Below are 144,179 nucleotides of genomic sequence, written 5' to 3' on the forward strand. Positions count from 1 at the left end.
CACCAAATGTCAGAACGCCGGTGGTCGTCCTCTGCGCTGATGGGAGACGGGTTCACAGAAAAGGGTTAGGGTTCACAAAGTCAATGGAAAGTGAAGCATTTGAAGTGTGCAGCTCGTTTACATATCAGAGCATCCGATCACGGGCTGTTGGCTCGGTGTAAAGTGCAGACTGACATTTACAAAAGCAACAAAAACACAAAGGATGAAAAGGCGAGAAGTGAATGTGAATTTGGGTAATTGTGGGTCATTATTTTACTTCAAAATGTAAATTCCAATCAGAAATGCATGTAAACTACGAGCTACAATTGAGGATGGTCTTGATTAGAATCACAAAGATCCCGATAACACATCTGGAGAAGTGTGTGTGAAGTCATGAAAATATTAATCCTGTTGCTCGCAAATGTTGGACTGAAAATAACGTTATAATACCGTTTCGGACCATCATCAACTATGTACTTGGGCCTCAAAACTCCTGCCATGGACACAATACATGGATAACTTTTGAACGTACTTTTAGCGGCAGGAAAATAGGCAAATCCCAAATAAATGGATGACGCAAACAACACCAACGATCAAGGACTGGGAACAGACATCAGACAAATGGGAAAATAGACAGTCGGACTTAATCTGACAAATTTGATCAACTTTGGAACATTCCTTTACTTCCTCTCTCTGCGTTGAGTTTTGTGTTATATTTTTGTTTCAATTTTATTCATATCGTATAACAGATAACAAGTAAAACACCTACCACAGCTTCAATGTGTTTATTCCCACTGCTAGGAGCAAATGACTTGTGATCAACACTGTTTCTATTATGTCTGAAAATCAAATTGACACCATATAAGAAGTGTTGCTTAGCTATGTTTGCCAAAAGTGTGATTTTATTTATTTCATTAGTAATTAGAGCTACAAAGTTTCTGTGCCAATTCTAAATTACAAGTTGTCCCGTAACTTCCATGTGATGGATCGTTACAGAGACAGAACACTGGGTAAAAGAAGCAGTAGAACTCTGGGAACACAGCCATAGTGCACTAAACCGAGACGAGGGGGCATTCTCGCTATCTCATACTCGTGATACTGTTCTAAAGAGGTCTGCAGAGGGCGCTGTCGTCCTTCTTCACCCGGAAGGAAGACGACGGCAGACGAGTACTTTAAACTTGTCGAGGTGTAACAACAAACACAACTGGTTCTGATGGAGGAAACAAAAGGATTTACGTTAAGTTCAAAGCTTAAACAAAAGGATGTGAATGTGCTTTAGTGAAAAGAGTATTATAACCTGCCGTTTTCTCTTCTTTATTGCCTGCCAAACCCCTGGATATTTTCATGTGCCATTTCAAGCCACGTCTCGGCAGCCCATATTCCCAAATCCAGACGGAATCAGACAGAAACAGCTCAGACGTTTCTTTATCTCTGCTCCGAGCTCCAGGATTGTATTTGTAATTCTATAAATCCATTTCTCCCCCGTTCCTCCTTCACTATCACCGTTTCTCTCTTGACCTTCTCTCAATAATCTCTTCTCTCTCTCTCTCTCTCTCTCTCTCTCTGCCTCACGCTTTCACCAGCTCACTCTCTCTTTTAGTTTCTTTCTCGCCCTTCTTTAAAAAGTATTCTCTCTGCCTCATGTTTTTATCCTCCCTTGCACACTCTTTTTTCTTTCCGTCTCTCACTCTCTTTTGGTTTCTCTCTTGCCCTTCTCTCAACAATCGCTCCTTTCTCTGCCTCACACTTTCACCGTCTCTCACTCTCTCTTTTAGTTTCTCTCTCGCCCTTTTTTAAAAAGTCTCTTGCTAACTCTTTTTTTCTTTCTCTCGTGCCCTTCTCTCAAAAGTCTCTCCTATATTTCTCTCTGCCTCACACTTTCACCCTCCCTCACTCTCTTTTGGTTTCTCTCTTGCCCTTCTCTCAACAGTCTCTTCTCCCTCTGCCTCACACTTTCACCCTCCCTCACTCTCTTTTGGTTTCTCTCTTGCCCTTCTCTCATCAGTCTCTTCTCCCTCTGCCTCACACTTTCACCCTCCCTCACTCTCTTTTGGTTTCTCTCTTGCCCTTCTCTCAACAGTCTCTTCTCCCTCTGCCTCACACTTTCACCCTCCCTCACTCTCTTTTGGTTTCTCTCTTGCCCTTCTCTCATCAGTCTCTTCTCTCTCTGCCTCACACTTTCACCCTCCCTCACTCTCTTTTGGTTTCTCTCTTGCCCTTCTCTCAACAGTCTCTTCTCCCTCTGCCTCACACTTTCACCCTCCCTCACTCTCTTTTGGTTTCTCTCTTGCCCTTCTCTCATCAGTCTCTTCTCTCTCTGCCTCACACTTTCACCCTCTCTCCCCATCCTCTCTCTTCCTCACCTGTCCTGTTTGAAGCCAGGTCTCCAGCGCTGTGGAGGATGAATACTAGCACCATCGCTGCCTCAGGCCTCTGCTGCAGGGCTTGCTAATTTCATAAGCTCTGCCTTGATGACCTGGGAATATTAAGAGTTGGAGAGATGACTGTGGAATTCTCAATGGAACTGTTTTAATGTTCAGAAAAATACCCGCAAAAGCCCCCTAAATGTATTCCTCTGCTGTACTGTTTTGAAAAATATGGATTAGAAGTTCTTAGCTAAACTTTTGACTTAGTCTGGAGACATGCCTTTGGTGCCTCTGTAGATTTGGTTACAAAGCTAACACTGAAAGGCAAGAGGATCTTTTTTTTTAAAATAGTATCTTTGAATATTTACCGTAATCATTTTGCCCTAAACTTCAAAATCACAATAGCTTGAGTTCACCTGAAGTCAGTGATAACATTTTTCTTTTTTTAAGGATTTTTTGGCCCAGTAGGCTTTATTAAAGTGGACAGCTGAGCGCGAAATGGGGATGAGAGAAGGGAGGACATCCGGGCAGCACAGTGACAACATGAAGCAGCTGAGCAGGAATTAGACGTGAAACAAAAACTGTCACAAATGAAAAATGTTTTTGGTTTTTTTAGGCTAAAGGGGCAACATTTGTGTCATTATCAATGCAAAAGGCATTGTTGAAAGAAGTTTTGTGATTTATTGATGTCAAGATTATTCAATGTATCAATTATCGCGATTATTCAGACCACAATACCTTTATCTAATTTATTTATAATGTATTTACTTTTATCTAATCAACATCTAAAACGAAAGTGCTTTTATATTTGGCTGATTATGTCGCACAAACTTTACTTCATGCTTCAGAAAGATTTTTTATGGTAAATGTATTAGGCAACTGTAATGAAAGAAAATGAAGGAGTTCACCGTTGTCATGGAGTCAATAAAAGTGAATAATTGTTAAACCATGATATTTCTTCTCACAATAATTAACATTAAAATTTGACGTTGTGACATCTCTATATTGATTGAGTATACATACTATACATACTAGGGTAACAATGGTGAATGTTTTTGTAATTGACAATTTATTCTAAGAAATATAACATATTTTGGGTAAAGTTTGGACTTCAGACCAGGGGTTCTCAAACCTCAGCGGGCCGAAATTAATACATTAGCATGCAAAGGGCAAAATCTAATTTTGGGTGTTTAAAAAGTTTATTCGCAAAGAGATGATGATTAAATAATCGTTTATTAATTGGGGGAATTTATTTAGTCTAATTTACAAATACTGACAGTCTTTTCAGCACAAAACATAATCAAATAGATATTCCCAATGAATCTCTTTGAGGCCATTTGAGGCTTTGAGGCCAAATTAGCCCCCCTTTGGGCACCCCTGCTCTAGACAAAACAAAGATACCTGTCTTACTTCTAAACGTACAATTTTATGTTAACATTTTTAAACTGGGATGAAGTCTTTCAATTGTACATAATTATAAGGAAAAGATTCAAATATTATGAATGGAATTGAAGACAAATATTACATTCAAGAAGATCCGGTCAAATGTATAATTGATTTAAAGATTGTTAATTAAATCCTAAGACTTGCTAAAATTTATTCAGATAATTAGAAATCTCTAGTACAAAGAATGAATGTGGAAGTGTCATATATTCCTAACTAAATCCTAATGGAAAGGTTAATAGAGTCAACAGTCGTATGATTAAGGAGGCCCATCTAATAAAGATGTTCTAAATTTTCTCATTATTTCGCTTCATTCTGGTCAGAGCAGACTTCGCACTGCAGCTGAAAATTAAGAACTCATTGTTTCACCATTAAAAATCTAAGAAGAGAACGTTCAAGTAATTTCCTACTGAGCCTCCATTACCTAGAATCAGGATATTGAGTTCTACCTACAGAGTAAGAAAACGTAAAGATTTTGTAAGGTTATTTTGCATGGTTACATCATTTGGGTAAGAATGTCCATCCATCGTCTTCCGCTTATCCGGGGCCGGGTCGAGGGGCCAGCAGTCTAAGCAGGGTCTCCCAGACTTCCCACTCCCCAGACAGTTCCTTCCTCCGGAACAGATGCCCGAGCCACCTCAGCTGGCTCCTCTCGACGTGGCAGTGGCTCTACTCCGACCTCCTCCCGCCTGACAGCGCTCCTCTCCTTATCTCTAATCTCTATCTCATTCTTACCCCCCTCCTTCAACCGCCACCTTAACGTGATGGACGGGTTTGACCCCCCGAATGAACCCAGGTGCTATGTTGTCAGGGGCTTCAAGCCCCTGGTAGGGTCTCCCCAGGCAAACAGGTCTGAGGTGACGGGTCAGACCAAGAGCTGTTCAGAAGCATTATGAGTGCTACAAGGAGGCCAGTTACGTCGCCCGGATTGGTGTTACCGGGGCCCCATCCTGGAGCCAAGCCTGGGGTGGGTGCTCGTCTGGTGGCCTTTCCCCACTGGGCCCGAACGACCAACGTGGGGCCGTCCTCCTGTGGACTCACCACCTGCAGGAGAATCCGAAAGGGGGCAGTGCCCCTGCCGTTGACTGCCACCCAGATCTCCAGACACAGAAACTGTCTCTAGGTAATAAAGTGTCCCCTGTCATTGAGCCAGAGGCCCTCCGATCTTGAGGATTCTGGTGAGGACTACTTAGCAGATTAGCCTGTTGTAGGTTGGATATTTGTTCAGTATGGCCCAATGTGATAGATAAAAGGTCTTAGAAACTTATGAAGGAGAGTTAGTCATTTGGACAATGTTTTAGGAATCAAGACATTTTAAATCTGAGGGAAATGATTTGAGCTGCTGAAATGTAGACTATCCTGAGATCAAATGAATCCTGCTCAAATAGGGAAGAGTTCTTCCTGACACTTGCCCTGGCCTTGTTATTCTGATTTTACTCTCACAGTTTGAGCTGTAAAGGCCTATTGAGTTCTAGCACTCTTCCTCAGCACTGCCAAATACCTCATCAGCATTTTCTGGTTTGATTCCTTCACTCTTCTTTCAAACCATCCTTCCTGCTTTAAATCACCTCACTGTCTTCAAACGTGTGATGAGTGGCTTTTAGTTGAAGCTGGACGGTCGATTTTAAAACCTGAATTCGAGCGCCTTTTGTGTTGATGCAGTCTTTGTGCAGTGGTTTGGTTTTACCGATGTAATAATTATTTATTTGGTGGGGACAGTGAATTAACATACTTGATACACATGCTGTTAACATGGTTTGAGTTGCATCCTATGTCCCACATTCACTCCCTTTCATGCACTAGCATACAGGCACACCGGAGGCAAGGTGGGTGACAGTATTCATTACCGCCCCCCTGTGGCCCCCAGCATTCCGATGGTCTCTCGTCCAAGTACTAACCAGGTCCATCCCTGCTTAACTTCTAAGATCTGACCAGATGGTACGGCCACATAACACAATAGTCCACCCTCCTCACTGTGATGAACAGAATAAAGTACATTTCTCTTTGTGTGGTGGGCGTCTTATCCTGGGGATGAAGTTGTTCTGTCTCTACTCTTGTGCAATACCCCTATTTCTTATTTCATTTTTCTCTAAACCTTGTGAACATCCGAATATTATCTTTTTGAACAAAGTTGTGACCCACTTGTTCTAACTTTAATAAGAGTGTCATGGAGATTTATGGATCCCTCCCAAGTTAACAAGGGCCCTTTAGCCAAATGTTCAAACTACTTTATCATCATAATTTATCAGCATAAGAGTTATAGCTTTAGTAAAATTACATGAAAAAATTTTGACTTATTCTAAATTAAGTTTTTATGCTTTAGCCAAAACCCTTAGAACAAAGTAGACATTTGTGACGAGTTTGGGAGTAAACAACAACTTTTTGTCCAGATTTTAAACCTTTTCTACTATTATCTGTTAAATAACTAACTTTTTATGATTATAATTTCTCAACTATATCCTTTATAACCTAAAAATCATCTATACCTTTTGATTGTGCTTGTAAATTAGTATTTTTTAATATTTTTAAATGTTTTCCTTTCCTTACATTTTATAAACAATCAAATAGAAAAGGACATCATTAGAATCAAGCACAAAATGACCAGCGAGTACAAATATAAATAAAAACACAAGTAGAAATCAACTAAACATAAATACACAAACAATGTAAACAAAACAAAAAGAAACAAAATCACAGCATATTTAAATTATAATAAAAGTCAGTCTGAATGTCACGATGTCAGTCCATTCCTTTATCATCGGTGCAGTTTGTGTCATCTGTTTCTTTGTGATGGCCTTTTTTTCCTGCTGCCAAAAGTATATTCCAAATGTATCTGTTGATTGTGTCCATGGCAGGAGTTTGCAGCCCAGATACATAGTTCTTAAGACAAAACCTGTCTGCAGTGCATTATTAATGTCTGAACAACACATAATAGTGGTTTGCCTCGTGGCTGCCACAGTTCCTCCAGCAGCGTTTCCCTGTGAATAATGGGCACTTTGACATGGTGTCAACAGAATTCCCTCCAAACATGTGATTATGTGGTTCTCCACTGAGATGTTCTTATGTTTTCCCATTCTTCGTTAGTCAGATTAAAATGACTAACTAATTAAAATAACTAACTAATTATTTATTTTCAAAATAATTAGTAGAGTGGCTGCCTGAATCATCAATACATAGATATTATTCCCCTTGAAATCTCTGATTTATAAGCTTTAACAAATTATTTCATAATATTCATTGCTTTGTTTAATTTCTTGGTTCTAATAACTCCTTATTTGTACATTTACATTTGTTTGTTTTTTTGTACTTTGTCTTTGTAAAGACAAATTACAAATGTTCAATATTTTCAGAAGTGAAATGTGCACTGTTTTATGCTTGTCTCCATAGAGATGTGGAAGTCACCTCTCCATAGATCTGACCTATAACTTGAAGGTTATGTACATTAAGTTTATATTTATCACTTACAGACAGTGGGATTTGCAAATAAGTAAGATTCCAGTTACTTCAAAATCACTACTGAAGCTTTGTGTTCAAGTTTTCAAAAAAGGATTATTTGTTCGAGAAAGTAAACGTAACTGAACCTAAATGTCTCCTAGGGTTTTTATCTAGGCTTGGGACTGGCACAGGTAACAATCCTGGCTGAGGTCACAGGCACTTTCTACATTGATAATGGTTCAAATCTCGCTTTGACAAAGAAAGGTGTGTCTGTACTTTTGCTTTTCAATAATTATTCATCGGTGCACAAAGCCCATTTCACTGTGAAGCGAAATGAAAACCTTGATGCTACGTTTCTGTCAGCGAGCTCCAGTGACAGGCTGTTTCATGGAAATGTGAGACGTGTCATTCTTGGCAGATAAATGCAAGTGACGGAGACTCAATACCACATTATTATAAATATGTGGTTTCCATGGCGACTGGGTAAACTCATGAAAAGGTAATAGCTGTAACGTGTGTTCGGGTTTACTGGTTTTCCACGCAGCAACACAATCATGTCCTTAACTCTTGTACGTCACACAGAGCACTTTCATGTTTGTGCAGCCAATCTCTGAAAATGAAGAATAAGTTTTATATATATATATATATATATATATATATATATATATATATATATATATATATATATATATATATATATATATATTTTATCAAATCAGTGAATCTTCCAGACCTCATCAAATTCTAGAATGTGAACCTAGAACGTGAACCCATAACGTGAACCCAGAACATGAACCCATAACGTGAACCCAGAACATGAACCCATAACGTGAACCCAGAACATGAACCCATAACGTGAACCTAGAGTGTGAACCCAGAATAAGAGTTTTTTTTATTAGTTATCTGTTCTTTGTTGTTTACTTCTGTACCTACTTTGTGTTGCAACACTGGAATGTCCCCATTGTGGGAGAAATAAAGGCTTGTCTTATCTTAACGTGAACCCAGAATGTGAACTCAGAACGTGAACTCAGAACGTGAATCCAGAACCTGAACCTAACTCACTCAAAGTTGTATTTTGATTGGTTCATACATTATCGATCCTGTACTGTCCTGCATTTAAAGGTTGAATGTTCAGAAATATCCTGTTTTCACCTACCCCCTATCCCCGCCCACTGCTCTCTATTTACTTTTAGTAAATTTAAAAATAAACAGATGTTAAATAGACATTTTTGAACAATTAAAATGGATCACTAAACATCTGCTGGTTGCTAGGGTAAAATGTCACCATGAGGAGAAGGCGCCCATTAGTTACAACGATTGGAACAGGAAGTCAATTGTCCTTTTACTTTTAAGCCCTATAGATCTAGACTGCAGTTTACAATGAACAAAATGTAAAACAATGATCTATATATGTTATAGTTTAATACTAAATAATCCAAAAATAGCATGATACATCTACTTTAAGTGCATAGGACAGGTAAGAGCACCCATTCCCTTAACATTATTTATTTTTTATGATTTTGCTGGTAATCTTGTCTAGTTTTCCCTATTGTTTTTCTCATTTCAGTAAAGTTTATAATGTTACTTCCAAGAAACCAAACTGTAAACAGGGGCCAAATGGATGGAACTGTGGTGCTCACTTGGGGGTTCAAACTTTATTAAAACTAAACTTTATGTACAACTATGTGTATTTATTCAAATGCAGAGTTAAAACAGTGTTGAATTCTGTTTTAACTCTGCAATATAGTGCTCAGAGGTAATCTACTGGAGAGAACATGCAGTCATTTGGTGGTGGAAATGTCAGAACCAATCATTCTTATGAGAACAGAGCTCGCACAAAGGCAGCGAGGAAGAGGTGGGAATCACAGAAATAATTGCATCACCGTTTTGTATTTTCTCAAAAATCTGATAACGCTGTGGACTGTAATTACCTTTTTCAGTTCACAGGGAGAAAGAGAGAGAGGAGCAGGGCTGAGTCTGTGTGAGGGTTTGAAAGAACACTACTGCCACCTGCTGGCTCTGAATAAACACATATATAAGGTTAGGGGGCTTTCTGAGGGTGAAACAGGCTGTCGACTTTGCTTTGATTGTATATGTGGAAAAGTCAATGTTTTCCTCATTACTATATTGGACAGATAATAAATGTGCACAATGCAGTCCAGAATTATTTTTTTCTGTATTGTTTTATATTTGGGGGTCTTGGTCTTGGTAGGAACCTTTTTTTTTTGTTTTGTTCCTGGCACTATTTTTTTTTTGCTCCAGATCCCAGTGACTCTTTGGCTTTAGGCCGGGTACACCCTGGACAGGGTCCAGCTCGTCACAGGGATAAAAGAGACAACCAGGGCCAATTTACAGCTGCCAATTGACCTTTATACAAGAATGTCTTTGTACAGTGGGAGGAAGCTGGAGAACCCAGAGAGGCGAGAGCTCTGACCGCGCTGCTACTGTGCACCCCTTGGACTTACTAACTTGGACACAGTAGCTCCAAAAATACAATCATTTTTTTTCTAAGTAAAATGAGTGAGTGCCAGTTTGTTTCTTTGTTTCTTTGTTTCTTTGTTTCTTTGTTTTTTCCAAACTTTTTTTGTGATTTGACACGTCCAATCTTTTGTATTTGATGACCTCTTGGGACTTTTGCCAAGGAAAGTTATGTTGTGTTGTGTGATGGCATGGTTATTTAGTTTTAGGACATGTTTAGACCAGGCTATTAAAAGTTGTTTAGTATTACACACAATTAAAAATGCTGTTGATTGACTATGTATTTAACTATATAACAAACTGGAATCAGTGCAAACAACTCTTTTGTTCGTCCTTCTTACAAATTTCTCTGGCAGAAAAATGATCATTGTCTTGAGATGCCACTGACTGTGTTCTGCTCTGTGGGGCTTGATCCGGCCGGACTTGGGCACATTAGAAAATCCGCAATTTGGTTGGACGCCGGTGGAGTAGCAGATCTGTGGCACAGACCTGCGCTGTATTTACGTGGGATGTGGAACTGCACTCATTCACTATAATGGCTGCACAATTGCTGTGGAGGTCGTGACTCGTGGTGCAGCAGAGCAAAGCTGCATGGAATCAGCGCAAGGTGAAATTAGTCAATTGCCGCAGAAAGCTTTTTTCACATAAAAATTGTCTTATATTCTTTTCTGTGCACATAGAAAAGCACTAGAGGCACTCAAATTATTAGTATATAAGTAGTATTGGTGGAAATGGGAATGTTATTAACCTAAAATAATTGTATATTGTGCCAAAAGTACAAGAGAAGGAGGATAGTTGTTATATATAGTAAAGATATAATCCTTGATTAAAAAAAAAATAATAACCCTGAAAAATCTTTCCCATCTCTGTGGGTCTGTATTGCATCAAAATATTTAGACGACCAGAAAATGAATAATACATATTACCATGTACATGGATTTTATTTTTTTCTGTGATTGTAAGCTTCAACCTCAGCTCATCACTGATCGAGAAACGAACATACGCTCATGAGAGTAGCACCAGTACAAGCATGAAGCCCTGGTATCTGTGCACGTGTGAGGACCATGAACACCTCTATGACAAGGACTTTGACTTGGAAGCCCTGCTCTCCCCACCTCAGCAGGGGACATTCAAGAGCCCGAGGTGGTATCTCCTATCATCCAGACTCCCTCATCCCTCAAAGAGAGCTTTCTGGTTCAGCGAGAAGCAGGAGAGAGAAAGCGATAAAGTCCGCAACCAGGTCCAGGTCAACCAAACCAAGGGAGGCTAAGATCACAACACGGACAAAGCCAATCTGAGACAGGAACTCACCTCTGCAAATATCACTGTTGCAAGGCTGAAGAACCAAATGAAAGACCAGGACAGGAGAGGCCAAGAACAGAAGAGCAAAGCCAACGACTTTACTTCAGAGCTAAAGGAGGTGAGGCTTCAGCACCAAACAACCAAAAGGACAGGAGCAGAACGGACAAAGCCCAGCCTCAGAGGGGAACTCGCCTCTGTAAATACTACTGTTGTAAGACTGAACACCAAAGCAGAAGATCAGGACAAAGCGATACAAGTGCTGCAGAAAGAGAAACAAGAAACCACCTCTAACCACCTCTTAGCATGGCAATAATTAAATCATTAACAACAAAGTATGTTTTATGTTTTAAGTCAGTGCAAAACATCAATAAAATGTGCTGATATCATCAAATTAAGTTGCCTTATTTCAGATTTAAAATTGATGATGTGGTTTTAGAGTAACTGAAATATAAAATGTCTTAGTAATGTTGCTAAAAATGTTAAGAACAATTGCTATATTACATCAAATCAACAAATCTACATTTTATGCCTTATATTGTTTTCGGCTTGTACCATATATGACTTATTTCATTTTAATTTAGGGGCAAGGCAAAGTTTGTTAATCATTAAGCATATGCAAAATTGACAAAATAAATATTTCTCAAAATTCAGCACTAAAATTCCATGATTTTGTCTTTTACAGCCTTGTTTATTTATAAAGTTAGAAAACAACCTTCTTAAAGGCGTAATGGATGATTTTTTGGCGGCAAATCTTAGTCTCATTTCCTCGTGGCGTGGACAGCCGATTAACCCTGCCACGTATCAATCATAGAATGCACCTACCGCTCACCTGCAGCCTCGTTATGGGTCGTCCCCACGAGAGCAGCACGTTTCCCCGTGTCTAAGCGCACGGATTTATCATAATATAGTTCCCTCAGTGTACGGGACAAAATTACGACGGCTCTACCTCCTGAGGAGACTCAGGTCTTTTGGAGTGACAGGGCCACTCCTGAAGACCTTCTACGACTCTGTGGTGGCATCAGCTCCTGTAGGTGTGGCCTGCTGGAGCAGCAGCATCACAGAGAGGGAGAGGAGGAGGCTGGACAGAGTCATCAAGAAGTTATCTTATCTTCCCTTATTGATTCTGCAGAAACACACAATATTGTTCAGTCCCTGTGATATATTTGTCTTTCTTTTACCCTCGTAAGCAGCCTTATTTGTTATGAAACGAGACCCACTCCACAACCTTCATGTACCTCTTAAGTGCTATATATGTGACCTCCGACAGACATTTTACACTCAATTTAAAAGTGAATTTAAAGTGTCCTCTCCCTCTACTGTTCAGAGCCTCATTATCTTATGCCCGGTCCGCCATGTTTGAACTCCTGAGCAAAAGCAAAGAACGGAAATCAAAGACAAGCTGTAGCGATCACCACGGCACTGTTCAGATTCACCGAGCTTCAAAGTTGTGTTTGTAGATGTGATTTTGTGTGATGTTTTAGAGCCAGACAGAGCTCCTGGTGTGAGAGAGAGGCCATCATTACTGCACAAGTCTGTTAAGTCACTCAGAAGGTCAGTCACGCTATGGCCCAGGTTTTTGTGCTTAGAATCCAGATCATAATTTGAAACAATAATTCATGGACTTTGAAAAGTTAAAACCTGGCTATGTAACTTTTTAAGCCAAATGTATTGATTATAATTGTTTTTAATTGCACCGAAAAACTTAGAATAATTGTTCCTTTGACTATTTTCAATGTTCCAAAGTATATGTGGCAGTGTGGAGTTTAGTGGGTGATAATTGTTTGTGCCTTTAGCAGTAGTAAGTCCTCCACCTTCACCCTATGACCTCCCACAAGTGATGGAGGGTCTGAAGCCTCATGGATCAGTGAACCACCTGTGAAACTCCTGCCTCAGACTGAAACCGTTTTTTTAAAAAAAAACTGTAGTATTATTATTATAGGACCAGTGCAGTCTGTTGGCTGTCTGCTAGAACTGCAAGTGAATGAAATACATGGACTGAAGCCTGACAAGTCTAACAAATGATCTGTGTCTGTGTTCTTAGTGGTTTTATTGACTTATTTAGTTCCGCATTGGACCCATGACCCTAACTGTTTACTTTGGGTTGGGTTAACTCTTACTCTCACGCTGCATCTTGCCTGTATTCCCGTTTCTACAGTTGTTTTGTCTTACTCCATCTCACCAAGTCTTGTGCCTCTTGTTACTCCACTGTTTTATGGATTGTAAAGATTTTTCAGGCAGTTGGGATGGACTCCATCTAATTCTACTGCATCAAACAAAAATTACTGTGAAATTCATGTGCAATCTATGTGCTGTCGTGACACATATTCATGTGCAATTACTGTCGTGATCACATGCAATGGTATTTATTTATTTATTTATTTATTTGTCTATGGGAGTTTTTATTTATTTATAGGAGATCTTCTACTGAAAGTGTTTTTCAGACTTCCTATAAGTGATCTGTTCTTCTGGATCTACCTCTGTATCTACCTGCGTTGCACCAATGAAATTTCCCCATGTGGGACAATAAAGGAATATCTTAAGTCTCTTAAGTCTTAAAAAGCTGTAACAAAAAAAAGTGCTGAATTAAACTAAATTAACAATTTATGAACATATTAAATTATACTAATACGTTGAGCAATAAAGAAAAACAGTTTTCGAACACTTGAACTCATAAATGTGCTTGTGGGCCTTAATTTATGTATGTCTTGAGCTGCGTTGGTTTTTAGTCATATTTTATTAATTTACATTTAAACAATCATTAGAGCTTCATTGCTTGGTTACATATGGTTTTAACTTTTATTTCCATAGAATCATGCACCCTTCAGAAAGTTACATATTGTTACTTTAGCATGTAAGTACTTCTGCTATTCATGTTTTAAATGCTTTGTTCTGGGTTTGGCTGAACATATAAGTGCACATATCATTTAGAATAATAACTGTATTTTTTTTTTTTATTTTCTGTGCCATAACACCTTAAGAAGTGTTTGTGAGAGTGAATGTGGGTCAGTGTGTTAACAGCATGTGTATCTAATGTGTTGAAATGTGTTATTTTATGTTGCTGCCTTTTAGAGCTAAATGTTCAGTTTTATATTGCTTTTACGTGCGGGGCGTTTTGAACTATAGTGTTTATCAAATGTGCCATACAAATAAAGTTGGATTGGAAATAATTTCTGTTCATTAACTCAATTCGATACAATTCAATTTGTTTTTGTAAAGCCCAAAAACAGCAGTTAACTCGAAGGGCCACAGGAGGAGAACCAGTTCTTCGAGGCAGACGAAGAACCGTCCACATGGAGCAGAGACCATTTCTCCAGGCAGTCGAGGAGCATCTGGATCCACAGGTCATCGATGTAACTATTCCACTCCCCGGGGGTAGTGGGAGGAGAAGAAGAAGAAAAGATGTGAACAGCGACGAACAGATTGCAAGGGAAATTAAAATATTAAATATTGTTGATAGGAAAAGCAGTCAGAATCAGAGGATAGTGCTCAAGCTGCCACACTTCCCCCAGCATAGTTGCTCCTAGGGCAGCGTAGCTGAAACTGTAGGTTTTTATTTCTGTTCCTAACTGGCCTGACCATAAGTGATTTCAAAGAGGAACGTTTTAAGCCTGGTTTTAAATGAAGAGACTGTGTCGGCCTCTTTAACATGGACAGGAGCTGATTCCATAACACAGGCGCTTGGCAGCTAAACGCTCTACCTCCTACAGTGCTTTTAGAGACTCTTGGGACCACCAGAAGGCCAGCATTTTGAGAGTGAAGAGCTCTGTTTAGATGATATGGTTCTATAGCATCTTTGAGGTAGTACTGTGGGGCTGAAAGCTGCAACTGCTGCTAGTGTGGTGCTGAATGGACAGCAACACATGGGGGAAGTCTGTCCCTTCAATGTGAATGTAAATCCTGGTTATGTAAGGATTCAAAATTGGATATGAAGATAAAATCTGACACATATTTTCAGCATTAAACTAATAAAATAATTGCTGCCTGTGGTTGTATATGGGCTGTGGAAATAATGTAGAAAAAATATAGCATAATATTGTAAAAAATAACTGAACTAGTTCATTTTTTGGAGCTGTGAACTATTTATGGCTTTGTAAGTCAGGGGGAAGATTTTAAATTTGATTATTTTGATTGAACTTGACAAGAGCCAGTGTAGAGACCTGAGCTCTCTTCTTTTATCTCATGTTAGGAATCTTGCTGCTGCATTTTGAACCAGTTGAAAGCTTTTCATGGCGCTTTTAGGACACGCTGCGAGCCGGGATTTACAGTAGTAACAGTCTAATCTAGACATATTAACATGCACTGTCCCCACCAAAAACAAACAAGCAATAATAATGAATTGGAGGAATATTTGCCATTTTGCTTAAAATGTGATTAATATCCTGCGACAACACAGTTTGTGGATTTTGTGACGTTAAGGAAAACTTAAATGGAATAAAACTAAGACAAAGAGTATCCCCATTTCTTAAAACTCGCCTTGAGAAACCTTTTCCTCTTGCTATGTGCGTGGGTGAGACTAAAGGTGCGTTCACACTTAATAACTGTTGTCATTTGGTCATAATGTGAGCCTATTTTAGTCCTGATGTGGATAAAAGGAAAAGGTTTCGGAAGCACTTCATAATAACTACACCTTCATAAAGCAAGTTAATTCTTAATGAACAAATAGTAACTTAGCCTAGTACTACTACTTAACTAATGCTCCTAACACCTTCATTAAATAGTTACTGAGCCTGAATCATTCTTAATAAAATATTTTTTCATTATAAATTAAGTCTTTGTTCATGTTTTATTGAGCCTATTAAAAGTGTAGTAATGAAGGTGTTCCCACTGTAGTGCCCCAGTCCACCAGCAGATGTCCCTGTCAGTCTGCCACTGGGTGAAGTCAGTGATGCTGGAGGCAGACTGGAGCAAAGTCAGCTATAAATAATGGATCACAAACAGAATCCAGACTGTCTCCTCATTGAACTGTAAGCTGTTCTCCAAAAGACACTCTAGTGATCCAAAAATATATCTATTCTAACGCTTGATGGTAATATGATCAAACAAGAACCCTATTACAAATACGATAAACTCTTCTTCAACAAACACATACAAGAGCTGACACATAATCTTTGTCATTCTTCTTTGGAAATAAAACATTCTCTTAATTGTAGAAAACAGTTAATCCAGGCGACATTTCAGTTCTAGATGATGGTGATATTATATAATGCATTCTACAGCAACAGTGTTGAAAACCCTTGACATTCAGCTCAAAGGTTCAGCTCTAAGGTTCAGCTCTAAGATTCAGCTCTAAGGGTCAGCTCTAAGGTTCAGCTCTAAGGGTCAGCTCTAAGGTTCAGCTCTAAGGGTCAGCTCTAAGGTTCAGCTCTAAGGTTCAGCTCTAAGGTTCAGCTCAAAGGTTCAGCTCTAAGATTCAGCTCTAAGGGTCAGCTCTAAGGTTCAGCTCTAAGGTTCAGCTCTAAGGTTCAGCTCTAAGGGTCAGCTCTAAGGTTCAGCTCTAAGGGTCAGCTCTAAGGTTCAGCTCTACGGTTCAGCTCTAAGGGTCAGCTCTAAGGGTCAGCTCTAAGGTTCAGCTCTAAGGTTCAGCTCTAAGGTTCAGCTCTAAGGTTCAGCTCTAAGGGTCAGCTCTAAGGTTCAGCTCTAAGGGTCAGCTCTAAGGTTCAGCTCTAAGGTTCAGCTCTAAGGGTCAGCTCTAAGGTTCAGCTCAAAGGTTCACCTCTAAGGTTCAGCTCTAAGGGTCAGCTCTAAGGTTCAGCTCTAAGGGTCAGCTCTAAGGGTCAGCTCTAAGGTTCAGCTCAAAGGTTCAGCTCTAAGGGTCAGCTCTAAGGGTCAGCTCTAAGGTTCAGCTCAAAGGTTCAGCTCTAAGGTTCAGCTCGAAGGTTCAGCTCTAAGGTTCAGCTCAAAGGTTCAGCTCAAAGGTTCAGCTCTAAGGTTCAGCTCAAAGGTTCAGCTCTAAGGTTCAGCTCTAAGGGTCAGCTCTAAGGTTCAGCTCTAAGGTTCAGCTCTAAGGTTCAGCTCTAAGGGTCAGCTCTAAGGTTCAGCTCTAAGGTTCAGCTCTAAGGGTCAGCTCTAAGGGTCAGCTCTAAGGGTCAGCTCTAAGGTTCAGCTCTAAGGTTCAGCTCTAAGGGTCAGCTCTAAGGTTCAGCTCAAAGGTTCAGCTCTAAGGTTCAGCTCTAAGGGTCAGCTCTAAGGTTCAGCTCTAAGGGTCAGCTCTAAGGTTCAGCTCAAAGGTTCAGCTCTAAGGTTCAGCTCTAAGGGTCAGCTCTAAGGTTCAGCTCGAAGGTTCAGCTCTAAGGGTCAGCTCTAAGGGTCAGCTCTAAGGTTCAGCTCTAAGGGTTAGCTCTAAGGTTCAGCTCTAAGGTTCAGCTCTAAGGTTCAGCTCTAAGGTTCAGCTCTAAGGGTCAGCTCTAAGGTTCAGCTCAAAGGTTCAGCTCTAAGGTTCAGCTCTAAGGGTCAGCTCTAAGGTTCAGCTCTAAGGTTCAGCTCTAAGGGTCAGCTCTAAGGGTCAGCTCTAAGGTTCAGCTCAAAGGTTCAGCTCTAAGGTTCAGCTCTAAGGGTCAGCTCTAAGGGTCAGCTCTAAGGTTCAGCTCGAAGGTTCAGCTCTAAGGGTCAGCTCTAAGGGTCAGCTCTAAGGTTCAGCTCTAAGGGTTAGCTCTAAGGTTCAGCTCTAAGGTTCAGCTCTAAGGTTCAGCTCTAAGGTTCAGCTCGAAGGTTCAGCTCTAAGGGTCAGCTCGAAGGTTCAGCTCTAAGGGTCAGCTCTAAGGTTCAGCTCTAAGGGTCAGCTCTAAGGTTCAGCTCTAAGGTTCAGCTCTAAGGGTCAGCTCTAAGGTTCAGCTCAAAGGTTCAGCTCTAAGGTTCAGCTCTAAGGGTCAGCTCTAAGGTTCAGCTCTAAGGGTCAGCTCTAAGGGTCAGCTCTAAGGTTCAGCTCAAAGGTTCAGCTCTAAGGTTCAGCTCGAAGGTTCAGCTCTAAGGGTCAGCTCTAAGGGTCAGCTCTAAGGTTCAGCTCTAAGGGTTAGCTCTAAGGTTCAGCTCTAAGGTTCAGCTCTATGGTTCAGCTCTAAGGGTCAGCTCTAAGGTTCAGCTCTAAGGGTCAGCTCTAAGGTTCAGCTCTAAGGGTCAGCTCTAAGGTTCAGCTCTAAGGTTCAGCTCTAAGGTTCAGCTCTAAGGTTCAGCTCTAAGGGTCAGCTCTAAGGGTCAGCTCTAAGGTTCAGCTCTAAGGTTCAGCTCGAAGGTTCAGCTCGAAGGTTCAGCTCTAAGGGTCAGCTCTAAGGGTCAGCTCTAAGGTTCAGCTCTAAGGGTTAGCTCTAAGGTTCAGCTCGAAGGTTCAGCTCGAAGGTTCAGCTCTAAGGTTCAGCTCTAAGGGTCAGCTCTAAGGTTCAGCTCTAAGGGTCAGCGCTGAGGTTCAGCTCTAAGGGTCAGCTCTAAGGTTCAGCTCTAAGATTCAGCTCTAAGGTTCAGCTCTAAGGTTCAGCTCTAAGGGTCAGCTCTAAGGTTCAGCTCTAAGGGTCAGCTCTAAGGTTCAGCTCGAAGGTTCAGCTCTAAGGTTCAGCTCGAAGGTTCAGCTCTAAGGTTCAGCTCTAAGGGTCAGCTCTAAGGTTCAGCTCTAAGATTCAGCTCTAAGGTTCAGCTCTAAGGGTCAGCTCTAAGGTTCAGCTCTAAGATTCAGCTCTAAGGTTCAGCTCTAAGGGTCAGCTCTAAGGTTCAGCTCTAAGGTTCAGCTCTAAGGGTCAGCTCTAAGGTTCAGCTCTAAGGGTCAGCTCTAAGGTTCAGCTCTAAGGGTCAGCTCTAAGGTTCATTACAGGAGAAGGATACAGAACTCACCACTGTCAGTTATACTCTAAAGTAGAATGTGATCATTGGATGGACATTTTTATCTTAGAATCCCATTGTGTCAACACAGAGACATGAGAAAAGGCTTTCGCCAACTTTGCTCCTCTGGAACAAAACACAGACTTTCTAAATTAAATCATTTTGTGCCTTTGGATGGTTTTAAAGAACTGGACAAGGAATGTTTTATTTGCATTTCAGTATCTTGTGTTTGTTTGTTGTTTATTTTGTGTTTTAACAGGGTTCACATGAAAAAGAGAACTTTTCTCATTGGGGTTTCCCTGTATAAATAAATGAAAGAGTGTAAAATTGTTCTTTCGCTCTGTTCAGACACTTTTTACTTAGACTTTTTGAATGTGCTGCCCAGGCAAAGTACAGGAATTACAAGCTCAAAGAAAACTTACAGAGATTCCGTCTTTGAGAATAGTTATTATTGATGTATATTTGATTTATATTTAGCACTTTTCAAGACATACCAAAAGTGAGCATTGAAAGAACGACAACAGAGCAGAGTTTCATTATTACTAGATATATATTTATTTCATATTTTATCAGGTAGGTCCACAACTCAAACTTAGGTGTTCCAACATACGGCGTGTTTCTTTAAGTTGAAGCCCTTATTGAACCCAAACCTGGACAATATATTTCCAGCTTGTGGCAGTCACTTGAGGACAAATGATGAAGTAGAGATATTTACTTATCATAGCAGCTTTTAATATACAATTAAATCCATATATGCGCATCATTGGAGTGTATTGAATAATAATATAAGTAATAATAATAAGTGATTGAATTAAGTAGCATGTATCTTGATTTAAGTATGTATTGACTGTTATAAAATAAGAGTTACCAAGATTGTGTCTTAAAATAAGAAAAAGACGTGTGAAGTTTGGCCCTGCGACGAGTTGGCCACTGTCCAGGGTGCACCCCGCCTAAGGCCCGAAGTCACTGGGATAGGCTCCAGTCACCCGCGACCCCGAAAGAGAACAAGCGGTAGAAAATGAATGAATGAATGAACGTGTGAAGTGTTATCTAACTTGAAATAAGCACAAAAACGACTTCAATTGGAATAAGAAAAAAAACAGACTTTTCCAATTTTAAGACAATCAAAATATACTCCAGATAAATAAACTCAAGTTTAATCCAGTAACATTACTTTCAGCCTCATTATGTATCTTTAGTCACAGCAGGGTTAGGGTTAGCAGGCCGCAGCAGCAGCTGGCCGAATAGTGAGGTCTTGTTTTAGCGGTGGCTCAGTGGTTGGAGTGTTGGTGGTTGGTGGTGGCCTGAGATGGCACAGATTGGCAACCTTGCTTTCGTCAGTCTGCCCCAGAGCAGCTGTGGCTATACAGGATCTCAAACAACCACTCCATTTTGCATTCTCCACTGAGTCTAGAATAAGAGTGTAGAGGGGAATAATTACCTTTAGTCAAGAACATGACCTGTAATACCTCTTAATATGCAATATTTATTTATATATGTATGTATTTATTTAAAGCATATACAAGACAATTGAATTACTCATACAATTTAGGCCACAACATCAGGAAACATTGTTGGCCAGCCACTTTCTGCTTTCTGTATATACTGAAAAACCTATTTTCTAACCAAAAACTCGTCTCTAAGCTAAACGTTTTGGCCCTGCTCTCATGACTTAGCTCTGCATGTCCCTGTAATCTTTGCACATACTGAGGTCCTGAGTGAACATTTCCTACGCTTGTTCCAGCTCAAACGATTACAGCTTGCTGCTTAAACACTTTTCCTGCTTTCCCTTTTGAAGAACGCCCGTCTTAATTCCCAAAGCCCTGCAGGGACTCTAGCCTGAAAATCATCATAAAATTAAATTTAAAGAATGGCGAGGTTTCTCTTATCTACGTCTACACAAACGGCATAAAAATCAGGCCAGCATCACTCACCATTCTCAGCAAAAGGCCTAATTGCTAATTGGGTAGAGCGCTGTAAAATGGTTGAGGAATGCTGAGGAGGATGAAATTGTGGAGGTGTTCTTCTACATATGAACGATATCCCGGTGACATGCCCAGAGCAGGGGGCTGTTGAAAAGACAGGAGAGGGTTTACATGCCTTTGCTTTAATTTAGTGTGGCTTCTAAACAATGTCACGCTGTAAGAAGGTGTGCCAGATAAGACCAGAGCCCCGAGGTTTAAAAACAACCAGATTAACATTAAAAAAAAAACCTGGCTGCACAAGTTACAGCATTTATTGAGCACTGCAACATGGAGACTGACAGGATCACAAGAAAGGTATGTGTTCAAACGCTTCACCGGGGCACGGCAAGTATGAGACAAAGTGCAGAGACGGAGGACTCGGAGGCTGACTCGTCCATCACCCAAGCTGAAGTCACTGAGGTGGTTGGCGAGCTCCCCGGTGGCAGGGCTCCGGGGGTGGATGAGATCAATCCTGAGAAGCTAGAGAAGTCTCTGGATGTTGTGGGACTCTCTTGATTGACACGTCTCTGAAACATCGCATGGCGGTCAGGGGCGTGGTGGTCCCTCTGTTCAAGAAAGGGGACCGGAGGCTGTGTTCCAGCTACAGAGGGATCACACTCCTCGGCCTCCCAGGTAGGGTCTATTCCAGGGTGGAGAGGAGAATCTGACCGATAGTCGAACCTCGGATTCAGAATCAGAATCAGAAAGGGGTTTATTTCCATTGTCAATGAACAACATTCACAACATAGGTTGTCTTGGTGCTTCGGTGCAACATAAAACAATGAACAATGAACAAGTCAAAAGAGAAAGAATTAAAATCTCCTATGGGATAAATAATAACAATGTGCTATCAAATAAAAAATAAGAATAAAAATAAGAATAAAAATAGGCTTACTATGTACACAAATGTACAGTTGAGTTTACATATGTAGTGCACAAAGTGAACAGTGCAAGAGAGTGTTTAAAGTGATAGTATTTGAGAAGTGTTCATGAGTCCAAAGGCAGAGGGCGGGAGGTTCTGGTCCGGATGGACCGTAGCCTCCTGCCTGAAGGGAGTGGCCTTCTGCCTGAGGGGAGTGGCCTCCTGCCTGAGGGGAGTGGCCTCCTGCCTTAGGGGAGTGGCCTCCTGCCTGAGGGGAGTGGCCTCCTGCCTGAGGGGAGTGGCCTCCTGCCTGAGGGGAGTGGCCTCCTGCCTTAGGGGAGTGGCCTCCTGCCTGAGGGGAGTGGCCTCCTGCCTGAGGGGAGTGGCCTCCTGCCTGAGGGGAGCGGCTCAAATAGTCCATGTCCAGGGTGAGAAGGGTCGGCTGTGATCTAACCTGCACGTTCCAGAGCCCTGGAGAAGTACAGGTCCTGACCGAAACGCAGAGGCAGCCTTCAGCGGCGCCATCTTGGACCACACAGGAGGAGCAGAGTGGACTCTGCCAGGGCTGCCCTTTGTCACCGGTTCTGTTCATTTTTTGCAAATAGAATTTCAGGGCACAGTAAAGATATTTTGATCATCTTTATTCATCATCATTTGGACTTATAACAAAGACAACGTCATCAAATCAATTTTAAAAAAAGATGATTCAATTAAATTGAATTAATTTTTGCAATCACAACAGCAGTTGCCTCGGGGGGCCACAGTGGAAAAAACAGGTTAAACAATGTTCATAGGGACTTGGCAATGTCCCAGCATCCCGTGTCCAAAGACTTAATGTCCCAAGCTCCCCTGTCCCCCTCCTTCTCAGCCAGGAAAAACTACCAAAGCTCCAGTGAAGGAGAGATCCGACTCTCTCAGGCGGACGCGAGATAGGTAGTGGAGCTGGAGAACCAGTTCTTTGAGGCAGATGAAGAACCGTCCACATGGAGTAGAGACCGTTTCTCCAGGCAGTTGAGGACCATCTGGATCCACTGTGCCTGTTCTACTCCCTGCAGGGAAGTGGGAGAAGAAGAAGGAAAAGCAATGAACAGATTGCAATTGAAATTAAATTTTAAATGTTGTTGATAGGAAAGGTAGTGAGAATCAGAGGATAGTGCTCAAGCTGCCACACTTCCCCCAGCATAGTTGCTCCTAGGGCAGCGTAGCTGAAACTGTAGGTTTTTATTTCTGTTCCTAACTGGCCTGACCATAAGTGATTTCAAAGAGGAACGTTTTAAGCCTGGTTTTAAATGAAGAGACTGTGTCGGCCTCTTTAACATGGACAGGAGCTAATTCCAACGCTCTACCTCCTACTGTACTTTTAGAGACTCTTGGGACCACCAGAAGGCCAGCATTTTGAGAGTGAAGAGCTCTGTTTGGATGATATGGTTCTATAGCATCTTTGAGGTAGGATGGGGCCATGTCATTTATGGCTTTGTAAGTCAGGAGTAGATTTTAATTTTGATTCTAAACTCGACAGAAGCCAGTGAAGAGACTTCAGCACCGGCGTAATGTGCTCTCTTCTTTCAGTTCCGGTTAGTAATCTTGCTGCTGCATTTTGAACCAGCTGAAAGCTTTTTATGGAGCTTTTAGGACACGCTGTGTGCCGGGAGTTACAGTAGTCTAATCAAGATGTTACAAATGCATGGATACATTTCAGCATCGCTTTTAGGCAGGATTCTTCTGATTTTTAATATATTGCGCAAATGGAAATAGGCTGTTTTACATGCTTGATTTATATGTGCTTTAAATGAGAGCTCCTGGTCAAATAAGACTCCGAGATTTCTTACTGTAGAACTGGAGGCAACACTAACATTGTCAAGTGTGACTATCTGCTCAGATAGAGCGTCTCATAGATGTTTTGGGCCCAGCACAATGAGCTTGGTTTTTTCAGGGTTAAGAAGCAGATAATTAAGTGTCATCCAGGTTTTTATCTCCTTCACACAAGCTCTAAGTCTGTCTACTTGATCGCTCTGATCGGGTTTCATTGATGAATACAGCTGAGTGTCATCTGCATAGCAGTGGAATATAATGCCATGCTTTCTAATAATGTTACCTAACGGCAGCATATAAAGAGTCAACAGAATTGGTCCGAGTACTGAACCCTGCGGCACGCTAAACAAATTGGTAGCTATCCGATAAATAGGATTTATACCAGCTGAGGGCGGGGCCTCCGACACCTACATCACATTCTAACCTCTGCAGTAGAATGTTGTGGTCGATGGTGTCAAACGCTGCGCTGAGGTCCAACAGGACCACGATTGAGACCAGTCCATCGACAGCAGCTAATGACTAATCATTTATTATACAATTCGAATTTTCCTCAATAATACACTTTAGGAAACCTTCATTCACCATATTTCAACCTTTATTTGGTTGATAATGTATTTTAAAACTCTCAATGTACAGAACAAATAATCATTTAACTAATCGATCAAATAATTGGACTATAGTCAGCTACAACTTAGTTGCTGCCCTATTCAATATTAGGGCATTTAACTGAATGTATCTGTCTCTGGAGACAAGCGAGTGACACACATAGTTACACACATAGTCAGATCTGTGGAGACACACCTATGTTGAAATAAACGTAAGACATGTTCAATGTGGCCAACCGGTCAATGCCTAATCTTGTCTAGTGACAGAAGCTGCTTTTGTGCATTGGCTCAAATATGTTCTACTTAAAACATATATGATAGAAGACTGAGATAATGAGGACGTACAGCCCAGCAGCAGAAGAGAGCAGGTCGAGCTGTGTAACCAGGGCAAACGGGCCCAGAGGACCACCTCTGCTCTTACTGGGATGGAAACTATAATAGAAGCCCAAAAATAACCACTGAACCAGCCCTTTTTATCAGAGGAGACAGACAAGGACCAGTCTGTGTCAATACAGAATGTTCAAGAGGATCATCATGGTGCCCACTCGCTAATGAACCAAGAAAAGACATGGAAATATATCATATTTCTGCTTTATTTATGCATTTGTAAGTTAAATGAATGAAAGTACAAGTGGAATCACTGCGTCTCTAACTGCGGAAGTTTCTGCTGCACAGTTAAACTGCTCCCCTCATGTGACCTCCAGAATGTGAGAGTGTGTGTGTGCAAACTGAGGCTCCAGGAGGTGTTCCCTGAGCCATACGCTAATGCTAACGAGGCTAATGAGCGCACTTCTCCATCACTGCGGGCTCAGACGGGGCTCAGACGGGATTCATGGGGCTCTGAATCTGATCAGAGGTGAGTGTGCTGCAGTGCTGCTCATGCACGCGCAGACCGGTCCAATACTTGGTCCATACTGCAGTCTGACCAATTCAGCCTCTGGTTTGTGCGCGCTCCCTTCAACTTCAAAACGCGTGAAACTGAAGGTCACTATACACAAAAGCGCTCGCGCTGCGGTCCAATATGGCGCATGCGCAGTTCCGGAGGACTGCTTCACAGACCGCAGTGTGTAATGCCTGGCAGCGGACACACACGGGACATGAGCTGCTCCACACGGCGTAAGTACGGGATGGAGGACGAGGTCCTGGGCGGACATCTGGGGCATCTGCGGAGTGAAGAGGAGGAAGAGGACGAGGGAGAAGAGGAGCCGCTGCGCCTGAGCCGGCTGAGTGAAAACACCAGACTGGCCACGCGATACGCGGTGCGCATCTTCAGAGAGTTCCTGAGCGACAAGGCGCACAGCCCGGACTTTGAGACTTTGGACAAAGAAGCTCTGTGCGCGCGGCTGCGCTCCTTTTACGCAGAGGCACGCTCCAAAAGCGGACAGTTGTACAGTAAATCCTCTCTGATCAGTATCCGCAGCTCTCTGAACCGGTACCTGAACGAGCCGCCCTACTGCCGCACTCTGGACCTGACCAAGGACCCGGAGCTGCGCAGCGCTAACCTGGCCCTGGCGGCGGTGCTGCGGCGGCTGGAGGAGCAGGGTGCGGGTCCTGTGGTCCAGAAACAAGCCATCACCAGAGTGGACCTGCGCAGGCTCTACGAGTCTCCGGTGTTCCACGCGGACACACCGTTTGGACTGCTCAACAAAGTGTGGTTCGAGACGTGCATGTACTTCTGCACGCGCGGGCGCGAGAACCAGCGCGAGTTGGAGGAGGACTCGTTCGGTGTCGCTGTGGATGAGGACGGCCGGAGGTTCGTGTACCTGAAGGCTCTGGGGCAGAACCACAAGTCCCGCAACGGTGCGTGGGGCAAACGGCGGGACGCAGAGGAGGACACGCGCCCGCGCATGTACGAGACGGGCACGCCGCTGTGTCCGTACGCCAGCTTCGTCCGGTACGTGTCCAAGCGGAACCCGCTGTGCAATGCGTTCTTCCAGCGCCCACGGGACCACTGCTGCTCCGGGGACGCGACGTGGTTCGAGAACAAGGCCATCGGCAAAAACCTGCTGGGCACGCGCATGCAGATGCTGTCACGCGCCGCCAAACTCTCAAAAACCTACACCAACCACTGCATTGGCGCCGTCTCCATAGCAACACTAAACAGCATCGTGGGCGCAAGGACGCTTTGTGTTACCAAGGCAACCGTGAATGGCCACGTGCCGTCCATGCGGTGCGAGGACTCTCCAGCGCCAAAAAGACTGTGCGTGAGACTCCAGACGCACGCACCCAAGGGTGAGGTGCACAGTGACGGTACAGAGCCCACGAGAGGGACGGAGGATCCGGCTGGTCAGGAGACCTCACGGGTATGCCGCTGGTCTTTTTCAGTAGACAGTAGATTATCATCATAGGACCGGAGTCTGTGTGTGTCGGCCTTTTGCGTTTAAGCCAAACTTTCACCTGAGGCTTGAGCTGTGGCTCTTTAGACTCAGCGGTGACCAGTGAGGCAGCAGACTGTGGTCAATAACCCCCTGTTACACCGCTGTGTGCTGCCTCAGGACTGTGTGTCCTCAACCCGCCTCTGTTGCCATTGGTAACATCCTGACCCCTGAAGACATGTTTGTTGCTGATTCAAACAGCTGATTCCCTGATTTTGGCCTCCGTGTGGAGACCAAAATCCATAAAACATCTCAACTTTACTTAGCAAACCTGTGCCATTGTCATCTCCCTCTAAGAAAACGTTTTTATATATTTGACTGCACCATTTCCCAGCCTTTCTCGATTCTGATCACATGGAAACGGAGCAGATTTGAACACAGTGATCTGGAACAGGGAGTGAATGGGAGCGGAGCTGACAGTAGCTCCGAGCTGGTGTGTGTGTGTGTGTGTGTGTGTGTGTGTGTGTGTGCGTGCGTGCGTGTGTGTGTGTGGTGCAGCTGGCCCCTCTAAGCCCCTCACACACGGCTGCTCTGTAGCTCCGAGGCCCCGGCAGCAGCTTTCCCCTTCAGGACCTGGAATAGGACTGCTTTGTATTATACAGTCCCCATCCAAGCGTTATTGGCTTCATTCACTCATTTATCCTGTTTTTCTCCTTCATAAAACACATCCAAAAGAAAGTTCATTCCATCCATCCATCTTCTGCCGCTTTATCCGGGGCCGGGTCGCGGGGGCAGCAGTCTGAGCAGGGACTCCCAGACTTCCTTCTCCCCAGACACTTCCTCTAACTCCTCCGGGGGATCCCGAGGCGTTCCCAGGCCAGCCGAGAGACATAGTCTCTCCAGCGTGTCCTGGGTCTTCCCCGGGGCCTCTTCCCGGTGGGACATGCCTGAAACACCTCCCAAGGGAGGCGCCCAGGAGGCATCCGGAACAGATGCCCGAGCCACCTCAGCTGGCTCCTCTCGACGTGGAGGAGCAGCGGCTCTACTCCGAGCTCCCCCCGTGTGGCAGAGCTCCTCACCTTATCTCTAAGGGAGCGCCCAGCCACACGGCGGAGGAAACTCATTTCGACCGCTTGTATCCGCGATCTTGTTCTTTCGGTCACTACCCAAAGCTCATGACCATAGGTGAGGGTAGGAACGTAGACCGACCGGTAAATAGAGAGCTTTGCCTTTCGGCTCAGCTCCCTCTTCACCACAACGGTCCGATGCAGCGACTGCATCACTGCAGCCGCTGCACCGATCCGCCTGTCGATCTCACGCTCCATCCTTCCCTCACTCGTGAACAAGACCCCGAGATACTTGAACTCCTCCACTTGGGGCAAGGACACCCCACCCACCTGGAGAGGGCAAGCCACCTTTTTCCGGTCGAGAACCATGGCCTCGGATTTGGAGGTGCTGATTCTCATCCCAGCCGCTTCACACTCGGCTGCAAACCGTCCCAGTGCATGTTGCAGGTCCGGGTTTGATGGAGCCATCAGGACAACATCGTCTGCAAACAGCAGAGATGAGATCCTGTGGTCCCCAAACCGGACACCCTCCGACCCCTGACTGCGCCTTGAAATTCTGTCCATAAAAATTATGAACAGAACCGGTGACAAAGGGCAGCCCTGGCGGAGTCCAACATGCACTGGGAACAGGTCTGACTTACTGCCGGCAATGCGAACACAGCTCCTGCTCCGGTCATACAGGGACCGGACAGCCCTGAGCAAAGGGCCCCGGACCCCGTACTCCCGAAGCACCCCCCAAAGGACACCCCGAGGGACACGGTCGAAAGCCTTCTCCAGATCCACAAAGCACATGTGGACTGGTTGGGCAAACTCCCATGAACCCTCGAGCACCCGATGGAGGGTATAGAGCTGGTCCAGTGTTCCACGACCGGGACGAAAACCACTCTGCTCCTCCTGAATCTGAGGTTCGACTATCGGTCGGATTCTCCTCTCCAGTACCTTGGAATAGACCTTACCTGGGAGGCTGAGGAGTGTGATCCCTCTGTAGTTGGAACACACCCTCCGGTCCCCCTTCTTGAACAGAGGGACCACCAGTCCAGAGGCACGGTCCCCGACCGCCACGCGATGTTGCAGAGACGTGTCAACCAAGACAGTCCTACAACATCCAGATACTTTAGGTACTCAGGGCGGATCTCATCCACCCCCGGAGCCCTGCCACCGAGGAGTTTGCGGACAACCTCAGTGACTTCAGCTTGGGTGATGGATGAGCCAGCCTCCGAGTCCCCGGTCTCTACTTCCTCTTCGGAAGACGTGACTGAGGGATTAAGGAGATCCTCAAAGTATTCCTTCCACCGTCCGACGACATCCCCAGTCGAGGTCAGCAGGCCTCCACCCGCACCGTAAACGGTGTTGGTGAGACACTGCTTCCCCCTCCTGAGGCGCCGGACGGTTTGCCAGAATTTCTTTGGTGCCGACCGATAGTCCTCCTCCATGGCCTCCCCGAACTCCTCCCAGGCCCGGGTTTTTGCCTCTGCGACAGCACGAGCCGTGGCTCGCTTGGCCTGCCGATACCCCTCGATGACCTCCGGAGACCTACAAGCCAGAGTGGCCTGATAGGCCTCCTTCTTCAGTCTGACGGCATCCCTTACTTCCGGTGTCCACCACCGGGTTCGGGGGTTGCCGCCACGACAGGCACCGGAGACCTTGCGACCACAGCTCCGAGCAGCCGCATCAACAATGGAGGCGGAGAACATGGTCCACTCGGACTCAATGTCCCCAGCCTCCCCCGGGACATGGGAGAAGCTCTCCCGGAGGTGCGAGTTGAATACCCTACTGACAGAGGGCTCCACTAGACGTTCCCAACAGACCCTCACAATGCGCTTGGGTCTGCCAAGTCTGTCCGGCTTCCTCCTCCGCCAGCGGATCCAACTCACCACCAGGTGGTGATCGGTTGACAACTCTGCCCCTCTCTTCACCCGAGTGTCCAAGACACGCGGCCGGAGGTCTGATGACACGACAACAAAGTCGATCATTGACCTCCGGCCTAGGGTGTCCTGGTGCCATGTGCACTGATGAACACCCTTGTGCTTGAACATGGTGTTCGTTATGGACAATCCGTGGCTAGCACAGAAGTCCAATAACTGAACACCGCTCGGGTTCAGATCGGGGAAGCCGTTCTTCCCGATCACCCCTCTCCAGGTGTCACTGCCATTGCCCACGTGGGCGTTCAAGTTCCCCAGTAGAACAACGGAGTCCCCGGTCGGTGCACTGTCCAGTACCCCTCCCAAGGACTCCAAGAAGGCCGGGTACTCTGCACTGCTGTTCGGCCCGTAGGCCGCCACAACAGTGAGAGACCTGTCCCCCACCCGAAGGCGGAGGGACGCGACCCTCTCGTTCACCGGGGTAAACTCCAACACGTGGCGGCTGAGCTGAGGGGCTATCAGCAAGCCCACACCAGCCCGCCGCCTCTCCCCGCGGGCAACACCAGAGAAGTGGAGCGTCCAGCCCCTCTCGAGGAGATGGGTTCCAGAGCCCAAACTGTGCTTGGAGGTGAGGCCGACTATATCTAGTCGGTATCGCTCAACCTCCCGCACAAGCTCAGGCTCTTTCCCCCCCAGCGAGGTGACATTCCATGTCCCCAGAGTTAGTCTCTGTGTCTGGAGATCTGGTCGCCGAGGCCCCTGCCGTCGACTGCCGCCCAGATCTCTCTGCACCGGCCCCTTATGGATCCTCCTGCGGGTGGTGGGCCCACGGGAGGGCGGCCCCACGTCGCTCTTTCGGGCTGTGCCCGGCCGGGCCCCGTGGGGTAAGACCCGGCCACCAGGCGCTCGCCATGGAGCACCCATCCCAGGCCTGGCTCCAGGATGGGGCCCCGGTGACGCCGATCCGGGCGACGTAAACTGCCTTGTTCGTGTTGTCATCATAGGGGGCTTCTGAACCGATCTTTGTCTGACCCGTCACCTTGGACCTGTTTGCCTTGGGAGACCCTACCAGGGGCATGAAGCCCCCGACAACATAGCTCCCGGGATCAGAAAGTTCATTATCTTACTGTATTTATCTGACAAAAATGTGCATTCATCAGCAATAATCAACAGTTCTATTGCTTTGCCTGTTCAATATAGACCTCGTACTGTCTGTTCCAGGACGGCTCTCCCCCGGCTCTTGCCTCTCCGGTCTCCTCTCTGGGACCAGCTGGGATCCCCACAGCGGCAAAACTGTCCAAAAGCACCGCCCCGGTCCATATCGATGTGGGGGGACACATGTACACCAGCAGCTTGGCCACGCTCACCAAATACCCGGACTCAAAGTAAGACTTCTGCTGGTCAAAGCCATGTGTAGGAAAAGTAGAACAATTTGAGCTAAATTGAGCATCCGGGAGTGTATAATTATGCCTGCATTCAAGCGAGTAACTATCTCCTATATATCCTGGAACATGGTAAGAATCGTGTGAAACATCCATGAACAGTAAAATGTCTTTTTTGGTCCATTACCGACTAACTCCTTGGGCTGGGATTTTTTTTCCTCCTGATATATTGATCTAGATTTTCTATTCAGTTTTCTTTTTTTCTTTGCAAAAACAAAATACAAATGGTTTTAGGTTTTTTGGGCATAAACAAGAAAACAAGAAAAAACACTCAAAAAAGTGCCAAATTTGTTTCTCTGAAGTCTAAACTCTGCTTCAGAAAACATGTTTCTGGGTTGAGGATTGGATGTGGACCTCTACATTTAAAAACCCCAAGCAAACAAATGACGATTAGACGTGACAGTAACAGTTTGTGTTAACTCAGTTAAACAAGCAAATAAAACTGACTAAGTTACAATAAAAATGCCTTTTTGTTATCTGTTATTGGTTTTAGGATTGGGCGCCTCTTCGATGGGACAGAGCCCATTGTCCTGGACAGTTTAAAACAGCATTATTTCATAGATCGAGATGGTCCCATGTTTCGTTACATCCTTAACTTTCTGCGCACCTCCAAACTGTTGCTCCCTGAGGACTTCAAAGTGAGTTTCTGTCTTTCAACAGGTACAAACATATCGCTGTAACATTCAGCAATATGTAATATTTATATATTAGCCCACAACTTCAGGGGTGTCCAAAATTGTTACTGTGGCAGGCCAAATATTAAGAGCTACTAATGTTTTGCATGAAAAAAAAATAAAAATTTTAACCAACTTTTCATGTAATAAAGTACAATCAGTTTTGCCCCAGCACAGATTTATTGTAAAAGCAAAGTGAAAATGAGACTGCAGCGTGCTGTCTGCATCTTAGTGTTTCATTATCCACAAAGCAGGAAGTACGCTTTTAGCGTGCTTGTTGTTGTACTTTTGCCGTGATGGACAAACATGCTTTCTAATTTGTAAAGTTGTGAAAAGCATGTCTAAACTAATCGTGGTGAATCAGAAATCAGAATCAGAACAGGTTTATTGTCATTGTCAGAGAAAAAAAGAACTTGCTTTGGTAATTCGGTGCAACTTACAACAATATCAAATAAGGCATCATTGAGATGCTAGGAATGTGTCAGAAAAGTAAGCAATCTATGTGGACTTCTGCAAAGAAATGAAAGATTGAAATGAACTAGTTCCATTATTCACAAATGGAGGGAACTGGCCCGGGGGCAACACTTTGGGCACCTCTGCATTACAGCAGCTACAGATGGCACTAGAGTGAGAATTAAAACTTCTAAAGTTCTTCTAAAAGTTCAACATTTTGGACAACTTTAATTTGGTCCTGTCATTTCCCCCGCAAACACCTTTGATGTAGGACCTGCATTTATCTGAGGAGTCATACTTTATGCTATTAATGGATTGGACAGACATGTCAAAGTCATGAAGGATCAGTTTGAGAAACAAACTCACTAAGTGCCCTCACATGTGTCCTCAGGAGTTCTCTGTGCTGTATGAGGAGGCGTGTTTCTTCGAGCTGGTTCCTCTACAGGAGGAGTTGGACCTTTGGAGGGCTCAGAGACAGAACACCCCCGTGTGGGTGGACTGTGCTCTGGTCCATGTGAATCCTGGTTTGGGGGAGAGGGTCAGTGTCAGCGCTGAGAGGAATGTACTACAGGAGGTGTTCCCCGAAGTACAGGACGTCCTGAGGAGGGCACCCAACGACACCTGGAGTCACAGCGTAACACACGTTGTGAGGTTTCCTCTTAGTGCGTACAGTCATCTCACCTCTGTGCAGGTACTAACCGCGCCCCTACAGTCGACAAGTGGTTTGGTGGGGAACAGTTGCCACAGCATCACAAAACACGTGCATAAACATCTAACATGAGCTGGAAAGGTGAATGCGCTAACATGCACACCCTTTTCAATATTATATATTTTAGGAATTCTTACACCACCTTTAAATATGGTGATGGATTATAAAAGTTAAAACATACAGAACTTTTCCAAATCTTCTGATACAGAGGATCCAGTGTATATTTTAGTCTTTTAGACTCAAATCATTCAAATTTGATCAGAAGCCATTAACGACACTGTTGACACTCGGACTCAATCAGGCTTACCCGGAGCTCAGCACTATTTGCAAAGAAGTCTCAGGGGAAATTAGACTCAAGTGAATGGGACACCGCTGTCCTTCAGGCAAGGGCCAAACTAATGTACTTTAGAGATAAATGTGTGAGACCCTTGGGATCTCCACTCAAATTCACTGCCCTAGCTTGATAATGTGTTGGAGTCAACTCTTAACAAAGTAAACAATGCTAGAACAAAATAGGATTTAAGCAAGCAAGTGGTTTGTTTGGTACTTGTCAATTATACTTTTAATTCATTTCAGACGAATGAAACAAAAGACACAATAACAAAACAACCACCATGTGAAAAGGCTCGTTGATAATCCTCCGCCTGACTATAAATGTTCTGCTAATGCAACCTTAAATTCACTGTGGAATCCTCTACCTAATACATGCATGTCTCAATAAAGAAAAGCTCAAGGGAAAGAGCAGAAAAATGAATTATGTAGATACGGGGTGCCTCAAGGCTCAATGTTAAGACCACTAGCATTTGGCACATTCATAAGGCGCTGGTACAGCTGGCAGCCCGGTGTAAACGCTCTCTCTTCTTTCTCACAATTATTGTGCTTTATCTCCTATATTTTGTAAATATAGTAAGTATATTTTTTCTATTTTACTGTACGATAGGGACACGCGCTGGAATAGTTTTTTAATTCAACTGTTTTTTGACTTTTTTCGGCTGGATTTGAGCGTTTTTCGTTGCGTTCGTTGTGTTGTTGTGACGTGAGCTAGCTCCGAGCGAGCCCACCAGCCCCCCCCCCGCGCCCTCCGGCCGCGCTAAAGTACGGCGTGTCGTCGGTACACGTTTATATACACGTTTATATGAAAGAGGAACTTCACGAACGATCGGGACACGCACTGGAATCGCTTTAAATTAACTTGTTTTGACTTTATTCGGCTGGATTGAGTGTTTTCGTCGTGTCGTTGCGATGTGTCTTGGCTCTGAGTCCCCCGGCTCCGGCCCCGCCCCCCGGCTCCGGCCCCGCCCCCCGGCTCCGGCCCCGCCCCCCGGCTCCGGCCCCGCCCCCCGGCTCCGGCCCCGCCCCCCGGCCGGCGCCGTACCGCGTTTACACAAAGGAGGAACTCATGAAACTGCGGAGAACAGTCGTCTTACCCGGAGATCGTCACGTTATCCCGGCGGACATCCTAAGGAAAACGCAACGAGGCAGACGGGCTGGACATAAACTCCGAGAGAAGAGAGGGACAAACAGGAAGTCGGTTCCCGCCGTAGTCATGGGTAACGTGAGGTCCCTTCAAAATAAAATGACGGAAATAGCGAGCCTCATGCGGTCCCAGAGGATTTATAGGGACAGCAGCGTCTTGATTTTCACAGAGACCTGGTTAACAGCAGAAATGCCAGACTCTATTGTAGGTTTGGACAATTTTCATCTGCTGCGGGCGGACAGAACGAAAGAATGCTTGAAGAAAAGAGGTGGAGGTCTGGCGGTGTATGTGAACACGAGCTGGTCCAAACCCGAACACTGCACAGTGAGGGAGCAGCTATGTAACAAGGATATTGAACTATTGGCTATTGGCATGAGGCCATACTATCTGCCCCGGGAGTTCTCACATGTGATTTTGATCGCAGTCTATGTGGCCCCGTCTGCCAATGCTGAAAATGCTTGTGAAGCACTGCTCTCCTGCACTTGTAGGCTGCAAACACAGCACCCACAGGCTCTCTTCCTCATCTCTGGTGACTTTAACCACGCTTCTCCCTCTTCTGTTCTACCAACATACACCCAGTATGTTACCTGCCCCACCAGAGAGAATAGAACATTGGACTTGTTTTTTGCCAACACCAAGGAGGCTTATTCTTCTTCCCCCCTCCCTCCCCTGGGCAGCTCGGACCACAACCTTGTACATCTGAGGCCTGTGTATGAACCCATCGTGCGCAGGCAGCCTGTGGTGTCCCGTGAGGTGAGGATGTGGTCTGCTGAGAGCGAGGAGGCTCTGAGGGACTGCTTCAGCACCACTGTCTGGACTGAGCTTTATGACCCACATGGGGAGGACATCAACACCATCACAGAGTGCATCACGGACTACATCAACTTCTGTTTTGAGAACATTGTTCCCTCCCGGACGGTGCGGTGTTTTCCAAACAACAAGCCATGGATTAACCGTGAACTGAAGGCTCTGCTGAAGGAGAAGAAGAGAGCCTTCAGGTCAGGGAACAAGGAGGAGCTGAGGACTGTGCAGAAGGAGCTGAGGAGGAAGATCAGGCAGGCTGAGGCCGGCTACAAGAGGAGGATGGAGGAGCAGCTGCAGCAAAAGAACATTCAGGGAGTGTGGAGGAGCCTGAAAACCATCTCGGGCTTCAAAATCCCCCCTGCCCAGACAGAGGGGGATCTACAGTGGGTGAATGATTTAAATGCTCACTTCTTGAGGTTTGATCGGTCACCCGCCCCTCCCCCTGCACAGCTGCATGCTCCCTCTTCCACAGCTGGACAATGCCCTGCATCTGTTCCTCTTCGCTTATCTGCCCCGGACCATCGGCTCCCCACTTCGCCTGGACTCACCCATCCCCCCAGCACACAGTCCCCCTGCCAACCACTGACTGTCACAGCAGCACAGGTGAGGAGTGAGCTGAAGAGGATTAAAGTGAGGAAGGCAGCAGGACCTGATGGCATCAGCCCCAGGCTCCTTAAGTCCTGCGCAGATGAACTGTGTGGAGTTGTGGAGCATGTCTTCAACATGAGCCTGAAGCTGAGGGTGGTACCACAGGTCTGGAAGACCTCCTGTCTGGTACCTGTGCCACCGCGCCCCAAAGACCTCAACAGCTTCAGGCCAGTGGCTCTCACGTCCCACCTGATGAAGACACTGGAGCGGCTAGTCCTGGACCACCTCCGCTCCACCGTGAGCTCAGCCATGGACCCGCTGCAGTTTGCATATCGGTCTGGCATCGGAGTGGAGGACGCCGTCATCTCCCTGCTGCACCGCTCTCTCTCTCACCTGGAAAAGCCTGGCAGCTCTGTGAGGATTCTGTTCTTCGATCTTTCCAGCGCCTTCAACACCATCCAGCCGCTGCTCCTGAGGGACAAGCTGGAGACGGCTGGTGTGGAGTATGACCTGGCAGAGTGGATCCTGGACTACCTCACAGACCGACCCCAGTTTGTGAGAGCCCGGAACTGTGTGTCTGACACTCGGACCTGCAGTGTGGGGGCGCCCCAGGGCACTGTCCTCGCGCCCTTTCTCTTCACCCTTTACACTGCAGACTTCAGACATGACACGGACAGCTGTGTCCTGCAGAAGTTCTCTGACGACTCTGCCATCATTGGACTCATCACGGACGACGATGACGCGGAGTACAGAGGACTGGCGCAGGACTTTGTGGACTGGTGTCAGCGGAACCACCTCCTCATCAACGCGGGGAAGACCAAGGAGATGGTGGTGGATTTCCGCAGACGCCACCCCACTGCCCCCTCACCAGTGAACATCCAGGGACGGGACATTGAGAGAGTGGACTCATGCAAGTACCTGGGTGTTCATCTGAACCACAAACTGGACTGGACTCATAACACGGACGCACTGTACAGGAAGAGCCAGAGTCGGCTCTACCTCCTGAGGAGACTCAGGTCTTTTGGAGTGACAGGGCCACTCCTGAAGACCTTCTACGACTCTGTGGTGGCATCAGCCCTCCTGTACGGTGTGGCCTGCTGGAGCAGCAGCATCACAGAGAGGGAGAGGAAGAAGCTGGACAGAGTCATCAAGAAGTCCAGCTCCGTCCTGGGCTGTGCTCTGGACTCGGTGCAGGAGGTGGGGGACAGGAGGGTCCTGGCTAGATTCACATCTATGCTGGACCATGAGTGTCACCCCCTGCAGGACACTCTCTCCGCTCTGGAGAGCAGCTTCAGTGAGAGACTGATCCACCCTCGATGTGCGAAGGAAAGGTTCCGTAGGTCTTTCCTTCCTGCTGCTGTCAGACTTTATAACAAAAACTGTTAGTACTGAACACTCGCAATACTGACCTAACCATGTGCAATTCTGTCATATGTGCAATTGCTGTTGGAATTCATGTGCAATTCATGTGCAACCTATGTGCTGTCGTGACACATATTCATGTGCAATTACTGTCGTGATCACATGCAATGGTATTTATGTATTTATTTATTTATTTGTCTATGGGAGTTTTTATTTATTTATAGGAGATCTTCTACTGAAAGTGTTTTTCAGACTTCCTATAAGTGATCTGTTCTTCTGTATCTACCTGCGTTGCACCAATGAAATTTCCCCATGTGGGACAATAAAGGAATATCTTATCTTATCTTATTTGTTTTTCCTGCATCTCTCTGCTTGTGTTACAGGTTCTAGAGAGATTTCAGCAGAGGGGCTTCAAGATCAGCGGTTCATGTGGAGGAGGAGTGGACTCATCTCAGTTCAGTGAATACGTCCTGCTGAGAGGCAGCCATGACAGTGTTCACATCATCACAGTGAAACAGGAGCTTGACTGAACCTGCACTAACACAGGAACAGAGAGGGCTTTGGAGAGGATCATGTGGGAAAAGTCATATGCCTTCTACTTCCATACACGAAAGTAGCATTGATGGCAGCCCAGTGTATATTATTCATCACATTGATGTAATTGGAAGGGTACATAGACGTCTCATGTTAAATATTCTAATATATTAATTATGGGTTAACACTGTTTTCAGCACTAGACAATCTTAAGCACTTGACTTAATTTTTGTTATGTATTATTAAACTCTGTATTTTAGTGTACACATGTTGTTTTAGGTCTTTGAACTGAATGTATCACTGCGTGCTTGAACACCATATATAACTGTTGGGATGAAATATTACAAACTCAGTATTGCGTGTACATTTTACATGTATTTGATATGCAATGTTTACAGCACTTCATACTTTTTTGTGAAAAATTAGTCTAGTAAATTGTCTAGTAACTAAAGGGCAACTCACTTGTAAATATTTTGACGATTTGACATGGCTTTTTAAATAATAAAACACCGTATAAAGTACAGTGCCGGGTTTTGCGATAAAGGATGCTTTTAATGAGGAAACAATAACTCAAAGAACACCGCATACCTCCATTTGTGAAGTGACTAACAAAATCAATCATTTTTTTCTACTTTCTACGTCAAAAGTGCTAAATAGTGAACAGCAATAACAAACAATTACTTAATAGAATTCAAATGATATACATGGAAACACATTGAGATCCAGAAGTTTTGATGTTTGTTTGTTGTGGTGATTGTAGCGAGCGCACACGTCCCTGTTTGGGGTTCACTGCATGGCTCTGTAGAGAGTGAGGGAGTGTCGGAGGAAGCGGCCCTGCTCCATACACTGCAGCAGGTCCCTCATTATGACCCGGGTCACTCTCGGAACGTCGGGACGTGGCAGAACAGAAACCTAACACATACACACATAATGCTGAGTTTAATTATTTACAAATGTTACAAAGACATCATTTCCCATAATTTCTTTAGGGCAGCAACATTAGGTTTAGTGTAGGGAGAGACATTCAGAAACTACTGGACACGGGAGAATGCGACAAAGAGACTAAATACACAATAATTACTGGCTGGAATCAACAATTAAGAAAATAATTCAAACTGTGAAACTTTCCCACATTTTGTCATGCCATGACCACAAACTTTTTTATTTTTGTGGACATTTTTGGTGAAAGAGCAACACAAAGTGGCACACAATCGTGACGTGGAAGGAAAATTATAGATAACAGATTCAATTTAAAAATAAATTGAAAAGTGCAGCGTGCAAAAGTATTGAGCCCCATTTCTTTGCCCAAAGTACACACCTGTCCATCTAGCCTCTTCCTCCGGGGCCCAATCGCAGCCAGAGCCGCGAGGTTGGCTTCCCTCTGCAGGAGCGCCGCCTGCTCCAATTGCTGCAACTGAAAATACAAAACATTGAATTTATTGGCGTCTCCCCAAGAAGGAGATCAAGGGTTTGAATCCCGGTCAGACCAACATCACATGTCCTCCCTGTGTTACTGTGGGCTCTCTCCGGGTTCTCCAGTTTCCTCCACCGCCCAAAGAAAGTGTAAGGCAAAATTGGCCCTAGTGAATGAATGTGAGAGTGAATGGTAGCCTGTGTGTCTATGTGTTGGCCACTGTCCAGCGTGTACCCCACTTAAGGCCCAAAGATAGCCTCCAGTCACCCGCGACCCCTAATGGGAAAAGCGGTAGAAAATGAATGAATGAATCTTAAAGCTCCATTTCTGTTTGGAGGTGTTCTCTTTTTTTAACCATATCTTTTCCCGGCCTAGAATCTTCACCTCTTCAAAAGTGGTTTGTGGCTTGGACAAATCTTTGGTACCGATTCGTGGATGGCACGTCACACATGATGATTCGTGACAATTGCCGTGCTTTATTTACCTTTCAGTTCATTCTTATGCATGTTATTGTCTATATAGAACTTTATAACATCTGATCATTTAATTGCTGTAAGATAAACACTTAAGTTTAATGCCATACTGTGGAACATTTCAGGCAAAACAATAACATCGACAATGAGAAGTTAATGTACATTTAAGATGACATTTTTTTCTGGTCAGCGAGGACGGTGTAGGGATGGAGCAGGGGGCGCTCAACTATCAACTGTTGAAATATGATGATAAACGATAAGGTTGAAACTACTTTATGCCACAGACACAATAACTCTACAGCAGGATATTCCCAGTAAACCCTTTTCTAAATGTATAATGTTGTAAAATAACATGAGCTACAATAAATAAATAAATATCAGAATGAAATACAATAGTACTGTAATTAGCTATGAAAGTTAATCATTAACCACTCTTACTCGCTTAATTCTTACCAAACTACACAAAAAGACACCCAGAAAATATAGTTCCAGGCTAATATATACTGAACGATAAGTCGATATAGTAATATTGTGCCAGCAGTGATAATGTGCATGGAACTGTCCACTGTCTGGAAAAAAAACCACAATCAGACTGCTTCCAAGTACCGTACAGAAAAAAGACTCAAGTGATCATAATTTGTCGTGTCAAATAAGAGTTTTGGTTTGCTTTGGACAGTACAGAGCCGAGTGTAGGTTTGAGAAGTGTCTGATGAACCACGCTTCTTTAAATAGAACACACTCTGTGCTTTCTTTCATTTTACCTCACCTTACCTCTGGCTTACCTCAGGCTCCGCACCGCACACACAGCTTTATTACCAAATTAGCAATTAACATCATCTTTGAACTGCAAGCCAAACTCACAACACTGCCATCATTTCATTTTGCAGCAAGCAGATTTACTTGATTGTAGAAAGTGTAAACGTGTTTATTAAATCTGAAAAATGTAAGAGAAAAATAACCTAAAATACCTCTTTGGCCTTTTGCTTTAGCTGCAGCATCACTGGGTCTTCCATATGTGAGCGGCGCTGTGGACAGACAGGCGTTGGGCATTATTTATTACTTTACTTTTTCAAATCAGAAACAAATGATTTATGTGTTAAATTATTTTGAGCAGGAAACTCGTAAAACTCATTGAAAAAAAACACCATATGATTTGTTGAGCAATAGGTGCAAATATATAACAACCCAGGAATACAATGAAAAAGTCTTAATTTATTTGCAAGAAAAAAAAATATTAGGCTACGCCAAACAAATTGTCTGTTTGCTGTAACCCGACCCAACATTTTTCAAGTGGGTCGGTCGGTGGGTACATTCTTATTTTTGAATGAATTTTTGACCACCAGGGGTCAGGCTTCAACAGTTAATGACGGAAAACGTCTCGATCAACCCGATTTTAAGATATTTCAATGGACCTTTTGTACGGCGATATCTTTTATTTTGGTAGCGAAGGCGAGCGGGGGGAACATGCGGCGCCGCCATGTTTGTTGTGATGACGCTGCTGGGCGTGTTTCCCTCCCAGAATGCATAGCGTAAGTCAAATTTAAATGAAGCCACACCGTGACATAGAACGGTATGAGCGGTGGCCAGGCGAGTGGCGCTGACAAGGGCAAATCAACATGTAAAAAGCAATATAGATTCCCTCCTACATGGTCTATTGATTACAGAGTCATGAGGACAGAAAATGAAGATACATGTGCGATGCACAATGCGTTATTTGTCCCTTGGGATGAAAGATAGTTATAACAGCACTATAAAATCATTCTACAAGGCCGTTTAGGAAAGACGGTCGGTGAGCCGGTGAAATATTTGAAAAATAAAATAATTTGGCGTATTTTTTTTATCAAAATGCTGATTTATTGTTTTTTTTTCAGTCGGATAATTTTATACCAGGTCGGTGGGGTTATGGCAAACAGGAATATAATTTGGCTCAGCCTTATCATATAATTTTTTTGCACAATTAATTGCAGCAGTATCGATATCGCAACAAAAAAGTAGACCAAGGCTCTATCTGATTTACAGTTTTTCGAATTAAAACTCTAAAAAGGCCTATTTTAGTCATGATTTTCCTTATTCAGTCTACATATGCCTCGATTGAATCTGTTTTGTCTGTTCAGTTTTTAGTTTGACATATTTGTTGTGATATGATATGATAAGTATATTTAAAAAGCTTAATATCGTCAATATTTCAGTATTTTATATACAATTCATGTGGCATCAATGACAAAGTGGGACATTCTCTAATTAAGTGGGACAGAGGCCTAAATGTGAGTGCAGGACCACCAAAAGGGGGACAGGTGGTACATCTGTATTGTGTAACACTTGGATGTGTTTTGGAAAACTCACTCGTGCCAGCCGCAGCAGCCTTTCTCTCTCCTCTTCATCTTTCTTCTTCTTCTTCAAAGTCTCCACGTCCTCCAGAAACTTCATCTGAGCTCGAACGTCGCTCACTTTGGAGTGTAACCAGTCGTCCTGTCAAGATATAAACACAGAGAAAATTACATTCTAGCTCTGGCTAAACAGAAATCTTTTGGAACTGTGTGTCAGAAAACTCTAATGAAATATAAATGCTGTGACCTTGACAAGGTTCTTGCGGTGTTGGGCCATCACGGACATTTTTTCCAGCAAAGTGCGCAGATACTCCTGACTGGCGTGAGAGACCAGCGCGACCACCTCTGGACCCACCTCTGTGACCCCCAAAGGCTGACCTGGGAGAAGAGGCAGAAGAAGGCCGATATTAAAGAAGAAAAAACATTCCATGACACAACCACGGTGGAAAACAGGGAAACGGTAAACATGAAAGGTATTCAGTCGGAGTAAAACAAAGTACAACAACCTGCTCTCAAATATAGTGAAGTAGGAGTAAATTGTAATTGAGTGAAATCAGTAATGCAAAGTAACAAAACACTGGAAGGACAAAAGTAACTGTGTACTGTGCTTAAGTGTTGTTGTTTTTTACCCTACAAACTAAAGTTCACGATGACAAGCTGCCAAAATATATATATTAAAAGTCTTGAGACATTGAGAAATTGATTGACTAATAAAATCGGACAATACTTCAAGATTAAGGTCACCGCATTTCACACAAAAAAATTGTGAGAAATGTGTACAAATTGAGTACTACTTCAACCGCTACGCGCAGATCCCTAAACCTTTTACTTAAGCACAGTACTTTTACTTAAACTTGGTTACTTTCAGGACTGTTACCCATTTGTAGGACTCTGGCGAGCAGTGCGTTTGGGGCGAGGAAAGGCTGGTCTTGGCAGGATTGCACCACAGCGCCGACCTGAGTGGTGAGGATCTGAGCATTTTCCTCCCGGAGATTCACTCCAGCCATAGAAGCCACGTCGTTTATGTCATCATCTTCTCTGAAAAACAAAGATAATCGTGCCACTATCCACCCTGACAAAACAACTCAAATTAAATAAAATGGCTTACTTATAGGATCCTGAGACACTTTTGGGTGTTTGACGAGGCTGCTCATGAAATGGTCTCATAGGGAGTGTGCCTGTGAAGAAAAACAGAAATTAGAACGTTTTCGTTAAACCTAAACGTTATCTATGAGCCTATGTTGCTAACGATTTACAAGTTCAAACACCTTGTATTGTATACCATAAATGACAGTAGGCAATCACACTGACTGCAGATCGAAATGACTGGATTGGGTCAACAGCAAATTGTGACAGTAAAAGCACATTTCTTTTGGAGAAAAGTTCAAACTTTGGGGGAATACAATGATTTGTGAGAATGACACTGGATAAGCACACTTTTATTTATTTCAAGATTGCAAGATTGTCATTCACATGCTTGTATTTTAAAAAGAGACTATGTATCATTTAAGAACCCTATGTATTCTCAGGCTGTGTCTGAATGTCCCCTAACGCCTCAAACACTACATAGTACTGCCCTATTCACCAGAGCACTCATTCACACGACTCTGGCATCTGGGAGAGAAAAAAAATCAGCAAACCTCAGATAAAAATAGATTTCTGTTATGAATATTGGTTAAATCAGTCTGACACACACATATTATTTTAGGACTGATCATCCACATGCAAGCTTTATTTAACATGTAGCCCACAAACGGACTGGATTATTCTACTTTTTGCCTGAGATTGTGATCTTTGTACAGCTCAAGCTAAGGTAAGCCGCAAACGCTAGCAACTTTACAGCTAATGGTTTATTTAGGAGTGGTTTACGGGTCAACAGTGCACTTCAACAGCTCTTTCGTTTCATTCAGTCGATTTGTGTCCAGTCAAAGACTTGTCACTGAATCTCACAAAGCCTTGTGGTCAAGTTTTCACCTGCCTGACATTCAGACACCAATACCAAATGGTATGACCCCTATTTAATGCCCTAAGCAGGTAATAGTTTGGACAGCCGGACACAGCCTCAGAGTTATCACACAGATATGTGGGCGGGGATAGGTGGCAGGTGAGAACAGACGTTTTCTGAGCACTCGAGGCTCAGTTGCAGGACAATAAAGGATTACTCAAACATGAAGGAGCCAATCAAAGTACAACTTTGAGTGAACTAATGATGAGGAAAAACTGTTAAATAAAGTTGATTTTGCACAATGTCACCTTTAAGCTAACGGGTATTTTAAAAGCCTGTCTTGTCTATAACCATGAACCATATTATCAAAAGCCATATATATTTGTTATAAATAAAGAAATGTGTCACCTGTATAGTTCCGTGCAGACTGTAGTCCCGTTTGCTTGGGGGCAACAGACGCCACTGGGCCGGGCCTGGGCGGCGGCATCAGCTTTGTATACGAATAGAAAAAGTTGCTGCATTATGGTGCTCTTCTGTTGAATAACTCAAACATATTCACGTTGTCTGTGAGGTGTACCTGCTTTCCTGTGCCAGTGGTAGATTTGGGAGGGTTGGAGGTTTTAAGTGCTGTTTGAATGAAAAGCAGTGGGTTTGGAGTCATGATTCTTACAGCGGGGAGACTTTTCTGGTGAGAAAAACATCTTTACAATACGATGTATGTTAATAAGAATATCCAGGTTAGGGTCTCTAAAAGGGGAGAGATTTGTCTTGAAAATGAAAGCGTGCAACAAAACGAGACACAAATAGAAAAACATAAATACATCTTTTTCAACCAAGTCATACCCCATTCCCTCCCGTTTTGGTGATCAATTATCAGTTTAATAAAATTATTGATATCTGAATTAAGAGAGAATTTGAACCTGCATGGTACTAGGTAACAGAATTGTACACAAATTGTACATTGAACTGCAGTCACCTTCAGGAAAGGCACGAGACAGGGCTGTGGGGTGGACTTCAGCTCCCGATACAGCTGCTCTGTGAACTCCTCTGCTTCCAACTTCCCTTCCTAGAAAAAATGTTTTTGTTGTTTACTGAAGTTCTTAAAAACATTTAAATTCCTTTATTTATGAAGCCAAAAGAGCTCCATAATTTAAGGTAACATTAAACATAACATTTAATGTTTAATTAATTCAATTCAAATTAATTGATTTCCTGAAGTTTAAATTCAAAAGATCTGTTTCATCTTTTCAAGTCACATATTTCAGATTCATAGATATAGTCTGTTGTTGCAGGGACTTTACCCGGGGTCGGTCACTCACCTGTTCAAACTTGCATTTTCTTGATTTGTTGTCCTTTTACTTTGTGTATTGTAAAGCATGTTTGAGTGTCCAAAAGGTTTAATGTATTATCATTATTGGACTTGGGCTGGACTTGGGCTGGACTTGGGCTGGACTTGGGCTGGGGACGCAGATTGCTCTTCGCAAGGGTGGGGGCGAATCTCAAATTAATCCGTCTGCATTTCTGAGTTTGTGATATGGGTGATATTTTATAACTATTATGTTATGGGTGTTGCACAACACTTATTATTATCAATATGCTCTTAGGGAAGACTACAAAATGGGAAAAATAGCATGAGATGGAACCTTTAAAAAGATGATCCAAAGGTGACGGTGAAATAAAATTCTAATTGAAAATTATGAACTATGATTTTCTAATTTTTAAAAGTTCAACATTACAACATGATTTCCCACGTTACACATTTGTTTGTTTTTCAGTTTCAAATATTATTATGGACCTCTTTTGGCTCCATATTTATTTATTTATTTATTTACCAGCAGATTTTTCACCAGGCCCTGGACGTTGTTGGCCATGTTTCCTGAGTTACCCGAGGCCAGTTTGATGAGCGTCGCCAGAAAGTCCTTACACTTCTTCACATTTTCCAACGTTTCCTGAAAAAACAAAACAACAACAGAAAGTTCATTATTGTTGTTTGTGTGTTGTTATTTTACATCTACTGTGCTCACATCACTGAAAGTTGGCATGGCCTCTGTTGGAGAGATAACTCCGGACTCTGTGGACTGCAAGGTGCTGGTTCAGGTGTGTAGCTGTCACTGCTCTGGGGGGCCGGCCAAAGCACTACTTAAAGGTGGTATGGACGATTTTTCGGCGATTTGAGAACGCAGGCGGAAGTGCGCATGCGCACTCCCCCGTGCGGACTGATACAACACACACGTGCGTTTGTTTATTAGCGCAACGGAGCGCATCGCATCTCTTGTCTCCCGTAGATTTCTGTCCACTTCTGCGTCAGCTCGAACTGTCTTTCTCCGTCTTCATTTTGCCCCGTACACTGAGAGAACTATATTATGATAGATCCATGCGCTTAGGCACGCAGAAACGTGGGCACGAACCGCACGCGGCTGCAGGTGAGCGATAGGTGCGTTTGATGATTGATACGTGGCAGGACAAATTATTTATCCACGCCACGAGGAAATATGATAAAAAATTTGCTGAAAAAAATCGTCCATTCCACCTTTAAGGCCAGGCTGGATATTCGGATAGGTGGAAACAATATGGAGACACGAGGACAGGTTCAGGAGCTTTATTGAACCTCACAGGTACACACAGCAGCTTTCTGATTCGGGCTTCTTCTTCTTCTTTGGTATTTTATGGCGCTTGGTATCCAAGTGTTACATTACAGCCACCCACTGTAGTAGTACGTCTTATCTTATCTTATCTTATCTTAGACTGTATTCTTGTTGTTGTTGTTTTTTATGGCGGTTGGTATCCAAGTGTTACATTACCGCCAGACTTTATTCCTTAGACTTTATTCCTGCTGTTGTTGTTGTTGTTGTTGTTGTTGTTGTTGTTTTATGGCGGTTGTTTTATGGCGGCATCCGAGTGTTGCATTACCGCCAGACTTTATTCCTCAGACGTTTCGTAGTCCTCAGACTCTGTCGTAGTCCGTAAAAGTACTCCTCCCATTGCTTTGGCGTTACAAAGCCCATGAGGTCATGATGTGTTTTTGTGACTAGAATAGTTGTTGTGTCAGAGACCAACCGGCTTTATTCCAGGGAGACTCTTCTTCACCTTCCTCGCCCTCTTTGACGTTCGGTGCTTTGGAAGTACAAAGCCCATGAGATCATGGGACGTCTTTGTTGTTTTACAAAGCCCATGAGGTCATGGGACGTCTTTGTCGTTTTATCCTTTAGAAGTCCTTCTTCCATGCACCTTACAACAACAACAACACAACAACGAACAATACCTCGTGCACTTGGATGCCAACTGCCATAAAAAACTACAACGACAACAGTTTGGATATTACGACAACATAGAGGAACGCCTCGGTCCGTATGACGGGGAAGAAGAAGAGGAAGCGTGACCTGGTCGGTGACGATATGAACAGCGGGGAGGACTCCCCTGGAGCCACTGATCCTGTGCAGCGTAGGGCGTCTTCTTGCTCGTCTATGGAGGGCTCTCTCAGTGAGGAGCAGGGCGGGGGGGTTGCAGATGTCGGGGATGTGAGTTCAGAGTGTAAGGTGTTCATAAAGCTCGCGCAGGATAATGCGTCCTTTAAGGGGTGGGATCCGATGGCGTTGACAAGGAGCCTGACTGTAGCTGTGGGAGTGGTCAAGCATGCGAGTGTCCTTAGGGATGGCTCGCTGCTGGTTGTGTGCAAGGACGTGGCTCAGCAAAGGAAGGCGATTGAAGCTAAGTGTCTGGGGGGGAAGGACATTCTTGTGTCTGATGCTGTAAGAGGCACGGTCAGGGGAGTTATAGTAGGCGTCCCTACGACGACATCTGTGGATGACATAAAGGAGAATTTGACTGGAGCTAAGGTGGTGGATGCTAGGCGGTTGAAGATGACCCGGGATGGGGTAAGGTGTGACAGCCTGTCGATAATGATTAGATTTGAAGGTGGGATCCTGCCTCGTGTGGTGTGCGTTGGGTACATGCGCTATGGCGTACGCCCATATGTTCTGCCGCCCCTGCGTTGCTTCAAGTGCCAGCGCTTTGGGCATATTGCAGCGGTCTGTAGAGGGAAGCAGAAGTGTGGTAAATGTGCAGGAGACCACGAGTATGGGAAGTGTGACGACGGAGCAAAACTCAAGTGCTGTAACTGTGGGGGAGAGCATAGCTCTGCCTACGGGGGATGCGTGTTCAGCAAGAGGGCTGCGGAGGTGCAAAAAGTTAGAGCCTCTCAAGGCATATCCTACGCGGATGCGGTCAAGAAGGTGTCTGGTAGTCAGGTGACGGTGGATGCAGTGGGGGCTGCCAGTGCTGCTGGTGTCCTAGGCGACAGGGGAGGGGGCAGCGTTGCCCGCAGCCAGGGGGAGGTCCCCACTGGGATGCCCGTGAGTGTGGCTTCCACGGGCAGAGGCCCTGTGGGTGCGGAGGATGTACTGGTTGTGAAGAGGAAAGATTTCTTCCTCTTTATAGTGGAAGTGATTAACTGTACTGGGCAAACCAAGAAGAGATCCGAAAAGACTAAGATCATCGCTAAGGCTGCAGGGAAGTACTTTGGAGCTGGGGGCCCCGAGTGGACGGAGATAGAGGATGCGCTGCGGGAGGGCGCCCTGCCCCATTCTGGCAGTGGGAGTGGGGGGGCTCCCGATGCGCCGTCAGGTTCCGGGGGCTCATAATGGCGGTGGTTGTCTTGCAATGGAATGCGCGTAGTCTTCGTGCTAATGGCCAGGAATTTAAGCATTTTGTCTCTACCTTGTTGAACAAGCCTCACGTTATGTGCGTGCAGGAGACTTGGTTACGACCTAGGTGGGGTTTTGGGATACAAGGGTATGTGTGTGTTAGGAATGATAGGGAGCAGGGTAGAGGCGGAGGTGTGGCTGTGTTTGTCCGAGATGACCTAAATTACGTTGTTGTCAGTGTGAGTAAAGCGCCGGAGGCCCTGGCGGTGAGGGTCTGGCTGGGTGGTGAAGCTGTTACTGTGGTTAACCTTTATAATCCGTGTGGTGAGTTAACGCTAGAGTCCTTACATAGTATCGGTAAGGATGTTCGGGGAAAGGCCGTGTGGTGTGGGGATTTTAATGCGCATAGCGCTTTGTGGGGCGGTAGTGGTACCGATAGGTATGGGCAGGTGGTAGAGGGTTTTATCAATCAAAGGGAGTTGGTTTGTCTGAATGATGGGGGTGGGACCCGCTATGATATGGGGACCGGTGCGGAAAGTGCAATAGATCTTACACTTGTGTCCAAGGAGTTAGCTGGTGTTTGTAGTTGGGAGGTTCTTGGTAATCTTTCTTTTGGTAGCGATCACTATCTAGTCCGCACCGTGATTGGCTTTGGGAGCTGTGTGGTCAGGGGGACGAGGATCCAGAGGTGGCAGTTGGCAAGGGCGAACTGGGGGGCTTTCCTGAGGAAAGCTGATGATGGTTCTAGGGTTCTGCAGGAAGGAGGATTGACTCAGGTGGATGATCTCAATAGTGCAATTGTCTCGCTCATCACGCAGTCAGCGGTAGGCACGATTCCTAAGAGTGGTGGTAGTGGACATAGGAAGCGGGTGCCGTGGTGGACTGAAGCATGTGGTCATGCTGTTAGGGCGAGAAATGCGGCGTTTCGCCGGCTAAGGGTTGCCCACACTGAGGGTGCCCTCATTGACTACAAGAGGGCCCGCGCTGTTGTGCGGAAAACTGTGAGAACGGCCAAGAGTGCCTATTGGAGGCGGTATTGTTCCAAAATTGGGAGAGAAACGCGTCTCGGGGATGTTTGGGGGATGATTAAGCGGATGCATGGGGTTGAGCGCCGTCGTGGGACCCCGGTCCTAATACTGAATGGTGTTGAAGCAGTCAGCGACGTTGACAAAGCTGAACTGTTGGCCAGCACCTTTGTGTCGGTGCACAGCTCTGACAATCTCTCACCTGCGGAAAGGCACTACAGGGAGAGTACTTTGGCCCAGAATTCTGAGCTGATTGGGCACCAGCCTTCGACTCAAGATGACCTTGACCTTCCGTTTAGTTTGTTTGAGCTAAGGAGAGCACTTTCTAAGGCGAAACAGACAGCCCCGGGTAAAGATGAGGTGTGCTATGACATGCTCTCTCATTTGACTGATGACACGCTTGGGCTAGTCCTGGGTCTTTTCAACCGTGTTTGGGATTCAGGTTGTGTTCCATCTGCGTGGAAACAGTCTACGGTGGTGCCGGTTCTGAAGCCGGGTAGGCCAGCGTCTGACCCTTCAAGTTATAGGCCGATTGCCTTGACGTCGCAGCTCGGGAAAACGATGGAGCGCATGGTTACCGAGCGGTTGGATTACTTCTTGGAGAGTCAGGGTTTGCTTCCCGCGCACCAGAGTGGTTTCCGTAGGGGCAGGAACACCATGGATTCCGTGTTGTGTTTGGAATCTGATATCCAGCTGGCCAGGGCTCAGAAAGAAAAGGTTATTGCGGTGCTCTTTGATGTGGAGAAGGCGTACGATATGGTTTGGAAGGATGGGCTCCTCATTAAGCTGCGGAAGTGTGGTGTGAAGGGTAAACTGTTTAACTGGGTCCGGAGCTTTCTGTCTGGCCGGCGTATCCAAACCAGAGTGGGCGCTGCTTACTCTGGGGTCTATGGGGTGGAGAATGGGATCCCGCAGGGGAGTGTGTGTAGCCCTATCTTGTTCAATGTTATGATTAAGGACATCTTTGACGACGTGGATGGGTCTGTTGGGAGGAGCCTTTATGCTGACGATGGCGCTCTATGGGTGAGAGGGAGGAATCTCCGGTTTTACGAGGCGAAACTGCAAAGGGCAATACAGCAGGTGGAGCAGTGGACCCTGAAGTGGGGGTTTAAACTGTCCGTACGGAAGTCTCAAGTGATCTGTTTCTTCAATGGACATAGGGACGTCTCCCTTCGACTGCATGGGCAGGTGCTCGAACAGGTCAGGGAGGTGAGGTTCTTGGGGGTCACCTTTGACGAGAGGCTTAGTTGGCGTCGGCACATTGATGAGGTCAGTGGTAAATGCAAAAGGGTGAATAACTTGCTTCGTTGTCTATCCGGCCAGGACTGGGGGGCCAGCAGAAGGTCGCTCCTGGGTATTTATCGGGCCGTCATGAGGGCGGCTATTGATTATGGCTGTATAGCCTACATGTCTGCGGCTGAGACTAACTTAAAGAAGCTTGATGTGGAGCAAGCCCAGGCCTTGCGCATCTGCTGTAGGGCTTTTAGGACCTCCCCTGTCTCGGCGCTGCAGGTTGAGTTGGGGGAATTGCCGTTACGGCTCCGGAGGCTAGAACTTCTGTTGGCTTACTGGGTGAATGTGCAAGGTCATACGAGCTCTCACCCGGTGAGGGACTTTCTCAGGGTTGATGGGGGGCAGAGTGAGGCTGGCGGTATGATTTTCAGCCAGGTAGGAAATGCGAAGGCGCGGCTTGCGGGGGTTGGTGATCTGCGTGTGAGCCCGTCGGTGGCTTTGTCTGCTATAGCTCCGTGGAAGTTTGTCCCGGCTCCTGTTGATGTTAGCTTGCATGGCAAGCTTAGAGGAGTCGCTGGGAGGGCACCGCAGTTTGCCGTTCAAGCGCTCATCGATAAGCACTCAGGTGATGTGTTTATTTATACCGACGGGTCTAGGGATCCTGAGAGTGGGCGTACTGGCGCCGCTTATTTTGTGCCTGACCTGGGGCTAGCGGTCAAGAAGAGGTTGACAGATCGCCTTTCTGTTTTCACGTCGGAACTTATAGCGATACGGTTGGCGTTGGAATGGGCGGAATCTGCTTTGCAGTGTTGCGGCATTGTGGTGGCCTCTGACAGCCTTTCTGCATTGCAAAGCATTAAATCTGGGAAATCGGATTGCAGACAGGATGTGTTGAATGGCATCTTCTGTCTGATGCTCTCCCTGTCCAGGAAGGATGTGAGGGTTTCCTTCATTTGGGTCCCTGCGCATGTGGGGGTGGATGGTAACGAAATGGCTGATGCACTGGCTAAACGTTCCCTTCGGCGGCCATCAATTGATGTGGCGGTTGAGTTAAGCAAATCTGAAATCAAGCCTGTTATCAAGAGTCATGTGGTCGGCCTTTGGCAGGAATTTTGGAGCCACTGTGTTACTGGACGGCATCTCTATCACATACAGGGTAGTGTGGGTCCTTGCGGGTCTATGGGCAGGAACGCGTGGGAGGAAAGGGCCTTCGCCCGCATGAGGATTGGCCATACTGGACTCAATTGGTCACTAAGTAGGATAGGCAAACATCCGACCGGTCTGTGTGGTCACTGTCGGGTGCCAGAGACTGTCGAGCATGTGCTGATTTGCTGTGAGGCTTATGATAGGGAAAGGGCCGGGTTGGCCTTGTGGTTTCGGAATAATGGGCGGGAGTTCAATCTGCGGAACGTTCTGGCGATCCAGTCACAGGGTTTGTGTCAGGCTGTGGTTGCTTACTTATGTAGCACAGGGCTGGGTAAACGTTTATAGAGGTGGGGGGTGTTGGAGACTGAGCCGAGGATGAGGAGCAAGAGGATGTTCTAACGCGCTTGGACTTCATGGGCCTAGAAACGCCAAAGTGATGGAAGAAGGACTTCTAAAGGATAAAACGACAAAGACGTCCCATGACCTCATGGGCTTTGTAAAACAACAAAGACGTCCCATGATCTCATGGGCTTTGTACTTCCAAAGCACCGAACGTCAAAGAGGGCGAGGAAGGTGAAGAAGAGTCTCCCTGGAATAAAGCCGGTTGGTCTCTGACACAACAACTATTCTAGTCACAAAAACACATCATGACCTCATGGGCTTTGTAACGCCAAAGCGATGGGAGGAGTACTTTTACGGACTACGACAGAGTCTGAGGACTACGAAACGTCTGAGGAATAAAGTCTGGCGGTAATGCAACACTCGGATGCCAACCGCCATAAAACAACAACAACAACAACAACAACAACATCCATCACTTTGGCGTTTCTAGGCCCATGAAGTCCAAGCGCGTTAGAACATCCTCTTGCTCCTCATCCTCGGCTCAGTCTCCAACACCCCCCACCTCTATAAACGTTTACCCAGCCCTGTGCTACATAAGTAAGCAACCACAGCCTGACACAAACCCTGTGACTGGATCGCCAGAACGTTCCGCAGATTGAACTCCCGCCCATTATTCCGAAACCACAAGGCCAACCCGGCCCTTTCTCTATCATAAGCCTCACAGCAAATCAGCACATGCTCGACAGTCTCTGGCACCCGACAGTGACCACACAGACCGGTCGGATGTTTGCCTATCCTACTCAGTGACCAATTGAGTCCAGTATGGCCAATCCTCATGCGGGCGAAGGCCCTTTCCTCCCACGCGTTCCTGCCCATAGACCCGCAAGGACCCACACTACCCTGTATGTGATAGAGATGCCGTCCAGTAACACAGTGGCTCCAAAATTCCTGCCAAAGGCCGACCACATGACTCTTGATAACGGGCTTGATTTCAGATTTGCTTAACTCAACCGCCACATCAATTGATGGCCGCCTAAGGGAACGTTTAGCCAGTGTATCAGCCATTTGGTTACCATCCACCCCCACATGCACAGGGACCCAAATGAAGGAAACCCTCACATCCTTCCTGGACAGGGAGAGCATCAGACAGAAGATGCCATTCAACACATCCTGTCTGCAATCCGATTTCCCAGATTTAATGCTTTGCAATGCAGAAAGGCTGTCAGAGGCCACCACAATGCCGCAACACTGCAAAGCAGATTCCGCCCATTCCAACGCCAACCGTATCGCTATAAGTTCCGACGTGAAAACAGAAAGGCGATCTGTCAACCTCTTCTTGACCGCTAGCCCCAGGTCAGGCACAAAATAAGCGGCGCCAGTACGCCCACTCTCAGGATCCCTAGACCCGTCGGTATAAATAAACACATCACCTGAGTGCTTATCGATGAGCGCTTGAACGGCAAACTGCGGTGCCCTCCCAGCGACTCCTCTAAGCTTGCCATGCAAGCTAACATCAACAGGAGCCGGGGCAAACTTCCACGGAGCTATAGCAGACAAAGCCACCGACGGGCTCACACGCAGATCACCAACCCCCGCAAGCCGCGCCTTCGCATTTCCTACCTGGCTAAAAACCATACCGCCAGCCTCACTCTGCCCCCCATCAACCCTGAGAAAGTCCCTCACCGGGTGAGAGCTCGTATGACCTTGCACATTCACCCAGTAAGCCAACAGAAGTTCTAGCCTCCGGAGCCGTAACGGCAATTCCCCCAACTCAACCTGCAGCGCCGAGACAGGGGAGGTCCTAAAAGCCCTACAGCAGATGCGCAAGGCCTGGGCTTGCTCCACATCAAGCTTCTTTAAGTTAGTCTCAGCCGCAGACATGTAGGCTATACAGCCATAATCAATAGCCGCCCTGCTGGCCTTCTCCCGCGCCAGACTGTATGCTTTAGACTTTATCCAATAGACTCCATTCTTCAGTTCTTCTTCTACTACTTTGGTGTTTCAAAGCCCACGAGTTCAAAGCACAGGAGTTCCGAACACATTCTATCATCCTCTTCCTCGGCACATTCTTCAACACACCCCAACTCTATAAACGTCTACCCAACCCTTTGTTATATAAGTAAGCAACTACAGCCTCACACAAACCCTGTGACTGGAATGTAAGAATATTCCACAGATTGAATTCCTGCCTATTATTCTGAAACTACAAGGCCAACCCGGCCTTGTAGTTTCATAGGTCGCACAGCGAATTAGCATGTGCTTGACTTTATGCTTAAGACTTTGTTCTTTAGACACTGCGCTTATATACCGTATTTTCTGGACTATAAGTTGCCAAAAAATGCATAATAGAGAAGAAAAAAACATAAGTTGCACTGGAGTATGAAATGCGGTTGCAAGTGTGAAAATAACAAATAATATCACATATAAGTCGCTCCGGAGTGTAAGCATAAGTATAAGTATAAGTCGCACCCCGGCTTTGTGTCGCATTACCGCCAGACTTTATTCCTCAGACTTTGCCGTAGTCCTTAAAAGTACTTCTTCCATTGCTTTGGGGCCAAAACAATGAAAAAAAGGTGTGACTTATAGTCCGGAAAATACGGTACCTGGGGCTGGCGGTCAAGAAGAGGTTGACAGATCGCCTTTCTGTTTTCACGTCGGAACTCATAGCGATACGGTTGGCATTGGAATGGGCGGAATCTGCTTTGCAGTGTTGCGGCATTGTGGTGGCCTCTGACAGCCTTTCTGCATTGCAAAGCATTAAATCTGGGAAATCGGATTGCAGACAGGATGTGTTGAATGGCATCTTCTGTCTGATGCTCTCCCTGTCCAGGAAGGATGTGAGGGTTTCCTTCATTTGGGTCCCTGCGCATGTGGGGGTGGATGGTAACCAAATGGCTGATACACTGGCTTAACGTTCCCTTAGGCGGCCATCAATTGATGTGGCGGTTGAGTTAAGCAAATCTGAAATCAAGCCCGTTATCAAGAGTCATGTGGTCGGCCTTTGGCAGGAATTTTGGAGCCACTGTGTTACTGGACGGCATCTCTATCACATACAGGGTAGTGTGGGTCCTTGCGGGTCTATGGGCAGGAACGCGTGGGAGGAAAGGGCCTTCGCCCGCATGAGGATTGGCCATACTGGACTCAATTGGTCACTGAGTAGGATAGGCAAACATCCGACCGGTCTGTGTGGTCACTGTCGGGTGCCAGAGACTGTCGAGCATGTGCTGATTTGCTGTGAGGCTTATGATAGAGAAAGGGCCGGGTTGGCCTTCGGAATAATGGGCGGGAGTTCAATCTGCGGAACGTTCTGGCTATTAGAAACCTCTTTGTCTTTGTGAGACCCTGGCTCAACCACCCTGAGTACCTCAGCCAGGGTCTCACAAAGACAAAGAGGTTTCTAATAGCCCATTAAGATTCTGAATAGGCTAGCTCGGTAGATACAAGGGGGGAGTTTCTATTGAAACAAACAACTCTTTCTACTTCAGGAAGGCTCCTCCCAATGGGCGGGTCTTACCACAGAATAGTATTAATATCGGAGTTCTCGACCTAAATTCTGTTATTGACAATGACTCTTGGATGAGAGTCGAAACGTCTATTTTTTCAAACTGAGTCCAGATGACTACAACTGAAGCTTTTTCTACTATGGAACACGCCTGGACGAATGAGGGATTACACCGACATATTTAGCCTGTTTTCTATATCTGCCCAATCAAGCTCCTTTGTTCCAAGGAATCTCCCTGCAGCTTTAGCAATGATCCTGATCCTTTCAGTTCTGCTTTGAGTCTGAGCAGCACAGTTTACAACATCCACCATAAAGAGTACAAAATCCTCTCTATCCACAACCAGGGTATTCTCATTAATTCTGGAGCCTGCACACTTGGGACCTCCACTCTTGAAACCTTCACACTTCTTGGGAGCCACGCTGGCCTTTCTCATTTCGCTCTGGCTGGGAGCAGCGCTCGCTCCTCTCTCTGTATTTACTCTAAACTCGTTACTTGAAACTTTCTTGACTACATCTGCATAGGATATACCTTGAGATACCTTTATTTTATGCACCTCAGCAGCTCTTTTGCTAAACCTGCATCCCCCGTAGGCAGAGCTATGTTCTTCCCCACAGTTACAGCACTTCAGTTTTGCTCCCACGTCACACTTCCCATACTCGTGATCTCCTGCACATTTACCACATCTTTGCCTCCCTCTACAGACCGCTGCAATATGCCCAAAGCGCTGGCACTTAAAGCAACGCAGGGGCGGTGGAACATATGGCCTAACGTCATGGCACATGAACCCAATGAACACCTTACTAGGCAGGCACCTTCCTTCAAGTGTTACCATTACCGACAAGCTGTCACATCTTACCCCAGACCGGGTCACCTTCAACCGCCTAGCGTCCACCACCGTAGCTCCCGTCAAATTCTCCTTAACTTCATCCACAGACGTCGCCGTAGGGACACCTAAGATAACTCCTCTGACCGTGTTTCTTTCAGCATCAAACACAAGAATGTCCTTTCCACCCAGACGTTTAGTTCCAATCGCCTTCCGTTGCTGAGCCGCATCCTTGCACAGGGTTAGGGTTAGGACACTCGCACTCTTGATCACTCCCACAGCTACAGTTAGGCTCTTTGACAATGCCACTGAATTCCACTCCTTAAAGGATGCACCATCCTGTGCAAGCTTTATGATCACCTTACAGTCTCTGCTCTCACCCCGGATATCAATTGCTTCAGCCTCATCCTGCTGCTCATTCCCAGAACCCTCGGACGAGCTAAGGGACTTTTTACGTTTCCGGGCACGTGCAGCCAGAAAAGGCTGCTCCTCCACGCCGTCCAGAACGTCTTCGACCACCGATCCACTCTCCTCCGCCATCTCCCGTCTCTCCAGACCGGAGACTAGCTCGTTGTCATAGAATAGTTGTTGTTGTTTCAGAGGATGTTCTAACGCGCTTTGACTTCATGGGCCTAGAAACGACAGAGTGATGGAAGAAGGACTTCTAAAGGATAAAACGACAAAGACGTCCCATGACCTCATGGGCTCTGTAAAACAACAAAGACGTCCCATGACCTCATGGGCTTTGTACTTCCAAAGCAATGGAATAAGAATTTTTAAGGACTACGACAAAGTCTGAGGGGAGGAAGAACTTCTATAGGATACGTTGTTGTTGTTGTTGTTGTTGTTGTTGTTGTTGTTGTTGTTGTTGTTGTTGTTGTTGTTGTTGTTGTTGTTGTTGTTGTTGTTGTTGTTGTTGTTGTTGTTGTTGTTGTTGTTGTTGTTGTTGTTGTTGTTGTTGTTGTTGTTGTTGTTGTTGTTGTTGTTGTTGTTGTTGTTGTTGTTGTTGTTGTTGTTGTTGTTGTTGTTGTTGTTGTTGTTGTTGTTGTTGTTGTTGTTGTTGTTGTTGTTGTTGTTGTTGTTGTTGTTGTTGACATCCGAGTGTTGCATTACCGCCAGACTTTATTCCTTAGACTTTGTCGTAGTCCTAAAAGTTCTTCTTCCAGTGCCTTGACTTGACAAAGGCATCTCATGACCTCTTGGGCTTTGTCAAAGCACTGGAGGTCAAAGCACTGGAAGAACAACTTTTAGGACTACGACAAAGTCTGGGGAATAAAGTCTGGCGGTAATACGACACTCGGCTGTCGACTGCCATAAAACAACAACAACAACACCAAAGAAGGAGGAGGCTGGAGTGCCTCCTACTGGACTCCCCCACTAACTACAAGTGCATGGAAACAAAAGTGTTTACGGGGCCTTTTGTACAGCCTCCTTCTTTAGCTCTGGGGCCGAAGAGTAGATTCGAGGCTGGTTCGGGGACCGGGCCATTGCGGGTTTGGGAGGTACACCGATGACCTCCACAATTTAAAAGTCTTGATTTATCCGACAGTTTGAACCAAGACGCAGTTATTTCCATGAGTGAATATTGCTGGTGATTGTATGTTTACCAGGGCCATCTTCTGTACAGGAGGAGTCTGGAAGTTAGGTGGAGCTGTCATTCGGATCATGGTCACCTTGTCATTCCGCTTGACTGTTGGAGGAGTTGCCTGCATTGAAAAAAAGGGTGTTTTTATTATATTTGTAGTTTGAGCAACAGTTTTTTACAGCTGGGGGGGATGAAGCTAAATGGAGGCCCTGCTCTGTCTGAAGATCTATGACTCAAATTAGCCATAAAGAGCTGTTGTGAAGCTAGTTGAACCTTCAGCGGTTGAGCTGATATTTCAGGATTTAACAAAAAGGAGCAGTTACACAATTTTAACCCATGACAGGGAGTTTAGTTACTCCTGAGTGCATTAAAACTGTGTAACGCTCAGAGTTGTTTAAACATTAAATATCGTCGTTTAATCTGCTTATACCATGGTCCCACAAACAGCAATAACCAATCGGTGAATATAACAAACTGTTTGCAGTAAGTTTGTTGTCCGAGGGATCAGTTTCTCGAGTACCAAATGAACGCAGCATTAAACTAGTTCTATTCTATTCTAAAACTGTTCATGGAAGGTTGAATTTTGTCTTGTTTGAGACTTTTTAAGAGAAGTATAAATTCAAGTATAGATACATGTAACTTCTGTATGGATATTGTTTGTGTGTCCGACAATATTCAGAATAATACTATATTTTGGTAGCTGCAACAATCTTGATAAACTGACTGAGCGTTGCGGCTCCCAGTGCATCTCGTGGTCAGTTTGGAAGCCTTGGCCTGAAATATTGAAGAGATGCTGGAGCTTTTGCCTTTCTGATGACGACCTACCGGAGGAGTGAGGAGCCTGGGTGTGGGGGGTCCCGTGCTGGGCCGTGGAGCGTGCTGATGGACCTGAGCAAACGCCTGCTGCGACACCAACATCAACTGCCCACTGCCACTGCGGATAAGCATCATACCTGTACACAGAAATCATCCTCATACATCTCATTTGTTCATTTATGGCCTTAAGAATAACTATGATCAATACAAGATTTTAAACAACATCATCAACAACAATTTCTTCAAAATTCTGTCAAAATAAACTAGACAACTGTAAAACAAGTTCCCAGTATATGCATATAAATGTGTTTACCAGTAGGGCCTCAGCAGTTAAGTTAGCTAATAGCAAAAGAAAACTGAATTCTATAAACTGGAGAAAAGTTGTGAAAGAAAAAGTGAAAAAAAAAGTGAATATGTTTTGACACTCGTTGATCAAAGTAGCTTCTTCAGTTCATCTGCATCTTAATTAATTAGATGCAGAACACAGTGGTCTCATTTTGACCCCAACAACTGCTTTTACAAGGTATGAACTGTCACCTAAGTCATATTCAACATAACAATTCATGCCTCTAATGGGTCATCGAATGCCTATTATAGCATACTATGATTAGCATTATTGTTTTCGGCCAGAGGGTGGAGTTGTAAATAGGAGACAGATTGTACCTTAGTCATTTCTGTTCAGGGATGGATTGTCCTTTCCTCACAATATAGCCTCTTGGACACCTCTCTGAAACTTCTCCTTTGGCAGGATGTGTACTTCTCTATCCTCAAAGGAGGGCGTAGTGGCTTTAAGATGGAGAGACTTTTGTCCAGTTGAAAGAATTCAATTCAGCTTTGGAACCTCGGACGACTGAGGAATTGCAAGTATTTGATTGCAATTGACTATTGCATTTCTAGATATGTTTTGCTTGCTTACAACAAAGTGGATTTATTATGACATAGGAGGACTGTGAAACTCAAACTAGCTCCTGAAGGTGGTACGTGGATTCACTGCAATTCAAATATTTGGTACATTTAGAATATCACAGGGGCCCATCCTTTGCCTGACCTGGAGGGATCTGGAAGTTGGCCGGGAGCTGTGTGGTGGTGGTTTGGGGCACTCGAGGAGCCACAGTCATAGTTTGAGGGGCAGCAGCAGAAGCAGCAGCTCTGGGCACAGTTATCACCATCGTGCGGCCTGGAGCAGGGGAGGGGCCAAGCTGGACTCCGGAGGTGTTTGTCACCTGCTGTTGGGAATGATAGGATTAATATAGTCGGCTGGTCTAACAATCATTTCTGTTGTACATTGAGACTAAATACATAAATAATATGGTGACTGAAGGCTTCCAGACAGAATATTTACGAATAAAGTGTGTTATGGATGATTTCTTGTAGTCGACTAGTCCCAATTAACCGCCCTAGACTTTTTGTTGGCCCGGCCCATCATGAGCATGCAGCTTTCCTCCTCAAGATGGCAATAGCAACGATGGTGTGACGTCACTTTGGTCCATGAATATACACATTTTATGCATATTCATGTACATTTCATATCTTTGCATTGACTTTAAGTAAAAGCCCTCTGCTGCTTTTGAAAGTTTACAGTTGGTTAAATCCACCGGTTATTCACTGAAGTGTAATGAGAAGTGACGAAAAGTAGTCCGAGGGGGAAATGTTTTTGAACATAGAGCTGCATTTAACAGCACTGTATTCCAACATGACAATATCACCAAAACAGCAGGTGGTCACTGGGATCAGATCACAGTTAGATTTGTATCATCACATCACTCTTTTGATTAAATACAGTACTAGATGTATAAGCAAGCACAAATGTTTCCCGTTGTAACACTTGTACCTGTTGTGGGGCAGTGCTCCTCACTCCTCCGGGGGCAGCCATCTTTGCCAGCACCATGATGGGGCCCGAGGTGGTGGAACCGGGCAGTAAGGGGGCAGAGGACGAGGGGGGCTTCAGGGCAGGACTGGGCGCTGGGACCACTTTGAGCAGGGCACGAGCAGTGTCGCTTTCTGCACAGCCCGGCATTGAAGCTTCAACCACTGTTTTATTTGTGGCCATAGTTGCTTCAGAACAAATAAAATAGGCCACATTATTAAAAATGTTGTAATATTCCTAAATACATGACTTAATCAAAGTCACAAGGCAGCAGCAAGTATGTGTTTCAGGGTTAAGTGTGCCTAAGAACAGACTTAAAACCAGAGAGGACAGGACCTTCTCTGTGGTCAGCTCTAAACATCTGATTTAAGACCCATTTTTATTATCTGGATTTTAACTAAAGTTGTATGGTCCTCTGTGTCTGTTAGTTGTTTTTAAATTACTTTTATATTCAGATTATTTTTGTATTATTATTTTTGTATTTAGAGTACTTTTAAAGATGTGCACTGGTCATTGTATATTTGTTTGTTTTTAATAGTTTTCTGTGCAGCACATTGGACATGTTTCAGTTTATAAAATATGCATTCCTTTACACTATTAAATTGAATGCACAATTTCCTGCACATTGGTTCCAAGTTAGACGTGCACAATTATTGCATTCTTCATTTCTTATTAAACGTTAAAACAATTCATTTGGTAAAAGCAACGATTTTCTGGGGGTGGAAATAGAAAGTTATAACCTTACTATTTCTTCATAAAGATATATATATTTTTGTCAATTCTTCCGCTAAAAATGTTATGTGCTAGGGCTTTACGAAATTGATAAAAAATAATATATAAAGTTTAACCATCTAATTAACCAAGTTACTCGTCTCGCGCACCTGCTGCCGATGCTAGCTGCGGTTAGCTCACTTCTCACCACTTCACCCGCATGTGGCTTGTTAACACGCTGTAGTCAAATGTTTCCACACAATTCCTCGTTTTCAGTAGTTTCAATATATTTAGACAACTTTGAATCATTTTGTTAATTCAATATTAAACAATATATATTTTTAAAATACCTCTTCCAAGCAAAACTCTGCCAAGGATGCGGCATTGTCGAGCCATTGGCGCCATCTGCTGGAAGGGGGAATATTGCAAACAACTCTCTGATCGATCCAGATAAGATAAGAGATTCCTTTATTGTCCACACATGGGGAAATTTCAAAATAATTTCAAAAGATAGTTATTGAAGATAATAATAAACTGATACAAATTAATACATTTATAAAGATAACTCACCCCCTTGTAATTGGGGCTGATTTCCTCAAAACATTTGACTAAAATAGCCCTTATTCAAACTAAAGCTGTTTGAATTGGTATTTAAGTATTAACGAATGTCTGAGCTCTTAGTGAAGCTCACACTCGTTTTGACCTTTTATGTTTGATTTGCTTTTAACAGTAATTGTACGTGGCGATAAGCTATACATAAAGGAAAATAATGTTTCAAATAGAGGAGCAAAACTGCTGCTGGAGGCATGGACAGTCGACTGAGCATTTATTGGATCTCTACATACATCACTAAAAATGAGATTGCTGTATGCCTATTTAAATGTAGTAAATTGTACGTAAATCTTTTGTCGGTTTGGACCTTATTAGTTCACTTTTATCAGATGGACAAAAAGGAATAAGAAAAAAAACTTCATTTTGAGATGAACAAAAACAAATAATTTATTGTACATACCGGTATATATGAATACAATGTATATTATACTTACTGAACAGTTTGGCACATTTTATCAGAGCATAAACTGTTACAGGTTAACACAACAATAGACTAAGCAAATTACAACATTAAGTTAGTGGAACAAAATTGCAACTTGTTTTTATTTGCTTCTCAGAGTTCACGCCTCACTGCGACTGGTTAAATCTGCCTGTCACTCAAAGTATGACTGAGGCTGACCAGTAAGAGCTGTGTGTTTGAGCATTAAACTCACTAGGTACAGCGGAAATAATAATCTGACTAGAATAATCTGGTTTTGGCGCATGTTTACAAATCCAAGGATAATCTGGCCTGGTGACACTTGTGAATTAGTGGATTTAGTAACTGTTGTATTTGGAAGACAAAGTACGATACCTTTAATATATCTTTCAATATTTTAGCATTTTCTCTTTGCCACATTAGTTTGTCCTTTTTTGCATTCTTTTCCTTGTCAACACCAGCACGGATTTAAAAAAAAAAATCATTTAATAATAACAGATTTCGAGCTAGCGTGTAACCGTAGCGTTAACATGATATTTCAATATATTTATAGCATGATAACTCCAGAAAAATCAGATGATGATCAGATTTGTAAATGTAGCCACTGAATCAGGAGGCAACAACCTTTCCAGATGGTCACGTGGTCGGATCTCAACTTGATTTTGTAGTGTCGCGTCACAAACCCCTTATTCTGATACTCAAATAATAATTCATCTATTATAAATACATTTATCTTCCCCCAGACAACAAATGCAACACCAACTCCTCATCCTCCGCCAGTGAGAGCCCAGTGTCCAGAGCAGTGTCCTCCTCTTCGTCCTGACGCTGCACTTTGAGCCTCTTTTTTGTCGGCTTATCTTCTTCTTCTTCCTCGTCTTCACTTTCGCTTTCACTTTCACTACTTGGCTTCCTTTTTGCCACGTTCGTCCTTTCCTCCTCGCCTTCATCCTCCTCTTCATCGTTACCAGAATGGTCCGACTTATCCGGATCTGGCAGCGTGCTTGGGTCAAACTCGTCGTCACTCTCGTTGGCTAAATACGCCACCACTTCATCCTCTTCCTCGTCGTCACGCCTATTTTTCTTGCTAGCGTCCCTCCTAGCCGCTTTATCTTTGAGCCTTTTCTCCCTGTGCTTCTCCTTCACCTTTCGCCTGTACTCTTCCTTGTCGAACTCCTGATCCTCCTTTTTGAGTCTTTCTTTGGCCTTTTCGACATTAATTCCCGATGTTTCGTCATCTTCTTCTTCGTCGTTGTTGGCCCTGGTCGCGGCTCTCTGGACTGGAGGCCATAACTGCACAGCCTCGCCTTCCTCGCTGAATTTTACTTTAGTATTCACTTGGAAATTTCTCTTAAGCACCTTTTTGGCCTCTTTGAACTTGCTTTCTTTGTTTTGTTTCTTTCCATTCAGTTCTTCCTCCTCGTCTTCTTCTTCTTGCCCTTCTTTGAGCTTAAAGACATCTTTCCGTTTTACCGTGAGCAAGTCCAAGTCTCTCAAATCCTCGTCCTCGTCAGCTTCCCCTAAGGCTATTTTGTCATCTGCGTCGCTCTCTTCGTTGTCTGTGGAGCCAGAGTCAGATTGGGCATTTTCTTCAACGTCTCCTTCTAGCTGTTGCTTGAACTTCCTCAGTTCCTCGTCCTCTTCTGCGTCGGATTTCCGGGCTTTACTTTCTTTAGTCTGTCCCGGGGTTTTGTTGAGAAAGCGGACCCTCGGTGCCACGGCGAGGCCGAGGGACTGCGCGTACTCGTGCAGCTGCAGTTTGTTTACGTCGAACACGTGCTTGTTTTTCATGAGGTAAACTGAGCGCAGGTAGGACACAAAGCACCTCTGAGCGCGCTCCTTCATCGCCGTCTCCTGAGCCAAGAAGGCCTCCAGCTTCTGCCCAACACTTTGCAGCTTTTCTGGGTTCACCTAAAGATGAAAAGATAACATAGATAGTTAAAGCAGGGATATGGCTGGATAGTTTCCTGTATCGTTACAGTAAATCCCCTTTTTACATCTACAGAAGAACAGAAACACTTTTGAAACTAGACTTATTATTTACTACTTGATAATAGGGATATTGGATGTTATTTTAGCTTTGTCTAAAACCGCATCAAAAGAAACACTTTAATCAAAAGTTTCAGCTTGTGCACTCTCACAATTGAAGGACTTGTCTCTTGTCTGAATAAACTTTAAAAATAACTTGCGCTTGACATTTTTATAATCAGCTCCTGCCTGCACTGGAATGGCGTGTCTGTGGACTCAAACAATATATACTGTAAAAGCCTCTATAGACAGCATAATAAAAAGGACAAATGTTATGCATTATTTTTATTAGCCTTTAAACATACTCTTGAGACAGTGACCAACAGTAAAATCTTTGATTTTTCTTCATTCTCATGATCCAACACGTACTACTCCTCAAGTTTGTGACCAACTTTACAAAACTAAACTCTCTGAAAAACAACATAAAGTTAGATAAGCCAGATAAAAAAAGTTCTTAATATTTATGTCTATTTTTGGGCTGAATATTGAACAAAACAAATTAACATTTGCTTCATGATTATTATTTTTTGGTTCTTACGATTATTTTGTGACCTGAATAATCACGATTATCGATAAAACTAATAATATTCCCTCTACTCGAGATTTAAATTTGGCATATTTTCAAAAGAACATTCACGACAGTTGCTGAAGAGAGTATTTTCATTTGAGACATTAGCCAGTTGACTCACCTGGATCTTAGTGATTGGAACCTTCTTGTCCTGCAGCATCTGGACCATCCTCTCCTCCTCTGAGGGCAGCAGCAGGAGCAGTGCCTCTCCTCCCTCCTTGTACCTCGCGGTCCGTCCCACCCTGTGTATGTAAGTGTCTGCGTCTTCTGGACAGTCCATCTGGAGGACCCAGTTCACGGCAGGGAAATCCAAACCTCGGGCCGCGATGTCGGTGGCAAAAAGCACGGCGTTTTGTTTTCTCACAAAGTCGTTGTACACCTCCACTCGCTTCATCTGCTGCTGTTTACCATGAAGAGACAGAACCGGGATGCCAGGTCTGAGGCGACAAAACGCTCTGGAACAACAAGTATTCTGGTTAGTGAAGCAGGCCTACTTAAGCATCTACTGTATTTTCCGGACTATATTTTTTCATAGTTTTGGCAGGGGTGCGACTTATACTTATATACTTATACTCCGGGGCGACTTATACGTTATATTATTTGTTATTTTCACACTTGCAACCGCATTTCATACTCCAGTGCGACTAATGTTATTTTTTTTCTCTATTGTCCATATTTTAGCTGGTCCGACTTATAGTCCGGAAAATACGGTAGATTAGGCTTTTTATGGACAGTTTAGTCCTGTTTAAGGCTTACTTAGTTGTCTAGTCTAACAATTATTTCTATTGTATGTTGACCATTTTCAACCAAATAAAAAGGTGACCGCAGTTTTCTAGATATAGAATACTTACGGATAAAGTGTATTATTGGTGAACATTTAAATTTTCTTTCCTTATTTATTTATTTATTGCAAAATAGCAGTTCTGATATAGATCAAGCCCAAACCTAAACTATTCAAGAAAGCTCTCATTTTGTCCTGTTCATGTAATTCTGTCTTACACTCACACACTTTATTCTAATCTTTTTGCTGCTTTTCTTATTATAAACTCTATACTGGAATTGGCACATCTTGAAAACGACAACAGAACTGCTAGATTCTTTTGTGTACGCTGCCTTACCTGAAGAAATACTGCACTTCCTTGCAGCAGGCGAAGAACACGATTACTTTCTTCTTGAGGTGGCTTCTGATGAACGAGAAGAGCATGTCGACTTTCTGATGCAGCTCGCACACCACGTAGCTCTGCTCTAGTGTGGCCGGCGTGCTGAACTTCGCCTTCTCGTGCACCCAAACATACTCTGGGTCTTTGAGGCTGAGGCGGGCCAAGTCTTTCACCGACTTGGTCTGAGTGGCCGAGAAGAGCAGAGTCTGTCTACTTTTGGGCAGGTTTTCCACAATGGCGTTGAGCGTGTCGGCGAAGCCCATGTCCAGAATGCGGTCGGCTTCGTCCAGGACTAACATGTGCAGGTCCGAGGCGTGGAAAGTGGCCGTTTCGTCCATGTGCTGCAGCAGTCGCCCCGGGGTGCAGATTACGATGTTGGTTTGGTGAATACGCTCCATTTCGCTTTGCAGGTCCTTTCCTCCGATTACGAGGCCGGCCGAGAACTCGTGGTTTTTGCCAATTTTACGCAACACCTGGATGGAGAAAAGAAGGCATTTTACCGGAAGTCATATGTGAACAGCTTGTAAATAAGTCACACATGGTTGAGATAATTGCAAATACTGGTAATAAGCGCAGTCTTCAACAGCAAATTATGAAACAAAAATCTTCTCTGTATAACAAATGCATTTTACATTCTTCATGACTCGTCCCTACAATTGAACAAGTAGATAGTATTAAAACAACATTAGAATACAATTGTTCTTTTAAGCCGGTTTAAAAGTGTACAACCCTGCAATATATAGGGCATTTATGTTGTCTAAAAGTATCACAATATGAATCTCTGTACCCATATGTGCATTGCCAGGAAGGGATAGGCTGTATCATTATTTTGAAATGCTACCAAAATTGCATTCAAGTGTAACTATTACTCTGAATAGTATTTTCCTGCATACTTTGTAACCTACTTTTATATAGAGCCCAAGGAATTAATTGTTCTTTTGGGGGATTTCATATAAGCATGTTTTTTTCTATTTGGTCGTTAAATGTTTTGCAGAACAATCTAGAAAAACATGTATTCTTTAAGTGAGCAAGCTTGCATCTCCACAAACCTAGCTCGTATCTTAAGCCTCCTCCTCCTGCTGCTGCTTGTTTCCATGTATATTTTGTTCCTTTAACTTTAAAATTCCACCGTATAACATAAAACCTATTCAGCTCCATGAAGAAAGTTCTTAACATTATATTGTGACTTTCCACCTCTATGTTATATAGTGTGGCAGAGACAAATTGCTGTTTTTGATTCTGACTAAAGACTAACATAGATCAGAGGTAATAGTAGTATGTAAACTATGTAAAGTTTGTCTGGCACATTTAAATGCACTGCACTTACCTCAAAGGTCTGGTAGGCGAGCTCTCTGGTTGGGGATATGATCAGAGCTCCCAGTCCGTCCACGGAGCTCCACTGCTGCCGGTACAGACACTCCAGCACCGGGATGAGGAAGGCCAGGGTCTTGCCGGAGCCTGTTTTGGCCGCTCCGAGCACGTCCTTCCCCCGCAGAGCGAAGCCGATGGTCTGCCGCTGGATCTCCGTGGGCTGTCGGTACTGCGCCTCCTGCAGACCCAGCAGGGTCTTCTTTGACAAGGGAAAGTCGGAGAATTTCACCGCTTCTTTAGAGTTTATCTCCTCGTATCTGCTCACAAGCTTGTTAATGTACTCCTTCTCAACCTGCCATTCGGGTTTCTTCTCCCTTAACCGTTCAAACTTCACTCGTTTTTTAGTTTTGTTGTATTTTTTCTTCCATTTTTCAAAGTTTTTAACGGGATCAGTTCCGGCTGCCATCTTTGCAGGCTTTGATTTCTTACCGGTCGAGTTTGAGCCTTTCTTCTCCATTATTTGGAAAGAAAAACGATACTATTATAAGTATGCGTGTGTACAAATCACACATGGGGAAAAAGCTAGCTGTCGCCACAGAAATACGTCATCAACCAGTGACAAGGGTTGCCAGATACTCAGAGATCAGCCCATGGATGTATTATATTATCAGCCAGAGCTTTTTGCGTCCAATCCGTTTAAATTCTAAAACACGTTTTCCAGAGTGCTGCACAGAGTGTAATAAAATCAGAATAAATAAAATAGAAATTATAAAACTAAATAAACGCAAAAGAGGACCACTTACATCACGTTAAAAGCCATACAAAATTAATGAATCAAATCACAATTAACTGCTGTAACTGATTGAAACTTCAGCAGTATTTTGTTTTACCATGGAAGGTTCTGATTTTAAAGGTACAGAGACTTGTCAGGTGGAAGTGGTAGGCCTAGTTACAAGTCAGATCTGTGGAGAGGTGATCCTACTCACGGTGTAAATTCTGATTTTTGTGCAATCAATAAATCTGTAATGGATTAAATGCTAGATAGAGGCCTTAATGTGGAACATTCCAAGCAAAGCAATAACATCTCCATAGAGACAAGCAGGTAATGGACACACGTTAGATTTTAATAGAGTACACAATTTACAATTAGTAGTGGACCCGAGGTTTAGTAAAAAAAAATACTTTGGTAAGACAAAAGACATGATTTTAGACACTGCTGACATTTCCCAAGCATGCTGCTTAGTTCCCCCACTTTTGAAATCATTTGATGCCAAGGCCCCCATTTCATACTGATCTCTTTGTGATGCTCAGTCTCTGTTGTTTTGACCTTTCATGTCTGATAAGATATTCCTTTATTATCCACACTTGGGGAAATTTCATTGTTGCAACGCAGGTAGATACAGAGGAAAAGGACGGATAACTTATAGGAAGTTTAAAAAACACTCTTAATAGAAGAACTCTTATAAACAAAACTCTTATAAACAAAAACTCCTATAGACAGAACCTCTAATTTCTTAATAAGGAATGGAGGGGAGAAATAAAGATAAAATAAAATAAAAACAGCTAGCGTAAGACAAAAAAACACTAGTAATAATGGTAAAATAAACACTCTAATTACATCAGTTATATGCATATGAATGTGACATTATTGCGTGTGAGTATGACAGTAATTGCACATGAATATGACGCAATAGCGGCTGGTCCATTAAGGGCGCTGGGGCGCCGCCCCCCCCTGTCAATCTACCAACTACGTCAATTTTTGTGTGTCTAAAAACAATATAATTTATTCAAAAATATCTTATATTCTTATTAGTGTGAATATGTAAAATAATAATATACATCCATAAATATATCTATCAATAGATATAGATGTGTTCTTTGTTGGCGCGTGGTCCGCTGCCTGGCTCAGCCTGCGTCACTTTTCTACCCGTGAGGCGGTTTGAAAGAGCCCCATAGAAAATCAATGGGGATTTTTAGCCAATCAAATCACAATCAAAAGTGACTGCCAAAAAAATTGCCAGGCAAAAAACAATGACTCTAGGATGAGAGTCGAAACGTCTATTTTTTCTAACTGAGTCCAGATGACTACAACTGAAGCCTTTTCTACTAAGCAAAAACAAATATATTACAATTATTATACCCCTGACTTGCTAGAATATGTAACACACTGCTTTCGATTTTTCGATTTTCTCCTTTCGTTAGATTTATTTGTCAATTCCAAAATAGTGTTTGGATACATAGAAGGGGGCGCAAAAACCTCCACCAAGCAATATTTAAAAAAAATAAAAATAAAAAAAAATAAAAAAAATCCAGAGGGGGGCGCCTCCCCCGCAGTGCCGCAGTGTGTGTTTCTTATTCAAAGGTGCACTAAGTAAGATTTCAGGTCGAGTCTGTGACAGTGACTGACACAACCACATAATCTGTGTTTTTGTATGTATAATAAGCAAACTGCATAAATGCTCAGATTGGGTTTGCAGAGCAAGAGCAAGAGGCAGAGAAAATGCCAGGTACGAGTTGAGAGGAGCATTAGTATATGACCTTTATAGTACTGCAATGTCTATTACGGGCTCTGGAAAATATCATACTTCATTCTTTTTTAGCTAAATGTAAAGTTGGTGTCAATGTGTTGTTTTCCCATGTCCACAGAGGGGCGCTGTAGTGCTGCAGTTGTCCCAGGTATAAGAGCCAGGTGAAGACAGGTAGTTTGGAGGGGCTGACTTAAAGGTGCCATAACATGCTTTTTTCACGTTTCGTAGTCTATCCTAAGTATATAGGTGATAATAATAAGGGTTGTGCAACACCCTTAACATAATAGTTAAGAAATATCACGCAGACCTTGGACCCCCTCACCAACCCGGAAATGCAAACTGTTTTGGGGAGAGCTAATTTACTGGTTTTATACGGGTTGTGACCGCCAGGGGGCATTGGTAAGAATGCACTGGGAGAGATGATCCAGGGTTTTCTCTTTATTAAAGATTTCAGTCAAATAATACTGGTGGTTGGTATTTACAGAGCAGTTATTAATCATGTAAATACGTGTGTGGTTCTGTAATATAAACAAGGAGAACATAAATTATAATAAAATCTGTAAAACAATAACATATAATGCACAAATATACATGAGCTCCGTCGGAGCTACTGCTGTTAGCGCTTAGCTCGAGGCACTTAGCATTCACAAACACAAAACAAGGTAAATATATAACTTTAACTACACTATTAAACAATTCGAATGGCATGCAACACTTTATACAATCATGGAACAAATGGTGTGTCTATGTCTACTTTCGTTTCTAACAAATACTCACTTTTTATCACGCACACCAAACTACAACCACAAGCTCTACACGATGTGGGGGAAAACAACTAAAACTCTGCAAACACGTAGCATCCTAAACCTAACTTGCCTATGCTAACGCGTGATTGGCTACTCGACCTGTCAATCAGGCACCTGGCAGAAACGGGGCGGGTCCTTCGTCACACAAACAGCTTGGTTTGATATTTGCCCCAACCCTTGTGAAGAGCAATCTGGCTGCCCGCCCAACCCGTGACGTAGTCTCAGAGCGCGCGTGTGCCCCGCCCACCCGTGACGTGGTGTGTCCCCCACAGCTGTCTGCTCTGTGATGTGCCGCTCCGCGCGACTGAGTGAGAAACGATAGAACTTCAGATCAACACTACTTTGAGACTAAATAAATCTGGTGTTTATTCTACAGCGTGCGCAGAACAGATATATCTATAGATCTATATATGTATATATATATATATATAGATCTGATGACGGGTGCCTGTGGTTATGACGCGGTCTTGCCCCACCGCCCGTCAGTTTGGAGATTGGAGGAAAGGAGATAGTCTGTAATATAGCTAAACACTGCGGGAATCAATGAAAAAAACACTCTGGGTACATATATGAAGCACATATAGCAATGTAAGAAGGTTAAAAGCTCGATTTTGCATGTTATGGGACCTTTAACAGATTTTTGGCACATTTATATGAAATATTGACCCTGTGTTTATGTGTATTTTAATAATTGTGCAATAAAATGGAAGAATTTAATTGGCCAATGGATTCCCTGGATGAGTCATTGTAGTATGATTTCTTCTCTTTGTGCTATTGCCCAAACATCCATCAAGAACATTACTTAAAACTTCATTGTATTATAAGTTTTGAGTGCAGGTATGTCTTTGCAATACATTGTTTTTATTGTGCAAACGGTTTGAGAAGGAAAATGATGTGTGAAAAAAGACACAATCGAATGAGACTTGTTGGTAAAGCAGTCGGTCGTCTCTGTGAAATGTCATACTCAAAGAAACATCATTTTAAACGTTTTGAATATCAACTTTCTATCTCTTTACCCAATATCACAGCATCAATCCTTTTGCCATATTGTTCAGCCCTAATCAGCAGTAGGAATGGAATACCTCCTTATGAACAATTCATAAAATAATAACACTCTGACAACGATAATGATTCAAGTACTGTAAGCAACTTTTGATTTATTTGAAGTAATCCATAGTAAAAAAGAAAAAAAAAAATATATATACACGGCTTTCTTGTCCCAAAGGAGGAGTTTCAACCTGAAGCTGCTCTTGACCTTGTGATTCTGGATGAAGGTCCAAATGTCTCAGTTTCCTCAGAAATCTTCTCAAGCTTGCCAAGTGCTCCAGGCTTGTGTTTGGGTGACTGTCAGTGCTGAAATGGAGCAGCAGAACCTAAGACATTTGTGGCTTGTGTTGGGTTGGTATTTGCAGGGCAGTGTGATAGTAGTCCTGTGATACCATCGTACAGGTGTAGTAGAGTCCTGGCTGTACAGGGGCGGCAGGAAGGCTGTAATATGTGGGAGTCACTGCGTTGGCCTTTCTTCTCTTCGTTCTCCCATAGTTGTCGTTAGCGGACCACCCAGGGTACTTGGCCTCATGCTCCCTCTTGGCCACCCGCGCCTTATCGAAGTACGGGGCTTGGTCCTCCGCCGAGAGCATACGCCATCGCTCCCCGACAATTTTGTTCACTTCCGCTGAGTTTCTGATGTTGAATTCCAACATGATCGTCTCCCTCTGCTCCTTTTTGTAGATCATGAAGGCGTTTGGAGGCTTCTTCACGTATGGCTTGTCAGCATCTTGCCTTCTCATCCTATAAATGGAAAAATAAAGACAAGTAGGTAAGTACCGGCATGTTACAAAACACTGACAAAGACACAACATCAGGAATACACTAGACTAGTCAAATTGACCTAACCAGGTGAGTGGGTGAATGCTCTCTATTTATTCAATGGTAAACTTAACTTTTTCCCCTCTTTTAGGGAGTTTCCTGGTGAATTGTGTGTATTTATGCACCTAATTCAAGTCACAATTGGCTCTTAATGGATGCTGTTGACCCAGCGTTACCTCAGAAAAGTAAACCAATTGCTCTGTGGATGTTAAAATAGAGCTAGCACTGCATTCTGGCATAATTATACACATTTGAGCCATTCGACCATTTTATTCTTCTTTCCGTCTTTGTGGCTGCATTTTGATTTGATTTGTGAGCTGTCCCTCAGCTTCTGCTGTGTGTGTTTGTGTGTTTATATCATGTTACTTACCCTGAAGTGACTTTGCCGGCTGCTGCTTGGGCTGGATTAACGGTAAAATGTCCCGTTGTCTGGAACATAGCTTTCTCGTTGGTCATAACGGGACAATGACTTGATGATTGGGTCATTCCAGGTACTTGCTGATCCTTCTTCTTGGGTCCAGGTCCAAGTGAACGCGAAGATGCCGCTGGAGGAATTTGAGTCTCCGTGTCCGTAACAATGCCATCCAACATGGCTTCAAGACGGACTACCACAGCATCTATGTCCCATTTGTCTGTAGAATTACTGCAGTCCAACATGACTTCAATACTCGCAGCCATAGCATCTATATCACAACTGCCCACACTACTGCTACAGTCCAACACGGCTTCAAGAGTGGCTGCCATGGCATCTTCATCCCATTTGTCCACCATCTTTTCCTCCCTTTCAATTTCCAGATGAAGAAACTGTAAAAATACAAACAAATGTTACATTTTTGTCCTTGTATAAAGTAAAACATATGTTTGACTGAAAGAGAATATTCTGCACAAAAAGGAGATGTTTTTTTTCCAGAATCCTGGAATTAAACGATACAATAAACATACTGAGACTCACTTATGTGAAATGAATGGTTGATAATATTAATAAATCAGAAATTACATCAAAGATTGTCCCTGTTTGAAGCTCCCGCCGGGGCCCCGCTCTGCTCGGACCCGGCCGGAGAGGCCCCGCTCACAGGGCTAGAGTCCGGCTCCTCACCTGCTCCTCACACCCTCCCCTGCGCCTCCCTTAAACCTCCGGGCACTGCCCACAGAGGACGGCTCACTCATGATTAGAATGTCCACTTACCACTGGACTCAGATAGAGCTGATGCTGAATCTGTGGTCGGCTTCGTCCGTTGAAAAGTTGACTTGTTTTCGGTAAGTGCTGCTCACTGCGTCGAGTCCGAGGTCGATCTGGCGAGGACTGAGCGTGAGCGGTATTTATACACCTGCCACTCTGCGACGTCACGAATTACCATAGAAACCGGAAAAACAAAATTTGAAAAATGCACTTGCGCTGTAGGTTAATATGACGCAGGACTCACGTCATAACCTGGACATTTGCGCTTGGATGACCTCTTTCCCCTCTTCTCCAGACCCGAGCGGGGCTTCTGCGGGTATTATATAAGTAATTGTATAGTAATAAAGCATTATAATCACACAATTAGATAATTATTTCAACATTAAACCTAACAACTATATATTTATAAAGGAGCCAATCAGAGGGCTGGAATAGTTGACAGCCAATCAGTCTCAAAACTGATTGGCTGTTTGGGCTGTCAATTGTGGGTCCGTGGTGTGTCACTCGGAGTTGAAGCAAGAAGAAACGAGAAAAGTCCTTCAAAAATGTTTTCTTCAAACCTGGACATGGAAGAGAGGACTACAGACATGTTCTTCCAACCAGTCTTCATTTTTGGGAAAGGAACATCAGAACAGAACGATGAAGTTCTCCGGGAGAATGGTCCTGGATAGCCAAGCCCGCCTCAGCCGAGCTAGCAAGCTAGCAGGCCAGAAGGCTAGCAGGCTAACAACACTACTACAATGACAAACTAGGTAAGTTTTTGCTTAGCGATTGTTTATTCTGGACTTGGTTCTAGTTTTTAATCCGTTTAATCTGTATCTAATATTTAATCTGAAAATGTAGATGTAGATAAGAATGTAGATAAACAGCTATAGCTAATGTTTTATGAATGCTAATAGTCATACAGTCCGGTCCACGGTCAAGCAGAAAGTAGCTAACGCTAACTCTGCTTCTGAAACACTGTCATACAGCCTAATAATTTAATCTAAACTGAATCGTGTCTCTTACATATTTCAATGGCCCACATGAATAAAAAAAAATGTGCTAGATAAATTTATATTGAGGTTTGAACTGTTCTGATCATATAAGATAAGATAAGTCCCACATGGGGAAATTTCATTGGTGCAACGCAGGTAGATACATAGGTAGATACAGAAGAACAGATCACTTATAGGAAGTCTGAAAAACACTTTCAGTAGAAGATCTCCTATAAATAAATAAAAACTCCCATAGACAAATAAATAAATAATAAATAAATAAATACCATTGCATGTGATCACGACAGTAATTGCACATGAATATGTGTCACGACAGCACATAGATTGCACATGAATTTCACAGTAATTGCACATGAATTGCACATGAATTCCAACAGCAATTGCACATATGACAGAATTGCACATCAGTATTAGGTTAGGTCAGTATTGCGAGTGTTCAGTACTAACAGTTTTTGTTATAAAGTCTGACAGCAGCAGGAAGGAAAGACCTACGGAACCTTTCCTTCACTCATCGAGGGTGGATCAGTCTCTCACTGAAGCTGCTCTCCAGAGCGGAGAGAGTGTCCTGCAGGGGGTGACACTCATGGTCCAGCATAGATGTGAATCTAGCCAGGACCCTCCTGTCCCCCACCTCCTGCACCGAGTCCAGAGCACAGCCCAGGACGGAGCTGGACTTCTTGATGACTCTGTCCAGCCTCCTCCTCTCCCTCTCTGTGATGCTGCTGCTCCAGCAGGCCACACCATACAGGAGGGCTGATGCCACCACAGAGTCGTAGAAGGTCTTCAGGAGTGGCCCTGTCACTCCAAAAGACCTGAGTCTCCTCAGGAGGTAGAGCCGACTCTGGCTCTTCCTGTACAGTGCGTCTGTGTTATGAGTCCAGTCCAGTTTGTGGTTCAGATGAACACCCAGGTACTTGCATGAGTCCACTCTCTCAATGTCCCGTCCCTGGATGTTCACTGGTGAGGGGGCAGTGGGGTGGCGTCTGCGGAAATCCACCACCATCTCCTTGGTCTTCCCCGCGTTGATGAGGAGGTGGTTCCGCTGACACCAGTCCACAAAGTCCTGCGCCAGTCCTCTGTACTCCGCGTCATCGTCGTCCGTAATGAGTCCGATGATGGCAGAGTCGTCAGAGAACTTCTGCAGGACACAGCTGTCCGTGTCATGTCTGAAGTCTGCAGTGTAAAGGGTGAAGAGAAAGGGCGCGAGGACAGTGCCCTGGGGCGCCCCCACACTGCAGGTCCGAGTGTCAGACACACAGTTCCGGGCTCTCACAAACTGGGGTCGGTCTGTGAGGTAGTCCAGGATCCACTCTGCCTGGTCATACTCCACACCAGCCGTCTCCAGCTTGTCCCTCAGGAGCAGCGGCTGGATGGTGTTGAAGGCGCTGGAAAGATCGAAGAACAGAATCCTCACAGAGCTGCCAGGCTTTTCCAGGTGAGAGAATCTGTCACATATCACATGTTCCCATTTCAGCCGGTTGTTTTTGTGCCATAATGAAAGTCATCTGTTCCATTTGCTTGTGTTTAGCATTAATACTGTTATTTAGAGTTTGAGCATGTCTGTGAATTTTTTTTTGTTTCTGTTGAAACATTTAGCAGCTGGATTATGTTTACCTTGTTTGCTAGCTAATGTTAATTATTGTAATAATCCCTCTTTACAAAAGATCTAATGGCCTATGACACTCCCGCTGTCAAGTTTACAATTGTTTTGGCCACAGTGAGAACAGCTAGAAATGTGTAGTAATTAATTTAATCTCCATCAAGACTATTTATTGTCAAGTTTCAATTGAACCTTCATTAAGAAACAACCCTTTGTGTCTGAGGTAATGATTTCTCTGACCTTTTGTCACAATAATGGCATGTAATGTGCTTTGTGTATTAAGCTAAACTGTGCCCTCGTCTGTTCTGTTGTCTGTTTTTTCTCCTTACATTGAGAATGGATGCAGAACTGGAAAAAGAAGAGCCTGATCTGTCAAGAAGAGCCAAAAGCCCAGAAGCTTTAGCAGGTAATCAACATAAAATGATTACTATTATTTGACGTACAGGAATATATTTGTAGGAGCTTTGGCTAATTATTTGTGTTTTCTGTGTGAATGCTTCTTGAAACAGTTGGGTTGGAGAGTGAAGAAATGTCAGATGCTCAAAGACCCTCTGTGGCCCCTTACTGACCGGTACGACTGTGGAGTTTAATGTTTGTCTGAAGAGCCCATAGACTTTGAGTTTTTAATGCTGTGATAGTGTTGTAACACTCCCAAAGGGAAATTACCAATCAAAATAAATATATTGGGTTATGATCATTTAAATACCCTTGCAGATGTGATGTGCACGTAAAACATGAAATTAAAGATAGGCTCAGCTTTAAACAACAAATTATATTTGGACACTTAAAATTATAACAAAATATAACCCCCAAAAAGTTTGTATAGGGCCCCTTTAAGTCTCTCAGTCTCTGCCCTTGGCGCAGGTGCTCCCAGCGTCTATAACTATGCCAAAGCTCACAAAGTCAAAGAATAAATCCACTCCGATAGTTATTCCAAAAAAGAGACGGTTCTTAAATCCCGAATGCCGCGCACCGCGGAGCGTGCAGCGGTGCGCGTGTCCGTGCCGAGCAAACAAACAAAAAAGAACGCTCTCACCGGTCTGCGGCTCTGGGTCCGGTTTGTCCAACCAACTAGGCAATTGATAACCGCTCCAAAATCTGGGTTATATTCCACAATCGTTTGGCCTGGTGTCCGCGATAGTCCTTGGTCCCCCGGCTCTCTGCAGCCTTGCCGTGTGTCCCAAAAGAGAGGAGCCGTGTGTCCACCAGCGAGACGCGAGCGTGCACACACCTGCGCCTAAATACCTCAACCTCTGACCCCGCATCAGCTGAAAGCAATCAGCTGAGCAAATTAGAAAATAATTACACGTCATTAATAATTATTAATCAAATTTCAAAATAATTAGTTCTAAAAAGTCCTCTAATTGCATCAAAAACAGGAAGTAGTTTATGTGAACAGCCACAAAATCTGGTCCTGTTTTCAAGTTGATATTGTGTTAATCTTTTCTGTTTACATTACAGGAGCTCCATGATTTCACTCCAAAGGTGCAGGAGGACACCAGGGGGGAAACTTTTGATCTGGACATGGACTCCACCCTTTCCAGGGGAATCAAATAAAAGATAAAGGACGAGAGGTAATCAAAGAACAGAACTAAGTGTGCTAAAAAAGAGACTGTGAAATGTCTAGTGTCCTAAGAATACATTGCCGTTCCTGCACTTTAGTGGTTAATTGTTTTTTTCACATTCTGCGCAATACTGAACCGTAACAAGAATTACGATATGTTGATTTTTCCCAAATGGCCCATTGTCACAGGAAAATCGCGATTCGATTTTTTAAATCACCAATATTATTGCTCAGCTCTATGCTCTAGTCCTGCTCTAGTCCTGCTCTAGTGCCACTAGTCTAAAAAGCATTGCCCTAGGGAATATATTAATTTGTGTTTTGTTTTTTTCAGCTGTGCAGCGCAATCGTCTGAAGTCTGAGGGCTGAGGGCCAGTTCCAATAAACGAGGTTCAGAAGCCGGGAGGGCCCGGGCCTTTCCTTTAGTCGGCCCCACACTTTAGAACGCTCTTCCTCCCACATAAAGACTGTCTGTTGATGCTCTTAAAGGTTGAATGGACGATTTTTTTGACCAAAATCTTAATCTTATTTCCTCGTGGCGTGGACTGCCGATTAGTCCTGCCACGTATCAATCATAAAATGCACCTACCGCTCACCTGCAGCCGCGTGCGGTTCGTCCCCACGAGCGGCACGGTTCCACGTGTCTAAGCGGATGGATCTATCATAATATAGTTCCCTCAGTGTACGGGACAAAATGAAGACGGAGAAAGACTATTCGAGCTGACTCAGAAGAAGACGGAAATCTAGGGGAGACGAGAGATGCGATGCGCTCCGTCGCGCTAATAAACAAATGCACGTGTGTGTTGTATCAGTCCGCACGGGGGAGTGCACATGTGCACTTCCGCCTGCGTTCTCAAATCACTGAAAAATCGTCCATTGCGCCTTTAAGTGTTGTTTAACCCGGCATGAGGTTTGTGTGGTCCTCTGAATGTCTTTTATTATTTTATATAATGTACATATTGTTTTTGATTTGTTTTTATTTGATTTATATCCATTTATTGATTTATCTTTTAAAATATTTTACCTGTGCTTGTTTTGTACTTTGTGTTGGTAAAATGTGCCGTACAAATAAAGTTGGATTGGATTCATAAGGAGCAACCATAATTTAACATTATACATATTTTCATACAATCAATAAAACTCTCAAACCTGTTATTTTATGACCTTGTCTCTATATGTATATGTACTTTTTACGGATTTATGACTAATTGTAAGAGCATCTATCTAAATATATATAAAAAGCATTTACCACCTCCACACACATGAGTTAATAATGATAAGAATTCATTGTCGCTTCAAAGTACAAGTAGGCCTAAATAATAGTTACTAAAACTATAATTACAAGGACAATTTGGTTAAAACAAATTGGAAATATAATGTAATGTATGAAACTACATGTACAATAAGCAGTGTTTATGTAGCTCGGATCATACGGAGGAAAAGAACACGCAAGTTTCATAAATAAAAACTGATATATTTTATTTTTATCTGATGAGATATCGATTGGTTTATTTACAGCTTATAGCATAGTGTAGGACACATATACTTTAATATCATTACATGCACAGCCCTATCAACATACAGGTGCACAGACAAGTGCATATGGAAATGCACAGATACAATGGAATGTCCATCATGTGTCCCATGTTTCAAGTCAATGAGAAAAATGCTGATATTATCAGATGTCTTTTGTAAAAAGTTGATTAAAATTGTATAAGCCAGCTCCAACTCGAGTTGCTTACGTTGCAGACGGTATGTTAGTTGTTGAGGCGCTAGCTCACTGTTTTGTGTGATCCCAGAAAGTTCACCGAGGCAGTTCCAAAGTTCATAGTATCCTTTATTAATTACAAGGAGTCTTAAAACCAGTCCAAGCAGTGCTTCATTTCATATCAATAATAAAATCCATAATCACCAGAACGCTTTCACTACATAAAGAGTTCCGCCGTAAGCGGTCATCAAACTGAGTGCTTGTCCGTCTAGCAACCGATAATATAATAGATCCATTATACCTGTCCCACCCATATAGATCCATTATACCTGTCCCACCCATATAGATCCATTATACCTGTCCCACCCATATAGATCCATTATACCTGTCCCACCCATATAGATCCATTATACCTGTCCCACCCATATAGATCCATTATACCTGTCCCACCCATTTAGATCCATGCTGATGCTCCCACAGCGACACCCTGTGGCCGCTCCCAACACTACATCTCTATCAGGGCTTTTGGCTCCTACAAAAATGATGCGTAAACAATTTCGATTTATTTCTGATCATAATCCATCTGATGACCCAAATTAGAATTTGAGTTTTGCTTGTCATTTAAATACTCTTAATATCCAGAAATCAGATCATAATCACATTCTGGTGTCAACATGGAGCAAGTTTTCGGTTTTTGTAGGGTTTTTTTTTAGGAATGTATCCGTATTCTGAATACTACCAAATAAAAGTGTAACTGTAATAAAGTAAAGTTACTGTGAATGTCTATTTTAAATATTGGGCAAATTGTGTGTTTCTTATTCAAAGGTGCACTAAGTAAGATTTCAGGTCGAGTCTGTGACAGTGACTGACACAACCACATCATCTGTGTTTTTGTATGTATAATAAGCTAACTGCATAAATGCTCGGATTGGGTTTGCAGAGCAAGAGCAAGAGGCAGAGAAAATGCCAGGTACGAGTTGAGAGGAGCATTAGTATATGACCTTTATAGTACTGCAATGTCTATTACGGGCTCTGGAAAATATCATACTGTCATTTTTAGCTAATGTAAAGTTGGTGTCAATGTGTTGTTTTCCCATGTCCACAGAGGGGCGCTGTAGTGCTGCTGTTGTCCCAGGTATAAGAGCCAGGTGAAGACAGGTAGTTTGGAGGGGCTGACTTAACAGATTTTTGGCACATTTATATGAAATATTGACCCTGTGTTTATGTGTATTTTAATAATTGTGCAATAAAATGGAAGAATTTAATTGGCCAATGGATTCACTGGAGGAGTCATTGTAGTATGATTCCTTCTCTTTGTGCTATTGCCCAAACATCCATCAAAAACATTACTTAAAACTTCATTGTATTATAAGTTTTGAGTGCAAGTATGTCTTTGCAATACATTGTTTTTATTGTGCAAACGGTTTGAGAAGGAAAATGATGTGTGAAAAAAGACACAATCGAATGAGACTTGTTGGTAAAGCAGTCGGTCGTCTCTGTGAAATGTCATACTCAAAGAAACATCATTTTAAACGTTTTGAATATCAACTTTCTATCTCTTTACCCAATATCACAGCATCAATCCTTTTGCCATATTGTTCAGCCCTAATCAGCAGTAGGAATGGAATACCTCCTTATGAACAATTCATAAAATAATAACACTCTGACAACGATAATGATTCAAGTACTGTAAGCAACTTTTGATTTATTTGAAGTAATCCATAGTAAAAAAGAAAAAAATATATATATATATATATACACGGCTTTGTTGTCCCAAAGGAGGAGTTTCAACCTGAAGCTGCTCTTGACCTTGGGATTCTGGATGAAGGTCCAAATGTCTCAGTTTCCTCAGAAATCTTCTCAAGCTTGCCAAGTGCTCCAGGCTTGTGTTTGGGTGACTGTGAGTGCTGAAATGGAGCAGCAGAACCTAAGACATTTGTGGCTTGTGTTGGGTTGGTATTTGCAGGGCAGTGTGATAGTAGTCCTGTGATACCATCGTACAGGTGTAGTAGAGTCCTGGCTGTACAGGGGCGGCAGGAAGGCTGTAATATGTGGGAGTCACTGCGTTGGCCTTTCTTCTCTTCGTTCTCCCATAGTTGTCGTTAGCGGACCACCCAGGGTACTTGGCCTCATGCTCCCTCTTGGCCACCCGCGCCTTATCGAAGTACGGGGCTTGGTCCTCCGCCGAGAGCATACGCCATCGCTCGCCGACAATTTTGTTCACTTCCGCTGAGTTTCTGATGTTGAATTCCAACATGATCGTCTCCCTCTGCTCCTTTTTGTAGATCATGAAGGCGTTTGGAGGCTTCTTCACGTATGGCTTGTCAGCATCTTGCCTTCTCATCCTATAAATGGAAAAATAAAGACAAGTAGGTAAGTACCGGCATGTTACAAAACACTGACAAAGACACAACATCAGGAATACACTAGACTAGTCAAATTGACCTAACCAGGTGATTGGGTGAATGCTCTCTATTTATTCAATGGTAAACTTAACTTTTTCCCCTCTTTTAGAGAGTTTCCTGGTGAATTGTGTGTATTTATGCACCTAATTCAAGTCACAATTGGCTCTTAATGGATGCTGTTGACCCAGCGTTACCTCAGAAAAGTAAACCAATTGCTCTGTGGATGTTAAAATAGAGCTAGCACTGCATTCTGGCATAATTATACACATTTGAGCCATTCGACCATTTTATTCTTCTTTCCGTCTTTGTGGCTGCATTTTGATTTGATTTGTGAGCTGTCCCTCAGATTCTGCTGTGTGTGTTTGTGTGTTTATGTCATGTTACTTACCCCGAAGTGACTTTGCCGGCTGCTGCTTGGGCTGGATTAACGGTAAAATGTCCCGTTGTCTGGAACATAGCTTTCTCGTTGGTCATAACGGGACAATGACTTGATGATTGGGTCATTCCAGGTACTTGCTGATCCTTCTTCTTGGGTCCAGGTCCAAGTGAACGCGAAGATGCCGCTGGAGGAATTTGAGTCTCCGTGTCCGTAACAATGCCATCCAACATGGCTTCAAGACGGACTACCACAGCATCTATATCCCATTTGTCTGTAGAATTACTGCAGTCCAACATGACTTCAATACTCGCAGCCATAGCATCTATATCACAACTGCCCACACTACTGCTACAGTCCAACACGGCTTCAAGAGTGGCTGCCATGGCATCTTCATCCCATTTGTCCACCATCTTTTCCTCCCTTTCAATTTCCAGATGAAGAAACTGTAAAAATACAAACAAATGTTACATTTTTGTCCTTGTATAAAGTAAAACATATGTTTGACTGAAAGAGAATATTCTGCACAGAATCCTGGAATTAAACGATACAATAAACATACTGAGACTCACTTATGTGAAATTAATGGTTGATAATATTAATAAATCAGAAATTACATCAAAGATTGTCCCTGTTTGAAGCTCCCGCCGGGGCCCCGCTCTGCTCGGACCCGGCCGGAGAGGCCCCGCTCACAGGGCTAGAGTCCGGCTCCTCACCTGCTCCTCACACCCTTCCCTGCGCCTCCCTTAAACCTCCGGGCACTGCCCACAGAGGACGGCTCACTCATGATTAGAATGTCCACTTACCACTGGACTCAGATAGAGCTGATGCTGAATCTGTGGTCGGCTTCGTCCGTTGAAAAGTTGACTTGTTTTCGGTAAGTGCTGCTCACTGCGTCGAGTCCGAGGTCGATCTGGCGAGGACTGAGCGTGAGCGGTATTTATACACCTGCCACTCTGCGACGTCACGAATTACCATAGAAACCGGAAAAACAAAATTTGAAAAATGCACTTGCGCTGTAGGTTAATATGACGCAGGACTCACGTCATAACCTGGACATTTGCGCTTGGATGACCTCTTTCCCCTCTTCTCCAGACCCGAGCGGGGCTTCTGCGGGTATTATATAAGTAATTGTATAGTAATAAAGCATTATAATCACACAATTAGATAATTATTTCAACATTAAACCTAACAACTATATATTTATAAAGGAGCCAATCAGAGGGCTGGAATAGTTGACAGCCAATCAGTCTCAAAACTGATTGGCTGTTTGGGCTGTCAATTGTGGGTCCGTGGCGTGTCACTCGGAGTTGAAGCAAGAAGAAACGAGAAAAGTCCTTCAAAAATGTTTTCTTCAAACCTGGACATGGAAGAGAGGACTACAGACATGTTCTTCCAACCAGTCTTCATTTTTGGGAAAGGAACATCAGAACAGAACGATGAAGTTCTCCGGGAGAATGGTCCTGGATAGCCAAGCCCGCCTCAGCCGAGCTAGCAAGCTAGCAGGCCAGAAGGCTAGCAGGCTAACAACACTACTACAATGACAAACTAGGTAAGTTTTTGCTTAGCGATTGTTTATTCTGGACTTGGTTCTAGTTTTTAATCCGTTTAATCTGTATCTAATATTTAATCTGAAAATGTAGATGTAGATAAGAATGTAGATAAACAGCTATAGCTAATGTTTTATGAATGCTAATAGTCATACAGTCCGGTCCACGGTCAAGCAGAAAGTAGCTAACGCTAACTCTGCTTCTGAAACACTGTCATACAGCCTAATAATTTAATCTAAACTGAATCGTGTCTCTTACATATTTCAATGGCCCACATGAATAAAAAAAATGTGCTAGATAAATTTATATTGAGGTTTGAACTGTTCTGATCATATAAGATAAGATAAGTCCCACATGGGGAAATTTCATTGGTGCAACGCAGGTAGATACATAGGTAGATACAGAAGAACAGATCACTTATAGGAAGTCTGAAAAACACTTTCAGTAGAAGATCTCCTATAAATAAATAAAAACTCCCATAGACAAATAAATAAATAATAAATAAATAAATACCATTGCATGTGATCACGACAGTAATTGCACATGAATATGTGTCACGACAGCACATAGATTGCACATGAATTCCACAGTAATTGCACATGAATTGCACATGAATTCCAACAGCAATTGCACATATGACAGAATTGCACATCAGTATTAGGTTAGGTCAGTATTGCGAGTGTTCAGTACTAACAGTTTTTGTTATAAAGTCTGACAGCAGCAGGAAGGAAAGACCTACGGAACCTTTCCTTCACTCATCGAGGGTGGATCAGTCTCTCACTGAAGCTGCTCTCCAGAGCGGAGAGAGTGTCCTGCAGGGGGTGACACTCATGGTCCAGCATAGATGTGAATCTAGCCAGGACCCTCCTGTCCCCCACCTCCTGCACCGAGTCCAGAGCACAGCCCAGGACGGAGCTGGACTTCTTGATGACTCTGTCCAGCCTCCTCCTCTCCCTCTCTGTGATGCTGCTGCTCCAGCAGGCCACACCATACAGGAGGGCTGATGCCACCACAGAGTCGTAGAAGGTCTTCAGGAGTGGCCCTGTCACTCCAAAAGACCTGAGTCTCCTCAGGAGGTAGAGCCGACTCTGGCTCTTCCTGTACAGTGCGTCTGTGTTATGAGTCCAGTCCAGTTTGTGGTTCAGATGAACACCCAGGTACTTGCATGAGTCCACTCTCTCAATGTCCCGTCCCTGGATGTTCACTGGTGAGGGGGCAGTGGGGTGGCGTCTGCGGAAATCCACCACCATCTCCTTGGTCTTCCCCGCGTTGATGAGGAGGTGGTTCCGCTGACACCAGTCCACAAAGTCCTGCGCCAGTCCTCTGTACTCCGCGTCATCGTCGTCCGTAATGAGTCCGATGATGGCAGAGTCGTCAGAGAACTTCTGCAGGACACAGCTGTCCGTGTCATGTCTGAAGTCTGCAGTGTAAAGGGTGAAGAGAAAGGGCGCGAGGACAGTGCCCTGGGGCGCCCCCACACTGCAGGTCCGAGTGTCAGACACACAGTTCCGGGCTCTCACAAACTGGGGTCGGTCTGTGAGGTAGTCCAGGATCCACTCTGCCTGGTCATACTCCACACCAGCCGTCTCCAGCTTGTCCCTCAGGAGCAGCGGCTGGATGGTGTTGAAGGCGCTGGAAAGATCGAAGAACAGAATCCTCACAGAGCTGCCAGGCTTTTCCAGGTGAGAGAATCTGTCACATATCACATGTTCCCATTTCAGCCGGTTGTTTTTGTGCCATAATGAAAGTCATCTGTTCCATTTGCTTGTGTTTAGCATTAATACTGTTATTTAGAGTTTGAGCATGTCTGTGAATTTTTTTTTGTTTCTGTTGAAACATTTAGCAGCTGGATTATGTTTACCTTGTTTGCTAGCTAATGTTAATTATTGTAATAATCCCTCTTTACAAAAGATCTAATGGCCTATGACACTCCCGCTGTCAAGTTTACAATTGTTTTGGCCACAGTGAGAACAGCTAGAAATGTGTAGTAATTAATTTAATCTCCATCAAGACTATTTATTGTCAAGTTTCAATTGAACCTTCATTAAGAAACAACCCTTTGTGTCTGAGTTAATGATTTCTCTGACCTTTTGTCACAATAATGGCATGTAATGTGCTTTGTGTATTAAGCTAAACTGTGCCCTCGTCTGTTCTGTTGTCTGTTTTTTCTCCTTACATTGAGAATGGATGCAGAACTGGAAAAAGAAGAGCCTGATCTGTCAAGAAGAGCCAAAAGCCCAGAAGCTTTAGCAGGTAATCAACATAAAATGATTACTATTATTTGACGTACAGGAATATATTTGTAGGAGCTTTGGCTAATTATTTGTGTTTTCTGTGTGAATGCTTCTTGAAACAGTTGGGTTGGAGAGTGAAGAAATGTCAGATGCTCAAAGACCCTCTGTGGCCCCTTACTGACCGGTACGACTGTGGAGTTTAATGTTTGTCTGAAGAGCCCATAGACTTTGAGTTTTTAATGCTGTGATAGTGTTGTAACACTCCCAAAGGGAAATTACCAATCAAAATAAATATATTGGGTTATGATCATTTAAATACCCTTGCAGATGTGATGTGCACGTAAAACATGAAATTAAAGATAGGCTCAGCTTTAAACAACAAATTATATTTGGACACTTTAAATTATAACAAAATATAACCCCCAAAAAGTTTGTATAGGGCCCCTTTAAGTCTCTCAGTCTCTGCCCTTGGCGCAGGTGCTCCCAGCGTCTATAACTATGCCAAAGCTCACAAAGTCAAAGAATAAATCCACTCCGATAGTTATTCCAAAAAAGAGACGGTTCTTAAATCCCGAATGCCGCGCACCGCGGAGCGTGCAGCGGTGCGCGTGTCCGTGCCGAGCAAACAAACAAAAAAGAACGCTCTCACCGGTCTGCGGCTCTGGGTCCGGTTTGTCCAACCAACTAGGCAATTGATAACCGCTCCAAAATCTGGGTTATATTCCACAATCGTTTGGCCTGGTGTCCGCGATAGTCCTTGGTCCCCCGGCTCTCTGCAGCCTTGCCGTGTGTCCCAAAAGAGAGGAGCCGTGTGTCCACCAGCGAGACGCGAGCGTGCACACACCTGCGCCTAAATACCTCAACCTCTGACCCCGCATCAGCTGAAAGCAATCAGCTGAGCAAATTAGAAAATAATTACACGTCATTAATAATTATTAATCAAATTTCAAAATAATTAGTTCTAAAAAGTCCTCTAATTGCATCAAAAACAGGAAGTAGTTTATGTGAACAGCCACAAAATCTGGTCCTGTTTTCAAGTTGATATTGTGTTAATCTTTTCTGTTTACATTACAGGAGCTCCATGATTTCACTCCAAAGGTGCAGGAGGACACCAGGGGGGAAACTTTTGATCTGGACATGGACTCCACCCTTTCCAGGGGAATCAAATAAAAGATAAAGGACGAGAGGTAATCAAAGAACAGAACTAAGTGTGCTAAAAAAGAGACTGTGAAATGTCTAGTGTCCTAAGAATACATTGACGTTCCTGCACTTTAGTGGTTAATTGTTTTTTTCACATTCTGCGCAATACTGAACCGTAACAAGAATTACGATATGTTGATTTTTCCCAAATGGCCCATTGTCACAGGAAAATCGCGATTCGATTTTTTAAATCACCAATATTATTGCTCAGCTCTATGCTCTAGTCCTGCTCTAGTCCTGCTCTAGTGCCACTAGTCTAAAAAGCATTGCCCTAGGGAATATATTCATTTGTGTTTTGTTTTTTTCAGCTGTGCAGCGCAATCGTCTGAAGTCTGAGGGCTGAGGGCCAGTTCCAATAAACGAGGTTCAGAAGCCGGAGGGCCCGGGCCTTTCCTTTAGTCGGCCCCACACTTTAGAACGCTCTTCCTCCCACATAAAGACTGTCTGTTGATGCTCTTAAAGGTTGAATGGACGATTTTTTTGACCAAAATCTGAATCTTATTTCCTCGTGGCGTGGACTGCCGATTAGTCCTGCCACGTATCAATCATAAAATGCACCTACCGCTCACCTGCAGCCGCGTGCGGTTCGTCCCCACGAGCAGCACGGTTCCACGTGTCTAAGCGGATGGATCTATCATAATATAGTTCCCTCAGTGTACGGGACAAAATGAAGACGGAGAAAGACTATTCGAGCTGACTCAGAAGAAGACGGAAATCTACGGGAGACGAGAGATGCGATGCGCTCCGTCGCGCTAATAAACAAATGCACGTGTGTGTTGTATCAGTCCGCACGGGGGAGTGCACATGTGCACTTCCGCCTGCGTTCTCAAATCACTGAAAAATCGTCCATTGCGCCTTTAAGTGTTGTTTAACCCGGCATGAGGTTTGTGTGGTCCTCTGAATGTCTTTTATTATTTTATATAATGTACATATTGTTTTTGATTTGTTTTTATTTGATTTATATCCATTTATTGATTTATCTTTTAAAATATTTTACCTGTGCTTGTTTTGTACTTTGTGTTGGTAAAATGTGCCGCACAAATAAAGTTGGATTGGATTCATAAGGAGCAACCATAATTTAACATTATACATATTTTCATACAATCAATAAAACTCTCAAACCTGTTATTTTATGACCTTGTCTCTATATGTATATGTACTTTTTACGGATTTATGACTAATTGTAAGAGCATCTATCTAAATATATATAAAAAGCATTTACCACCTCCACACACATGAGTTAATAATGATAAGAATTCATTGTCGCTTCAAAGTACAAGTAGGCCTAAATAATAGTTACTAAAACTATAATTACAAGGACAATTTGGTTAAAACAAATTGGAAATATAATGTAATGTATGAAACTACATGTACAATAAGCAGTGTTTATGTAGCTCGGATCATACGGAGGAAAAGAACACGCAAGTTTCATAAATAAAAACTGATATATTTTATTTTTATCTGATGAGATATCGATTGGTTTATTTACAGCTTATAGCATAGTGTAGGACACATATACTTTAATATCATTACATGCACAGCCCTATCAACATACAGGTGCACAGACAAGTGCATATGGAAATGCACAGATACAATGGAATGTCCATCATGTGTCCCATGTTTCAAGTCAATGAGAAAAATGCTGATATTATCAGATGTCTTTTGTAAAAAGTTTATTAAAATTGTATAAGCCAGCTCCAACTCGAGTTGCTTACGTTGCAGACGGTATGTTAGTTGTTGAGGCGCTAGCTCACTGTTTTGTGTGATCCCAGAAAGTTCACCGAGGCAGTTCCAAAGTTCATAGTATCCTTTATTAATTACAAGGAGTCTTAAAACCAGTCCAAGCAGTGCTTCATTTCATATCAATAATAAAATCCATAATCACCAGAACGCTTTCACTACATAAACAGTTCCGCCGTAAGCGGTCATCAAACTGAGTGCTTGTCCGTCTAGCAACCGATAATATAATAGATCCATTATACCTGTCCCACCCATATAGATCCATTATACCTGTCCCACCCATATAGATCCATTATACCTGTCCCACCCATATAGATCCATTATACCTGTCCCACCCACATAGATCCATTATACCTGTCCCACCCATATAGATCCATTATACCTGTCCCACCCATATAGATCCATTATACCTGTCCCACCCACATAGATCCATTATACCTGTCCCACCCATTTAGATCCATGCTGATGCTCCCACAGCGACACCCTGTGGCCGCTCCCAACACTACATCTCTATCAGGGCTTTTGGCTCCTACAAAAATGATGCGTAAACAATTTCGATTTATTTCTGATCATAATCCATCTGATGACCCAAATTAGAATTTGAGTTTTGCTTGTCATTTAAATACTCTTAATATCCAGAAATCAGATCATAATCACATTCTGGTGTCAACATGGAGCAAGTTTTCGGTTTTTGTAGTTTTTTTTTTTTAGGAATGTATCCGTATTCTGAATACTACCAAATAAAAGTGTAACTGTAATAAAGTAAAGTTACTGTGAATGTCTATTTTAAATATTGGGTAAATTGTGTGTTTCTTATTCAAAGGTGGACTAAGTAAGATTTCAGGTCGAGTCTGTGACAGTGACTGACACAACCACATCATCTGTGTTTTTGTATGTATAATAAGCTAACTGCATAAATGCTCGGATTGGGTTTGCAGAGCAAGAGCAAGAGGCAGAGAAAATGCCAGGTACGAGTTGAGAGGAGCATTAGTATATGACCTTTATAGTACTGCAATGTCTATTACGGGCTCTGGAAAATATCATACTGTCATTTTTAGCTAATGTAAAGTTGGTGTCAATGTGTTGTTTTCCCATGTCCACAGAGGGGCGCTGTAGTGCTGCTGTTGTCCCAGGTATAAGAGCCAGGTGAAGACAGGTAGTTTGGAGGGGCTGACTTAACAGATTTTTGGCACATTTATATGAAATATTGACCCTGTGTTTATGTGTATTTTAATAATTGTGCAATAAAATGGAAGAATTTAATTGGCCAATGGATTCACTGGATGAGTCATTGTAGTATGATTCCTTCTCTTTGTGCTATTGCCCAAACATCCATCAAAAACATTACTTAAAACTTCATTGTATTATAAGTTTTGAGTGCAAGTATGTCTTTGCAATACATTGTTTTTATTGTGCAAACGGTTTGAGAAGGAAAATGATGTGTGAAAAAAGACACAATCGAATGAGACTTGTTGGTAAAGCAGTCGGTCGTCTCTGTGAAATGTCATACTCAAAGAAACATCATTTTAAATGTTTTGAATATCAAGCTTCTATCTCTTTACCCAATATCACAGCATCAATCCTTTTGCCATATTGTTCAGCCCTAATCAGCAGTAGGAATGGAATACCTCCTTATGAACAATTCATAAAATAATAAGACTCTGACAACGATAATGATTCAAGTACTGTAAGCAACTTTTGATTTATTTGAAGTAATCCATAGTAAAAAAGAAAAATATATATATATATATACACGGCTTTGTTGTCCCAAAGGAGGAGTTTCAACCTGAAGCTGCTCTTGACCTTGGGATTCTGGATGAAGGTCCAAATGTCTCAGTTTCCTCAGAAATCTTCTCAAGCTTGCCAAGTGCTCCAGGCTTGTGTTTGGGTGACTGTGAGTGCTGAAATGGAGCAGCAGAACCTAAGACATTTGTGGCTTGTGTTGGGTTGGTATTTGCAGGGCAGTGTGATAGTAGTCCTGTGATACCATCGTACAGGTGTAGTAGAGTCCTGGCTGTACAGGGGCGGCAGGAAGGCTGTAATATGTGGGAGTCACTGCGTTGGCCTTTCTTCTCTTCGTTCTCCCATAGTTGTCGTTAGCGGACCACCCAGGGTACTTGGCCTCATGCTCCCTCTTGGCCACCCGCGCCTTATCGAAGTACGGGGCTTGGTCCTCCGCCGAGAGCATACGCCATCGCTCGCCGACAATTTTGTTCACTTCCGCTGAGTTTCTGATGTTGAATTCCAACATGATCGTCTCCCTCTGCTCCTTTTTGTAGATCATGAAGGCGTTTGGAGGCTTCTTCACGTATGGCTTGTCAGCATCTTGCCTTCTCATCCTATAAATGGAAAAATAAAGACAAGTAGGTAAGTACCGGCATGTTACAAAACACTGACAAAGACACAACATCAGGAATACACTAGACTAGTCAAATTGACCTAACCAGGTGATTGGGTGAATGCTCTCTATTTATTCAATGGTAAACTTAACTTTTTCCCCTCTTTTAGGGAGTTTCCTGGTGAATTGTGTGTATTTATGCACCTAATTCAAGTCACAATTGGCTCTTAATGGATGCTGTTGACCCAGCGTTACCTCAGAAAAGTAAACCAATTGCTCTGTGGATGTTAAAATAGAGCTAGCACTGCATTCTGGCATAATTATACACATTTGAGCCATTCGACCATTTTATTCTTCTTTCCGTCTTTGTGGCTGCATTTTGATTTGATTTGTGAGCTGTCCCTCAGATTCTGCTGTGTGTGTTTGTGTGTTTATATCATGTTACTTACCCCGAAGTGACTTTGCCGGCTGCTGCTTGGGCTGGATTAACGGTAAAATGTCCCGTTGTCTGGAACATAGCTTTCTCGTTGGTCATAACGGGACAATGACTTGATGATTGGGTCATTCCAGGTACTTGCTGATCCTTCTTCTTGGGTCCAGGTCCAAGTGAACGCGAAGATGCCGCTGGAGGAATTTGAGTCTCCGTGTCCGTAACAATGCCATCCAACATGGCTTCAAGACGGACTACCACAGCATCTATATCCCATTTGTCTGTAGAATTACTGCAGTCCAACATGACTTCAATACTCGCAGCCATAGCATCTATATCACAACTGCCCACACTACTGCTACAGTCCAACACGGCTTCAAGAGTGGCTGCCATGGCATCTTCATCCCATTTGTCCACCATCTTTTCCTCCCTTTCAATTTCCAGATGAAGAAACTGTAAAAATACAAACAAATGTTACATTTTTGTCCTTGTATAAAGTAAAACATATGTTTGACTGAAAGAGAATATTCTGCACAGAATCCTGGAATTAAACGATACAATAAACATACTGAGACTCACTTATGTGAAATTAATGGTTGATAATATTAATAAATCAGAAATTACATCAAAGATTGTCCCTGTTTGAAGCTCCCGCCGGGGCCCCGCTCTGCTCGGACCCGGCCGGAGAGGCCCCGCTCACAGGGCTAGAGTCCGGCTCCTCACCTGCTCCTCACACCCTCCCCTGCGCCTCCCTTAAACCTCCGGGCACTGCCCACAGAGGACGGCTCACTCATGATTAGAATGTCCACTTACCACTGGACTCAGATAGAGATAAGATAAGATAAGATATTCCTTTATTGTCCCACATGGGGAAATTTCATTGGTGCAACACAGGTAGATACAGAGGTAGATACAGAAGAACAGATCACTTATAGGAAGTCTGAAAAACACTTTCAGTAGAAGATCTCCTATAAATAAATAAAAACTCCCATAGACAAATAAATAAATACCATTGCATGTGATCCCGACAGAGCTGATGCTGAATCTGTGGTCGGCTTCGTCCGTTGAAAAGTTGACTTGTTTTCGGTAAGTGCTGCTCACTGCGTCGAGTCCGAGGTCGATCTGGCGAGGACTGAGCGTGAGCGGTATTTATACACCTGCCACTCTGCGACGTCACGAATTACCATAGAAACCGGAAAAACAAAATTTGAAAAATGCACTTGCGCTGTAGGTTAATATGACGCAGGACTCACGTCATAACCTGGACATTTGCGCTTGGATGACCTCTTTCCCCTCTTCTCCAGACCCGAGCGGGGCTTCTGCGGGTATTATATAAGTAATTGTATAGTAATAAAGCATTATAATCACACAATTAGATAATTATTTCAACATTAAACCTAACAACTATATATTTATAAAGGAGCCAATCAGAGGGCTGGAATAGTTGACAGCCAATCAGTCTCAAAACTGATTGGCTGTTTGGGCTGTCAATTGTGGGTCCGTGGTGTGTCACTCAGAGTTGAAGCAAGAAGAAACGAGAAAAGTCCTTCAAAAATGTTTTCTTCAAACCTGGACATGGAAGAGAGGACTACAGACATGTTCTTCCAACCAGTCTTCATTTTTGGGAAAGGAACATCAGAACAGAACGATGAAGTTCTCCGGGAGAATGGTCCTGGATAGCCAAGCCCGCCTCAGCCGAGCTAGCAAGCTAGCAGGCCAGAAGGCTAGCAGGCTAACAACACTACTACAATGACAAACTAGGTAAGTTTTTGCTTAGCGATTGTTTATTCTGGACTTGGTTCTAGTTTTTAATCCGTTTAATCTGTATCTAATATTTAATCTGAAAATGTAGATGTAGATAAGAATGTAGATAAACAGCTATAGCTAATGTTTTATGAATGCTAATAGTCATACAGTCCGGTCCACGGTCAAGCAGAAAGTAGCTAACGCTAACTCTGCTTCTGAAACACTGTCATACAGCCTAATAATTTAATCTAAACTGAATCGTGTCTCTTACATATTTCAATGGCCCACATGAATAAAAAAAATGTGCTAGATAAATTTATATTGAGGTTTGAACTGTTCTGATCATATAAGATAAGATAAGTCCCACATGGGGACATTTCATTGGTGCAACGCAGGTAGATACATAGGTAGATACAGAAGAACAGATCACTTATAGGAAGTCTGAAAAACACTTTCAGTAGAAGATCTCCTATAAATAAATAAAAACTCCCATAGACAAATAAATAAATAATAAATAAATAAATAAATAAATACCATTGCATGTGATCACGACAGTAATTGCACATGAATATGTGTCACGACAGCACATAGATTGCACATGAATTTCACAGTAATTTCACAGTAATTGCACATGAATTCCAACAGCAATTGCACATATGACAGAATTGCACATCAGTATTAGGTTAGGTCAGTATTGCGAGTGTTCAGTACTAACAGTTTTTGTTATAAAGTCTGACAGCAGCAGGAAGGAAAGACCTACGGAACCTTTCCTTCACTCATCGAGGGTGGATCAGTCTCTCACTGAAGCTGCTCTCCAGAGCGGAGAGAGTGTCCTGCAGGGGGTGACACTCATGGTCCAGCATAGATGTGAATCTAGCCAGGACCCTCCTGTCCCCCACCTCCTGCACCGAGTCCAGAGCACAGCCCAGGACAGAGCTGGACTTCTTGATGACTCTGTCCAGCCTCCTCCTCTCCCTCTCTGTGATGCTGCTGCTCCAGCAGGCCACACCATACAGGAGGGCTGATGCCACCACAGAGTCGTAGAAGGTCTTCAGGAGTGGCCCTGTCACTCCAAAAGACCTGAGTCTCCTCAGGAGGTAGAGCCGACTCTGGCTCTTCCTGTACAGTGCGTCTGTGTTATGAGTCCAGTCCAGTTTGTGGTTCAGATGAACACCCAGGTACTTGCATGAGTCCACTCTCTCAATGTCCCGTCCCTGGATGTTCACTGGTGAGGGGGCAGTGGGGTGGCGTCTGCGGAAATCCACCACCATCTCCTTGGTCTTCCCCACGTTGATGAGGAGGTGGTTCCGCTGACACCAGTCCACAAAGTCCTGCGCCAGTCCTCTGTACTCCGCGTCATCGTCGTCCGTGATGAGTCCGATGATGGCAGAGTCGTCAGAGAACTTCTGCAGGACACAGCTGTCCGTGTCATGTCTGAAGTCTGCAGTGTAAAGGGTGAAGAGAAAGGGCGCGAGGACAGTGCCCTGGGGCGCCCCCACACTGCAGGTCCGAGTGTCAGACACACAGTTCCGGGCTCTCACAAACTGGGGTCGGTCTGTGAGGTAGTCCAGGATCCACTCTGCCTGGTCATACTCCACACCAGCCGTCTCCAGCTTGTCCCTCAGGAGCAGCGGCTGGATGGTGTTGAAGGCGCTGGAAAGATCGAAGAACAGAATCCTCACAGAGCTGCCAGGCTTTTCCAGGTGAGAGAATCTGTCACATATCACATGTTCCCATTTCAGCCGGTTGTTTTTGTGCCATAATGAAAGTCATCTGTTCCATTTGCTTGTGTTTAGCATTAATACTGTTATTTAGAGTTTGAGCATGTCTGTGAATTTTTTTTTGTTTCTGTTGAAACATTTAGCAGCTGGATTATGTTTACCTTGTTTGCTAGCTAATGTTAATTATTGTAATAATCCCTCTTTACAAAAGATCTAATGGCCTATGACACTCCCGCTGTCAAGTTTACAATTGTTTTGGCCACAGTGAGAACAGCTAGAAATGTGTAGTAATTAATTTAATCTCCATCAAGACTATTTATTGTCAAGTTTCAATTGAACCTTCATTAAGAAACAACCCTTTGTGTCTGAGTTAATGATTTCTCTGACCTTTTGTCACAATAATGGCATGTAATGTGCTTTGTGTATTAAGCTAAACTGTGCCCTCGTCTGTTCTGTTGTCTGTTTTTTCTCCTTACATTGAGAATGGATGCAGAACTGGAAAAAGAAGAGCCTGATCCGTCAAGAAGAGCCGAAAGCCCAGAAGCTTTAGCAGGTAATCAACATAAAATGATTACTATTATTTGACGTACAGGAATATATTTGTAGGAGCTTTGGCTAATTATTTGTGTTTTCTGTGTGAATGCTTCTTGAAACAGTTGGGTTGGAGAGTGAAGAAATGTCAGATGCTCAAAGACCCTCTGTGGCCCCTTACTGACCGGTACGACTGTGGAGTTTAATGTTTGTCTGAAGAGCCCATAGACTTTGAGTTTTTAATGCTGTGATAGTGTTGTAACACTCCCAAAGGGAAATTACCAATCAAAATAAATATATTGGGTTATGATCATTTAAATACCCTTGCAGATGTGATGTGCACGTAAAACATGAAATTAAAGATAGGCTCAGCTTTAAACAACAAATTATATTTGGACACTTTAAATTATAACAAAATATAACCCCCAAAATGTTTGTATAGGGCCCCTTTAAGTCTCTCAGTCTCTGCCCTTGGCGCAGGTGCTCCCAGCGTCTATAACTATGCCAAAGCTCACAAAGTCAAAGAATAAATCCACTCCGATAGTTATTCCAAAAAAGAGACGGTTCTTAAATCCCGAATGCCGCGCACCGCGGAGCGTGCAGCGGTGCGCGTGTCCGTGCCGAGCAAACAAACAAAAAAGAACGCTCTCACCGGTCTGCGGCTCTGGGTCCGGTTTGTCCAACCAACTAGGCAATTGATAACCGCTCCAAAATCTGGGTTATATTCCACAATCGTTTGGCCTGGTGTCCGCGATAGTCCTTGGTCCCCCGGCTCTCTGCAGCCTTGCCGTGTGTCCCAAAAGAGAGGAGCCGTGTGTCCACCAGCGAGACGCGAGCGTGCACACACCTGCGCCTAAATACCTCAACCTCTGACCCCGCATCAGCTGAAAGCAATCAGCTGAGCAAATTAGAAAATAATTACACGTCATTAATAATTATTAATCAAATTTCAAAATAATTAGTTCTAAAAAGTCCTCTAATTGCATCAAAAACAGGAAGTAGTTTATGTGAACAGCCACAAAATCTGGTCCTGTTTTCAAGTTGATATTGTGTTAATCTTTTCTGTTTACATTACAGGAGCTCCATGATTTCACTCCAAAGGTGCAGGAGGACACCAGGGGGGAAACTTTTGATCTGGACATGGACTCCACCCTTTCCAGGGGAATCAAATAAAAGATAAAGGACGAGAGGTAATCAAAGAACAGAACTAAGTGTGCTAAAAAAGAGACTGTGAAATGTCTAGTGTCCTAAGAATACATTGACGTTCCTGCACTTTAGTGGTTAATTGTTTTTTTCACATTCTGCGCAATACTGAACCGTAACAAGAATTACGATATGTTGATTTTTCCCAAATGGCCCATTGTCACAGGAAAATCGCGATTCGATTTTTTAAATCACCAATATTATTGCTCAGCTCTATGCTCTAGTCCTGCTCTAGTCCTGCTCTAGTGCCACTAGTCTAAAAAGCATTGCCCTAGGGAATATATTCATTTGTGTTTTGTTTTTTTCAGCTGTGCAGCGCAATCGTCTGAAGTCTGAGGGCTGAGGGCCAGTTCCAATAAACGAGGTTCAGAAGCCGGAGGGCCCGGGCCTTTCCTTTAGTCGGCCCCACACTTTAGAACGCTCTTCCTCCCACATAAAGACTGTCTGTTGATGCTCTTAAAGGTTGAATGGACGATTTTTTTGACCAAAATCTGAATCTTATTTCCTCGTGGCGTGGACTGCCGATTAGTCCTGCCACGTATCAATCATAAAATGCACCTACCGCTCACCTGCAGCCGCGTGCGGTTCGTCCCCACGAGCAGCACGGTTCCACGTGTCTAAGCGGATGGATCTATCATAATATAGTTCCCTCAGTGTACGGGACAAAATGAAGACGGAGAAAGACTATTCGAGCTGACTCAGAAGAAGACGGAAATCTACGGGAGACGAGAGATGCGATGCGCTCCGTCGCGCTAATAAACAAATGCACGTGTGTGTTGTATCAGTCCGCACGGGGGAGTGCACATGTGCACTTCCGCCTGCGTTATCAAATCACTGAAAAATCGTCCATTGCGCCTTTAAGTGTTGTTTAACCCGGCATGAGGTTTGTGTGGTCCTCTGAATGTCTTTTATTATTTTATATAATGTACATATTGTTTTTGATTTGTTTTTATTTGATTTATATCCATTTATTGATTTATCTTTTAAAATATTTTACCTGTGCTTGTTTTGTACTTTGTGTTGGTAAAATGTGCCGCACAAATAAAGTTGGATTGGATTCATAAGGAGCAACCATAATTTAACATTATACATATTTTCATACAATCAATAAAACTCTCAAACCTGTTATTTTATGACCTTGTCTCTATATGTATATGTACTTTTTACGGATTTATGACTAATTGTAAGAGCATCTATCTAAATATATATAAAAAGCATTTACCACCTCCACACACATGAGTTAATAATGATAAGAATTCATTGTCGCTTCAAAGTACAAGTAGGCCTAAATAATAGTTACTAAAACTATAATTACAAGGACAATTTGGTTAAAACAAATTGGAAATATAATGTAATGTATGAAACTACATGTACAATAAGCAGTGTTTATGTAGCTCGGATCATACGGAGGAAAAGAACACGCAAGTTTCATAAATAAAAACTGATATATTTTATTTTTATCTGATGAGATATCGATTGGTTTATTTACAGCTTATAGCATAGTGTAGGACACATATACTTTAATATCATTACATGCACAGCCCTATCAACATACAGGTGCACAGACAAGTGCATATGGAAATGCACAGATACAATGGAATGTCCATCATGTGTCCCATGTTTCAAGTCAATGAGAAAAATGCTGATATTATCAGATGTCTTTTGTAAAAAGTTTATTAAAATTGTATAAGCCAGCTCCAACTCGAGTTGCTTACGTTGCAGACGGTATGTTAGTTGTTGAGGCGCTAGCTCACTGTTTTGTGTGATCCCAGAAAGTTCACCGAGGCAGTTCCAAAGTTCATAGTATCCTTTATTAATTACAAGGAGTCTTAAAACCAGTCCAAGCAGTGCTTCATTTCATATCAATAATAAAATCCATAATCACCAGAACACTTTCACTACATAAAGAGTTCCGCCGTAAGCGGTCATCAAACTGAGTGCTTGTCCGTCTAGCAACCGATAATATAATAGATCCATTATACCTGTCCCACCCATATAGATCCATTATACCTGTCCCACCCATATAGATCCATTATACCTGTCCCACCCATATAGATCCATTATACCTGTCCCACCCATATAGATCCATTATACCTGTCCCACCCATATAGATCCATTATACCTGTCCCACCCATTTAGATCCATGCTGATGCTCCCACAGCGACACCCTGTGGCCGCTCCCAACACTACATCTCTATCAGGGCTTTTGGCTCCTACAAAAATGATGCGTAAACAATTTCGATTTATTTCTGATCATAATCCATCTGATGACCCAAATTAGAATTTGAGTTTTGCTTGTCATTTAAATACTCTTAATATCCAGAAATCAGATCATAATCACATTCTGGTGTCAACATGGAGCAAGTTTTCGGTTTTTGTAGTTTTTTTTTTTTAGGAATGTATCCGTATTCTGAATACTACCAAATAAAAGTGTAACTGTAATAAAGTAAAGTTACTGTGAATGTCTATTTTAAATATTGGGTAAATTGTGTGTTTCTTATTCAAAGGTGCACTAAGTAAGATTTCAGGTCGAGTCTGTGACAGTGACTGACACAACCACATCATCTGTGTTTTTGTATGTATAATAAGCAAACTGCATAAATGCTCGGATTGGGTTTGCAGAGCAAGAGCAAGAGGCAGAGAAAATGCCAGGTACGAGTTGAGAGGAGCATTAGTATATGACCTTTATAGTACTGCAATGTCTATTACGGGCTCTGGAAAATATCATACTGTCATTTTTAGCTAATGTTAAGTTGGTGTCAGTGTGTTGTTTTCCCATGTCCACAGAGGGGCGCTGTAGTGCTGCTGTTGTCCCAGGTATAAGAGCCAGGTGAAGACAGGTAGTTTGGAGGGGCTGACTTAACAGATTTTTGGCACATTTATATGAAATATTGACCCTGTGTTTATGTGTATTTTAATAATTGTGCAATAAAATGGAAGAATTTAATTGGCCAATGGATTCACTGGATGAGTCATTGTAGTATGATTCCTTCTCTTTGTGCTATTGCCCAAACATCCATCAAAAACATTACTTAAAACTTCATTGTATTATAAGTTTTGAGTGCAAGTATGTCTTTGCAATACATTGTTTTTATTGTGCAAACGGTTTGAGAAGGAAAATGATGTGTGAAAAAAGACACAATCGAATGAGACTTGTTGGTAAAGCAGTCGGTCGTCTCTGTGAAATGTCATACTCAAAGAAACATCATTTTAAATGTTTTGAATATCAAGCTTCTATCTCTTTACCCAATATCACAGCATCAATCCTTTTGCCATATTGTTCAGCCCTAATCAGCAGTAGGAATGGAATACCTCCTTATGAACAATTCATAAAATAATAAGACTCTGACAACGATAATGATTCAAGTACTGTAAGCAACTTTTGATTTATTTGAAGTAATCCATAGTAAAAAAGAAAAATATATATATATATATACACGGCTTTGTTGTCCCAAAGGAGGAGTTTCAACCTGAAGCTGCTCTTGACCTTGGGATTCTGGATGAAGGTCCAAATGTCTCAGTTTCCTCAGAAATCTTCTCAAGCTTGCCAAGTGCTCCAGGCTTGTGTTTGGGTGACTGTGAGTGCTGAAATGGAGCAGCAGAACCTAAGACATTTGTGGCTTGTGTTGGGTTGGTATTTGCAGGGCAGTGTGATAGTAGTCCTGTGATACCATCGTACAGGTGTAGTAGAGTCCTGGCTGTACAGGGGCGGCAGGAAGGCTGTAATATGTGGGAGTCACTGCGTTGGCCTTTCTTCTCTTCGTTCTCCCATAGTTGTCGTTAGCGGACCACCCAGGGTACTTGGCCTCATGCTCCCTCTTGGCCACCCGCGCCTTATCGAAGTACGGGGCTTGGTCCTCCGCCGAGAGCATACGCCATCGCTCGCCGACAATTTTGTTCACTTCCGCTGAGTTTCTGATGTTGAATTCCAACATGATCGTCTCCCTCTGCTCCTTTTTGTAGATCATGAAGGCGTTTGGAGGCTTCTTCACGTATGGCTTGTCAGCATCTTGCCTTCTCATCCTATAAATGGAAAAATAAAGACAAGTAGGTAAGTACCGGCATGTTACAAAACACTGACAAAGACACAACATCAGGAATACACTAGACTAGTCAAATTGACCTAACCAGGTGAGTGGGTGAATGCTCTCTATTTATTCAATGGTAAACTTAACTTTTTCCCCTCTTTTAGGGAGTTTCCTGGTGAATTGTGTGTATTTATGCACCTAATTCAAGTCACAATTGGCTCTTAATGGATGCTGTTGACCCAGCGTTACCTCAGAAAAGTAAACCAATTGCTCTGTGGATGTTAAAATAGAGCTAGCACTGCATTCTGGCATAATTATACACATTTGAGCCATTCGACCATTTTATTCTTCTTTCCGTCTTTGTGGCTGCATTTTGATTTGTGAGCTGTCCCTCAGATTCTGCTGTGTGTGTTTGTGTGTTTATGTCATGTTACTTACCCCGAAGTGACTTTGCCGGCTGCTGCTTGGGCTGGATTAACGGTAAAATGTCCCGTTGTCTGGAACATAGCTTTCTCGTCGGTCATAACGGGACAATGACTTGATGATTGGGTCATTCCAGGTACTTGCTGATCCTTCTTCTTGGGTCCAGGTCCAAGTGAACGCGAAGATGCCGCTGGAGGAATTTGAGTCTCCGTGTCCGTAACAATGCCATCCAACATGGCTTCAAGACGGACTACCACAGCATCTATATCCCATTTGTCTGTAGAATTACTGCAGTCCAACATGACTTCAATACTCGCAGCCATAGCATCTATATCACAACTGCCCACACTACTGCTACAGTCCAACACGGCTTCAAGAGTGGCTGCCATGGCATCTTCATCCCATTTGTCCACCATCTTTTCCGCCCTTTCAATTTCCAGATGAAGAAACTGTAAAAATACAAACAAATGTTACATTTTTGTCCTTGTATAAAGTAAAACATATGTTTGACTGAAAGAGAATATTCTGCACAAAAAGGAGATGTTTTTTTTCCAGAATCCTGGAATTAAACGATACAATAAACATACTGAGACTCACTTATGTGAAATTAATGGTTGATAATATTAATAAATCAGAAATTACATCAAAGATTGTCCCTGTTTGAAGCTCCCGCCGGGGCCCCGCTCTGCTCGGACCCGGCCGGAGAGGCCCCGCTCACAGGGCTAGAGTCCGGCTCCTCACCTGCTCCTCACACCCTCCCCTGCGCCTCCCTTAAACCTCCGGGCACTGCCCACAGAGGACGGCTCACTCATGATTAGAATGTCCACTTACCACTGGACTCAGATAGAGCTGATGCTGAATCTGTGGTCGGCTTCGTCCGTTGAAAAGTTGACTTGTTTTCGGTAAGTGCTGCTCACTGCGTCGAGTCCGAGGTCGATCTGGCGAGGACTGAGCGTGAGCGGTATTTATACACCTGCCACTCTGCGACGTCACGAATTACCATAGAAACCGGAAAAACAAAATTTGAAAAATGCACTTGCGCTGTAGGTTAATATGACGCAGGACTCACGTCATAACCTGGACATTTGCGCTTGGATGACCTCTTTCCCCTCTTCTCCAGACCCGAGCGGGGCTTCTGCGGGTATTATATAAGTAATTGTATAGTAATAAAGCATTATAATCACACAATTAGATAATTATTTCAACATTAAACCTAACAACTATATATTTATAAAGGAGCCAATCAGAGGGCTGGAATAGTTGACAGCCAATCAGTCTCAAAACTGATTGGCTGTTTGGGCTGTCAATTGTGGGTCCGTGGCGTGTCACTCAGAGTTGAAGCAAGAAGAAACGAGAAAAGTCCTTCAAAAATGTTTTCTTCAAACCTGGACATGGAAGAGAGGACTACAGACATGTTCTTCCAACCAGTCTTCATTTTTGGGAAAGGAACATCAGAACAGAACGATGAAGTTCTCCGGGAGAATGGTCCTGGATAGCCAAGCCCGCCTCAGCCGAGCTAGCAAGCTAGCAGGCCAGAAGGCTAGCAGGCTAACAACACTTCTACAATGACAAACTAGGTAAGTTTTTGCTTAGCGATTGTTTATTCTGGACTTGGTTCTAGTTTTTAATCCGTTTAATCTGTATCTAATATTTAATCTGAAAATGTAGATGTAGATAAGAATGTAGATAAACAGCTATAGCTAATGTTTTATGAATGCTAATAGTCATACAGTCCGGTCCACGGTCAAGCAGAAAGTAGCTAACGCTAACTCTGCTTCTGAAACACTGTCATACAGCCTAATAATTTAATCTAAACTGAATCGTGTCTCTTACATATTTCAATGGCCCACATGAATAAAAAAAAATGTGCTAGATAAATTTATATTGAGGTTTGAACTGTTCTGATCATATAAGATAAGATAAGTCCCACATGGGGAAATTTCATTGGTGCAACGCAGGTAGATACATAGGTAGATACAGAAGAACAGATCACTTATAGGAAGTCTGAAAAACACTTTCAGTAGAAGATCTCCTATAAATAAATAAAAACTCCCATAGACAAATAAATAAATAAATAATAAATAAATAAATACCATTGCATGTGATCACGACAGTAATTGCACATGAATATGTGTCACGACAGCACATAGATTGCACATGAATTTCACAGTAATTGCACATGAATTGCACATGAATTCCAACAGCAATTGCACATATGACAGAATTGCACATCAGTATTAGGTTAGGTCAGTATTGCGAGTGTTCAGTACTAACAGTTTTTGTTATAAAGTCTGACAGCAGCAGGAAGGAAAGACCTACGGAACCTTTCCTTCACTCATCGAGGGTGGATCAGTCTCTCACTGAAGCTGCTCTCCAGAGCGGAGAGAGTGTCCTGCAGGGGGTGACACTCATGGTCCAGCATAGATGTGAATCTAGCCAGGACCCTCCTGTCCCCCACCTCCTGCACCGAGTCCAGAGCACAGCCCAGGACGGAGCTGGACTTCTTGATGACTCTGTCCAGCCTCCTCCTCTCCCTCTCTGTGATGCTGCTGCTCCAGCAGGCCACACCATACAGGAGGGCTGATGCCACCACAGAGTCGTAGAAGGTCTTCAGGAGTGGCCCTGTCACTCCAAAAGACCTGAGTCTCCTCAGGAGGTAGAGCCGACTCTGGCTCTTCCTGTACAGTGCGTCTGTGTTATGAGTCCAGTCCAGTTTGTGGTTCAGATGAACACCCAGGTACTTGCATGAGTCCACTCTCTCAATGTCCCGTCCCTGGATGTTCACTGGTGAGGGGGCAGTGGGGTGGCGTCTGCGGAAATCCACCACCATCTCCTTGGTCTTCCCCGCGTTGATGAGGAGGTGGTTCCGCTGACACCAGTCCACAAAGTCCTGCGCCAGTCCTCTGTACTCCGCGTCATCGTCGTCCGTGATGAGTCCGATGATGGCAGAGTCGTCAGAGAACTTCTGCAGGACACAGCTGTCCGTGTCATGTCTGAAGTCTGCAGTGTAAAGGGTGAAGAGAAAGGGCGCGAGGACAGTGCCCTGGGGCGCCCCCACACTGCAGGTCCGAGTGTCAGACACACAGTTCCGGGCTCTCACAAACTGGGGTCGGTCTGTGAGGTAGTCCAGGATCCACTCTGCCAGGTCATACTCCACACCAGCCGTCTCCAGCTTGTCCCTCAGGAGCAGCGGCTGGATGGTGTTGAAGGCGCTGGAAAGATCGAAGAACAGAATCCTCACAGAGCTGCCAGGCTTTTCCAGGTGAGAGAATCTGTCACATATCACATGTTCCCATTTCAGCCGGTTGTTTTTGTGCCATAATGAAAGTCATCTGTTCCATTTGCTTGTGTTTAGCATTAATACTGTTATTTAGAGTTTGAGCATGTCTGTGAATTTTTTTTTGTTTCTGTTGAAACATTTAGCAGCTGGATTATGTTTACCTTGTTTGCTAGCTAATGTTAATTATTGTAATAATCCCTCTTTACAAAAGATCTAATGGCCTATGACACTCCCGCTGTCAAGTTTACAATTGTTTTGGCCACAGTGAGAACAGCTAGAAATGTGTAGTAATTAATTTAATCTCCATCAAGACTATTTATTGTCAAGTTTCAATTGAACCTTCATTAAGAAACAACCCTTTGTGTCTGAGTTAATGATTTCTCTGACCTTTTGTCACAATAATGGCATGTAATGTGCTTTGTGTATTAAACTAAACTGTGCCCTCGTCTGTTCTGTTGTCTGTTTTTTCTCCTTACATTGAGAATGGATGCAGAACTGGAAAAAGAAGAGCCTGATCTGTCAAGAAGAGCCGAAAGCCCAGAAGCTTTAGCAGGTAATCAACATAAAATGATTACTATTATTTGACGTACAGGAATATATTTGTAGGAGCTTTGGCTAATTGTTTGTGTTTTCTGTGTGAATGCTTCTTGAAACAGTTGGGTTGGAGAGTGAAGAAATGTCAGATGCTCAAAGACCCTCTGTGGCCCCTTACTGACCGGTACGACTGTGGAGTTTAATGTTTGTCTGAAGAGCCCATAGACTTTGAGTTTTTAATGCTGTGATAGTGTTGTAACACTCCCAAAGGGAAATTACCAATCAAAATAAATATATTGGGTTATGATCATTTAAATACCCTTGCAGATGTGATGTGCACGTAAAACATGAAATTAAAGATAGGCTCAGCTTTAAACAACAAATTATATTTGGACACTTTAAATTATAACAAAATATAACCCCAAAAAAGTTTGTATAGGGCCCCTTTAAGTCTCTCAGTCTCTGCCCTTGGCGCAGGTGCTCCCAGCGTCTATAACTATGCCAAAGCTCACAAAGTCAAAGAATAAATCCACTCCAACTAGGCAATTGATAACCGCTCCAAAATCTGGGTTATATTCCACAATCGTTTGGCCTGGTGTCCGCGATAGTCCTTGGTCCCCCGGCTCTCAGCAGCCTTGCCGTGTGTCCCAAAAGAGAGGAGCCGTGTGTCCACCAGCGAGACGCGAGCGTGCACACACCTGCGCCTAAATACCTCAACCTCTGACCCCGCATCAGCTGAAAGCAATCAGCTGAGCAAATTAGAAAATAATTACACGTCATTAATAATTATTAATCAAATTTCAAAATAATTAGTTCTAAAAAGTCCTCTAATTGCATCAATAACAGGAAGTAGTTTATGTGAACAGCCACAAAATCTGGTCCTGTTTTCAAGTTGATATTGTGTTAATCTTTTCTGTTTACATTACAGGAGCTCCATGATTTCACTCCAAAGGTGCAGGAGGACACCAGGGGGGAAACTTTTGATCTGGACATGGACTCCACCCTTTCCAGGGGAATCAAATAAAAGATAAAGGACGAGAGGTAATCAAAGAACAGAACTAAGTGTGCTAAAAAAGAGACTGTGAAATGTCTAGTGTCCTAAGAATACATTGACGTTCCTGCACTTTAGTGGTTAATTGTTTTTTCACATTCTGCGCAATACTGAACCGTAACAAGAATTACGATATGTTGATTTTTCCCAAATGGCCCATTGTCACAGGAAGATCGCGATTCGATTTTTTAAATCACCAATATTATTGCTCAGCTCTATGCTCTAGTCCTGCTCTAGTCCTGCTCTAGTGCCACTAGTCTAAAAAGCATTGCCCTAGGGAATATATTCATTTGTGTTTTGTTTTTTTCAGCTGTGCAGCGCAATCGTCTGAAGTCTGAGGGCTGAGGGCCAGTTCCAATAAACGAGGTTCAGAAGCCGGAGGGCCCGGGCCTTTCCTTTAGTCGGCCCCACACTTTAGAACGCTCTTCCTCCCACATAAAGACTGTCTGTTGATGCTCTTAAAGGTTGAATGGACGATTTTTTTGACCAAAATCTGAATCTTATTTCCTCGTGGCGTGGACTGCCGATTAGTCCTGCCACGTATCAATCATAAAATGCACCTACCGCTCACCTGCAGCCGCGTGCGGTTCGTCTCCACGAGCGGCACGGTTCCACGTGTCTAAGCGGATGGATCTATAATAATATAGTTCCCTCAGTGTACGGGACAAAATGAAGACGGAGAAAGACTATTCGAGCTGACTCAGAAGAAGACGGAAATCTACGGGAGACGAGAGATGCGATGCGCTCCGTCGCGCTAATAAACAAATGCACGTGTGTGTTGTATCAGTCCGCACGGGGGAGTGCACATGTGCACTTCCGCCTGCGTTCTCAAATCACTGAAAAATCGTCCATTGCGCCTTTAAGTGTTGTTTAACCCGGCATGAGGTTTGTGTGGTCCTCTGAATGTCTTTTATTATTTTATATAATGTACATATTGTTTTTGATTTGTTTTTATTTGATTTATATCCATTTATTGATTTATCTTTTAAAATATTTTACCTGTGCTTGTTTTGTACTTTGTGTTGGTAAAATGTGCCGTACAAATAAAGTTGGATTGGATTCATAAGGAGCAACCATAATTTAACATTATACATATTTTCATACAATCAATAAAACTCTCAAACCTGTTATTTTATGACCTTGTCTCTATATGTATATGTACTTTTTACGGATTTATGACTAATTGTAAGAGCATCTATCTAAATATATATAAAAAGCATTTACCACCTCCACACACATGAGTTAATAATGATAAGAATTCATTGTCGCTTCAAAGTACAAGTAGGCCTAAATAATAGTTACTAAAACTATAATTACAAGGACAATTTGGTTAAAACAAATTGGAAATATAATGTAATGTATGAAACTACATGTACAACAAGCAGTGTTTATGTAGCTCGGATCATACGGAGGAAAAGAACACGCAAGTTTCATAAATAAAAACTGATATATTTTATTTTTATCTGATGAGATATCGATTGGTTTATTTACAGCTTATAGCATAGTGTAGGACACATATACTTTAATAGCATTACATGCACAGCCCTATCAACATACAGGTGCACAGACAAGTGCATATGGAAATGCACAGATACAATGGAATGTCCATCATGTGTCCCATGTTTCAAGTCAATGAGAAAAATGCTGATATTATCAGATGTCTTTTGTAAAAAGTTTATTAAAATTGTATAAGCCAGCTCCAACTCGAGTTGCTTACGTTGCAGACGGTATGTTAGTTGTTGAGGCGCTAGCTCACTGTTTTGTGTGATCCCAGAAAGTTCACCGAGGCAGTTCCAAAGTTCATAGTATCCTTTATTAATTACAAGGAGTCTTAAAACCAGTCCAAGCAGTGCTTCATTTCATATCAATAATAAAATCCATAATCACCAGAACGCTTTCACTACATAAACAGTTCCGCCGTAAGCGGTCATCAAACTGAGTGCTTGTCCGTCTAGCAACCGATAATATAATAGATCCATTATACCTGTCCCACCCATATAGATCCATTATACCTGTCCCACCCATATAGATCCATTATACCTGTCCCACCCATATAGATCCATTATACCTGTCCCACCCATATAGATCCATTATACCTGTCCCACCCATTTAGATCCATGCTGATGCTCCCACAGCGACACCCTGTGGCCGCTCCTAACACTACATCTCTATCAGGGCTTTTGGCTCCTACAAAAATGATGCGTAAACAATTTCGATTTATTTCTGATCATAATCCATCTGATGACCCAAATTAGAATTTGAGTTTTGCTTGTCATTTAAATACTCTTAATATCCAGAAATCAGATCATAATCACATTCTGGTGTCAACATGGAGCAAGTTTTCGGTTTTTGTAGTTTTTTTTTTTAGGAATGTATCCGTATTCTGAATACTACCAAATAAAAGTGTAACTGTAATAAAGTAAAGTTACTGTGAATGTCTATTTTAAATATTGGGCAAATTGTGTGTTTCTTATTCAAAGGTGCACTAAGTAAGATTTCAGGTCGAGTCTGTGACAGTGACTGACACAACCACATCGTCTGTGTTTTTGTATGTATAATAAGCAAACTGCATAAATGCTCGGATTGGGTTTGCAGAGCAAGAGCAAGAGGCAGAGAAAATGCCAGGTACGAGTTGAGAGGAGCATTAGTATATGACCTTTATAGTACTGCAATGTCTATTACGGGCTCTGGAAAATATCATACTGTCATTTTTAGCTAATGTAGAGTTGGTGTCAATGTGTTGTTTTCCCATGTCCACAGAGGGGCGCTGTAGTGCTGCTGTTGTCCCAGGTATAAGAGCCAGGTGAAGACAGGTAGTTTGGAGGGGCTGACTTAACAGATTTTTGGCACATTTATATGAAATATTGACCCTGTGTTTATGTGTATTTTAATAATTGTGCAATAAAATGGAAGAATTTAATTGGCCAATGGATTCACTGGATGAGTCATTGTAGTATGATTCCTTCTCTTTGTGCTATTGCCCAAACATCCATCAAGAACATTACTTAAAACTTCATTATATTATAAGTTTTGAGTGCAGGTATGTCTTTGCAATACATTGTTTTTATTGTGCAAACGGTTTGAGAAGGAAAATGATGTGTGAAAAAAGACACAATCGAATGAGACTTGTTGGTAAAGCAGTCGGTCGTCTCTGTGAAATGTCATACTCAAAGAAACATCATTTTAAACGTTTTGAATATCAACTTTCTATCTCTTTACCCAATATCACAGCATCAATCCTTTTGCCATATTGTTCAGCCCTAATCAGCAGTAGGAATGGAATACCTCCTTATGAACAATTCATAAAATAATAACACTCTGACAACATAATGATTCAAGTACTGTAAGCAACTTTTGATTTATTTGAAGTAATCCATAGTAAAAAAGAAAAAAATTATATATATATATATACACGGCTTTGTTGTCCCAAAGGAGGAGTTTCAACCTGAAGCTGCTCTTGACCTTGTGATTCTGGATGAAGGTCCAAATGTCTCAGTTTCCTCAGAAATCTTCTCAAGCTTGCCAAGTGCTCCAGGCTTGTGTTTGGGTGACTGTCAGTGCTGAAATGGAGCAGCAGAACCTAAGACATTTGTGGCTTGTGTTGGGTTGGTATTTGCAGGGCAGTGTGATAGTAGTCCTGTGATACCATCGTACAGGTGTAGTAGAGTCCTGGCTGTACAGGGGCGGCAGGAAGGCTGTAATATGTGGGAGTCACTGCGTTGGCCTTTCTTCTCTTCGTTCTCCCATAGTTGTCGTTAGCGGACCACCCAGGGTACTTGGCCTCATGCTCCCTCTTGGCCACCCGCGCCTTATCGAAGTACGGGGCTTGGTCCTCCGCCGAGAGCATACGCCATCGCTCCCCGACAATTTTGTTCACTTCCGCTGAGTTTCTGATGTTGAATTCCAACATGATCGTCTCCCTCTGCTCCTTTTTGTAGATCATGAAGGCGTTTGGAGGCTTCTTCACGTATGGCTTGTCAGCATCTTGCCTTCTCATCCTATAAATGGAAAAATAAAGACAAGTAGGTAAGTACCGGCATGTTACAAAACACTGACAAAGACACAACATCAGGAATACACTAGACTAGTCAAATTGACCTAACCAGGTGATTGGGTGAATGCTCTCTATTTATTCAATGGTAAACTTAACTTTTTCCCCTCTTTTAGGGAGTTTCCTGGTGAATTGTGTGTATTTATGCACCTAATTCAAGTCACAATTGGCTCTTAATGGATGCTGTTGACCCAGCGTTACCTCAGAAAAGTAAACCAATTGCTCTGTGGATGTTAAAATAGAGCTAGCACTGCATTCTGGCATAATTATACACATTTGAGCCATTCGACCATTTTATTCTTCTTTCCGTCTTTGTGGCTGCATTTTGATTTGTGAGCTGTCCCTCAGATTCTGCTGTGTGTGTTTGTGTGTTTATGTCATGTTACTTACCCCGAAGTGACTTTGCCGGCTGCTGCTTGGGCTGGATTAACGGTAAAATGTCCCGTTGTCTGGAACATAGCTTTCTCGTTGGTCATAACGGGACAATGACTTGATGATTGGGTCATTCCAGGTACTTGCTGATCCTTCTTCTTGGGTCCAGGTCCAAGTGAACGCGAAGATGCCGCTGGAGGAATTTGAGTCTCCGTGTCCGTAACAATGCCATCCAACATGGCTTCAAGACGGACTACCACAGCATCTATATCCCATTTGTCTGTAGAATTACTGCAGTCCAACATGACTTCAATACTCGCAGCCATAGCATCTATATCACAACTGCCCACACTACTGCTACAGTCCAACACGGCTTCAAGAGTGGCTGCCATGGCATCTTCATCCCATTTGTCCACCATCTTTTCCTCCCTTTCAATTTCCAGATGAAGAAACTGTAAAAATACAAACAAATGTTACATTTTTGTCCTTGTATAAAGTAAAACATATGTTTGACTGAAAGAGAATATTCTGCACAAAAAGGAGATGCTTTTTTTCCAGAATCCTGGAATTAAACGATACAATAAACATACTGAGACTCACTTATGTGAAATGAATGGTTGATAATATTAATAAATCAGAAATTACATCAAAGATTGTCCCTGTTTGAAGCTCCCGCCGGGGCCCCGCTCTGCTCGGACCCGGCCGGAGAGGCCCCGCTCACAGGGCTAGAGTCCGGCTCCTCACCTGCTCCTCACACCCTTCCCTGCGCCTCCCTTAAACCTCCGGGCACTGCCCACAGAGGACGGCTCACTCATGATTAGAATGTCCACTTACCACTGGACTCAGATAGAGCTGATGCTGAATCTGTGGTCGGCTTCGTCCGTTGAAAAGTTGACTTGTTTTCGGTAAGTGCTGCTCACTGCGTCGAGTCCGAGGTCGATCTGGCGAGGACTGAGCGTGAGCGGTATTTATACACCTGCCACTCTGCGACGTCACGAATTACCATAGAAACCGGAAAAACAAAATTTGAAAAATGCACTTGCGCTGTAGGTTAATATGACGCAGGACTCACGTCATAACCTGGACATTTGCGCTTGGATGACCTCTTTCCCCTCTTCTCCAGACCCGAGCGGGGCTTCTGCGGGTATTATATAAGTAATTGTATAGTAATAAAGCATTATAATCACACAATTAGATAATTATTTCAACATTAAACCTAACAACTATATATTTATAAAGGAGCCAATCAGAGGGCTGGAATAGTTGACAGCCAATCAGTCTCAAAACTGATTGGCTGTTTGGGCTGTCAATTGTGGGTCCGTGGTGTGTCACTCAGAGTTGAAGCAAGAAGAAACGAGAAAAGTCCTTCAAAAATGTTTTCTTCAAACCTGGACATGGAAGAGAGGACTACAGACATGTTCTTCCAACCAGTCTTCATTTTTGGGAAAGGAACATCAGAACAGAACGATGAAGTTCTCCGGGAGAATGGTCCTGGATAGCCAAGCCCGCCTCAGCCGAGCTAGCAAGCTAGCAGGCCAGAAGGCTAGCAGGCTAACAACACTACTACAATGACAAACTAGGTAAGTTTTTGCTTAGCGATTGTTTATTCTGGACTTGGTTCTAGTTTTTAATCCGTTTAATCTGTATCTAATATTTAATCTGAAAATGTAGATGTAGATAAGAATGTAGATAAACAGCTATAGCTAATGTTTTATGAAAGCTAATAGTCATACAGTCCGGTCCATGGTCAAGCAGAAAGTAGCTAACGCTAACTCTGCTTCTGAAACACTGCCATACAGCCTAATAATTTAATCTAAACTGAATCGTGTCTCTTACATATTTCAATGGCCCACATAAATAAAAAAAAATGTGCTAGATAAATTTATATTGAGGTTTGAACTGTTCTGATCATATAAGATAAGATATTCCTTTATTGTCCCACATGGGGAAATTTCATTGGTGCAACGCAGGTAGATACATAGGTAGATACAGAAGAACAGATCACTTATAGGAAGTCTGAAAAACACTTTCAGTAGAAGATCCCTGTCACTCCAAAAGACCTGAGTCTCCTCAGGAGGTAGAGCCGACTCTGTCTCTTCCTGTACAGTGCGTCTGTGTTATGAGTCCAGTCCAGTTTGTGGTTCAGATGAACACCCAGGTACTTGCATGAGTCCACTCTCTCAATGTCCCGTCCCTGGATGTTCACTGGTGAGGGGGCAGTGGGGTGGCGTCTGCGGAAATCCACCACCATCTCCTTGGTCTTCCCCGCGTTGATGAGGAGGTGGTTCCGCTGACACCAGTCCACAAAGTCCTGCGCCAGTCCTCTGTACTCCGCGTCATCGTCGTCCGTGATGAGTCCGATGATGGCAGAGTCGTCAGAGAACTTCTGCAGGACACAGCTGTCCGTGTCATGTCTGAAGTCTGCAGTGTAAAGGGTGAAGAGAAAGGGCGCAAGGACAGTGCCCTGGGGCGCCCCCACACTGCAGGTCCGAGTGTCAGACACACAGTTCCGGGCTCTCACAAACTGGGGTCGGTCTGTGAGGTAGTCCAGGATCCACTCTGCCAGGTCATACTCCACACCAGCCGTCTCCAGCTTGTCCCTCAGGAGCAGCGGCTGGATGGTGTTGAAGGCGCTGGAAAGATCGAAGAACAGAATCCTCACAGAGCTGCCAGGCTTTTCCACGTGAGAGAATCTGTCACATATCACATGTTCCCATTTCAGCCGGTTGTTTTTGTGCCATAATGAAAGTCATCTGTTCCATTTGCTTGTGTTTAGCATTAATACTGTTATTTAGAGTTTGAGCATGTCTGTGAATTTTTTTTTGTTTCTGTTGAAACATTTAGCAGCTGGATTATGTTTACCTTGTTTGCTAGCTAATGTTAATTATTGTAATAATCCCTCTTTACAAAAGATCTAATGGCCTATGACACTCCCGCTGTCAAGTTTACAATTGTTTTGGCCACAGTGGGAACAGCTAGAAATGTGTAGTAATTAATTTAATCTCCATCAAGACTATTTATTGTCAAGTTTCAATTGAACCTTCATTAAGAAACAACCCTTTGTGTCTGAGGTAATGATTTCTCTGACCTTTTGTCACAATAATGGCATGTAATGTGCTTTGTGTATTAAACTAAACTGTGCCCCCGTCTGTTCTGTTGTCTGTTTTTTCTCCTTACATTGAGAATGGATGCAGAACTGGAAAAAGAAGAGCCTGATCTGTCAAGAAGAGCCGAAAGCCCAGAAGCTTTAGCAGGTAATCAACATAAAATGATTACTATTATTTGACGTACAGGAATATATTTGTAGGAGCTTTGGCTAATTGTTTGTGTTTTCTGTGTGAATGCTTCTTGAAACAGTTGGGTTGGAGAGTGAAGAAATGTCAGATGCTCAAAGACCCTCTGTGGCCCCTTACTGACCGGTACGACTGTGGAGTTTAATGTTTGTCTGAAGAGCCCATAGACTTTGAGTTTTTAATGCTGTGATAGTGTTGTAACACTCCCAAAGGGAAATTACCAATCAAAATAAATATATTGGGTTATGATCATTTAAATACCCTTGCAGATGTGATGTGCACGTAAAACATGAAATTAAAGATAGGCTCAGCTTTAAACAACAAATTATATTTGGACACTTTAAATTATAACAAAATATAACCCCAAAAAAGTTTGTATAGGGCCCCTTTAAGTCTCTCAGTCTCTGCCCTTGGCGCAGGTGCTCCCAGCGTCTATAACTATGCCAAAGCTCACAAAGTCAAAGAATAAATCCACTCCGATAGTTATTCCAAAAAAGAGACGGTTCTTAAATCCCGAATGCCGCGCACCGCGGAGCGTGCAGCGGTGCGCGTGTCCGTGCCGAGCAAACAAACAAAAAAGAACGCTCTCACCGGTCTGCGGCTCTGGGTCCGGTTTGTCCAACCAACTAGGCAATTGATAACCGCTCCAAAATCTGGGTTATATTCCACAATCGTTTGGCCTGGTGTCCGCGATAGTCCTTGGTCCCCCGGCTCTCAGCAGCCTTGCCGTGTGTCCCAAAAGAGAGGAGCCGTGTGTCCACCAGCGAGACGCGAGCGTGCACACACCTACGCCTAAATACCGCAACCTCTGACCCCGCATCAGCTGAAAGCAATCAGCTGAGCAAATTAGAAAATAATTACACGTCATTAATAATTATTAATCAAATTTCAAAATAATTAGTTCTAAAAAGTCCTCTAATTGCATCAATAACAGGAAGTAGTTTATGTGAACAGCCACAAAATCTGGTCCTGTTTTCAAGTTGATATTGTGTTAATCTTTTCTGTTTACATTACAGGAGCTCCATGATTTCACTCCAAAGGTGCAGGAGGACACCAGGGGGGAAACTTTTGATCTGGACATGGACTCCACCCTTTCCAGGGGAATCAAATAAAAGATAAAGGACGAGAGGTAATGAAAGAACAGAACTAAGTGTGCTAAAAAAGAGACTGTGAAATGTCTAGTGTCCTAAGAATACATTGACGTTCCTGCACTTTAGTGGTTAATTGTTTTTTTCACATTCTGCGCAATACTGAACCGTAACAAGAATTACGATATGTTGATTTTTCCCAAATGGCCCATTGTCACAGGAAAATCGCGATTCGATTTTTTAAATCACCAATATTATTGCTCAGCTCTATGCTCTAGTCCTGCTCTAGTCCTGCTCTAGTGCCACTAGTCTAAAAAGCATTGCCCTAGGGAATATATTCATTTGTGTTTTGTTTTTTTCAGCTGTGCAGCGCAATCGTCTGAAGTCTGAGGGCTGAGGGCCAGTTCCAATAAACGAGGTTCAGAAGCCGGAGGGCCCGGGCCTTTCCTTTAGTCGGCCCCACACTTTAGAACGCTCTTCCTCCCACATAAAGACTGTCTGTTGATGCTCTTAAAGGTTGAATGGACGATTTTTTTGACCAAAATCTGAATCTTATTTCCTCGTGGCGTGGACTGCCGATTAGTCCTGCCACGTATCAATCATAAAATGCACCTACCGCTCACCTGCAGCCGCGTGCGGTTCGTCCCCACGAGCGGCACGGTTCCACGTGTCTAAGCGGATGGATCTATCATAATATAGTTCCCTCAGTGTACGGGACAAAATGAAGACGAAGAAAGACTATTCGAGCTGACTCAGAAGAAGACGGAAATCTACGGGAGACGAGAGATGCGATGCGCTCCGTCGCGCTAATAAACAAATGCACGTGTGTGTTGTATCAGTCCGCACGGGGGAGTGCACATGTGCACTTCCGCCTGCGTTCTCAAATCACTGAAAAATCGTCCATTGCGCCTTTAAGTGTTGTTTAACCCGGCATGAGGTTTGTGTGGTCCTCTGAATGTCTTTTATTATTTTATATAATGTACATATTGTTTTTGATTTGTTTTTATTTGATTTATATCCATTTATTGATTTATCTTTTAAAATATTTTACCTGTGCTTGTTTTGTACTTTGTGTTGGTAAAATGTGCCGTACAAATAAAGTTGGATTGGATTCATAAGGAGCAACCATAATTTAACATTATACATATTTTCATACAATCAATAAAACTCTCAAACCTGTTATTTTATGACCTTGTCTCTATATGTATATGTACTTTTTACGGATTTATGACTAATTGTAAGAGCATCTATCTAAATATATATAAAAAGCATTTACCACCTCCACACACATGAGTTAATAATGATAAGAATTCATTGTCGCTTCAAAGTACAAGTAGGCCTAAATAATAGTTACTAAAACTATAATTACAAGGACAATTTGGTTAAAACAAATTGGAAATATAATGTAATGTATGAAACTACATGTACAATAAGCAGTGTTTATGTAGCTCGGATCATACGGAGGAAAAGAACACGCAAGTTTCATAAATAAAAACTGATATATTTTATTTTTATCTGATGAGATATCGATTGGTTTATTTACAGCTTATAGCATAGTGTAGGACACATATACTTTAATAGCATTACATGCACAGCCCTATCAACATACAGGTGCACAGACAAGTGCATATGGAAATGCACAGATACAATGGAATGTCCATCATGTGTCCCATGTTTCAAGTCAATGAGAAAAATGCTGATATTATCAGATGTCTTTTGTAAAAAGTTTATTAAAATTGTATAAGCCAGCTCCAACTCGAGTTGCTTACGTTGCAGACAGTATGTTAGTTGTTGAGGCGCTAGCTCACTGTTTTGTGTGATCCCAGAAAGTTCACCGAGGCAGTTCCAAAGTTCATAGTATCCTTTATTAATTACAAGGAGTCTTAAAACCAGTCCAAGCAGTGCTTCATTTCATATCATTAATAAAATCCATAATCACCAGAACGCTTTCACTACATAAACAGTTCCGCCGTAAGCGGTCATCAAACTGTGTGCTTGTCCGTCTAGCAACCGATAATATAATAGATCCATTATACCTGTCCCACCCATATAGATCCATTATACCTGTCCCACCCATATAGATCCATTATACCTGTCCCACCCATATAGATCCATTATACCTGTCCCACCCACATAGATCCATTATACCTGTCCCACCCATATAGATCCATTATACCTGTCCCACCCATATAGATCCATTATACCTGTCCCACCCATTTAGATCCATGCTGATGCTCCCACAGCGACACCCTGTGGCCGCTCCCAACACTACATCTCTATCAGGGCTTTTGGCTCCTACAAAAATGATGCGTAAACAATTTCGATTTATTTCTGATCATAATCCATCTGATGACCCAAATTAGAATTTGAGTTTTGCTTGTCATTTAAATACTCTTAATATCCAGAAATCAGATCATAATCACATTCTGGTGTCAACATGGAGCAAGTTTTCGGTTTTTGTAGTTTTTTTTTTTTTAGGAATGTATCCGTATTCTGAATACTACCAAATAAAAGTGTAACTGTAATAAAGTAAAGTTACTGTGAATGTCTATTTTAAATATTGGGCAAATTGTGTGTTTCTTATTCAAAGGTGCACTAAGTAAGATTTCAGGTCGAGTCTGTGACAGTGACTGACACAACCACATCATCTGTGTTTTTGTATGTATAATAAGCAAACTGCATAAATGCTCGGATTGGGTTTGCAGAGCAAGAGCAAGAGGCAGAGAAAATGCCAGGTACGAGTTGAGAGGAGCATTAGTATATGACCTTTATAGTACTGCAATGTCTATTACGGGCTCTGGAAAATATACTGTCATTTTTAGCTAATGTAAAGTTGGTGTCAATGTGTTGTTTTCCCATGTCCACAGAGGGGCGCTGTAGTGCTGCTGTTGTCCCAGGTATAAGAGCCAGGTGAAGACAGGTAGTTTGGAGGGGCTGACTTAACAGATTTTTGGCACATTTATATGAAATATTGACCCTGTGTTTATGTGTATTTTAATAATTGTGCAATAAAATGGAAGAATTTAATTGGCCAATGGATTCACTGGATGAGTCATTGTAGTATGATTCCTTCTCTTTGTGCTATTGCCCAAACATCCATCAAGAACATTACTTAAAACTTCATTGTATTATAAGTTTTGAGTGCAGGTATGTCTTTGCAATACATTGTTTTTATTGTGCAAACGGTTTGAGAAGGAAAATGATGTGTGAAAAAAGACACAATCGAATGAGACTTGTTGGTAAAGCAGTCGGTCGTCTCTGTGAAATGTCATACTCAAAGAAACATCATTTTAAACGTTTTGAATATCAACTTTCTATCTCTTTACCCAATATCACAGCATCAATCCTTTTGCCATATTGTTCAGCCCTAATCAGCAGTAGGAATGGAATACCTCCTTATGAACAATTCATAAAATAATAACACTCTGACAACGATAATGATTCAAGTACTGTAAGCAACTTTTGATTTATTTGAAGTAATCCATAGTAAAAAAGAAAAAATTATATATATATACACGGCTTTGTTGTCCCAAAGGAGGAGTTTCAACCTGAAGCTGCTCTTGACCTTGTGATTCTGGATGAAGGTCCAAATGTCTCAGTTTCCTCAGAAATCTTCTCAAGCTTGCCAAGTGCTCCAGGCTTGTGTTTGGGTGACTGTGAGTGCTGAAATGGAGCAGCAGAACCTAAGACATTTGTGGCTTGTGTTGGGTTGGTATTTGCAGGGCAGTGTGATAGTAGTCCTGTGATACCATCGTACAGGTGTAGTAGAGTCCTGGCTGTACAGGGGCGGCAGGAAGGCTGTAATATGTGGGAGTCACTGCGTTGGCCTTTCTTCTCTTCGTTCTCCCATAGTTGTCGTTAGCGGACCACCCAGGGTACTTGGCCTCATGCTCCCTCTTGGCCACCCGCGCCTTATCGAAGTACGGGGCTTGGTCCTCCGCCGAGAGCATACGCCATCGCGCCCCGACAATTTTGTTCACTTCCGCTGAGTTTCTGATGTTGAATTCCAACATGATCGTCTCCCTCTGCTCCTTTTTGTAGATCATGAAGGCGTTTGGAGGCTTCTTCACGTATGGCTTGTCAGCATCTTGCCTTCTCATCCTATAAATGGAAAAATAAAGACAAGTAGGTAAGTACCGGCATGTTACAAAACACTGACAAAGACACAACATCAGGAATACACTAGACTAGTCAAATTGACCTAACCAGGTGAGTGGGTGAATGCTCTCTATTTATTCAATGGTAAACTTAACTTTTTCCCCTCTTTTAGGGAGTTTCCTGGTGAATTGTGTGTATTTATGCACCTAATTCAAGTCACAATTGGCTCTTAATGGATGCTGTTGACCCAGCGTTACCTCAGAAAAGTAAACCAATTGCTCTGTGGATGTTACAATAGAGCTAGCACTGCATTCTGGCATAATTATACACATTTGAGCCATTCGACCATTTTATTCTTCTTTCCGTCTTTGTGGCTGCATTTTGATTTGTGAGCTGTCCCTCAGATTCTGCTGTGTGTGTTTGTGTGTTTATGTCATGTTACTTACCCCGAAGTGACTTTGCCGGCTGCTGCTTGGGCTGGATTAACGGTAAAATGTCCCGTTGTCTGGAACATAGCTTTCTCGTTGGTCATAACGGGACAATGACTTGATGATTGGGTCATTCCAGGTACTTGCTGATCCTTCTTCTTGGGTCCAGGTCCAAGTGAACGCGAAGATGCCGCTGGAGGAATTTGAGTCTCCGTGTCCGTAACAATGCCATCCAACATGGCTTCAAGACGGACTACCACAGCATCTATATCCCATTTGTCTGTAGAATTACTGCAGTCCAACATGACTTCAATACTCGCAGCCATAGCATCTATATCACAACTGCCCACACTACTGCTACAGTCCAACACGGCTTCAAGAGTGGCTGCCATGGCATCTTCATCCCATTTGTCCACCATCTTTTCCGCCCTTTCAATTTCCAGATGAAGAAACTGTAAAAATACAAACAAATGTTACATTTTTGTCCTTGTATAAAGTAAAACATATGTTTGACTGAAAGAGAATATTCTGCACAAAAAGGAGATGCTTTTTTTCCAGAATCCTGGAATTAAACGATACAATAAACATACTGAGACTCACTTATGTGAAATTAATGGTTGATAATATTAATAAATCAGAAATTACATCAAAGATTGTCCCTGTTTGAAGCTCCCGCCGGGGCCCCGCTCTGCTCGGACCCGGCCGGAGAGGCCCCGCTCACAGGGCTAGAGTCCGGCTCCTCACCTGCTCCTCACACCCTCCCCTGCGCCTCCCTTAAACCTCCGGGCACTGCCCACAGAGGACGGCTCACTCATGATTAGAATGTCCACTTACCACTGGACTCAGATAGAGCTGATGCTGAATCTGTGGTCGGCTTCGTCCGTTGAAAAGTTGACTTGTTTTCGGTAAGTGCTGCTCACTGCGTCGAGTCCGAGGTCGATCTGGCGAGGACTGAGCGTGAGCGGTATTTATACACCTGCCACTCTGCGACGTCACGAATTACCATAGAAACCGGAAAAACAAAATTTGAAAAATGCACTTGCGCTGTAGGTTAATATGACGCAGGACTCACGTCATAACCTGGACATTTGCGCTTGGATGACCTCTTTCCCCTCTTCTCCAGACCCGAGCGGGGCTTCTGCGGGTATTATATAAGTAATTGTATAGTAATAAAGCATTATAATCACACAATTAGATAATTATTTCAACATTAAACCTAACAACTATATATATTTATAAAGGAGCCAATCAGAGGGCTGGAATAGTTGACAGCCAATCAGTCTCAAAACTGATTGGCTGTTTGGGCTGTCAATTGTGGGTCCGTGGTGTGTCACTCAGAGTTGAAGCAAGAAGAAACGAGAAAAGTCCTTCAAAAATGTTTTCTTCAAACCTGGACATGGAAGAGAGGACTACAGACATGTTCTTCCAACCAGTCTTCATTTTTGGGAAAGGAACATCAGAACAGAACGATGAAGTTCTCCGGGAGAATGGTCCTGGATAGCCAAGCCCGCCTCAGCCGAGCTAGCAAGCTAGCAGGCCAGAAGGCTAGCAGGCTAACAACACTACTACAATGACAAACTAGGTAAGTTTTTGCTTAGCGATTGTTTATTCTGGACTTGGTTCTAGTTTTTAATCCGTTTAACCTGTATCTAATATTTAATCTGAAAATGTAGATGTAGATAAGAATGTAGATAAACAGCTATAGCTAATGTTTTATGAAAGCTAATAGTCATACAGTCCGGTCCATGGTCAAGCAGAAAGTAGCTAACGCTAACTCTGCTTCTGAAACACTGCCATACAGCCTAATAATTTAATCTAAACTGAATCGTGTCTCTTACATATTTCAATGGCCCACATAAATAAAAAAAAATGTGCTAGATAAATTTATATTGAGGTTTGAACTGTTCTGATCATATAAGATAAGATAAGATATTCCTTTATTGTCCCACATGGGGAAATTTCATTGGTGCAACGCAGGTAGATACATAGGTAGATACAGAAGAACAGATCACTTATAGGAAGTCTGAAAAACACTTTCAGTAGAAGATCTCCTATAAATAAATAAAAACTCCCATAGACAAATAAATAAATAAATAAATACCATTGCATGTGATCACGACAGTAATTGCACATGAATATGTGTCACGACAGCACATAGATTGCACATGAATTTCACAGTAATTTCACATGAATTGCACATGAATTCCAACAGCAATTGCACATATGACAGAATTGCACATCAGTATTAGGTTAGGTCAGTATTGCGAGTGTTCAGTACTAACAGTTTTTGTTATAAAGTCTGACAGCAGCAGGAAGGAAAGACCTACGGAACCTTTCCTTCACTCATCGAGGGTGGATCAGTCTCTCACTGAAGCTGCTCTCCAGAGCGGAGAGAGTGTCCTGCAGGGGGTGACACTCATGGTCCAGCATAGATGTGAATCTAGCCAGGACCCTCCTGTCCCCCACCTCCTGCACCGAGTCCAGAGCACAGCCCAGGACGGAGCTGGACTTCTTGATGACTCTGTCCAGCCTCCTCCTCTCCCTCTCTGTGATGCTGCTGCTCCAGCAGGCCACACCATACAGGAGGGCTGATGCCACCACAGAGTCGTAGAAGGTCTTCAGGAGTGGCCCTGTCACTCCAAAAGACCTGAGTCTCCTCAGGAGGTAGAGCCGACTCTGGCTCTTCCTGTACAGTGCGTCTGTGTTATGAGTCCAGTCCAGTTTGTGGTTCAGATGAACACCCAGGTACTTGCATGAGTCCACTCTCTCAATGTCCTGTCCCTGGATGTTCACTGGTGAGGGGGCAGTGGGGTGGCGTCTGCGGAAATCCACCACCATCTCCTTGGTCTTCCCCGCGTTGATGAGGAGGTGGTTCCGCTGACACCAGTCCACAAAGTCCTGCGCCAGTCCTCTGTACTCCGCGTCATCGTCGTCCGTGATGAGTCCGATGATGGCAGAGTCGTCAGAGAACTTCTGCAGGACACAGCTGTCCGTGTCATGTCTGAAGTCTGCAGTGTAAAGGGTGAAGAGAAAGGGCGCGAGGACAGTGCCCTGGGGCGCCCCCACACTGCAGGTCCGAGTGTCAGACACACAGTTCCGGGCTCTCACAAACTGGGGTCGGTCTGTGAGGTAGTCCAGGATCCACTCTGCCAGGTCATACTCCACACCAGCCGTCTCCAGCTTGTCCCTCAGGAGCAGCGGCTGGATGGTGTTGAAGGCGCTGGAAAGATCGAAGAACAGAATCCTCACAGAGCTGCCAGGCTTTTCCAGGTGAGAGAATCTGTCACATATCACATGTTCCCATTTCAGCCGGTTGTTTTTGTGCCATAATGAAAGTCATCTGTTCCATTTGCTTGTGTTTAGCATTAATACTGTTATTTAGAGTTTGAGCATGTCTGTGAATTTTTTTTTGTTTCTGTTGAAACATTTAGCAGCTGGATTATGTTTACCTTGTTTGCTAGCTAATGTTAATTATTGTAATAATCCCTCTTTACAAAAGATCTAATGGCCTATGACACTCCCGCTGTCAAGTTTACAATTGTTTTGGCCACAGTGAGAACAGCTAGAAATGTGTAGTAATTAATTTAATCTCCATCAAGACTATTTATTGTCAAGTTTCAATTGAACCTTCATTAAGAAACAACCCTTTGTGTCTGAGGTAATGATTTCTCTGACCTTTTGTCACAATAATGGCATGTAATGTGCTTTGTGTATTAAACTAAACTGTGCCCCCGTCTGTTCTGTTGTCTGTTTTTTCTCCTTACATTGAGAATGGATGCAGAACTGGAAAAAGAAGAGCCTGATCTGTCAAGAAGAGCCGAAAGCCCAGAAGCTTTAGCAGGTAATCAACATAAAATGATTACTATTATTTGACGTACAGGAATATATTTGTAGGAGCTTTGGCTAATTGTTTGTGTTTTCTGTGTGAATGCTTCTTGAAACAGTTGGGTTGGAGAGTGAAGAAATGTCAGATGCTCAAAGACCCTCTGTGGCCCCTTACTGACCGGTACGACTGTGGAGTTTAATGTTTGTCTGAAGAGCCCATAGACTTTGAGTTTTTAATGCTGTGATAGTGTTGTAACACTCCCAAAGGGAAATTACCAATCAAAATAAATATATTGGGTTATGATCATTTAAATACCCTTGCAGATGTGATGTGCACGTAAAACATGAAATTAAAGATAGGCTCAGCTTTTAACAACAAATTATATTTGGACACTTTAAATTATAACAAAATATAACCCCAAAAAAGTTTGTATAGGGCCCCTTTAAGTCTCTCAGTCTCTGCCCTTGGCGCAGGTGCTCCCAGCGTCTATAACTATGCCAAAGCTCACAAAGTCAAAGAATAAATCCACTCCAACTAGGCAATTGATAACCGCTCCAAAATCTGGGTTATATTCCACAATCGTTTGGCCTGGTGTCCGCGATAGTCCTTGGTCCCCCGGCTCTCAGCAGCCTTGCCGTGTGTCCCAAAAGAGAGGAGCCGTGTGTCCACCAGCGAGACGCGAGCGTGCACACACCTACGCCTAAATACCTCAACCTCTGACCCCGCATCAGCTGAAAGCAATCAGCTGAGCAAATTAGAAAATAATTACACGTCATTAATAATTATTAATCAAATTTCAAAATAATTAGTTCTAAAAAGTCCTCTAATTGCATCAATAACAGGAAGTAGTTTATGTGAACAGCCACAAAATCTGGTCCTGTTTTCAAGTTGATATTGTGTTAATCTTTTCTGTTTACATTACAGGAGCTCCATGATTTCACTCCAAAGGTGCAGGAGGACACCAGGGGGGAAACTTTTGATCTGGACATGGACTCCACCCTTTCCAGGGGAATCAAATAAAAGATAAAGGACGAGAGGTAATCAAAGAACAGAACTAAGTGTGCTAAAAAAGAGACTGTGAAATGTCTAGTGTCCTAAGAATACATTGACGTTCCTGCACTTTAGTGGTTAATTGTTTTTTCACATTCTGCGCAATACTGAACCGTAACAAGAATTACGATATGTTGATTTTTCCCAAATGGCCCATTGTCACAGGAAGATCGCGATTCGATTTTTTAAATCACCAATATTATTGCTCAGCTCTATGCTCTAGTCCTGCTCTAGTCCTGCTCTAGTCCTGCTCTAGTGCCACTAGTCTAAAAAGCATTGCCCTAGGGAATATATTCATTTGTGTTTTGTTTTTTTCAGCTGTGCAGCGCAATCGTCTGAAGTCTGAGGGCTGAGGGCCAGTTCCAATAAACGAGGTTCAGAAGCCGGAGGGCCCGGGCCTTTCCTTTAGTCGGCCCCACACTTTAGAACGCTCTTCCTCCCACATAAAGACTGTCTGTTGATGCTCTTAAAGGTTGAATGGACGATTTTTTTGACCAAAATCTGAATCTTATTTCCTCGTGGCGTGGACTGCCGATTAGTCCTGCCACGTATCAATCATAAAATGCACCTACCGCTCACCTGCAGCCGCGTGCGGTTCGTCCCCACGAGCGGCACGGTTCCACGTGTCTAAGCGGATGGATCTATCATAATATAGTTCCCTCAGTGTACGGGACAAAATGAAGACGAAGAAAGACTATTCGAGCTGACTCAGAAGAAGACGGAAATCTACGGGAGACGAGAGATGCGATGCGCTCCGTCGCGCTAATAAACAAATGCACGTGTGTGTTGTATCAGTCCGCACGGGGGAGTGCACATGTGCACTTCCGCCTGCGTTCTCAAATCACTGAAAAATCGTCCATTGCGCCTTTAAGTGTTGTTTAACCCGGCATGAGGTTTGTGTGGTCCTCTGAATGTCTTTTATTATTTTATATAATGTACATATTGTTTTTGATTTGTTTTTATTTGATTTATATCCATTTATTGATTTATCTTTTAAAATATTTTACCTGTGCTTGTTTTGTACTTTGTGTTGGTAAAATGTGCCGTACAAATAAAGTTGGATTGGATTCATAAGGAGCAACCATAATTTAACATTATACATATTTTCATACAATCAATAAAACTCTCAAACCTGTTATTTTATGACCTTTTCTCTATATGTATATGTACTTTTTACGGATTTATGACTAATTGTAAGAGCATCTATCTAAATATATATAAAAAGCATTTACCACCTCCACACACATGAGTTAATAATGATAAGAATTCATTGTCGCTTCAAAGTACAAGTAGGCCTAAATAATAGTTACTAAAACTATAATTACAAGGACAATTTGGTTAAAACAAATTGGAAATATAATGTAATGTATGAAACTACATGTACAATAAGCAGTGTTTATGTAGCTCGGATCATACGGAGGAAAAGAACACGCAAGTTTCATAAATAAAAACTGATATATTTTATTTTTATCTGATGAGATATCGATTGGTTTATTTACAGCTTATAGCATAGTGTAGGACACATATACTTTAATAGCATTACATGCACAGCCCTATCAACATACAGGTGCACAGACAAGTGCATATGGAAATGCACAGATACAATGGAATGTCCATCATGTGTCCCATGTTTCAAGTCAATGAGAAAAATGCTGATATTATCAGATGTCTTTTGTAAAAAGTTTATTAAAATTGTATAAGCCAGCTCCAACTCGAGTTGCTTACGTTGCAGACGGTATGTTAGTTGTTGAGGCGCTAGCTCACTGTTTTGTGTGATCCCAGAAAGTTCACCGAGGCAGTTCCAAAGTTCATAGTATCCTTTATTAATTACAAGGAGTCTTAAAACCAGTCCAAGCAGTGCTTCATTTCATATCATTAATAAAATCCATAATCACCAGAACGCTTTCACTACATAAACAGTTCCGCCGTAAGCGGTCATCAAACTGTGTGCTTGTCCGTCTAGCAACCGATAATATAATAGATCCATTATACCTGTCCCACCCATATAGATCCATTATACCTGTCCCACCCATATAGATCCATTATACCTGTCCCACCCATATAGATCCATTATACCTGTCCCACCCACATAGATCCATTATACCTGTCCCACCCATATAGATCCATTATACCTGTCCCACCCATATAGATCCATTATACCTGTCCCACCCATATAGATCCATTATACCTGTTCCACCCATATAGATCCATTATACCTGTCCCACCCATATAGATCCATTATACCTGTCCCACCCATTTAGATCCATGCTGATGCTCCCACAGCGACACCCTGTGGCCGCTCCCAACACTACATCTCTATCAGGGCTTTTGGCTCCTACAAAAATGATGCGTAAACAATTTCGATTTATTTCTGATCATAATCCATCTGATGACCCAAATTAGAATTTGAGTTTTGCTTGTCATTTAAATACTCTTAATATCCAGAAATCAGATCATAATCACATTCTGGTGTCAACATGGAGCAAGTTTTCGGTTTTTGTAGTTTTTTTTTTTTTAGGAATGTATCCGTATTCTGAATACTACCAAATAAAAGTGTAACTGTAATAAAGTAAAGTTACTGTGAATGTCTATTTTAAATATTGGGCAAATTGTGTGTTTCTTATTCAAAGGTGCACTAAGTAAGATTTCAGGTCGAGTCTGTGACAGTGACTGACACAACCACATCATCTGTGTTTTTGTATGTATAATAAGCAAACTGCATAAATGCTCGGATTGGGTTTGCAGAGCAAGAGCAAGAGGCAGAGAAAATGCCAGGTACGAGTTGAGAGGAGCATTAGTATATGACCTTTATAGTACTGCAATGTCTATTACGGGCTCTGGAAAATATACTGTCATTTTTAGCTAATGTAAAGTTGGTGTCAATGTGTTGTTTTCCCATGTCCACAGAGGGGCGCTGTAGTGCTGCTGTTGTCCCAGGTATAAGAGCCAGGTGAAGACAGGTAGTTTGGAGGGGCTGACTTAACAGATTTTTGGCACATTTATATGAAATATTGACCCTGTGTTTATGTGTATTTTAATAATTGTGCAATAAAATGGAAGAATTTAATTGGCCAATGGATTCACTGGATGAGTCATTGTAGTATGATTCCTTCTCTTTGTGCTATTGCCCAAACATCCATCAAGAACATTACTTAAAACTTCATTGTATTATAAGTTTTGAGTGCAGGTATGTCTTTGCAATACATTGTTTTTATTGTGCAAACGGTTTGAGAAGGAAAATGATGTGTGAAAAAAGACACAATCGAATGAGACTTGTTGGTAAAGCAGTCGGTCGTCTCTGTGAAATGTCATACTCAAAGAAACACCATTTTAAACGTTTTGAATATCAACTTTCTATCTCTTTACCCAATATCACAGCATCAATCCTTTTGCCATATTGTTCAGCCCTAATCAGCAGTAGGAATGGAATACCTCCTTATGAACAATTCATAAAATAATAACACTCTGACAACAATAATGATTCAAGTACTGTAATCAACTTTTGATTTATTTGAAATAATCCATAGTAAAAAAGAAAAATATATATATATATACACGGCTTTGTTGTCCCAAAGGAGGAGTTTCAACCTGAAGCTGCTCTTGACCTTGTGATTCTGGATGAAGGTCCAAATGTCTCAGTTTCCTCAGAAATCTTCTCAAGCTTGCCAAGTGCTCCAGGCTTGTGTTTGGGTGACTGTCAGTGCTGAAATGGAGCAGCAGAACCTAAGACATTTGTGGCTTGTGTTGGGTTGGTATTTGCAGGGCAGTGTGATAGTAGTCCTGTGATACCATCGTACAGGTGTAGTAGAGTCCTGGCTGTACAGGGGCGGCAGGAAGGCTGTAATATGTGGGAGTCACTGCGTTGGCCTTTCTTCTCTTCGTTCTCCCATAGTTGTCGTTAGCGGACCACCCAGGGTACTTGGCCTCATGCTCCCTCTTGGCCACCCGCGCCTTATCGAAGTACGGGGCTTGGTCCTCCGCCGAGAGCATACGCCATCGCTCCCCGACAATTTTGTTCACTTCCGCTGAGTTTCTGATGTTGAATTCCAACATGATCGTCTCCCTCTGCTCCTTTTTGTAGATCATGAAGGCGTTTGGAGGCTTCTTCACGTATGGCTTGTCAGCATCTTGCCTTCTCATCCTATAAATGGAAAAATAAAGACAAGTAGGTAAGTACCGGCATGTTACAAAACACTGACAAAGACACAACATCAGGAATACACTAGACTAGTCAAATTGACCTAACCAGGTGAGTGGGTGAATGCTCTCTATTTATTCAATGGTAAACTTAACTTTTTCCCCTCTTTTAGGGAGTTTCCTGGTGAATTGTGTGTATTTATGCACCTAATTCAAGTCACAATTGGCTCTTAATGGATGCTGTTGACCCAGCGTTACCTCAGAAAAGTAAACCAATTGCTCTGTGGATGTTAAAATAGAGCTAGCACTGCATTCTGGCATAATTATACACATTTGAGCCATTCGACCATTTTATTCTTCTTTCCGTCTTTGTGGCTGCATTTTGATTTGTGAGCTGTCCCTCAGATTCTGCTGTGTGTGTTTGTGTGTTTATGTCATGTTACTTACCCCGAAGTGACTTTGCCGGCTGCTGCTTGGGCTGGATTAACGGTAAAATGTCCCGTTGTCTGGAACATAGCTTTCTCGTTGGTCATAACGGGACAATGACTTGATGATTGGGTCATTCCAGGTACTTGCTGATCCTTCTTCTTGGGTCCAGGTCCAAGTGAACGCGAAGATGCCGCTGGAGGAATTTGAGTCTCCGTGTCCGTAACAATGCCATCCAACATGGCTTCAAGACGGACTACCACAGCATCTATATCCCATTTGTCTGTAGAATTACTGCAGTCCAACATGACTTCAATACTCGCAGCCATAGCATCTATATCACAACTGCCCACACTACTGCTACAGTCCAACACGGCTTCAAGAGTGGCTGCCATGGCATCTTCATCCCATTTGTCCACCATCTTTTCCGCCCTTTCAATTTCCAGATGAAGAAACTGTAAAAATACAAACAAATGTTACATTTTTGTCCTTGTATAAAGTAAAACATATGTTTGACTGAAAGAGAATATTCTGCACAAAAAGGAGATGTTTTTTTTCCAGAATCCTGGAATTAAACGATACAATAAACATACTGAGACTCACTTATGTGAAATTAATGGTTGATAATATTAATAAATCAGAAATTACATCAAAGATTGTCCCTGTTTGAAGCTCCCGCCGGGGCCCCGCTCTGCTCGGACCCGGCCGGAGAGGCCCCGCTCACAGGGCTAGAGTCCGGCTCCTCACCTGCTCCTCACACCCTCCCCTGCGCCTCCCTTAAACCTCCGGGCACTGCCCACAGAGGACGGCTCACTCATGATTAGAATGTCCACTTACCACTGGACTCAGATAGAGCTGATGCTGAATCTGTGGTCGGCTTCGTCCGTTGAAAAGTTGACTTGTTTTCGGTAAGTGCTGCTCACTGCGTCGAGTCCGAGGTCGATCTGGCGAGGACTGAGCGTGAGCGGTATTTATACACCTGCCACTCTGCGACGTCACGAATTACCATAGAAACCGGAAAAACAAAATTTGAAAAATGCACTTGCGCTGTAGGTTAATATGACGCAGGACTCACGTCATAACCTGGACATTTGCGCTTGGATGACCTCTTTCCCCTCTTCTCCAGACCCGAGCGGGGCTTCTGCGGGTATTATATAAGTAATTGTATAGTAATAAAGCATTATAATCACACAATTAGATAATTATTTCAACATTAAACCTAACAACTATATATTTATAAAGGAGCCAATCAGAGGGCTGGAATAGTTGACAGCCAATCAGTCTCAAAACTGATTGGCTGTTTGGGCTGTCAATTGTGGGTCCGTGGCGTGTCACTCAGAGTTGAAGCAAGAAGAAACGAGAAAAGTCCTTCAAAAATGTTTTCTTCAAACCTGGACATGGAAGAGAGGACTACAGACATGTTCTTCCAACCAGTCTTCATTTTTGGGAAAGGAACATCAGAACAGAACGATGAAGTTCTCCGGGAGAATGGTCCTGGATAGCCAAGCCCGCCTCAGCCGAGCTAGCAAGCTAGCAGGCCAGAAGGCTAGCAGGCTAACAACACTACTACAATGACAAACTAGGTAAGTTTTTGCTTAGCGATTGTTTATTCTGGACTTGGTTCTAGTTTTTAATCCGTTTAATCTGTATCTAATATTTAATCTGAAAATGTAGATGTAGATAAGAATGTAGATAAACAGCTATAGCTAATGTTTTATGAATGCTAATAGTCATACAGTCCGGTCCACGGTCAAGCAGAAAGTAGCTAACGCTAACTCTGCTTCTGAAACACTGCCATACAGCCTAATAATTTAATCTAAACTGAATCGTGTCTCTTACATATTTCAATGGCCCACATGAATAAAAAAAAATGTGCTAGATAAATTTATATTGAGGTTTGAACTGTTCTGATCATATAAGATAAGATAAGTCCCACATGGGGAAATTTCATTGGTGCAACGCAGGTAGATACATAGGTAGATACAGAAGAACAGATCACTTATAGGAAGTCTGAAAAACACTTTCAGTAGAAGATCTCCTATAAATAAATAAAAACTCCCATAGACAAATAAATAAATAATAAATAAATAAATACCATTGCATGTGATCACGACAGTAATTGCACATGAATATGTGTCACGACAGCACATAGATTGCACATGAATTTCACAGTAATTGCACATGAATTGCACATGAATTCCAACAGCAATTGCACATATGACAGAATTGCACATCAGTATTAGGTTAGGTCAGTATTGCGAGTGTTCAGTACTAACAGTTTTTGTTATAAAGTCTGACAGCAGCAGGAAGGAAAGACCTACGGAACCTTTCCTTCACTCATCGAGGGTGGATCAGTCTCTCACTGAAGCTGCTCTCCAGAGCGGAGAGAGTGTCCTGCAGGGGGTGACACTCATGGTCCAGCATAGATGTGAATCTAGCCAGGACCCTCCTGTCCCCCACCTCCTGCACCGAGTCCAGAGCACAGCCCAGGACAGAGCTGGACTTCTTGATGACTCTGTCCAGCCTCCTCCTCTCCCTCTCTGTGATGCTGCTGCTCCAGCAGGCCACACCATACAGGAGGGCTGATGCCACCACAGAGTCGTAGAAGGTCTTCAGGAGTGGCCCTGTCACTCCAAAAGACCTGAGTCTCCTCAGGAGGTAGAGCCGACTCTGGCTCTTCCTGTACAGTGCGTCTGTGTTATGAGTCCAGTCCAGTTTGTGGTTCAGATGAACACCCAGGTACTTGCATGAGTCCACTCTCTCAATGTCCCGTCCCTGGATGTTCACTGGTGAGGGGGCAGTGGGGTGGCGTCTGCGGAAATCCACCACCATCTCCTTGGTCTTCCCCGCGTTGATGAGGAGGTGGTTCCGCTGACACCAGTCCACAAAGTCCTGCGCCAGTCCTCTGTACTCCGCGTCATCGTCGTCCGTGATGAGTCCGATGATGGCAGAGTCGTCAGAGAACTTCTGCAGGACACAGCTGTCCGTGTCATGTCTGAAGTCTGCAGTGTAAAGGGTGAAGAGAAAGGGCGCGAGGACAGTGCCCTGGGGCGCCCCCACACTGCAGGTCCGAGTGTCAGACACACAGTTCCGGGCTCTCACAAACTGGGGTCGGTCTGTGAGGTAGTCCAGGATCCACTCTGCCAGGTCATACTCCACACCAGCCGTCTCCAGCTTGTCCCTCAGGAGCAGCGGCTGGATGGTGTTGAAGGCGCTGGAAAGATCGAAGAACAGAATCCTCACAGAGCTGCCAGGCTTTTCCAGGTGAGAGAATCTGTCACATATCACATGTTCCCATATCAGCCGGTTGTTTTTGTGCCATAATGAAAGTCATCTGTTCCATTTGCTTGTGTTTAGCATTAATACTGTTATTTAGAGTTTGAGCATGTCTGTGAATTTTTTTTTGTTTCTGTTGAAACATTTAGCAGCTGGATTATGTTTACCTTGTTTGCTAGCTAATGTTAATTATTGTAATAATCCCTCTTTACAAAAGATCTAATGGCCTATGACACTCCCGCTGTCAAGTTTACAATTGTTTTGGCCACAGTGAGAACAGCTAGAAATGTGTAGTAATTAATTTAATCTCCATCAAGACTATTTATTGTCAAGTTTCAATTGAACCTTCATTAAGAAACAACCCTTTGTGTCTGAGTTAATGATTTCTCTGACCTTTTGTCACAATAATGGCATGTAATGTGCTTTGTGTATTAAGCTAAACTGTGCCCTCGTCTGTTCTGTTGTCTGTTTTTTCTCCTTACATTGAGAATGGATGCAGAACTGGAAAAAGAAGAGCCTGATCTGTCAAGAAGAGCCAAAAGCCCAGAAGCTTTAGCAGGTAATCAACATAAAATGATTACTATTATTTGACGTACAGGAATATATTTGTAGGAGCTTTGGCTAATTATTTGTGTTTTCTGTGTGAATGCTTCTTGAAACAGTTGGGTTGGAGAGTGAAGAAATGTCAGATGCTCAAAGACCCTCTGTGGCCCCTTACTGACCGGTACGACTGTGGAGTTTAATGTTTGTCTGAAGAGCCCATAGACTTTGAGTTTTTAATGCTGTGATAGTGTTGTAACACTCCCAAAGGGAAATTACCAATCAAAATAAATATATTGGGTTATGATCATTTAAATACCCTTGCAGATGTGATGTGCACGTAAAACATGAAATTAAAGATAGGCTCAGCTTTAAACAACAAATTATATTTGGACACTTTAAATTATAACAAAATATAACCCCAAAAAAGTTTGTATAGGGCCCCTTTAAGTCTCTCAGTCTCTGCCCTTGGCGCAGGTGCTCCCAGCGTCTATAACTATGCCAAAGCTCACAAAGTCAAAGAATGAATCCACTCCGATAGTTATTCCAAAAAAGAGACGGTTCTTAAATCCCGAATGCCGCGCACCGCGGAGCGTGCAGCGGTGCGCGTGTCCGTGCCGAGCAAACAAACAAAAAAGAACGCTCTCACCGGTCTGCGGCTCTGGGTCCGGTTTGTCCAACCAACTAGGCAATTGATAACCGCTCCAAAATCTGGGTTATATTCCACAATCGTTTGGCCTGGTGTCCGCGATAGTCCTTGGTCCCCCGGCTCTCAGCAGCCTTGCCGTGTGTCCCAAAAGAGAGGAGCCGTGTGTCCACCAGCGAGACGCGAGCGTGCACACACCTACGCCTAAATACCGCAACCTCTGACCCCGCATCAGCTGAAAGCAATCAGCTGAGCAAATTAGAAAATAATTACACGTCATTAATAATTATTAATCAAATTTCAAAATAATTAGTTCTAAAAAGTCCTCTAATTGCATCAATAACAGGAAGTAGTTTATGTGAACAGCCACAAAATCTGGTCCTGTTTTCAAGTTGATATTGTGTTAATCTTTTCTGTTTACATTACAGGAGCTCCATGATTTCACTCCAAAGGTGCAGGAGGACACCAGGGGGGAAACTTTTGATCTGGACATGGACTCCACCCTTTCCAGGGGAATCAAATAAAAGATAAAGGACGAGAGGTAATCAAAGAACAGAACTAAGTGTGCTAAAAAAGAGACTGTGAAATGTCTAGTGTCCTAAGAATACATTGACGTTCCTGCACTTTAGTGGTTAATTGTTTTTTTCACATTCTGCGCAATACTGAACCGTAACAAGAATTACGATATGTTGATTTTTCCCAAATGGCCCATTGTCACAGGAAGATCGCGATTCGATTTTTTAAATCACCAATATTATTGCTCAGCTCTATGCTCTAGTCCTGCTCTAGTCCTGCTCTAGTGCCACTAGTCTAAAAAGCATTGCCCTAGGGAATATATTCATTTGTGTTTTGTTTTTTTCAGCTGTGCAGCGCAATCGTCTGAAGTCTGAGGGCTGAGGGCCAGTTCCAATAAACGAGGTTCAGAAGCCGGAGGGCCCGGGCCTTTCCTTTAGTCGGCCCCACACTTTAGAACGCTCTTCCTCCCACATAAAGACTGTCTGTTGATGCTCTTAAAGGTTGAATGGACGATTTTTTTGACCAAAATCTGAATCTTATTTCCTCGTGGCGTGGACTGCCGATTAGTCCTGCCACGTATCAATCATAAAATGCACCTACCGCTCACCTGCAGCCGCGTGCGGTTCGTCCCCACGAGCAGCACGGTTCCACGTGTCTAAGCGGATGGATCTATCATAATATAGTTCCCTCAGTGTACGGGACAAAATGAAGACGAAGAAAGACTATTCGAGCTGACTCAGAAGAAGACGGAAATCTACGGGAGACGAGAGATGTGATGCGCTCCGTCGCGCTAATAAACAAATGCACGTGTGTGTTGTATCAGTCCGCACGGGGGAGTGCACATGTGCACTTCCGCCTGCGTTCTCAAATCACTGAAAAATCGTCCATTGCGCCTTTAAGTGTTGTTTAACCCGGCATGAGGTTTGTGTGGTCCTCTGAATGTCTTTTATTATTTTATATAATGTACATATTGTTTTTGATTTGTTTTTATTTGATTTATATCCATTTATTGATTTATCTTTTAAAATATTTTACCTGTGCTTGTTTTGTACTTTGTGTTGGTAAAATGTGCCGTACAAATAAAGTTGGATTGGATTCATAAGGAGCAACCATAATTTAACATTATACATATTTTCATACAATCAATAAAACTCTCAAACCTGTTATTTTATGACCTTGTCTCTATATGTATATGTACTTTTTACGGATTTATGACTAATTGTAAGAGCATCTATCTAAATATATATAAAAAGCATTTACCACCTCCACACACATGAGTTAATAATGATAAGAATTCATTGTCGCTTCAAAGTACAAGTAGGCCTAAATAATAGTTACTAAAACTATAATTACAAGGACAATTTGGTTAAAACAAATTGGAAATATAATGTAATGTATGAAACTACATGTACAATAAGCAGTGTTTATGTAGCTCGGATCATACGGAGAAAAAGAACACGCAAGTTTCATAAATAAAAACTGATATATTTTATTTTTATCTGATGAGATATCGATTGGTTTATTTACAGCTTATAGCATAGTGTAGGACACATATACTTTAATATCATTACATGCACAGCCCTATCAACATACAGGTGCACAGACAAGTGCATATGGAAATGCACAGATACAATGGAATGTCCATCATGTGTCCCATGTTTCAAGTCAATGAGAAAAATGCTGATATTATCAGATGTCTTTTGTAAAAAGTTTATTAAAATTGTATAAGCCAGCTCCAACTCGAGTTGCTTACGTTGCAGACGGTATGTTAGTTGTTGAGGCGCTAGCTCACTGTTTTGTGTGATCCCAGAAAGTTCACCGAGGCAGTTCCAAAGTTCATAGTATCCTTTATTAATTACAAGGAGTCTTAAAACCAGTCCAAGCAGTGCTTCATTTCATATCAATAATAAAATCCATAATCACCAGAACGCTTTCACTACATAAACAGTTCCGCCGTAAGCGGTCATCAAACTGAGTGCTTGTCCGTCTAGCAACCGATAATATAATAGATCCATTATACCTGTCCCACCCATATAGATCCATTATACCTGTCCCACCCATATAGATCCATTATACCTGTCCCACCCATATAGATCCATTATACCTGTCCCACCCATATAGATCCATTATACCTGTCCCACCCATTTAGATCCATGCTGATGCTCCCACAGCGACACCCTGTGGCCGCTCCCAACACTACATCTCTATCAGGGCTTTTGGCTCCTACAAAAATGATAAGATAAGATAAGATAAGATAATCCTTTATTGTCCCACATGGGGAAATTCCATTGATGCGTAAACAATTTCGATTTATTTCTGATCATAATCCATCTGATGACCCAAATTAGAATTTGAGTTTTGCTTGTCATTTAAATACTCTTAATATCCAGAAATCAGATCATAATCACATTCTGGTGTCAACATGGAGCAAGTTTTCGTTTTTTGTATTTTTTTTTTTTAGGAATGTATCCGTATTCTGAATACTACCAAATAAAAGTGTAACTGTAATAACGTAAAGTTACTGTGAATGTCTATTTTACATATTGGGCAAATTGTGTGTTTCTTATTCAAAGGTGCACTAAGTAAGATTTCAGGTCGAGTCTGTGACAGTGACTGACACAACCACATCATCTGTGTTTTTGTATGTATAATAAGCAAACTGCATAAATGCTCGGATTGGGTTTGCAGAGCAAGAGCAAGAGGCAGAGAAAATGCCAGGTACGAGTTGAGAGGAGCATTAGTATATGACCTTTATAGTACTGCAATGTCTATTACGGGCTCTGGAAAATATCATACTGTCATTTTTAGCTAATGTAGAGTTGGTGTCAATGTGTTGTTTTCCCATGTCCACAGAGGGGCGCTGTAGTGCTGCTGTTGTCCCAGGTATAAGAGCCAGGTGAAGACAGGTAGTTTGGAGGGGCTGACTTAACAGATTTTTGGCACATTTATATGAAATATTGACCCTGTGTTTATGTGTATTTTAATAATTGTGCAATAAAATGGAAGAATTTAATTGGCCAATGGATTCACTGGATGAGTCATTGTAGTATGATTCCTTCTCTTTGTGCTATTGCCCAAACATCCATCAAGAACATTACTTAAAACTTCATTATATTATAAGTTTTGAGTGCAGGTATGTCTTTGCAATACATTGTTTTTATTGTGCAAACGGTTTGAGAAGGAAAATGATGTGTGAAAAAAGACACAATCGAATGAGACTTGTTGGTAAAGCAGTCGGTCGTCTCTGTGAAATGTCATACTCAAAGAAACATCATTTTAAACGTTTTGAATATCAACTTTCTATCTCTTTACCCAATATCACAGCATCAATCCTTTTGCCATATTGTTCAGCCCTAATCAGCAGTAGGAATGGAATACCTCCTTATGAACAATTCATAAAATAATAACACTCTGACAACGATAATGATTCAAGTACTGTAAGTAACTTTTGATTTATTTGAAGTAATCCATAGTAAAAAAGAAAAACATTATATATATATATACACGGCTTTGTTGTCCCAAAGGAGGAGTTTCAACCTGAAGCTGCTCTTGACCTTGTGATTCTGGATGAAGGTCCAAATGTCTCAGTTTCCTCAGAAATCTTCTCAAGCTTGCCAAGTGCTCCAGGCTTGTGTTTGGGTGACTGTCAGTGCTGAAATGGAGCAGCAGAACCTAAGACATTTGTGGCTTGTGTTGGGTTGGTATTTGCAGGGCAGTGTGATAGTAGTCCTGTGATACCATCGTACAGGTGTAGTAGAGTCCTGGCTGTACAGGGGCGGCAGGAAGGCTGTAATATGTGGGAGTCACTGCGTTGGCCTTTCTTCTCTTCGTTCTCCCATAGTTGTCGTTAGCGGACCACCCAGGGTACTTGGCCTCATGCTCCCTCTTGGCCACCCGCGCCTTATCGAAGTACGGGGCTTGGTCCTCCGCCGAGAGCATACGCCATCGCTCCCCGACAATTTTGTTCACTTCCGCTGAGTTTCTGATGTTGAATTCCAACATGATCGTCTCCCTCTGCTCCTTTTTGTAGATCATGAAGGCGTTTGGAGGCTTCTTCACGTATGGCTTGTCAGCATCTTGCCTTCTCATCCTATAAATGGAAAAATAAAGACAAGTAGGTAAGTACCGGCATGTTACAAAACACTGACAAAGACACAACATCAGGAATACACTAGACTAGTCAAATTGACCTAACCAGGTGAGTGGGTGAATGCTCTCTATTTATTCAATGGTAAACTTAACTTTTTCCCCTCTTTTAGGGAGTTTCCTGGTGAATTGTGTGTATTTATGCACCTAATTCAAGTCACAATTGGCTCTTAATGGATGCTGTTGACCCAGCGTTACCTCAGAAAAGTAAACCAATTGCTCTGTGGATGTTAAAATAGAGCTAGCACTGCATTCTGGCATAATTATACACATTTGAGCCATTCGACCATTTTATTCTTCTTTCCGTCTTTGTGGCTGCATTTTGATTTGTGAGCTGTCCCTCAGATTCTGCTGTGTGTGTTTGTGTGTTTATGTCATGTTACTTACCCCGAAGTGACTTTGCCGGCTGCTGCTTGGGCTGGATTAACGGTAAAATGTCCCGTTGTCTGGAACATAGCTTTCTCGTTGGTCATAACGGGACAATGACTTGATGATTGGGTCATTCCAGGTACTTGCTGATCCTTCTTCTTGGGTCCAGGTCCAAGTGAACGCGAAGATGCCGCTGGAGGAATTTGAGTCTCCGTGTCCGTAACAATGCCATCCAACATGGCTTCAAGACGGACTACCACAGCATCTATATCCCATTTGTCTGTAGAATTACTGCAGTCCAACATGACTTCAATACTCGCAGCCATAGCATCTATATCACAACTGCCCACACTACTGCTACAGTCCAACACGGCTTCAAGAGTGGCTGCCATGGCATCTTCATCCCATTTGTCCACCATCTTTTCCGCCCTTTCAATTTCCAGATGAAGAAACTGTAAAAATACAAACAAATGTTACATTTTTGTCCTTGTATAAAGTAAAACATATGTTTGACTGAAAGAGAATATTCTGCACAAAAAGGAGATGCTTTTTTTCCAGAATCCTGGAATTAAACGATACAATAAACATACTGAGACTCACTTATGTGAAATGAATGGTTGATAATATTAATAAATCAGAAATTACATCAAAGATTGTCCCTGTTTGAAGCTCCCGCCGGGGCCCCGCTCTGCTCGGACCCGGCCGGAGAGGCCCCGCTCACAGGGCTAGAGTCCGGCTCCTCACCTGCTCCTCACACCCTCCCCTGCGCCTCCCTTAAACCTCCGGGCACTGCCCACAGAGGACGGCTCACTCATGATTAGAATGTCCACTTACCACTGGACTCAGATAGAGCTGATGCTGAATCTGTGGTCGGCTTCGTCCGTTGAAAAGTTGACTTGTTTTCGGTAAGTGCTGCTCACTGCGTCGAGTCCGAGGTCGATCTGGCGAGGACTGAGCGTGAGCGGTATTTATACACCTGCCACTCTGCGACGTCACGAATTACCATAGAAACCGGAAAAACAAAATTTGAAAAATGCACTTGCGCTGTAGGTTAATATGACGCAGGACTCACGTCATAACCTGGACATTTGCGCTTGGATGACCTCTTTCCCCTCTTCTCCAGACCCGAGCGGGGCTTCTGCGGGTATTATATAAGTAATTGTATAGTAATAAAGCATTATAATCACACAATTAGATAATTATTTCAACATTAAACCTAACAACTATATATATTTATAAAGGAGCCAATCAGAGGGCTGGAATAGTTGACAGCCAATCAGTCTCAAAACTGATTGGCTGTTTGGGCTGTCAATTGTGGGTCCGTGGTGTGTCACTCAGAGTTGAAGCAAGAAGAAACGAGAAAAGTCCTTCAAAAATGTTTTCTTCAAACCTGGACATGGAAGAGAGGACTACAGACATGTTCTTCCAACCAGTCTTCATTTTTGGGAAAGGAACATCAGAACAGAACGATGAAGTTCTCCGGGAGAATGGTCCTGGATAGCCAAGCCCGCCTCAGCCGAGCTAGCAAGCTAGCAGGCCAGAAGGCTAGCAGGCTAACAACACTACTACAATGACAAACTAGGTAAGTTTTTGCTTAGCGATTGTTTATTCTGGACTTGGTTCTAGTTTTTAATCCGTTTAACCTGTATCTAATATTTAATCTGAAAATGTAGATGTAGATAAGAATGTAGATAAACAGCTATAGCTAATGTTTTATGAAAGCTAATAGTCATACAGTCCGGTCCATGGTCAAGCAGAAAGTAGCTAACGCTAACTCTGCTTCTGAAACACTGCCATACAGCCTAATAATTTAATCTAAACTGAATCGTGTCTCTTACATATTTCAATGGCCCACATAAATAAAAAAAAATGTGCTAGATAAATTTATATTGAGGTTTGAACTGTTCTGATCATATAAGATAAGATAAGATATTCCTTTATTGTCCCACATGGGGAAATTTCATTGGTGCAACGCAGGTAGATACATAGGTAGATACAGAAGAACAGATCACTTATAGGAAGTCTGAAAAACACTTTCAGTAGAAGATCTCCTATAAATAAATAAAAACTCCCATAGACAAATAAATAAATAATAAATAAATAAATACCATTGCATGTGATCACGACAGTAATTGCACATGAATATGTGTCACGACAGCACATAGATTGCACATGAATTTCACAGTAATTGCACATGAATTGCACATGAATTCCAACAGCAATTGCACATATGACAGAATTGCACATCAGTATTAGGTTAGGTCAGTATTGCGAGTGTTCAGTACTAACAGTTTTTGTTATAAAGTCTGACAGCAGCAGGAAGGAAAGACCTACGGAACCTTTCCTTCACTCATCGAGGGTGGATCAGTCTCTCACTGAAGCTGCTCTCCAGAGCGGAGAGAGTGTCCTGCAGGGGGTGACACTCATGGTCCAGCATAGATGTGAATCTAGCCAGGACCCTCCTGTCCCCCACCTCCTGCACCGAGTCCAGAGCACAGCCCAGGACGGAGCTGGACTTCTTGATGACTCTGTCCAGCCTCCTCCTCTCCCTCTCTGTGATGCTGCTGCTCCAGCAGGCCACACCATACAGGAGGGCTGATGCCACCACAGAGTCGTAGAAGGTCTTCAGGAGTGGCCCTGTCACTCCAAAAGACCTGAGTCTCCTCAGGAGGTAGAGCCGACTCTGTCTCTTCCTGTACAGTGCGTCTGTGTTATGAGTCCAGTCCAGTTTGTGGTTCAGATGAACACCCAGGTACTTGCATGAGTCCACTCTCTCAATGTCCCGTCCCTGGATGTTCACTGGTGAGGGGGCAGTGGGGTGGCGTCTGCGGAAATCCACCACCATCTCCTTGGTCTTCCCCGCGTTGATGAGGAGGTGGTTCCGCTGACACCAGTCCACAAAGTCCTGCGCCAGTCCTCTGTACTCCGCGTCATCGTCGTCCGTGATGAGTCCGATGATGGCAGAGTCGTCAGAGAACTTCTGCTGGACACAGCTGTCCGTGTCATGTCTGAAGTCTGCAGTGTAAAGGGTGAAGAGAAAGGGCGCGAGGACAGTGCCCTGGGGCGCCCCCACACTGCAGGTCCGAGTGTCAGACACACAGTTCCGGGCTCTCACAAACTGGGGTCGGTCTGTGAGGTAGTCCAGGATCCACTCTGCCAGGTCATACTCCACACCAGCCGTCTCCAGCTTGTCCCTCAGGAGCAGCGGCTGGATGGTGTTGAAGGCGCTGGAAAGATCGAAGAACAGAATCCTCACAGAGCTGCCAGGCTTTTCCAGGTGAGAGAATCTGTCACATATCACATGTTCCCATTTCAGCCGGTTGTTTTTGTGCCATAATGAAAGTCATCTGTTCCATTTGCTTGTGTTTAGCATTAATACTGTTATTTAGAGTTTGAGCATGTCTGTGAATTTTTTTTTGTTTCTGTTGAAACATTTAGCAGCTGGATTATGTTTACCTTGTTTGCTAGCTAATGTTAATTATTGTAATAATCCCTCTTTACAAAAGATCTAATGGCCTATGACACTCCCGCTGTCAAGTTTACAATTGTTTTGGCCACAGTGAGAACAGCTAGAAATGTGTAGTAATTAATTTAATCTCCATCAAGACTATTTATTGTCAAGTTTCAATTGAACCTTCATTAAGAAACAACCCTTTGTGTCTGAGGTAATGATTTCTCTGACCTTTTGTCACAATAATGGCATGTAATGTGCTTTGTGTATTAAACTAAACTGTGCCCCCGTCTGTTCTGTTGTCTGTTTTTTCTCCTTACATTGAGAATGGATGCAGAACTGGAAAAAGAAGAGCCTGATCTGTCAAGAAGAGCCGAAAGCCCAGAAGCTTTAGCAGGTAATCAACATAAAATGATTACTATTATTTGACGTACAGGAATATATTTGTAGGAGCTTTGGCTAATTGTTTGTGTTTTCTGTGTGAATGCTTCTTGAAACAGTTGGGTTGGAGAGTGAAGAAATGTCAGATGCTCAAAGACCCTCTGTGGCCCCTTACTGACCGGTACGACTGTGGAGTTTAATGTTTGTCTGAAGAGCCCATAGACTTTGAGTTTTTAATGCTGTGATAGTGTTGTAACACTCCCAAAGGGAAATTACCAATCAAAATAAATATATTGGGTTATGATCATTTAAATACCCTTGCAGATGTGATGTGCACGTAAAACATGAAATTAAAGATAGGCTCAGCTTTAAACAACAAATTATATTTGGACACTTTAAATTATAACAAAATATAACCCCAAAAAAGTTTGTATAGGGCCCCTTTAAGTCTCTCAGTCTCTGCCCTTGGCGCAGGTGCTCCCAGCGTCTATAACTATGCCAAAGCTCACAAAGTCAAAGAATAAATCCACTCCGATAGTTATTCCAAAAAAGAGACGGTTCTTAAATCCCGAATGCCGCGCACCGTGGAGCGTGCAGCGGTGCGCGTGTCCGTGCCGAGCAAACAAACAAAAAAGAACGCTCTCACCGGTCTGCGGCTCTGGGTCCGGTTTGTCCAACCAACTAGGCAATTGATAACCGCTCCAAAATCTGGGTTATATTCCACAATCGTTTGGCCTGGTGTCCGCGATAGTCCTTGGTCCCCCGGCTCTCAGCAGCCTTGCCGTGTGTCCCAAAAGAGAGGAGCCGTGTGTCCACCAGCGAGACGCGAGCGTGCACACACCTACGCCTAAATACCGCAACCTCTGACCCCGCATCAGCTGAAAGCAATCAGCTGAGCAAATTAGAAAATAATTACACGTCATTAATAATTATTAATCAAATTTCAAAATAATTAGTTCTAAAAAGTCCTCTAATTGCATCAATAACAGGAAGTAGTTTATGTGAACAGCCACAAAATCTGGTCCTGTTTTCAAGTTGATATTGTGTTAATCTTTTCTGTTTACATTACAGGAGCTCCATGATTTCACTCCAAAGGTGCAGGAGGACACCAGGGGGGAAACTTTTGATCTGGACATGGACTCCACCCTTTCCAGGGGAATCAAATAAAAGATAAAGGACGAGAGGTAATGAAAGAACAGAACTAAGTGTGCTAAAAAAGAGACTGTGAAATGTCTAGTGTCCTAAGAATACATTGACGTTCCTGCACTTTAGTGGTTAATTGTTTTTTCACATTCTGCGCAATACTGAACCGTAACAAGAATTACGATATGTTGATTTTTCCCAAATGGCCCATTGTCACAGGAAGATCGCGATTCGATTTTTTAAATCACCAATATTATTGCTCAGCTCTATGCTCTAGTCCTGCTCTAGTCCTGCTCTAGTGCCACTAGTCTAAAAAGCATTGCCCTAGGGAATATATTCATTTGTGTTTTGTTTTTTTCAGCTGTGCAGCGCAATCGTCTGAAGTCTGAGGGCTGAGGGCCAGTTCCAATAAACGAGGTTCAGAAGCCGGAGGGCCCGGGCCTTTCCTTTAGTCGGCCCCACACTTTAGAACGCTCTTCCTCCCACATAAAGACTGTCTGTTGATGCTCTTAAAGGTTGAATGGACGATTTTTTTGACCAAAATCTGAATCTTATTTCCTCGTGGCGTGGACTGCCGATTAGTCCTGCCACGTATCAATCATAAAATGCACCTACC

The 144,179-nt window shown here is 43.2% G+C and overlaps 4 protein-coding genes across 4 annotated transcripts; 1 reads left to right on the forward strand and 3 right to left on the reverse strand.

Annotated features, from left to right (window-relative positions):
* The first annotated feature begins 25,016 nt into the window (after positions 1 to 25,016).
* Positions 25,017 to 37,462, forward strand: LOC140354318 (uncharacterized). Its single transcript, XM_072439282.1, has 5 exons — positions 25,017 to 26,355; positions 30,518 to 30,681; positions 31,232 to 31,376; positions 32,257 to 32,556; positions 37,189 to 37,462. Exons 1-5 carry the CDS (start codon positions 25,081 to 25,083, stop codon positions 37,333 to 37,335), a joined length of 2,031 nt encoding a protein of 676 aa, XP_072295383.1. The 5' UTR covers positions 25,017 to 25,080; the 3' UTR covers positions 37,336 to 37,462.
* Positions 37,463 to 38,080: 618 nt separating this feature from the next.
* LOC140354319 (transcription initiation factor TFIID subunit 4-like) lies at positions 38,081 to 60,665 on the reverse strand. The gene is made up of 16 exons (XM_072439283.1): positions 60,446 to 60,665; positions 59,663 to 59,840; positions 58,624 to 58,751; positions 57,821 to 57,919; positions 57,639 to 57,728; positions 45,331 to 45,447; positions 44,475 to 44,564; positions 44,076 to 44,183; positions 43,907 to 43,988; positions 42,662 to 42,731; positions 42,431 to 42,591; positions 41,801 to 41,931; positions 41,570 to 41,695; positions 40,195 to 40,251; positions 38,658 to 38,753; positions 38,081 to 38,251 (listed from the first exon to the last, which is right to left on the reverse strand). The coding sequence occupies exons 1-16, from the start codon at positions 60,662 to 60,664 to the stop codon at positions 38,126 to 38,128; spliced, it is 1,878 nt and encodes a 625-aa protein (XP_072295384.1). The 5' UTR covers position 60,665; the 3' UTR covers positions 38,081 to 38,125.
* Positions 60,666 to 62,807: 2,142 nt separating this feature from the next.
* Positions 62,808 to 67,869, reverse strand: ddx10 (DEAD (Asp-Glu-Ala-Asp) box polypeptide 10). Its single transcript, XM_072438358.1, has 4 exons — positions 67,303 to 67,869; positions 65,934 to 66,448; positions 64,937 to 65,270; positions 62,808 to 64,130 (listed from the first exon to the last, which is right to left on the reverse strand). Exons 1-4 carry the CDS (start codon positions 67,801 to 67,803, stop codon positions 62,952 to 62,954), a joined length of 2,529 nt encoding a protein of 842 aa, XP_072294459.1. The 5' UTR covers positions 67,804 to 67,869; the 3' UTR covers positions 62,808 to 62,951.
* A 4,124-nt stretch (positions 67,870 to 71,993) lies between these two features.
* Positions 71,994 to 73,260, reverse strand: LOC140354320 (sex-determining region Y protein-like). The gene is made up of 2 exons (XM_072439284.1): positions 72,860 to 73,260; positions 71,994 to 72,411 (listed from the first exon to the last, which is right to left on the reverse strand). Exons 1-2 carry the CDS (start codon positions 73,258 to 73,260, stop codon positions 71,994 to 71,996), a joined length of 819 nt encoding a protein of 272 aa, XP_072295385.1.
* Between the last annotated feature and the right edge of the window lie 70,919 nt (positions 73,261 to 144,179).

The sequence above is a fragment of the Eucyclogobius newberryi genome, unplaced genomic scaffold (genome assembly GCF_026437365.1).
Source record: "Eucyclogobius newberryi isolate DKJ021-1_F unplaced genomic scaffold, fEucNew1.0.hap1 SCAF_9, whole genome shotgun sequence".
NCBI lineage: Eukaryota > Metazoa > Chordata > Actinopteri > Gobiiformes > Gobiidae > Eucyclogobius > Eucyclogobius newberryi.

Excerpts from the sequence above, each read along its gene's own strand:
- LOC140354320 (XM_072439284.1), bottom strand. The coding sequence starts at position 73,260 with ATGGTGGACAAATGGGATGAAGATGCCATGGCAGCCACTCTTGAAGCC. Across the intron at positions 72,412-72,859 it reads GCCGGCAAAGTCACTTCAGG|GATGAGAAGGCAAGATGCTG; the intron begins GTAAGTAACATG and ends TTCCATTTATAG.
- LOC140354319 (XM_072439283.1), bottom strand. The coding sequence starts at position 60,664 with ATGGCCACAAATAAAACAGTGGTTGAAGCTTCAATGCCGGGCTGTGCA. Across the intron at positions 57,920-58,623 it reads CCAGGCTCCTCACTCCTCCG|GCAACTCCTCCAACAGTCAA; the intron begins GTAGGTCGTCAT and ends TTTTCAATGCAG. Across the intron at positions 44,565-45,330 it reads GCCTGGTGAAAAATCTGCTG|GAAGGGAAGTTGGAAGCAGA; the intron begins GTAAATAAATAA and ends CATTTTTTCTAG.
- LOC140354318 (XM_072439282.1), top strand. The coding sequence starts at position 25,081 with ATGCGCAGTTCCGGAGGACTGCTTCACAGACCGCAGTGTGTAATGCCT. Across the intron at positions 26,356-30,517 it reads CTGGTCAGGAGACCTCACGG|GACGGCTCTCCCCCGGCTCT; the intron begins GTATGCCGCTGG and ends TGTCTGTTCCAG. Across the intron at positions 31,377-32,256 it reads TGCTCCCTGAGGACTTCAAA|GAGTTCTCTGTGCTGTATGA; the intron begins GTGAGTTTCTGT and ends ATGTGTCCTCAG.
- ddx10 (XM_072438358.1), bottom strand. The coding sequence starts at position 67,803 with ATGGAGAAGAAAGGCTCAAACTCGACCGGTAAGAAATCAAAGCCTGCA. Across the intron at positions 66,449-67,302 it reads TCGCCTACCAGACCTTTGAG|GTGTTGCGTAAAATTGGCAA; the intron begins GTAAGTGCAGTG and ends TTCTCCATCCAG. Across the intron at positions 65,271-65,933 it reads GAAGTGCAGTATTTCTTCAG|AGCGTTTTGTCGCCTCAGAC; the intron begins GTAAGGCAGCGT and ends TTGTTGTTCCAG.